The sequence below is a fragment of the Columba livia genome, chromosome 9, assembly GCF_036013475.1.
Source record: "Columba livia isolate bColLiv1 breed racing homer chromosome 9, bColLiv1.pat.W.v2, whole genome shotgun sequence".
NCBI classification, from domain to species: Eukaryota; Metazoa; Chordata; class Aves; order Columbiformes; family Columbidae; genus Columba; species Columba livia.
In genome coordinates this window covers 66,558-182,378 of record NC_088610.1, presented here as the reverse complement: position 1 = coordinate 182,378, position 115,821 = coordinate 66,558, and the positions used below count along the sequence as shown (strand labels likewise).

At 47.0% G+C, this 115,821-nt stretch overlaps 7 protein-coding genes and 3 long non-coding RNA genes across 50 annotated transcripts; 5 read left to right on the top strand and 5 right to left on the bottom strand.

Moving 5' to 3' along the window:
- Positions 1-970: 970 nt before the first annotated feature.
- TM4SF1 (transmembrane 4 L six family member 1) lies at positions 971-5,518 on the top strand. Of its 2 annotated transcripts, XM_065073293.1 has the most exons (5): positions 972-1,235; positions 2,292-2,381; positions 2,453-2,601; positions 3,930-4,110; positions 4,982-5,518. In XM_065073293.1, the coding sequence occupies exons 1-5, from the start codon at positions 1,059-1,061 to the stop codon at positions 4,994-4,996; spliced, it is 612 nt and encodes a 203-aa protein (XP_064929365.1). In that variant the 5' UTR covers positions 972-1,058; the 3' UTR covers positions 4,997-5,518. The 2 variants fall into 2 exon arrangements, with proteins under 2 accessions (XP_064929366.1, XP_064929365.1); XM_065073294.1 differs by lacking the exon at positions 2,292-2,381 and having other exon boundaries at positions 971-1,235.
- A 654-nt stretch (positions 5,519-6,172) lies between these two features.
- LOC135580209 (uncharacterized) lies at positions 6,173-20,308 on the bottom strand. 2 transcript variants are annotated; one of them, XR_010474521.1, is made up of 3 exons: positions 19,733-20,299; positions 12,662-12,982; positions 6,173-6,404 (listed from the first exon to the last, which is right to left on the bottom strand). It is a non-coding gene; the product is annotated as an uncharacterized LOC135580209 (long non-coding RNA). The 2 variants fall into 2 exon arrangements; XR_010474520.1 differs by having other exon boundaries at positions 6,173-12,982; positions 19,733-20,308.
- TM4SF18 (transmembrane 4 L six family member 18) lies at positions 8,778-13,388 on the top strand. Its single transcript, XM_005510597.3, has 5 exons — positions 8,778-9,017; positions 10,442-10,531; positions 11,119-11,261; positions 12,701-12,881; positions 13,037-13,388. Exons 1-5 carry the CDS (start codon positions 8,853-8,855, stop codon positions 13,049-13,051), a joined length of 594 nt encoding a protein of 197 aa, XP_005510654.1. The 5' UTR covers positions 8,778-8,852; the 3' UTR covers positions 13,052-13,388.
- Positions 18,700-35,909, top strand: CP (ceruloplasmin). The gene is made up of 19 exons (XM_013369752.3): positions 18,700-18,961; positions 21,570-21,814; positions 22,980-23,192; positions 23,685-23,858; positions 24,456-24,710; positions 25,801-25,966; positions 26,958-27,097; positions 27,640-27,771; positions 27,873-28,084; positions 28,723-28,873; positions 29,467-29,679; positions 30,029-30,236; positions 30,894-31,033; positions 31,435-31,563; positions 32,120-32,226; positions 32,661-32,877; positions 33,471-33,610; positions 34,072-34,234; positions 35,263-35,909. The coding sequence occupies exons 1-19, from the start codon at positions 18,807-18,809 to the stop codon at positions 35,331-35,333; spliced, it is 3,231 nt and encodes a 1,076-aa protein (XP_013225206.2). The 5' UTR covers positions 18,700-18,806; the 3' UTR covers positions 35,334-35,909.
- Positions 34,757-52,271, bottom strand: HPS3 (HPS3 biogenesis of lysosomal organelles complex 2 subunit 1). Of its 2 annotated transcripts, none has more exons than XM_065073270.1 (17): positions 51,996-52,271; positions 50,851-51,324; positions 50,004-50,190; positions 49,204-49,289; positions 47,871-48,063; positions 47,573-47,654; positions 46,570-46,724; positions 45,045-45,153; positions 44,681-44,862; positions 44,182-44,359; positions 43,376-43,606; positions 41,655-41,906; positions 41,105-41,293; positions 40,480-40,587; positions 39,831-40,031; positions 38,601-38,691; positions 34,757-37,573 (listed from the first exon to the last, which is right to left on the bottom strand). In XM_065073270.1, the coding sequence occupies exons 1-17, from the start codon at positions 52,216-52,218 to the stop codon at positions 37,398-37,400; spliced, it is 3,117 nt and encodes a 1,038-aa protein (XP_064929342.1). In that variant the 5' UTR covers positions 52,219-52,271; the 3' UTR covers positions 34,757-37,397. The 2 variants fall into 2 exon arrangements, with proteins under 2 accessions (XP_064929342.1, XP_064929343.1); XM_065073271.1 differs by having other exon boundaries at positions 41,655-41,840; positions 51,996-52,270.
- A 197-nt stretch (positions 52,272-52,468) lies between these two features.
- LOC110364798 (uncharacterized) lies at positions 52,469-54,625 on the top strand. Its single transcript, XR_002423794.2, has 2 exons — positions 52,469-52,608; positions 52,756-54,625. It is a non-coding gene; the product is annotated as an uncharacterized LOC110364798 (long non-coding RNA).
- LOC102094322 (tubulin alpha-3 chain) lies at positions 52,991-57,614 on the bottom strand. Of its 4 annotated transcripts, XM_065073284.1 has the most exons (6): positions 56,938-56,977; positions 56,254-56,476; positions 55,858-56,080; positions 55,190-55,338; positions 53,621-54,301; positions 52,991-53,397 (listed from the first exon to the last, which is right to left on the bottom strand). In XM_065073284.1, exons 3-6 carry the CDS (start codon positions 55,976-55,978, stop codon positions 53,092-53,094), a joined length of 1,257 nt encoding a protein of 418 aa, XP_064929356.1. In that variant the 5' UTR covers positions 55,979-56,080; positions 56,254-56,476; positions 56,938-56,977; the 3' UTR covers positions 52,991-53,091. The 4 variants fall into 4 exon arrangements, with proteins under 4 accessions (XP_064929356.1, XP_064929355.1, XP_064929358.1 ...); XM_065073283.1 differs by lacking the exons at positions 56,254-56,476; positions 56,938-56,977 and adding an exon at positions 57,469-57,614; XM_065073286.1 differs by lacking the exons at positions 56,254-56,476; positions 56,938-56,977 and adding an exon at positions 56,984-57,106.
- A 4,661-nt stretch (positions 57,615-62,275) lies between these two features.
- Positions 62,276-85,448, top strand: HLTF (helicase like transcription factor). Of its 33 annotated transcripts, none has more exons than XM_065073244.1 (24): positions 62,858-63,089; positions 64,179-64,387; positions 64,967-65,133; positions 65,653-65,786; positions 66,737-66,834; positions 67,538-67,612; positions 67,768-67,959; positions 68,084-68,179; positions 69,000-69,048; positions 70,652-70,739; positions 71,431-71,510; positions 72,357-72,443; positions 72,645-72,733; positions 74,016-74,159; positions 74,973-75,111; positions 75,844-75,979; positions 76,247-76,426; positions 76,750-76,871; positions 78,065-78,243; positions 79,675-79,803; positions 81,172-81,284; positions 81,582-81,762; positions 84,492-84,572; positions 85,164-85,448. In XM_065073244.1, exons 1-24 carry the CDS (start codon positions 62,873-62,875, stop codon positions 85,314-85,316), a joined length of 3,138 nt encoding a protein of 1,045 aa, XP_064929316.1. In that variant the 5' UTR covers positions 62,858-62,872; the 3' UTR covers positions 85,317-85,448. The 33 variants fall into 33 exon arrangements, 32 of the variants coding, with proteins under 32 accessions (XP_064929340.1, XP_064929316.1, XP_064929312.1 ...); XM_065073240.1 differs by having other exon boundaries at positions 74,973-75,207; XM_065073238.1 differs by having other exon boundaries at positions 71,422-71,510; positions 74,973-75,207.
- Positions 77,034-81,059, bottom strand: LOC135580210 (uncharacterized). 2 transcript variants are annotated; one of them, XR_010474522.1, is made up of 2 exons: positions 80,618-81,059; positions 77,034-78,808 (listed from the first exon to the last, which is right to left on the bottom strand). It is a non-coding gene; the product is annotated as an uncharacterized LOC135580210 (long non-coding RNA). The 2 variants fall into 2 exon arrangements; XR_010474523.1 differs by having other exon boundaries at positions 77,034-78,802.
- A 3,703-nt stretch (positions 85,449-89,151) lies between the features above and the next one.
- Positions 89,152-104,259, bottom strand: GYG1 (glycogenin 1). 2 transcript variants are annotated; one of them, XM_065073291.1, is made up of 8 exons: positions 103,653-104,259; positions 100,343-100,478; positions 98,393-98,567; positions 97,877-98,039; positions 94,081-94,207; positions 90,861-91,080; positions 90,164-90,214; positions 89,152-89,947 (listed from the first exon to the last, which is right to left on the bottom strand). In XM_065073291.1, exons 1-8 carry the CDS (start codon positions 103,657-103,659, stop codon positions 89,777-89,779), a joined length of 1,050 nt encoding a protein of 349 aa, XP_064929363.1. In that variant the 5' UTR covers positions 103,660-104,259; the 3' UTR covers positions 89,152-89,776. The 2 variants fall into 2 exon arrangements, with proteins under 2 accessions (XP_064929363.1, XP_064929364.1); XM_065073292.1 differs by lacking the exon at positions 90,164-90,214.
- Between the last annotated feature and the right edge of the window lie 11,562 nt (positions 104,260-115,821).

Sequence of the window (115,821 nt, the reverse complement as noted above, 5' to 3'; positions counted from 1 at the left end):
AACTCCCGCGGGCCCAGCAGCTCGTGCCCATGAGCCTAGCAGCTCCCGCGGGCCCGGCAGCTCGTGCCCATGAGCCTGGCAGCTCCCGCGGGCCCGGCAGCTCGTGCCCATGGGCCCAGTGCGTGGGAACAGGGAACATTTCGGCTCTTTTAGCAAAATTGGCATGAGGGAGAAGATAGAAGGCTGGGTCTCAATTTTCTCAGGTCACTTTGCATCCCCGTTTGCTATGCACATTAACATTACTGGTACATGTCACACAGTTTGGAAACCCCTGATATAATAAATTTATCTCTGTTTGCGCTTTCCTTTTTTGTGTGTTTCTATACATGAAATGTCAGAGCAAGGGCTGTATTTTGTAATCCTCTCTGGAAGCAGTATTTTTCACCAGTGTTTGTAGGTTTAGCTTTAACAAAGGGCTGTTCATCTAAATTCAGCTGCTCTTAGAGTGGCAAGAAAGAGGACACTCTGTGAAGCCTCCTGTCCATTTGATTTGTTTGCCAACCTCGTGGTGAGGTTTGCGCTTACTCCATCAGCAGGATAGCAAAAGAGGTTGCTCTACATACTCCTCATTGCTCTAGACCTTTTTCTGTTTATACCCAAACCTCTGACTCAATACTGTTGAAATCAGACGAGTCTCTCCCTGGCTTCAGGTTGTTGTGAATCAGTCTATAAACCTAAAACTCAAAGCTGCTTCCAGCAAATTAAAACATTTTTCCTTCATTTCCTAACAGAACTTGTGTTGTGGTTTCAGCCTGTTGTTCATCACCGGTGATCCGTTCCAAACATCCTATATTAGGGTGAAATTACCTGGTATTCAATGTTTCCTTGATTGCATTTGGTCTGACAACAATTACTGCATTTCCAAAGGGTGGTGGCGTTCCCTGCTCCCTGCTGCAATTGGTGACAAAGAGGCGCGAACGTCACCCGGGCAGGCAGGTCACCTGGGTGCTTAAGGTACTTAAGGAGGTGAGAATAAAGGCTGATCTTCTTTTGAGTGTGGACAGGAGTGGGACAGGTTGGGTGGGACTCGCGGAAGAGGGGTTTGTAAAGCCGAGGACATGTGTTTCGGAAGGCGCGCTAGGTGTATCGGTTATAAGTTGCTGGTCCTTGCCTTGCTCAGCATCGTGGCCAACGTTTTGCTTTATTTTCCCAATGGTGAAACAAGATTTGCTTCAGAGCATCATCTCGGCAAATACGTGGAGTGCCTTCATGGCATTCTGGGTGGAGGCATTTTGGTAAGTAATAAACTAGTGGTTTCTTTCAAGTTTATTTTGGAGCCACTTGGTATTACTATTTCTTTACCAGTTACATTAATTTATTGATGAAATATATCATCAGTAGGAATCTCTGGAGTCGTAACAAAATAACAGCCATGTGGTCATACAGCTGGTTTATTAGTTACTATTGGTTATCTGCACAGTATGTCACTTGAGAGCTGAGAAGATTAGGGAGTCCAGGTAGCAGAATCCAGTGCAAAGCTGGAACCAAGGCTCTCAGCAGGTCTCGGGTTGTGTAAAGGGTTAAATCTGTGAAGTCTGCAGACCGCACGTTGTTCTTTCTTCATGATTTTCCAACATACTCCGGGGTGCAGAGTCTTCATAATTGCAAACTATTGTGAAGTGCTGTTAGTGCTGGTGGGGGATGCTCTGTTCACTCAACCCTGCTCCTTCTTGACGTTGTGCTAAAAGCTCTGGAGCGTCAGTGTTTCCCGTGGGCAGCCTCTGCTCAGGTACTTTGCATTTCCATCGCTGGAAACTGGCTGGGAAACGTAAAAAACGCTGGATTTCTGTAATGACATGTTTGCGTGAATTGGCCAAAATGATTCCAGATTTCTCCTCTAGTTAGACTGGTTTGTCCCACGGAAATGCCTGCTCTTCAGTAATTAATATGTTGATGGTAGTTTGGGTTTTTTTAGCAAAATAATTGTGAGAGATTTATCTTTAGTCCTCGTCTGGCTGACGGTGAAGGCATATTTTGCAAAGCATTCTGTTTGCAGCATACAGCCTTTAATGTGCACAAGAACTTCTAAAGGTGAACTGCAGCAATACCACAGCAGGCTCTTCATGCACCTAGGTGCTGTCTGCACAAAGCAGAAACAGAAATACACCTGTCCTGGTGCTGGTGCTGCCGGTACTGGTGGCGAGGTGCCGGCCGTGTTAATAGAAACGAATAACGGGTGCGGGCTGCCCTCTGCTCCCGTGCCAAGAAGCACCACCGGTGAACGCAGTGCGCGTTTTGGTGCCCGGTCTGCAGCAAACCGGAGCAGCGTGTTCTGTTGGCTCTGCACCCAGGTCCTCGTCCCCGCCGCCGTGTTCATCGGGCTGCACAGCGGCGACGGCTGCGGGTGCTGCGGCCACGAGAGCTGCGGGAAGGGCTGCGCGGTGAGTGCACCCCCGCGCCCCGGGGCGGGCGGGTGCTGTGTTCGAAGCTCATGCCTGTGCTTGCTGTGCAGATGCTCTCCTCGGTTCTGGCAGCCTTCGTGGGGATCCTTGGCTCTGGATACTGTGTGATCATTTCAGCGCTGGGCTTGTCTCATGGACCGTATTGTTTTACTCACCTAGAAAGAAACTGGGTCTACCCTTTCGCCGGGTCCTCTGGAGGGTAAGTTGTCTGTTCGTGAGGACGTTGTGTCTTCCCGCGGGCACACATGGGCTTTGTCCCAGCGCCCTTCGCCAATACCCAGTAACTGGGTGCCCAGATCCATCCGTAAGTTTACGCTTCTCGCTCACTAAGAACTGAACAGATGGCGCCAGCTACTGTACTTTAAAACCAAAGCAATGGAAAGCCTCTGTCCCACAAAAAGGGATCTGGACGTGCATATGTATAGGTAATAATATCTATATACCACATGTCCATTGACATCTCTAACATAAAGTACAAAGTTTTAGGACTTTGAGGGATTTACTAACTGTGAATAGCATTGTTATGAAATTTGTCTTAGCAATTGTGTAAGACTGTTCTGTGAGATTTGCTTCTGTTGCTGTGTGTTGGTGTAAAACCACGTTATGTCTTCATTACGGGCAATGGCACAGAACCTTTGGAACTAGAAAAGGTTTATAAGAATCTCTGTACATTGCAAGGCAGGGAGGTCAAAAATCTCTTAATTATCCCCGACTGGGGTTCTCCAGCAAACCAAGCCCATGTAGCTGAGTTCTGTGCTATCCCTCATTAATCCCTACAAATCCTGCAGGCTGGAAGAGGGTTTGGGTTGGATCGTGACATAGTTCTACAGTGTCCCTGTGACTGGCAACCTCAGGCCGTTTCTGGCAGCAGCGTATGGCCGGTGCCAGACTGGAGGCTGTTGGAGCACTCAGAAGCCGCATAAAGATCCTTTGCAGCAGAGTCTGAGTTGGGCCGCTCAGTTGTGTCTCTCCCAAGAGGGGACGTTCCTCCTCCCCGGCTTTGATGAGTGCGGAAGAACTGAGCCCAGTGCTGCCGAAGGCTCGTCAGTGCCCGTGTCCCCACGGGGCGGGCGAGGAGGAGCAGCTGGAGTCCAGGAGCACCCTCTAAATGCGTTCCGTGTTTGGATCTTCCAGACTAGGCGTGTGAAGCGCCGAAGGACAGCGGCACGGGAGAGGAGGTGACTTCAGATCAGCAATCGCTGTCTTTGGCATAAAGGCCCAGTCCCGGAAAGTTGTGTGGTTCTTTTGAGCAATAGCTTTGCTCCTTCAGCTGTCTTGAGCTTGTGTCACTTTAATTGGTGATAGAAGATCCTGCATTTGTAGCTTAGATATTTTTTTAAAAGGAAGACTTAACTAAAATGTATGGTTGGTAGTTCAACATGTTCTGAAACAGAGAAAACTTTGCATGGAATAAACCATTGCGTTTTCTGTTCCCAGTTAGAGTGATTATCCTCGATGCAGTTACAGACTAGGTGTAATCTGATTCTAGTGCCACAACATTAATATGCTTTTAATTGCTGTGTACAGGTACTTGTTTGAGTATAACAAGTGGTCTGAATGCCAAGAGCCTCAGAACATCGTGCAGTGGAACGTCACCCTCTTTTCCATCCTGCTTGTCGTGGGTGGAATAGAGTTCATTCTGTGCTTCATCCAGATCATCAACAGCATCGTCGGAGGGCTGTGTGGGCTGTGCTGCAGTCACGAGGAGGTAACGCGTTGGTAGTTAGAACCGCGCTTCTCAGATGAACATGTAACACCATTGTTCTGATGCTACTGTGGAGTAGCAGCTATTTTTTAGCTACTCTTAAGCATCAACTTTTTAATATGCGTGTTGTGTTCAGCATTTTCCTGGAGTATTTGACCACATGGTTTGAGCTGGTTCCCCAGTTGTCACAGCGAAGTCGGTCTGCGCAGGAGCTGGGAGGCGTTTCCCCCTATGGCGCGTGTGGTTATGGGCACTATACAGGTGGTATAACTGAGATACAAGAGTCCTGGCGTGGTCTCTGCCGTCGCCTAAACCGCTGTTGTGTGGTGTGGTGCAGTTTGTGGTAGGTTGCTTGTTCTGTGTTGCTCAAACCCCGTATTTTGCTCACAGCAGCTGACAGGCTACTGAGAACACGCCGCATGTAGTGAAACCGCAGCATTGCTCAGTAGGATTAAGAGAAGGAATCAAACTGCACGTAGGTCGCAGAACCTGCAGGCAGATCCAGCGGGGTCTGGAGCTGGAGGGCTTTCTTTGAGTGAGGAACGGGAATTCCCTCCACATTTCTTTGGCCTTGTTAAACTGTTGGAACGTGTTGTTAAAATCAGTATCACAGCAGTAATGTTGGAATTGCAATGACTTAAGGTGTGAACCAGATATGATTTATATAATACACACATGATGGCTAAGAATGTGTTTCACACTTTTAATTGACGTAGTTGAATGTCGGGTTCTTTCAAAGCTCTTACTGTCTTCTCTCGCCTCTCCTCCATGCTGTAACTGCAGGATGAGCCACGCTGTGCTTGTCTTACAGTTGGATACAGTAGTACCGTTCTTCCCATTAATGTGTGTTTGTTTCTTTTTGTTCCCCCCACAGACATATGTTTGCTAGAAACCTGACACTGTTGGCGTCCGTGCATGCGTGTGGTGTTTTGAGACTTCTGTGGTTTGGTTTGGTTTTTATATTGCATGCATACTCAAATGCGGATTGTTTGTTGTCGAACTGTTTTGCTGCCATCGGTGTAGCTGACGTGGGGCCAGCCTGTGCTCTTGGAGTCACATGCAGCTTTCCTCTGATCCACCTGTGTCTGTTCTTTGGTTCGTTTCCTCTTAGTACAGGCAACTGCCTGAACATCCTGAACATCTCACTAAAGATGCTTTTTATTTTCCCGTCTACTGACAGAACAGCCTCGTACTTTATGCTGTTTTCCCAGTAAAGTTGCACTTTCATTGTGATGTTGGAATTAACAGACACCCAATGTAGTTTGGCCTGGGTATAAATGGAAACTCAGCTGGAGCAAAACCAGAGCACCGGTAAAATGGGTGTGATTGTGGCAGATACATGCACTTCACCTCTTCAGGATTTTTCTGAACTTCTGCTGTATTTCACAAATAAAGATTTGTATTAAAAATACCCACAGGTGTCAGTGACTCTTTCCCTACCCATGCTGAAACACTGCTTTCCTGGTCCTAGAGTAAGGGACAGTGGCGGCACAAGAACACGGACACGAAGCGGCCGAGTTGTGCCTGTTTCTGGTCTCGCAGGCGCGGTGGGGGACCGGCCGCGCCGCCCGCTTCAGGTCGCTGCGCCAGCCGCGCGGCCGCAGGGAGCGACGGCCCCGCGGGCAGGGACGGCGCCGCTGTGCTGGTGCTGGGCGGCCGGTGCTGGCGGCCCCTCCGGGACCGAGGGGGTTCCTGTGGTGGACCCCCCTCGTGTCCCCGCGGGGCCTCCCCTCCCGCTGTGTACTCAGCCTCTGGGGACAGAGCAGTGGGGCCGGGTCCCGTTTCTCCTCACTCAGCAGACCCCGAGGTGCAGCAGCGTTCAGAAAATACAGTGCGGATTTGGGTCAGCGGTGACGGGTTAATCTGACACGTTGGGCTTCGCCGGTAAGCAACCTGGAGGCAGCACTCTGGTGCTGTGCAGGAACTTCGGAAGTGTGCCTTGTAGCATATTACAGTGAATATTTAGTCCCAAGGTAAAGGAGATCTGAGCGACGCGCTGCCAGCAGCAGTGCTGGCACGGGCAGTAGCTGCTGGCACCATGGTATTTGGCAAGTGAAAAACAGAATGTGACATGCCATTTATTTCAAAGAAATTGGGCTGATTACCACGATTGTTCAGTTTTGGAATCTAGCAGTCAATGTTATCTTTGAAAACAGGGAAGTTAGTTTCTGTTTATGGGAGAAGGAATTTCCCATGGGTGTCAGTGCGTACTCAGTACAGTTTGTAACTGGGAGGGGGCAGACCTTGGGCTGTATCTCGGCTGTCCTCACCGCCAAGGCTGCCCAGTAAACGTACACCTGAAAAGAATAAATGAACCGTGAGAACAGAATCGCACACACATCCACAGCAACAAAAGAACTCACAGATGAGAAAGTTCGTGTTCAGAATCTCAGAGTATCTGCTGCTTGCTATACCATTTCTTCGTACAGAAGTGCATGCAACTGTTACACCCGAGGGCAGTCTGCAGTGCTGTCTCTGCTTGTTTCGTGTATCCCTGTCTTGCCCTGCTGTGGGAGGGAGGAGAAGAGGGTCTCAATGAAATATGATATAATTCCTGCACAACTTAGATTATTGGTTTTTTGCCTTCTTGCGTGTATGATTGACACTTGTCTTTCTGCTGCGCACAGCTAATTAAAGAACTGAAACCATTTTAGACATTTCAATGGACAGCATGATCAGGCTAGAGTTTAGAATTAAAACTGTAGCTCCGATCCATCTGGCACTAATGCACAGCATTACTACTCACTGTTGATGTTGTCATTTTGAAAAAGGCCAATTGAATTCCTTTGCCACCTGATGCATGGACAGTGTTTTGGGAGCTCATCAGCCACGTCTTGGAGAAGCAGCTGGTTTAGGTTAAACTCGGCAGAGAAGTTACTCGTCCAGGGTAAACATGCCTTTTCGGTAATGGGCTTGGCGTCGGCTCACGATTATTGACAGCAACGGGAAAGCAGCTCTTGCAACACTCGGTAAGAGAGTTGAGAAACTGGATGCCAGCCTTGCTTCATACTGGGCATCAAATGGATACAGCGAGCCAGAAAAAACCCAGCACCTGGATTTTGTATTTGCAGAGCTCAGTTTAAATACAAAGCAAGTCTGTTCTGCATACAGCAGTCTGCATCGTGAAACTGCTTCAGGTGTCATTTTCCAAGTAGGTTCCTTCTAATTGGAACAGATTGCCATGGGGAGTAGCAGCAAATCTGATTCTAAACTAAGCTGCTCACGAGTCATTTTGGCCTTTGCTTTTAGAAAAAAATGTTTCAGCTTATAACATGATCTCTGAGTTTTGTAATAAGAAAATCAGTCAGGGGTGTTATGTGCCCGCTTTTAATTCAGCCCTGTGCTCTGAGCCGTGACCAGTGTGGATGTGGGTTCCGTCCGTGCTGCTGAGCCTGCAAAGGGAAGTTCGCCGCTAATCCCGATTAGAACGAGGCCTGGAAAAGCGTCGGGAGTGGCGGGGGAGCAGAGCAGGAAACGTGGGGGATCCTCACAGCACAGGCTGAGGACTCCAACACAGAACCTCCTGGGGGAAAGAAGGCGAGAGGGAACGGGAGCGTCACAGCACAATGGCTACAAAAACGGTGTAATTGCATGAGTGCCACCATGCCCATTTCCTTGAGTGATCTCATTCAAAGAAATAGGAAGGAATTAATTACAACATCCAACCCAAACAGCTTTTATGAGATTGTGAGAGAAGCCTCATGTGTGCGGAGGCTAAAACAGCTCATGAGGAAACAGCAGGAAAATGTGCCACGACATCATTGCTTCCACAACAGCCTTACTGCTTTCGATGGGGTCCCAGCGTTGCGTTCTCTGACCACAGCTTTCCCATGGAGCAAACCGCAGGCGTGAGTCACGTCTGGTGACTCACGGGGCTCGGCCGCGCTGCGGGCGTTCGACAGCCCTGGGCTGCCGCGGCGGCCGCGTTGCTTGGGGAGCGAGGGCACGTGAAAACGGGGAAGCGTTTGGCTTGGGCTCCGCACAGCGCGGGACAGCCGGCGTTGCAGAGCCAGCCAGAGCGCCTGTGCTGTGCGAGGTCTCGTGTACTTAGGTGGGATCTGCGGCTGCGCATACCCAGCTGTGAGCACAGGGTAAAACAGCTGGAGAAAGCAGGACTTAGTGCACGAAACAGTTCGGCTGCATAACGCTGCGGGGTGTTTAGTTATAAGGGGTAACAATGAGTCTGCCTGGCAGTTTGTAAGTGGTTATCCGGGCCTCTGTGCTCCCTGCAGAGCGGCCGAGCTCAGCCCGGGGTTTTGTGTTGGGGTTTTTGTGGTTTTGGGGTTCACAGCTGCCGAGCTCTGCCGTCGGTTCTCCGCGGTGTGAGTGACGTGTGGGCTGCGCGGGGGCGGGACCTGTGTACCGTGGGGCAGAAAGCCGCGTGGGCTGCAGCGGGGCCGAGCAGGACACCCGCAGCGGAGCCCTGACCCGGGAGGCCGGAGGAGGTGATGGCTGCACTTCCTTCCTGAGTCTGACTTCCAGACGTATTTCATTTGGCAGATCACAAAGGAGGATCTTCCAGAAGGGAAGCTGCTGCTTAAAGACATGCGCTTAGGAAGGACAATGAGTTTAGGCAGGACTATTAATCTGTTATTCTGCTGACTGTAAGTGTTTCTCTGTCTCTGGAATCACATCCCAGTCACCTGCTTCCTGTGGACATGAAATGACTGAATCAAACCGAGGAGGCCAAAACCTTGTAATCTCCTGTTAGCCTAGGAGAGCAAAACTTCTGAAGTTCTCGAGCGATGGCTTTGGAGACGTGTGGAAGCTGCCTGAGTTGTTTGCTGATCCCTCTGGCGCTTTGGAGCATCGTTGTTAACGTCCTGCTGTACTTCCCTAACGGGAGAGCCGGTTACCAGCTGCCGAGCTACGTGTGGCACTTCGAGGGGATCTGTTTCTCAGGCGTGATGGTAAGTACTGACTCCATGGTTTCCTGATGGGTTGCTTTCTGCTGCAAACAACACCGGGCCACTGTGCAGCAACATCACTGTGCTTTTAAAGAGAGTATGGATTACTTTGGAAAAACCACTGCAGGCTAAAATACTCGATTAAACTGAAACAATGTGAATATACTGAATTACATCTATGTATGCTGCTCAATTCCATGTCAGTGGTTTTGCGGGGTTGATTTTTATGTTTTTCTGCTGGCTTTTGTGTACGTGTAATTCACGCTTGTGCTGCGGCTTCCCGTGGCTGTTGGGTGTGTTCAGGACTGTGCGCGGTGCAGTGCGGTGCTTGGAGGGCTGGGTGCGGTTCGCGGTGCATCGACTGCCGCTGTCCTTAGGCGAGATGCAGAAGCTGCTCTCGCTGTGGCTGCCACGGGAGGATTTTCTCCGTGACATTTGTAACGTGCTCGCCTGCCCTGGTAAACTGCCTCGGTGCTGCTCGCGAAGAGCTGCAGCCCCAGGACAGCGCGCCGTCGCGAGCAAAGTGCGCGCACAGTCGGGATTCTGGAAGGTCTCTGCGTAAGTAAGGTGCGTTTATGAAGGTGCTGAGCTGGGAGCTATTGAAACATGGGGCATTCTTTTGAAACAGTGCATTCTTCCTCAAGCAGAAGAAAAACCTGATCTTTTATGGTGGAGGAAAAACTGTTGGGCAGAGAATTTGAACAGAAAAGCATAATTGAAAAATTGAGGAAAAGTTAACTGCAACAATGACATTCATAATTTGAAGCATTTTTAGCCTTAAGATCATTATTTATTAAAAACACCCATATTACCCTGTTACAAACAGGGCAGCAGCATGAGAGAGGATAGTGCTGTGATTCAGAAATACCTCCTTTCCGCTTTTCCCCTCACAAACCAGTGCCAACGAGGGGCGGCTTCTGGGTCTGGAGCCCGAGTCCTGTTTATCGAAATGATTCTAGTCTCAGGTTTACCCAATAGTCTGAGAGGAACAGTGTGGATGCTCGACAGAGAAAGGGAATGAAAGGCTGGGTGAATTTAATGAAAACTTGTACAACTGATCTTCCGCAGGGTAAGCGTGTTGGTAAGGAAGGCGATTCCCTGGTCCCTGTTGAACTGGTGTGGGGTTCCAGCGACAGATCCTCCCTTTCTCTGGCATCGATTCTTTTGCTCGCGGGCCGGGTTTATCTTCCCGCGTCGCTGGCGCAGCCGTGTCTGCGCAGGTAACTCTGCTCGGCTTTCAAGTGCAAGAGACAAGCGGGGTGACGGCCTCGTCAGAACGGTTCCGTTCCGTGCAGAAATTGCGCTTTCCGTTTGAGCAGCTTTAAAATGTCGGCTGAGCATACAGATGCGTCCCTGCCTTCTGCTGCGAAGGAGCCTTGGCTGGATGTCTGCAGCCATTTCACTGACCTTGTGATGTCCCGTTACAGATCCTTCTGCTGGCAGTAATTCTGATCGCACTGGAGTGTAGCGTGTTCTATCGGTGCTGTGAGAGCGAGAGCTGTAACAAAACCTACAGGGTGAGTCTGCTCTGGGTTTGTGCGTCTCCTCAGCGGTTGTTGAAGCGCCTTCCTGCGTTTGCCGCGTGCCCTGCCCTGCCGCTGCGCGAGCCGCTTCCTCCGCGCGCCGGACCCGGTGCCCGCGGGTCACACGGCGTGAGCCCTTCCGTCTGACGGGCAAGCAAACCGTCCCTGTGAAACAACGCGAGGATGTAGAGAGCCTGAGAGTTCCGACGAAATGTCCCAGCTAAATAGCTTCGTTCCTTTGCTTTTATTATTTGGAAGTTACGTTCTCCAGAACGACTCAATATATGCTGTCTGGGATGCAAACGTGTTTAATGCATTGTTGTCTTCCAGCACTTTGCAAAAATGCAAGTTTAACAAAAAATCCCCAGACAATACTTAGCTGAGAGTTGTGAAACTGTCTTAAACTCTTTACTTTGTATGTGTATGCTTACTATTCTTCAAGTGGTGCTTTTCTTTCTGAATACTGAAGACCGGGACCACCAACGTGCAGTTGAGCCCCAGGGAAGCGGCTGGTGGGGCTGAGCGGCGTGTTTGCTCGCCGTGGGCACCGTCCTCACTCGGCGCTGGTTTTCTCCCCTCAGAGCTTCCTTTCAATCGTGCTGGCCCTGCTCGGCGTCGCCTTCTCCGGATACAGTTGCATCATTTTTACCTGGGGGCTGATCCAAGGCCCCTTCTGCAATTCCTCGGGTGGATGGGATTACATCTTCAAGGACACTGCTGGGGGGTAAGAAGCATCACTGTAACTTCTGGAAGCAACTGTTCATCAAAGCAATGGTCAGTTATCTCAGTTTCACACAGGATGCCTCAGTCTGTTAAACGCGAGATCTAGATTGGCGAGTGAAGTTTTTCACCTTCTCGAATGAGCACCAGAATCCTCAAATAAGGTATTTGCCTTCTTGTAAGAAATATTGAATGTACGAGTCTTGGTACCGATGAGACCTGGAGGTCCATCTGGCTAAGTGTCCTTTTTCTGGTGCTCACAATCACGTGTGTGGCAAAGAATGTAAGAATAGAGTGAGTGTGGATAGATACTTTCTCAAAATAGTCTCTCAAATTCCTTCAAGGTTTTGATTCAAATATTATAGACGAGGTTTTTATATTTAGTAGCTCATTAGGCTTCTCTTTAACTCCTACAGCTCAAGGAAGCCCGTGTTTCGATCACTGGTAGCTTTTGCATACAGTCGCTGGATCTCATCAAACCCCAAAGCGAGGTGCACCAAGTGTGCTTTGGTTAGATCTGTGACCTGGGGCTGCTTCCGCGAGGTTTTACATGCTCCCTTTAAAAGATCAGGGTCTTACAAGACTCGAGTATTTCAGGTCACATAATGCCCAGCTCCTCCAGCTGCGTTTTACTGCAAACTGTTCCATTTGTCAGAGCGTCACAAACAAGTTCCCTCAGCACCCAACAGGAACAGTTCCTGAACGGTTGGCTTCCCTGACTGAAGTCGGCTTTATTTAAAGCACAGAAGTGCATCCTGCAATCTCTGCTGCGTGTCACCAGCATTCCCGTGGAAATACAAGCGAGGGGGTTAGTTCAGTGTAAAGGGCCAGGTGCTGGGCTCTCCAGGTTTGGCTCAAAGCATTTCGGTTGTGAATGACTAGAAGAAAAGCGACTGGTACTGGGCAGGATTGTCTCGCAAAGGTTCCTGCAGCCAGCCCCCGGGCCGTGGCGTGTGTCACAGGCCAAAGGGCCCGTCAGGCGCGCGTGGTTTGGTCCTCAGGGACGGAAACCACAGCTGTAGAACAGCTGGGGGTCGCGCTTACCCGAGCTCTGCGTGCGCCCGAGGGGCCGGCGGCGTTGGGGTGTTTCTGCTCTCTGCATAGACTTCACCTGAAGGTGAATTTAAATCAATAAAAGGAAGATTCCCTTTTGGAACCTGGCTTCTGCCATTTGGAAGAGTGGCAGAGTCGTTCTAATACTTGCATGTCTAACAGAGACACAAGTGAAGCAGATAAATTTGAGGAAAGGAGCCTCCACCCAGCTGGGTGTGACAAACTGCAGGAGCCGTGCTGGCGTGGTGGAAGGCTGGGGTCTGCCTCCTCAGCTGGAAGCGCAGAAAGCCCAGTATGGTTTTTTCCTACATATTATAGGTAAAAAATGTATTTAAACTGAATTGCACCCACCTGTAACTGAATTACTTTGCATTACTGTTTCTGCGATAGGTACCTCACCGATTACTCTGCTTGGTCTCGGTGCACAGAACCTGCTAACGTGGTGGCGTGGAACATCAGTTTAGTCTCGGTTCTGATGGCTCTCAGTGGACTGCAGCTGATCATCTGTTTTCTCAAGGTGGCTGCTGAGTTGAAACGGACGCTCTGTGGCACCTACTCTGTTTTCGTCCAGGTAACAAACTGTCTGAGGTCATTTCTTCACCATCCCTTTGGCTTCAGCAAGTTCTCTCGGTTGAGGACCTGACGCTTTTGGTTGAACAACTTCCATATTGACTTGAGTCGAAAAAATAAAAAAGGCAATTACTTCCTTTTTTAATTTATTTTCAGGCCAGGATTCTCTGAAAATGGCAAGATCTTCACTACCCTTCTCCACCCCAGAACAAGAGAGAAGTTGCCTCTCCAGCAGTCACGGTGGTAGATTTGGGTGCTGCAAAGGCAGATAACCCTTGTCTTAAACCTTTGTGTCTCAGGCCTCTCTGTTTTGGATGAAGTTATTACAACTGTTTGACACCTGCGTTTTTCTAGTTGTTTTCTCCCCTGTCTGGTTGTCCCCGGCAGTGACTCTTCATTTTTTGTACCCTCCAGCTTGTTCTACAATAGGGAGGTTTGAATATCATGGAACTGCTTTTATACGGAAATCGTCGTTGTTTGAATAAATTGCTGTAACACTGCTACAGAACTGCTTTTCTGTTCCCCTCTCTTTGTTTAGAAGATAGGAATACTGTTCTGAGAGGGCCCGGTTGGCAGCCCGGTGGGTCAGTGCCCCGGATTTCCGGATGGATCGGGGCGCCGGCAGCCGGTGCCGCTCGTCCCGCGGCGCTGGCGCGCAGAGCAGCTCCTGCAGCGGGCTTGGCAAGGGCCTGCGCCTGGCCAGGAGGTTGGGGACACGGCTCTGAAACCAGCCGTCCTGCTCAGTACGCACAAGAGCTGCCCTGCGCCTCTTTGTACCTTAGAGTCAGAGGCACCCTTGGGGTGTTTTTGGTCAAATATTATGTGACATGAGGGAACCTTGTGAGCACCCAGTGCTCTTATTAGTTAACTCTTCTAAATGCCCTGACCTTGCTGCAATGGAAAACTAACATTCTTGACAATAATAATCAAACAAAAAGAATAATCTGTTTAAAATCAGCAGCTAAAAAGTATTTTTAATTCCCCAAATAGTTATTATTTAATTCACGGAGGAAATTCAGGGATCCACAATAAAGTGGACTTCAGGGTCATTTGCAGATGCGTGGGCAACATCTGGCTGCGTTCAGCACTGTGGTTTTAAGGTAAACGTGCACTTAGCCTTGCGGTGATGCACGTGTGCCTGTTACCCAGAGCTAGCGAGATCCAGCTACCTCGACATTACTGTTAGACACCGCTAGAATATCCTGCAAACGACACAGTGAGTGCCCGCAGTGTGTAAGATATTTAGAAAAAAATAGAGTATATCAGTCACTTAATTCTGTTTCAAGACAATATTGAGATTTTTGGCTATATATTCGTTTATCAGATTGTTTTGAAAAGCCAGTTTCTTCCTGCAGGATTTGCAGAGTGCATCTAAAGTTTCATTGCTTAGTTTCTATGGCGACTTCCAGATAGGGCACACGCGTGCTGTACGAGACGCTCTTCCCACTGAGCCGCCGGCCTCATCCGTGGCCAAGGAAAAGAAATCCCTGTTGCGAGCGTGCGGCGCCAGCCCGGGACACTCCAGGATTTCATCACGCGTGGGGCGGGTTTCCAGAACTTGCCTTTGGCCACAGTCGTTCAGACAGAAGCAGAATCCTCCATCTAATGCAGATGTGTAGGAGCTTCCAAAAGGTAAAATGATGAACCTCGATAGTCTGACAGTGCCTGAATTTTTTTATATGAATGGTGAATAAAATGGGTAAGTTATCTGTATACCACAATCCTGGTGAATAAGGTTCAGATTTGTATGTCGTTAAAGGAAACCTTGATACTATAGTTATGTTCTGAATATTAGTCTTCATTCCAAAATAATCATAATTTTCCTGACCATTAAGAAGACAGCTTCAAAGAAGATTGTGGTTATTACAGATATTTTAAGTTGCCTTTAATTAAAATCGTCGTTCAGAATTGATCTCATTGTGTCAGCGCACAGAGGGCAGAAGAGATTTTTTTTAAGAATTTTCAAGTGACTGTGTGCTTGAAAATCAAAAAGGCAATTGCAAACCTCAGGTGCTTTTTAATGCCCTGTGTTTAAGGTCCAATTTAGTTTTTGTTTTTTCAGTGAAACTAGCAGTTACAAAATGTTTACAGAACCGGAATAAAGCAAAAGTATAGCTTTCTGTGCTGGGTAGTGTGTTTAGATAACGGCAGCAGTTAAGATTATCTTGAGCTTCACACGTCTATTGTGCTTTTAATCATTGAAGAATGTGGCTTATCCTGTCTGGCGGTGGGCTGGGAGGAAGATACCGCATTGGGTCAGTACTGAAACTGCTTGGGGATGAGATGCAAACATCCTGCCCCTCCATCCCTCCTTCCTATCTCCAGCTGTATGCGCTGGTGTGAAACTGCATTTCCAGGGGGCCTGTGGTGGGTCAGCAGAGCTTCTGCACACACACACACATCAGCTGTGAGCTCTGCTGAGACCCCATGTCCTCACACCCCACATCCCGTGTCACACCAGGGGCAGAGCACCGGGCGCTGGGGAACAGTGGGGTCTGCCCTGAGCTGGGGTGCAGGAGCAGCAGAGTCTGCCCTGAGCCGGGGTGCAGGAGCAGCAGAGTCTGCCCTGAGCCGGGGTGCCGGAGCAGCAGAGTCTGCCCTGAGCTGGGGTGCAGGAACAGCAGAGTCTGCCCTGAGCTGGGGTGCAGGAGCAGCAGAGTCTGCCCTGAGCCGGGGTGCAGGAGCAGCAGAGTCTGCCCTGAGCCGGGGTGCCGGAGCAGCAGAGTCTGCCCTGAGCTGGGGTGCAGGAACAGCAGAGTCTGCCCTGAGCCGGGGTGCAGGAACAGCAGAGTCTGCCCTGAGCCGGGGTGCCGGAGCAGCAGAGTCTGCCCTGAGCTGGGGTGCAGGAACAGCAGAGTCTGCCCTGAGCTGGGGTGCAGGAACCGCAGAGTCTGCCCTGAGCTGGGGTGCAGGAACCGCAGAGTCTGCCCTGAGCCGGGGTGCAGGAACCGCAGAGTCTGCCCTGAGCCGGGGTGCAGGAGCAGCAGAGTCTGCCCTGAGCTGGGGTGCCGGAGCAGCAGAGTCTGCCCTGAGCCGGGGTGCCGGAGCAGCAGAGTCTGCCCTGAGCTGGGGTGCAGGAGCAGCAGAGTCTGCCCTGAGCTGGGGTGCAGGAACAGCAGAGTCTGCCCTGAGCTGGGGTGCAGGAACCGCAGAGTCTGCCCTGAGCTGGGGTGCAGGAACCGCAGAGTCTGCCCTGAGCCGGGGTGCAGGAGCAGCAGAGTGTGCCCTGAGCCGGGGTGCCGGAGCAGCAGAGTCTGCCCTGAGCCGGGGTGCCGGAGCAGCAGAGTCTGCCCTGAGCCGGGGTGCAGGAACAGCAGAGTCTGCCCTGAGCCGGGGTGCCGGAGCAGCAGAGTCTGCCCTGAGCCGGGGTGCAGGAGCAGCAGAGTCTGCCCTGAGCCGGGGTGCCGGAGCAGCAGAGTCTGCCCTGAGCTGGGGTGCAGGAACCGCAGAGTCTGCCCTGAGCTGGGGTGCAGGAACCGCAGAGTCTGCCCTGAGCTGGGGTGCAGGAGCAGCAGAGTCTGCCCTGAGCTGGGGTGCAGGAGCAGCAGAGTCTGCCCTGAGCTGGGGTGCAGGAGCAGCAGAGTCTGCCCTGAGCTGGGGTGCAGGAACAGCAGAGTCTGCCCTGAGCTGGGGTGCAGGAGCAGCAGAGTCTGCCCTGAGCTGGGGTGCAGGAGCAGCAGAGTCTGCCCTGAGCTGGGGTGCAGGAACAGCAGAGTCTGCCCTGAGCTGGGGTGCAGGAACAGCAGAGTCTGCCCTGAGCCGGGGTGCAGGAACAGCAGAGTCTGCCCTGAGCCGGGGTGCAGGAACAGCAGAGTCTGCCCTGAGCCGGGGTGCCGGAGCAGCAGAGTCTGCCCTGAGCTGGGGTGCAGGAACAGCAGAGTCTGCCCTGAGCTGGGGTGCAGGAACCGCAGAGTCTGCCCTGAGCTGGGGTGCAGGAACAGCAGAGTCTGCCCTGAGCCGGGGTGCAGGAACAGCAGAGTCTGCCCTGAGCCGGGGTGCCGGAGCAGCAGAGTCTGCCCTGAGCTGGGGTGCAGGAACCGCAGAGTCTGCCCTGAGCCGGGGTGCAGGAACAGCAGAGTCTGCCCTGAGCCGGGGTGCCGGAGCAGCAGAGTCTGCCCTGAGCTGGGGTGCAGGAGCAGCAGAGTCTGCCCTGAGCTGGGGTGCAGGAACAGCAGAGTCTGCCCTGAGCCGGGGTGCAGGAACAGCAGAGTCTGCCCTGAGCCGGGGTGCAGGAGCAGCAGAGTCTGCCCTGAGCTGGGGTGCAGGAACCGCAGAGTCTGCCCTGAGCTGGGGTGCAGGAGCAGCAGAGTCTGCCCTGAGCTGGGGTGCAGGAACAGCAGAGTCTGCCCTGAGCTGGGGTGCAGGAACCGCAGAGTCTGCCCTGAGCCGGGGTGCAGGAGCAGCAGAGTGTGCCCTGAGCCGGGGTGCCGGAGCAGCAGAGTCTGCCCTGAGCCGGGGTGCCGGAGCAGCAGAGTCTGCCCTGAGCCGGGGTGCAGGAACAGCAGAGTCTGCCCTGAGCCGGGGTGCCGGAGCAGCAGAGTCTGCCCTGAGCCGGGGTGCAGGAGCAGCAGAGTCTGCCCTGAGCCGGGGTGCCGGAGCAGCAGAGTCTGCCCTGAGCTGGGGTGCAGGAACCGCAGAGTCTGCCCTGAGCTGGGGTGCAGGAACCGCAGAGTCTGCCCTGAGCCGGGGTGCAGGAGCAGCAGAGTCTGCCCTGAGCCGGGGTGCAGGAGCAGCAGAGTCTGCCCTGAGCCGGGGTGCAGGAACAGCAGAGTCTGCCCTGAGCCGGGGTGCAGGAGCAGCAGAGTCTGCCCTGAGCTGGGGTGCAGGAGCAGCAGAGTCTGCCCTGAGCTGGGGTGCAGGAACAGCAGAGTCTGCCCTGAGCTGGGGTGCAGGAGCAGCAGAGTCTGCCCTGAGCTGGGGTGCAGGAGCAGCAGAGTCTGCCCTGAGCTGGGGTGCCGGAGCAGCAGAGTCTGCCCTGAGCTGGGGTGCAGGAGCAGCAGAGTCTGCCCTGAGCTGGGGTGCAGGAGCAGCAGAGTCTGCCCTGAGCTGGGGTGCAGGAGCAGCAGAGTCTGCCCTGAGCCGGGGTGCAGGAGCAGCAGAGTCTGCCCTGAGCCGGGGTGCAGGAACAGCAGAGTCTGCCCTGAGCCGGGGTGCAGGAGCAGCAGAGTCTGCCCTGAGCCGGGGTGCAGGAGCAGCAGAGTCTGCCCTGAGCCGGGGTGCAGGAGCAGCAGAGTCTGCCCTGAGCCGGGGTGCAGGAGCAGCAGAGTCTGCCCTGAGCCGGGGTGCAGGAGCAGCAGAGTCTGCCCTGAGCTGGGGTGCCGGAGCAGCAGAGTCTGCCCTGAGCTGGGGTGCCGGGACCGGAGCAGCAGAGTCTGCCCTGAGCTGGGGTGCCGGGACCGGAGCAGCAGAGTCTGCCCTGAGCTGGGGTGCCGGGACCGGAGCAGCAGATGCCCTGGAGCAAACAGGTGTCACTCAGAGCCTGTCGCAGGGCACTGTGCTCTTGTGCCACACTTCACAGAAATTGTTTTATCTGTAGTATGCAAGCCATAGAGTGATAAAGATAGTGAATAATGTAATTAAGCTTAAGTATGTACATCCATTTAAATATACAGGACTTTCATTTCAGGTAGAGAATTTACAATCCGCTAATGGTCTGAATGGTAATTTGCATGATAGGAGCTTGGCAGAAATTTAAAAATTCTCTTTGAAGGTTTTCTGAGCTGACGAGGTTACCAGAATCTCTTGTTTACTTCTGACACACAGAGACGTTGTGCAACATTTCATTGTGTTCACCAAAGCAAACAGGAGCTTGAGAGGGGAGGTGAGGAGGGTGGGAGGTGGGAGAGACAAGAACATATAAAGGGGAATTGCTCGTGTCCGTCTTGTGTTTTTATTCCACATTTTGCACGAGGCTCCTGAATGCAAAATGCAGCGATTCTTCCTCAGCTGCTTGCTGGTTTCTGGCTGCTGCTGCGCCGGGGCGGTGCGCAGGGAGTACTACATCGGCATTTCGGAGACCGAGTGGAGCTACGCGCCCGGCGACGCCAGCGCCGTGTCCGGACGGCGCCTCGCAGAAGACGAGTGAGTACAGCAGTTTACACTGAGTTAGTCTTACAGCGTCTGCTTTGGACACCAGGACCAGACTGAAAAGCTGGTGCAGCCGCTGAAGTGAATCATGTTGCTGTCAGGGGTTTTTTTTCAGACTTTTAAGAGAATTTTGGGTTTTGTTGGTTGGTTGGGTTTTTGTTTGGTTGTTTTTTTGTTTGGTTTGGTTTGGGTTTTTTTGGTTGTTGTTTCCCCCCCACACCCTTTCCTGGCTTGCTTGAGAATTGAATTCCAATGGTTTGCTGGTTAAAAGCATTGGAATATGCAGGGCTTTTGTGAATTTGTTGGAATGAAATATTTACTACATAGAGACTAGAAAAAGACCCTGAATGTCTAATGATGTTTGATTTTGAATGGCTAAGATACTGGTGCTGAAGAGAGAAGGCTTTTGCTGTTATAGTTTAAGTGGAGAAGTTTGACAAGTGTAGACGTTTCCTGCTGGGTACAGGTTCCTGTTCGGGTGTCCTGCGGCAGTTCTCATGGGTCCTGTGGCCCCTGCACCCCGAAGGGCCCGTGGCTGGTGACACGGCCAGGAGGGTCCTGCAGTCCGGGCGATGCGGGAGGATACATATGGTGAGGAGGAGGGGAGCACCGTGAAGATATGAATAATCAGTAAAGAAAACTTGAATATAAAAGGTATCAGATAAAGATTTGAGAGGGAAAAATATGCTGCGTTTTTTTCAGTGCCTTTAAAAGAATGTAAGATTATACCAAGATAAAAACAACGAATAGAGAAATTAAACATACCGTTCTCATTTAGTCTGTAGCTGAGGGATTGGAAGGTTTCCCGTGGCTTGTTTTCTCTAGTGAGAGTCAGCAACATCCGGGCCACAGTCTGCGCTCTGTCCGCACGAGGTGGGCGCTGGACTCCGTTTCCGGTGCAGGCAGCGAGGCGCGGGCGCACCGGGGCGCTGGGCGCGCTGTCTGGAACGGCCCAGCCGCGGTGCCGGACGAGCGGCCACCACCGCTCGCTGCCCTGGTCGCTGCTCTGCCCTGCGACAGCTGCGCCATGCTGGATTAATCCGTTTTTCAGCGCTTGTGTGCCTGCGATGGTCGGGTCCCTTTTAACTTTTCATTTTCAGCTTCTCTAGTTCCTCCTCTCCTGAACCCTTGAGCTGCGGGGCTGTGCTTGTACAGGGACCGCTATTTATAGAGGCAGGGGAGAGCGCGGTGTATCCGCTAAAAGGAATAGTCTGCAATTAAGCGGTAGCTGTTCGAACAGTCTGAGAAGAGCCGTAACTTGTTTGATTTAGTTTGTGACTGAAAAGCTTCATGCACTCAGACTTCCAGTAGCTGAGCATTTGCAACTAAATTTATGCTCTCTGAGTTTCATGGAGCTCTGAATTGGCATTTTAATTACACTTCTGTGCTTGCCAAGATACAGACAATTCCTTCCCCGCATGCTCAAACAATGCTCAGCCTTGTGGGAAACACTTTGCATTTTTGGGCAGTATTAACGTGCTTCACAGTGTGACCAAGAGGAGAGAGCGGCGGCTGCTGCGCTGGGGCAGCACCGCTGCTCTGGAGCCGCCGCTCTGGAGCCGCCGCTCTGGAGCCGCCGCTCTGGAGCCGCCGCTCTGGAGCCGCTTCGTCCCGCCGCTCTGGAGCCGCCACTCTGGAGCCGCCGCTCTGGAGCCGCCGCTCTGGAGCCGCCGCTCTGGATCTGCTTCGTCCCGCCGCTCTGGAGCCGCTTCGTCCCGCCGCGCGCCCCCTGCGCTGGGCACAGAACCTGCAGCGTTGTGGTGGCCGTTGGGGCCGACAGCATGAGCGGCGTGAGCAGCCGGCGCCGCAGTTTCTCTTGCTGTTGTGGCTGGAAATACCGTCTCCAGCAGGCTCAGTTTGGCTCGTGGCTTAGGCTGTTTCCTCACTAACCAAGCTCTCATTTTTAGTATAATCAATTTTAACGTCATTAATAACGCTGGCATGTAACCTGTTTGTGTATTCTGGCACTGAATGTGTAAAAGTGAGCCTTTGTTAGAGTAAATCCATATGAAGCTCCGAGGCTGTGATTCTTGTTCATCCGCGGCCGGTGAGCGAGCTGAGCGCTCGGTCCCCTCATTTCGGCACTCCCACCTGCCCCTTTCATGCACACGCTGCATTTCAGTAGCACCTTGCAGTTCTGCTCGTGGCCAGACATAAACGTGCTTTACAGCCGAAAAGTCTGCTCCCCGTTGCAACCGAGCAAGGGCTATGCAGTCAGCGTAATAGTGCGGTGGTGGAAATCACGATTTTATAACAGGCCATGGAAAATTATACAGCAGTGTAAGCATGCAGGTACAAAAGTTTTGAGCAATTAAACTATCGTTTGCCTTGTCCACATGGTCTCTTGTTTGTCTGAAATTGTATCAATACCCTTATTTTCAGTCTGCAAAGCAGGTAGAAAAGAATCAGGTTGGTGCATAATACTTAATCTCTATGTGGGAGCCTAAATCTTTATGATAAGAGACATATTTGCTACTAAACACAGGTGTAGTTGCGCGCGGTGCTGTGGAGGCCTGGCCTTCCTTTGGGACCCTGCTAACTAAGGCCATTCGAACATAAGTCGGGAGGCTGACACTGCGGGTGTGTTTCCGTGTTCCTCCAGGCAGGCCAGAGTCTTTCTCCAAAGAGGGCCGCACAGGATCGGCAGCACGTACAAGAAGGCCGTCTACACGCAGTACACCGACCAGCTGTATGACGTGGCGGTCGACAAACCTTCCTGGCTGGGGTTTTTAGGCCCTATCATCAAGGGAGAAGTTGGAGATTCCATTATTATTCACTTGAAAAACTTTGCTTCCAGAAACTACACACTGCATCCACATGGTGTAACATACACGAAGGAAAATGAAGGTAAACTTGACTCCATTCTGTGCCAGAATAGATCAAAAGTTAATACTTCCTCCAAGTGTAAGCGATGTTCTCTCACCAAAGAGAGGACCAGTCAAACGAACGATTTGGAACATGCTGCAGTCCATTTAGAACAGGACCAAAGAAGTTTGATACGTTTTTCAAGGGCAAAAAGTGAAATTCATAAAGAAGGCATTTTAGGTCAACATTTCACCTGAAATTAGAGTATATTTCACCTGAAAAAAGTATGTAAAGGCATATATAAGAGATGCGGGTGTTGAGGATATCTAAAGGAAAAATTGATGCTGTTGTGAAAAAGACATTGTTAACTGGGATAACTTACAGTTCCAGATCATTAACACTAAATTTGTGTATATTCTACGTAAGATACACAGACGTTTCTTAAAATGGAGAAAGAGCTACTGCTCAGTGATAAGTGAACGCGGTGGAAGTCTGGCAGCCCCGGTGCAGCGTGGGGTGCCGCTGGCACTGGTGGGATTTGCCCGTGCAGTAGCTGGACTGGCCGCGCGCGGTGACGTGGAGCCTTGTGCGCCAGCTGGCGCCGGAGTGGGGCTGGCCAAAGGTTTATCAGTGGACCTTAAAAACAGGCTGAGAGTTGCTGAGAGTATGGTGTTGTCTCAAAAGCAGTCTTTAAAAATGTTCCGTTAGAATGTATGAAGTATCAGCCTTACTTCTAGTATTTCATGAAGTTTTTCATTACAACTAATATGTGGCTTGATATAGACACGTTGTGTGGGAGCGGAATAGTGTGTTATGTAGCAGTTCTTGCACGTTTTGGAACGATTATTGTTTGTTTGTTTTCTGTTGCTTTCATTCCAGGAACACCTATATTCCTTGAGGACATGTGCAATATTTTAGAACAGTTTCCGAGATTAATATTTAACAAGTGCTATACAAATATTGGAATTGTTGTCTTTTTATCAGAAGTACATAGTGCTCTCCTAATAAATTAAGGAATAAATTTAATGTGCCACTAGTGGAAGCACTCCCATGGAATTCAAAGGCACATGAAGGGGCTCCTAAAGAGAAGGAAATCAGTTGGTTTTTAAGTGTATTTTTTGAGCCATACTCAGACGGAGAAGCGCGGCAGGCGCTGCCCTGGCCCCGCGCACCCGTGGTGCTCACGGGGCTGTGTGGCTTTCCTCAGGTGCTCTGTACCCGGACAACACCGGGGCTGTGCAGAAGAGGGACGATGCCGTGGAGCCTGGAGGCCAGTTCACGTACACGTGGGACGTGACGGAGGACCAGGGCCCCGCGGAGGGGGACGCCGACTGCGTGACCAGGGCGTACCACTCCCACATCGACGCGCCCAGAGATGTTGCCTCCGGGCTTGTTGGGCCTTTGATCATTTGCAGGAAAGGTAAACCGTAAATAAATGCATGTGCAAGGAGATTGCTAACGGCTGTTCATAAATTTCAGTGAAATAATTCACTGGAAGAGGAGAAGGTTACGGTTAATTTTGAAATAGCCGCTTTTTGTTTTCTCAACTAGCTGCCTTTCGATAGTATAGGAAGTAGTTTGATTTGGGGTGTGACAGTGAATATAATTTGCAGAATGCCTTGTCCACAAATCCACGTGGGTGAGATGTGTTCGTGCTAGTAGTTTATGGAAATACCGGTATGAGAAAGAGATCTACTGAAATCTTATCACATGCAATACTTACTGTTAGTAATATTATAGCATGTAGCAAAACCAATGTTTGTTTTCTGAGCGTGTCTGTAAGTTTATGTGTACACTTACGAAAGGTGGCAAAATATGAAGTATACAGTGATGACCCCTGCTGATACTGCACTTAAACCTGCTGAACGGTGGCACTTGCCAAAGACTCTAAATACACTGCTTTCTTTTTCAGGTACAATGAATACGGACAGTGACAAACGCTTTGATGCTGAATTTATCCTCATGTTTTCTGTGATGGATGAAAATCTCAGTTGGTATCTGGACGATAATATCAGGACATACTGCTCTGAGCCTTCCAAAGTTGACAAAGATGATGAGGACTTCCAGGAAAGCAACAAAATGCACTGTGAGAGAACGTTACGTTAACGTTGCTTGTCCGTGGTATGGTGAAGTAGTATTTTAATGTGTTATCTCTTTTAAAGATGAACTGTAGGGTTTTTGTTTGTTTTTTTTTAAGTGGGGCTTTTTCTTGGAAGGTTAAAAAAGATCCTTTTAAACAAAACAAAACAAAACAAAAAGGTGATGGCAAGTGTCGTACAGTCAAACCTTTGGAGTTCTGATATAAAATTCTTAGGGGCCAAGAACATATTTGCCAGTGTAAGTTCCGAGGCTCTTTGCACAGAGTTGTGTTATTCTGTTCTGTTTCTTAGTCCTGAACTCTGTACTACCTATCGCAGTCTAGAAAAAGAGTTTTTGCTGTTAGTGTCAACAAAGACGGTACCTTTGGCTCTAGCCTGGAAGCCGGAATCAGAGCAGAACTGCTGGTCGTGCAGGTGGTTGTGCACATCAAGTGTGAGTGTGCGTCTGTCCCTTCCCAAGGCCGACTTCTGCTTTGACCCTCTTTTTATCTTGAAGAACAGAGCAATAGTTGTATGGCACCTGCTTTTGAAGAAAAGATCCTGAGGTCTGTGAAAGTAACTGTCATAAATAACATTTCTTTTAGCTATCAACGGGTACATGTATGGGTACCTCCCGAACCTCACCATGTGTGTGGAAGATAAGGTGAAATGGCATCTTTTTGGCATGGGTAATGAGGCTGATATCCATTCAGCCTACTTCCATGGACAGACCTTAATAGAAAGGCATCATCGAGTTGACACCATCAGCCTCTTCCCAGCCACATTTGTCGATGCCGTCATGACACCAAGGAATCCTGGAGAATGGCTGCTCAGCTGCCAAGTGAACGATCATATCCAAGGTACAGAGCAAATTCCAGTGGTCAGAATTTCTCTTTGGCTCGAGCTAACAGCTTACTGAGTCACTGCAGCAGCACTCCTGGCCTGGTTATATCCCACATGACATTCTCCTCTTGGTAACAAAACTCTCAAAGTAATTGAAATGCCTAGAAGTGTATTAGAAGGGTTTGAGCATGTAGGGGATTCTTGTCTGTAATGGAAATTGTTGTTGGTTGGCAGCAATTGGCACAGCTGCATTTTTGCAAACCTCGATTTCAGACAAACATTTGCATGATGTTTGTTTCATACTGAAGGTAATTAGTCACAACTTTCCGTTTGCCAACATTCCCCGTCTGGGCACGGGGCGCCGGACGGGCAGGGTGACCAGCCAAGAGGCAGAGGTGGTCTGTGTTTCTCTTCCCTGTATCTTCCTGTATTTCCAGTGTTTGTTAATGGTATGATGTATTTAGAAGCTAATTCCATGCTTTTCCACGACTGATATACCACTTTTCCATGATCTATATCACTGCAGCTGAGTTAGAGAAGTAATTTGTCACATGAATGGGAAGGAACACAGAGCTCAAAGTCATTCTTCAAGATTTGAAAATTCTGATAAAAAAGGGGCACGTTTAACCTCCAGATTCAACTACATGGAGGTTACAAGACTCGAAATAGCTATCGCGTCAGGCAACATCCTGATGTGGCTGGAGCACTCCGGGCAGGTTTAAATCCTACAAACTGACCCAGTCCGTAGCTGTAAGAAGGGCTCTCTTGGTGATCCTGCTTGCATCCCCAGCAAGCAGCTTTGCTGAGACGCCTGGCACGCCTGGCCGGGGCCCCCGCGGCTCCCACCCGCCCTGGAGCCCCGCGGCGGCTGCGGGGGCACAGGGTGCACGCCGCCTCACCCGGCTGCCCACCCCCAGCCCCCGCACGGTGCTTCGGGGCCTAGTTCAGCTGCCGCGCGCCGCTTCAGCCATTTCCCGATGGGAGATGTGCGCACCCGTCAGCGGAGCGGCGGTTCTCCGGGGCAGAGAAGAGCTGTCGCAGGCAGGAAAGAGAAAACAAAGCGCTGTGCCTTCTCCCTGCTTTTCTCTGCCTCCTCATTTTTTCCAGGTGGTATGCAGGCCCTTTTTAAAGTAAAGGACTGTAGGAAATCCACAACAGTTCACAGTGAGAGTACAAGGGTAAGACGGTACTTCATTGCTGCGGAAGAGGTCATCTGGAATTATGGCCCATCTGCGATGAACCACTTTACAGGACAAGAATTGATCGCTGACAGGTAAATGCTTCTGATTAAAGAAGTTTTACATTCCAAGCAGAATTTGTATAAACATGCTATATAAGGTAAGACGTATGGTAGATCTGGCTTATAAACAGAATTTCTCATTATCCTCACTATTCTCATTATTCTCATTAATGCCAGCGTGAATATCAGACCTAATCAGGTCTTTTTTTTTTCCTTGCAGTCTTACTATAGATTTTGCTATAACATTAGTGATTTCACTGGGATGGAGATGAATCGTAATATCTTATGTAGGCAATGACCTCTGCTGATTCAAGGTGGTTTATTATTCCGGGTTAGAGAACAAAGCCAGGAATTCACGATCATGTCCTTAGCTGGTGGAGGTCACGCTGACAGCATCTCAGCTGGCGGACGACTTGCATGAGGTGGCTTCGCCCTTTGCTCTGCATTTAGATGTTTAAGATCTGGATCAATCTGCTGCGTACGTTGATCCCTCAGATTTTTAATCTGTGAGTTACAGACTGTTTTCCCGCTCCACAAGGGACGGGGCACAATTCATTGTTTGAATATAGTGCTTGTAAAAACCTGAAAGGTCTTTTTTTGAAGGGTAAACGTGTAGACTAAAACGTGTGGACTAAATATTCTCACTTTTTATTAGAAGTTACATATTCTTGATGGTTTTATCTACTGTTGTTGAATTATTTCTAATTTTTATTAAAAGAGTAAAGTTTAGGTTGCACCATGTTGACTAGAAATCGTTGTTGATGAGTCTCGGAGCTTGCTGTCTTTATAAAGACAACACAGCAGTGCCATTTCTCTTAAAGAGAAGTTAGTGCAGGATGGTGGACTCCTGCGCATCCTGAGACGGGGCTGCGTGTACGTGTGTGGCCGGATGACTGAAAGGAGACCCAGAAGACCGGCTCAGGCTGTCGTAGCTCAGAACACAGGGTCGAGGTCCTGACTGAGTTTGTAAAGCTGAGTATTGTGACTTGGACTGTTTGTATCTGTTGCAACTTCTTCTACACAGTGAATCTCGCGTATTTTTTGAACAAAGTGAGATGAGAATTGGTGGCTCTTATAAAAAAGCCGTTTACAAAGAATACACAGACGGTTCTTTCACTGAACATAAAAAAAGAGTCGCAGAGGAAGCACATCTTGGACTCTTAGGTAAGTTATCTAAAGTTATTTCACGTGAAAGGTTGATGAGAATAAATGTTCACCGCAGTCCCCTCCAGCTCCAAGGAGGGCCCTCGGCTCCCCTGCCTCCTGCAGGTGCTGCTGCGGCGCCTTCCCCCGCGCGGCACCTGAGCTGTAGGAGCTCCGGAAGGCAGTGCTGTGGTGGTCCCCAGCTTGCTGGGGGAATACTACACCGTGGTCCCCGAAGGTCAGGCTCTGAATTCCAAGGCCAGGCGCTAGGTCTAGCCCTGTTGATAACCTGGCTGCTTCTGGCATGGCTCTGGACTGAGTCTGAGGTTGGTGCTGATCTCTGTCGATCCCTTTCCAAAGAGAAGAACTGTTCTGCGTGTCACTGGGTCTCCATGAGGAACGGGCACTGGTGGTTCAGGCCGTGCGCCGGGGACCTGGTCCGTGGCCACACCGGCCCAGGGGCAGTTCCCCGTGCAATCAGCCATCGATGGCAGTAAGCCCGTGGTGATCTGTGCATCGCCTCATGGAAACATCTCACAAGTAGACCATGTGCTCTTTTCTAGGACCTGTTATCAAGGCTGAAGTGGGCGAGAGCATCAGGGTGACCTTCCGTAACAATGCCAGCCGCCCATTTAGCATCCAGCCCCATGGCTTGAGTTACCGCAAGAGCGACGAGGGGGCATCGTACTCCAGAGGTGGGCCATGGACGGCGAGAGAACAGGCTGTTGTTCCATTAAAGGTGATGAAATAAAAGATGTTCATTAGGCAGAATCCCTAATGTTGATTTCTTTAATAGGTACTGACTCTCCAGCCTCTCATGTGAGCCCTGGTGCTACATTTACATATGAGTGGAACGTGCCAGAAGACGTGGGCCCCACAGACCAGGATCCAGACTGTCTAACGTGGCTGTACTACTCAGCTGTGGATGCGGTCAGAGACACCAGCGCTGGCCTCGTGGGGCCTCTGCTGGTGTGCAGGAGAGGAGCTCTGCTCCCGTCGGGGAGACAGGTCAGTCAGGGAGGGAGAGCGGGGCCGTTCGCGTGGTGTGGCTCGATCTGCTGCCTCTTCCTGGACGGCACCCTCGGGGCGGCCGCGTTCACAGCCGCCCTAGCGCCATCCCTCTCCACACTGCAGTCTCACCTGCGTGCTGGCGAGACACATAAAATGGAGAAAGTGGCCTTGAGTCTTGTTTGTTTGGGGTTTTTTTGGTTGGTTGGTTTGGTTTGGTTTTTTGTTGTTTTGGTTTGGGTTTTGGTTTGGTCTGGTTTGGTTTTTGGGTTTTGTTTTGGTTGTTTTTTGTTCTTGTTTTTTTAAATATCAAATCAGCCTGGCTCCAGCAGACGCTGTGCTGCCGAGGCGCCTCCGCAGCGGGCGGCACGGGCACTCGGGCCTGGGCACGAAGGGCTCTAGAGGAGTGTAGACACTTTAAAGACCAAAATACACGTTCAGTTCTGGAGGTGGTTCCTGCTGGTAGCAGCAGCTTTAGCAGCCGGTATCTGGTCACCAGGTACAGCGATTAGAGAGCTCTGAGATTGTCAGAATGACTTTGTGAATTATCCTTGTAAATTATTATGCGCACGGAATTTTTTCATGACATTTTCTGTTCACTGGTTTCTATTTTACTTTGTGCCGTTTCTTCTCAACAGAAAAATGTGGATATGGAGTTTTTTCTGCTTGCCACAGTATTTGATGAGAATCTGAGCTGGTACTTGGATGACAATATTTTGATGTTTACATTAAATCCTAATAAAATTGACAAAGATGATGAGGATTTCCAAGAGTCTAACAAAATGCACTGTAAGAAAACTCTTATTAGTTACCCAAATTTTCATTTTTACCGCAAGGTTTTTGCGTATGTTTTTACATACGTAGTCCTGCAAATAAGCCCCAATCTTTACACGTTTGCTCGTGCTCGCTCTTAAACGTTGCCCTCAGCGGCATTCCTGCTGCGTGCAGAGCCTCGGCACGGAGCGCTCGGAGGTGCGGCGGTTTTGCACAGGAGGATCTGGACAGGATTACAGCGCAGACCAGAAGCCCCTCAGGTTGTCCCCCCGCGCGGCCAGAGGGTCTCGCGGGGCGTAAAGCGGATGCTCTGTGCGTCCTGCACACGTGATGGGTGTAAAGCAGCGGGCGGTCCGGTTGGTCAAGTGAGCTGCCTGGGCGTGAGACGTTGAAAAGGAGAACAGTTGGAAGTTGTTTATAAACGTGGTTTTTAAAAGTTGTTTTGCCTGACTTGATTCTCTGGTTTTGCTGATGTAACAAAGTATTATTGATACTTCTGTCAGTCTAAGGCATCACATTACATCTGAAGTATGCATTACTTAATCTGTATTGCAGAATTAGGTGATGTGTTAATCAAGGCGGGTTTTGCTTCCTCGAATTTTCTACAGCTATCAATGGTTACATGTACGGAAACCAGCCTGGCCTCGGGATGTGTAAAGGAAGCGTGGTTTCCTGGCATTTGATGGGCTTGGGCTCAGAAGTTGATGTCCATGGGATATACTTTTCAGAAAACACGTTCACAGCCAGAGGCACAAGAAGGGATACAGCAAACCTGTTTCCACATACGTTTCTTACAGCCATTATGAAGCCTGATTCTGAAGGTAAATGTCTTCTTTAAAAATCCCCTTACTAGTTTAGAAGCTGTTTGCCTGTGAACATCTTATGCTCAGTGACAAGCTTGAAATAGCTGACATTTTGATCCTTTGGGTGCTAAAACTGCGAACATCTGTGTTTGAAGGGCAGCAAGCTTGTGTTCCTAGGATGTAAGCTCTTAATGCTAAAGCCTTAATTTTTCTAGCTTCTATGTATGCTGAATTTTATTACTACAAGTAATTGGATCTTGTATGAGCCTGTGTCTCAGTCTCTAAACACTAAATCAACATAGGTAATACAATCTCAATATCTACTACTGATTTCTGTCCTCAAGGGGGTTTCTTGTACGATCTCTAGGAGTTTTTGAAGTGTCCTGCCTGACAACGGATCACTACACGGGGGGCATGAAGCAGAACTACAGAGTGAAGCAATGCCACTGGTGGAACGTGGATCTGTCTGTGTACTTGCATGAGAAGACGTACTACATTGCTGCGGTGGAAGTGGAGTGGGACTATTCTCCTAACAGGACATGGGAATTTGAGCGGCATCAATACCACGAGGACAGGTACTTGGGGAAAGAAGCAAAGGAGGAGCTCACGTCTCTCAACCCTTTCTTCCTCCAGGCATTTCTAGACACACCTCCTTTGCGTATGTATTTTTGGGGCTCACTCGAATTCACGGTCCTTCTCCAGTAACGTTGCCGTGTAGCTGTGAGCCAGGCAGCCTGATGTTCGTAAAATGATCCAGTGCGAACCTGTGGGGCAGCCGCAGATTTTAACGAATCCTGGACGGTGCATGTGCATTTATTATTTACTGATGTTGGTACAGTCCTTGCTATGGAAAGCTTAAATGTTAATTAAGTTGTAGATACAATGACTACCTTGTCCTGACATTTGATTTCTTACAATATGTAACACGTCTTTGCCTCGTGTTTATCTGCACTCAGTAGAGTTTTTTTCTACTCCTCTCGCTCGGTGTTCTCTCAAATACTATATAGACTTGGCCTATTTATACTGTTGGGGTTTTTTTAACCTCCTGGTTAAGAGAAACCTCCCAGCTTAACAAGAATGTTTTCATGTTGAAGAGAGCAGTGATCTGTGAGATTACTGTTTCTCTGCATTGGATTTTAGTTTGATGGTTACTTGACATACCTGCAAAAGATGTTTTAAAATACATGAAGAAATGTACGAGGTGTTTTTATATCTATTTTTCTTTCCTGCAGTCCTGGCAATCAATTTTTAAATAAAGAGGACAGGTTCATTGGCTCAAAATACAGAAAGGTGGTGTATCGTGAATACACCGATGGGACGTTCAGCACTCCCAAACACAGGGCGGAGGAGCAGCAGCACCTGGAAATTCAAGGTATAGCCATCGTGAAGTTTCGCTTTGAAACTCATAAAAATGCAGTGAAACACCGCAAGAAGATACTTGAATATTTGAATAATACCGAGTGTAGTTCTACCCACACAAAGTGCCTGAACCTGCACGGAATTGCTGCAGGGAACAAGCGCGTCTGGTTTGCTGCCCGGTCGCAGGTCAGTGTTTTCAAGCTCAGCGTAAAACTGGGCAGCAACATCTAAAGTGGGCTCAAAGGCACAGGAGCCGCTCACAGCATTTGAGGCTTGGGCCTCTCCTTAGATGCCCAACTTAAGCTACTTACGTTGAACATCATAGTGAACGACATTATCTATGAACAGTTTTTAGCTGAATTATAAGCCAGTGTTGCTGTAAAACCAAGTTGATCTTTCTTTTCAATCCAACAGGGCCACTGCTTATGTCAAATATTGGAGATAAAATTGTAATAGTTTTTAAGAACTTGGCATCAAGACCTTATTCCATACACGCCCATGGAGTGAAAACAGATAGTTCTGCTGTTGCCGTAACTAACCCAGGTACCAAAGCTTCCTTGCTCTGAACATCAAGCGTTCCGGTACGGCTTGCACGCTTTCATTTTAGAATAGCAGAAAAGACTTTGGTTTTGTTTCGTTGGTTGTTCTACCGCAGGCTCTTAAATGTTTGATGCTGGTTATGACGAATATTTCTACAATTAAAGGAGCCCTGCTAACTCTTGCTGGTACCCCAGCCCTCGATAGCTCGGGTTTCTGACACAGCGTGGCTGCCCCGGGCATGAACACAAACAGATTTGGCTCCGTAGGGTTGCACAGCTTATGCTGTTATTTCGGAAGATCTGCTGTGCTCTTTAAAAAAGAGACAATGGTTTTTATTAAGTACAGTAAACAGGACAGCGCAGCCGCACACAAAAAGCATTGCCAAGAATAGTCAGGGATGTGCAGAGGGAAATACCAGTAAGCCAGCCAGGGCAGTGATTGGGAAGAGGAAGTTCAAGACAAATATGAGCTGTAAATGGAGACAACATGTTTCAGGAGGACGTCTTATGGGTCAGCACACAGAAAACTTCTAAAATTCATTTATATTTATTTAATTCAGGTGAAACAAAAACATATGTCTGGAAAATCCCAGCGAGATCTAGTTCTGAGAGAGGAGACCCGCCTTGTATCGCATGGGCGTACCATTCAACGGTGGACATCGTTAAGGTACCTTATCGATCGCAGCCCGAGCGTTTGTTCGTGACTTCAACAGATGCGCTTACAGCAAAGGGAGATGGGTTGGGAACTCTCTGCGTTCTCTGTCAGGCCATCACCCCGTTGCTGTACCTTTGAAATGAACCAAGCTCCAAATCCTAAAAGCTAAAAACAATTTGGAAAAAAACCTTAAAGAAGAAATGAAAGTGGAACAAATGTTTATTTCTAGCAAGACATGAAAAAGAAGCTGTTACTCCTCACGGTCCACTGAACTGGATCCGTGGGCAGCGTCTAACAGCGAAGAGATAACCCTGTTTGTCTGACATGGGCTACTTGTATTCCCAACTACTGACAGCTTGAAATAGGAGAGGATTCGTGTCTGCAACTGAAAGTGCTTCTGCTTACTCGCACTTTGTGATTATCTGATTTCTCATTTGTAATTTCAGGACACTTACAGTGGATTAATAGGCACTCTCGTTGTCTGTCACAGACATTATTTGCCATCATTTCAGACTAAAAAGAAAGTTCAATTTGCTCTTCTTTTTATGGTTTTTGATGAAAATGAGTCATGGTACTTGGATGAAAACATTAAAACCTATTCTCCCAACCCACACCTTGTCGACAAAGAGGATGAGGAATTCCTTGAAAGTAATAAAATGCATGGTATGTTTCCCAATTTAGTTACTGTAGCTCTGGAAACTCTAGTAAATGGTGTATTTGAAAGTACTGCATATAGATTGAAATTTCACATCCCCTCTGAATTGCCAGTTCCAGGGCAGGAGGCCTGAAAGCATTCACTCAAACTATTTGAAAACACCATTAGTGCCACTGAGTGGCTCAAAAAGAAGCAAACAAACCCCACTATTAAAAATGGTCCCACATTGAAATTTTGATGAAAGAATAAAGGCGACATTTGAAACTTCTCTTTGCCGTCGGCCAGCAGCCGCGTTGCCGAGCCGGAGCGGCGAGCGGCCTCCCGCAGCGGGGCCCGGCCAGGCCACCCCGCGCCGAGACCCCCAGAGCCGCCCCAGCCGCGGGGACGGGAAAGAGCCGATCTGTTACCGAGTCTGACTTTCTGGTTCCATATGGAATATAATCAGACTCAATGTGCTGGCCAATAGTTGCGGTTTTATATATCGTTCAAAGCTGGTACTTTTGCCTCACACTGGCTTCTAAGTCTTGTATTCTATTCAAGTTTAGAGAACAACAATACGCAAAACCTTGTTTTATCCGTCTTGCTGTTTCCCCCTTTGTAGCCATCAACGGGAAGGTGTTCGGCAATCTCCGCGGGCTGACTATGCACGTCGGAGATCGGGTCAGCTGGTATTTGATGGGCATGGGCAACGAGATCGACATTCACACAGCGCATTTCCACGGCCACAGCTTCGACTACAAGGTAACGGGTGCTTTCCACTCCTTCCTCGCCTGTGCAGAATGAGAGCTGGATCAAATACCACGTTCCGTAATCCCTGGTGAAAAGTCAGACGTTACAATATTAAGCAGGACTTGTAATTTGGCAGTAAAGTTTTTATGCCCCAAACGTGTATTTATCAACACACAAGAGACACAGAATGTCTGCTGGTCAGCTCGCAAGTGGCTTTGACAAAGTAGCGGTGGATTTCCATGGCTGTGGTAAGACTAACGCTGCGGTTTTCCCTCACTTCCACCTAGTTGCTAGTTTATTAATCTTTTAAGCACGAAGTGATGTACAAAGTGAGGGTCCTGTGGAAATGACATACGGTAATGTCACTTCACTCAGCTGTGATTAACAGGTTTAGTGGGAATATGCACTAAAGGCAGCTGAAATTGCTGCCACCTGGCAGTGCCACACTGTGTAACCGTGGTTTTTGTCCGAAGCAAACAGGGGTGTACCGGGCAGACGTCTTTGATCTTTTCCCTGGGACATTTCAAACGGTGGAAATGATCCCGCGGAACCCTGGGACGTGGCTGCTGCACTGCCACGTCACCGACCACGTCCACGCCGGCATGGAGGCCACCTACACGGTGCTCCCGAGGGAAGGTAGGAGGACTCGTCTGTCCTGGCCGTGTGCGCCGTGGCCGGGGTGCAGAACGGGGCTCGCGGACGGGCCGTGTGCTCGGAACCGGTTCAGGCGTCCGCCCGCGCTTCGTGGCGCGTTGTCCGCGTCTGGGGGCCGGGACGCTGCAGATCGCGGCCGCCTCAGCGCCGCTGCGCGGGAGCAGGAGCAGCGCAAGCACTGCGTGTTAACGGGCTGCTGCTGCAGCTTCCCGTCAGGGAAATTCAGATGACAGATCTTTATTCAAAAATAATTCTTCGTGAGACAGGGTATTTCTGTACCTAAGACGTGCCAGTTCTGTCAGGCTCTCATCTTCATTTAAAACAAAGAACAGCTGGTAAACAAAGCTGAAGTCATCCCTAAGAGTTAAAGTACTGAAAAATTACAAATGTTTTCTTTCTGAAGGACACGCTTTAGCTTTACAGGCACTATTACTCTGCTTTAGAATATCAACCTGGGAAAAAAATGAATCTTGAATGATTTTGAAAGTTCTTGTTTCTACAAAGTTAATGTTTTTACAAGCAACACTTTACTGCACTCAAAAGACAGAGCATAATAGGTACACATTATAGGTAACCAACAGAACAGTAGGAACATGTCAACATGTGTGTATGTACAGGCAGATAAACTATATAATGTGCATGTGTATCTGTACTAAAAGCACAGACTGGAATGTTAAACGCAATCTAGTTGTGTTTTATAAACCATTCTGGCTTACAGAATACATTGTACCGGACTTGCACAGCTAAGAAAAACGTTGATATAAGAGTACACAGAAAGAGATGCAGAAACAGACTTGAACTGGTAGAAGCAGTATGTTGGACTTTTTCATAATCAGCCATCTAAAGTTCATGAAGATGTACCCTTCAGTGCATTTTAAAGCTGTTTTTAAATCTAACCCACGATGTCTGAAAGGTGCTGGGACCCGTTGCTCTCATTTGGGACTCTGTCCATATGTTTAGACCGTTCCTTGATGAAACGTGTGTAACAAAAGCTGATTTCTCTCTTTCAGACAAACAGTCTCTGTTCCCAAGATTGTCCAGCCGGTTCAAGTGTGAGGGTTCAGCAGCGACACCCGAGTGACGAGAACGCCTTAGCGCGGGGTCCGGCACGGCCTGCGGTCACGGGAGCACCATCTCCCGGACAGTTCATCTCCACGTGTGTTCTGGAAGATTTCACTTGATGCCCGTGGCAAGAAAAGGGCCATAGACTAAGGCAGTTATGGACAGAACAGCTTATAAGTATCTTTTTCTCTAAATGGTATCTTTCAAGCTAAACACATTCTGGGTGATGCCTGACGCCTGTTGTTTGACTGCCGAGGGGCACGGAAGAGCCACACGAAACGTGCTTTCCTGGGTCTTTTGTTGGTTTTGTTTTTTGGTTGGTTGTGGGTTTGTTGTTTGTTTATGTTTCTTTTTTCAAGTTTGGAAATAACCCTGTGTAACAGCAACATTTGTTTAGGTGTGTGCTGTCAGATTGGAGAGTTTATTAGTTATTGCTTTGAAAATAGGAATTTGGTTATCACTTTATCCATAGAATCACACTTACAATACATATACTGTCATATAATTGAACGGCTAACAAAACAGTTCCATTATTTCTGTTTAATAATTTTACCCTGTAGCATCTTTCAAGATAATAAATGTGGAAGATGCAGTGGCTGAGGGGTCATGGCTGCACAAGAGGTTTTTGTTTCTCTGGTATGAAAACAATTACAAGACAGACACGGCCGCGCTGGAACGAGCCTGATGGAGATCAAAGGGCGAAGGCAGGGTCTGGGTCGTGCTGTACCGAGAGCTTTGCTCCGGTGACTCTGAAACAGCCGCAGTGGAGCTGTTGTGCGGTTAGTTACGCGGTGCACGCCGAGGCCAGCTCCGCGGCTCAGGATCAGTGTGACTGACGTGCTCGATACGCGGCAGGAGCCGTATCGCTCTGCCGCCAGCTGTGCTTCACCAGCCCGGGTCCATGTTAGACCCGTGTCAAATGATGCACGAGACGGGCAACGCAAAACACTCGGGTCTCCAGCTGCCGGAGCAAGGGAAGTTGCTTCTCTGCAACAAGCCTGAATTGCTTTTGCTTTTCTTAAGGCAAAAGTTTCTACTGAAACCAGCGTAATTCCTACCAGTGAATGAGAGAGTTGATTTTGGCCATAGCAGGCATGCTGCATAAATAAGTTAAACTACTTTTTCCTTTCTTTTAAATATTTCATTTGTAATGTAGATAATCTCTTCTGACTCACTTCTAGAGGTTGAAGTAACAGGACAGATTCAGTGAAATTAGATTTGGTACTGTCTGTGTCATCTAATTAGGCCTTTGAGTGGTTATGGGATCATGGAGTCATTGTTTAATTTGTGGTAGATTCTCAAAAAAAATCGGAACTGCATCCCTAAGGTCATAAATATTGTGAGAGTTTATTAGGACTGAACTCCAGCTGAAGGAAACAAAGGACAGACGTCAGTACGTCCGTGCACAGTACCCGAGACACTCAGCAAGAGCCCTGCAGGAGCTGGGTCTGACCGAGCGGGACCGCGACCGCGCGTCTGCCGGCCGAGCCCAACGGGAGGGGACAGGAAACGGAGAGCGGCACGCAAGCTGCGTCCTTCGCTCCCCCTGGGAACGCTTCCATTTCTCTTTGATTTATGGCCTTTGTGAATTGTTAAATGAAAACATTTTCAGCCTAACACTTGCATGGGTATGGAATTAAGATGACAAAGCAGCTGGTTTTGGCAGCTGGAACTCAAGGGAATGTCTGTGTTGCAAAATGAAATAGGGCCCAGTTCCAGTTAGAAGAGTAAGGCACGTAACTCGTACTCAGACACATGCCTGAGCTTAAACTCCTCCCTGGGTCCGTGGTCCAGCTAACCCAGAATTAAGGCTGACTTCACTTTCAGTGAACTGTATTTCCAGTTGTGCAGTCTGTAAGTTCACCCTCAGTGAGATGGTCCTGCCCAAGGGCTGTTTTCACCAGCCCAACAGCCCTCAGCTCCACCTGGCACAACGCTGGTTTGCTGACATTGTCATGTAACAGTATTGGCTTCAAAACAGACGCTCTGCTGTCGTAAGGTTTCAACTGAGAAATAAGGTGAGATGCGAGGGCAGTCCCGCGGTACCTTCTACACAGTTCTACTGCTCGTTTCATTGACTGTTCTATTGCAGCACGCTGCTGGTGTTCGAGCCCAGCCGCCCTTCGCTGCCGCGGGGCAGCGGCTGCTTCTGGCTGCAGTGCAGGAGATGGGGCAGGAAGAACGCCGCAGTTCCGTCCTCTGGCAGCAGACTGAGGAAATCCCTGAGCTCCAGTTCCACCGCAACAACCGACAGAGTTTCTGCTCGGAGCAGGGGAGCAAATCGTGTTTAGAACAAAGGAAGTAAAAAACATTAACAATTAACAATGTAATTACTAATTGAAGGCATCAAATTATATAAATATTGCAACTGGAATGAAACATGAGACACACCAATCTCTGAAGTAAACTGAAATTATGTCTTAGATTAAAACCATACCTCTATCTTGACTCATCAGGTCTACATGATGCACTAATGCTGATGCAAGTCTGATCTAGTGCGTCATGTGGTTGGTACCAAATGCAAAGGAAGCCCTAGAAATGTATAGTAGTGCCCTAACTCAGCCATAGCTGCAAGACGAGATGTTCTGCAAGCAGGTCTCACGCCAAGCTGTTTAACATATGTCCTTACCGCACAATTACTGCGTGAGAACAGTGCTCCAAAGGAAAAGCCACTAGCACTGGAAGCTAGAACTTTATGATAGAACATGGCAACCTGTGCTGCAAAATCAACACCGTGATGCTCGTTTTCTGCCTCAGGCATTACACCAGCAGTATACCCGATATTGTTGACTTCGTACAGATGTGTAACAATAAGGCTACATCAGCTACCAGGGCTGGTTTCTCTACTTCTGGTAGTAGCAGGTGGTGTTTTTTCGGTCTCTGACCTGGTCCTCAGTGCGCACTTAGACGCCCATGGGGTCACCAGGAGTGGCCTGTTAGCTGTCACTGCTTAGAGCCACTTAGCCTGGGAAACAAAAACATACTACCTACTAGTTCTGTTTAGTAAGTTTTTTAACGGTGTCTATTCTTGACCTACATAGAAACAATACAATTCCCACAGTTTAACTGTTTTCAGATATAAAATGAACCCCGTGGGTTTTATATGAGGCAACACACTGCACGTTGCAGAATCAAAACCCTGCTGAGCTCTATTATCTTTAGCCGTCAAAAAATGCCCCTTTTTTTTCCCCAGGGTTATCACATCAGTATTCCCCAGCCTGAGCAGTATTCGGAATGTCAGTGATGCAAAAGGATTCTGGGGTTGAGCTGCAATCAACTGATTTACCTTTCAGTGATGAAATCAGAGCAGGGCAGTCATTCCCAGCAAGTCTGGTTCTCTTGCAAAGTTCAGGAAGCAGCTTGTTCCACCACACGGTCTAACCCACAAAACCCACCGCAAAAGCATAAATTAATGAGGACTGCAATTAAGAGTATGAAAAACCTGCTAAAAATACACTGAACTAAGCTCAGGTGTGTACAAATACAGGTAGGTTACAATTAACTCAATGTATAATGCTTTGCAATGCAGTGGTTTTGCACGTGTTGCATTTTCAGTTTTCAGTGCCATCTTTTGATACTCGAACACCTCCACACAGTGCCCCGGTGCCGGTGAACAGCAACACCTGACCTGACCTGACCTGTCTGCTTCCGACAGCTGGAGCGGTGGACTGTTCTGTGCACAGCAATTCTGTCCACGAGGACGGAGAGAGGGGAAGGCATTTCTTTCCTCTGTTTTAAACGTGGAAACTTTCTTCCACCTGTGTTCAGACTCAGTACTGCAACCTCCCATTCAGCTCTACAACCACAGGGGAAACAATCAAGAACCGGTGTTCAGATGTGAATAAAAAGCACAGATCTGGTTTTGAACAGAGGTCTGGTACACCATCACCACTGCTGGCTCTGGCCCGCGAAACTGGGTGTAGTTGGCAGAGCAGCTGTGATGGGCAATGGAAGTAAAGGCCTGTGCTCCTGGAACGCTGGAATAAAACCAGTTCCAAAATCAAAACTGTATAGAGGCTTAAGGGGAAAATGGGACATAAAGAATGTAAACTTTCCGTTAGTGCACCGGCACCACTGTGATGTTACAAGGTCAGAAGATGGCACTAGAATGCAGGAAGAACATATTTAAATGCGATTTTAGTTGAAGGACCATGTTCCCCTATCAGTTAGCTGGTCACTAAACATGATACAACACTGTCAAATAATTCAGGACACTAATTAGAGATAAGCTAGGCAGTTTTTCATTTACATTGGGAAAAAACATATTGCTCTCCTCTTTCTGGGGTACTCAGCCATCTGAAGAGACTGTGCTTTAAATTCACTAGAATGAATACAAGAAGCCACAGAGGAAACCCGGGAGAAAATATTCCATTGAAGTTAGCAGAGAGCGAGACACAGACTGTGAACGCCAAGCAGGAGGTTCAAGGTGAGCGATGTTACGCTGTGCGAAAGCTGGGCTATTAAATCCATCCCTGTGCACAACAGCGCGAGTGACAGCGCGGAAGGAGTGGCTCACCCGCCTGTCGCCGCGGAGCTCGTGCTGCACGTAGAGCGCGGCTGCGCGGGGGCAGCTCCGCAGCAGCTGCTCCACGGCCGCCCCGCGCTGGCCCCGGCGGCTGCAGCTCAGCACGCGGACCGCCAGCCCCGCGCCGCCCGGCAGCGGCTCCAGCGCCGGCAGGACCGCGGCGACGTCGACCGACGGGCCGCACAGCAGGGACTGGAGACGGGAAAAGGATCGGTTGGCTTTAAGACAAACTTCACCAGACTGCTAACTATAACCTCAGAACAGAAGCTCTTATGAGAATAACTTTGAAGTATTTTCTTTAATATGTGTTACTTAATATGTGAACTTAAAGGATTTTTTTTTGCTTCATTTAACCATTATTTCTTTCCAGAAGCTCCCGTTTCTGGGTCTCTAGTCACCTATCCCGACCCTCAGCTCCCTCTTTCTGAAGAAAGCCAGTTTTAGACTGGACTGCAAAGGTAAATATCATTGTCATCAACATATCTTTTCCGTGTTTTCTTTCTTCCACCATTTCAGTGGGTCTCTCATTCCAACTTGGATAACGTGGGGGAAGGAGGAAGGGAGGCCCCCGGGGAGCTGGTCGTCCACACAGGGACATCTGCAGAATGGACCTAGGCTGGAAGAGTTAAGGGCTTCATACCTGTAGTCTTGAGATATCCTCATGGCAGTCTTTATCAGATGGAGATCCCGCTGACATTATGCAAGTTACCCACGGGAAAATCAACCCAAAATGATTACAGGAGTTTATCTATAGCAGAAAGGATCAAGTTGCAATAAAATAATGTTTTTGTTAGTGACAGTTCCATGTGAAACCTACCACAATAGAACACTGCTCTCAAAAAGCATAATGTAGGATAGCAGCTACTCTTCTCATTCATACAATCTGGTAACAAATAAACTGGAAACACTTATTTAATTCTGTATTTCAGATTTCCCACCCAGAATCCTCTATAACTAGGCGTTTGTGCATTTTTCTCATTTAGTCAGCTCTGCAGAACTGCAGCCGCTCTACCTGACAAACTCCCATTGTTTCATTTCAGCCCCTTTTCTGTCCAGAGCCGAGGCTCCTGTTGGAAGAACATCTGCAGATGTCCCAAAGGCAGCAGTGCCAGAGCCAGCGACGCGCCGGTACCTGCACGCTGCCCTGTTCCCTTTGTCTTCTTCGAAGAGAGAAGCTGTCCAGAATTAAAATGCTAAGGGTAGTATTTGGGTGGATTTTGGAGGGACAACGCCGTCACAGAACTTCCTCTGAGAGGCTTACTTACCAGATCCTCTGTTGTTTTCAGCGGCTTGGTCTCAGGAAGCTGCCGCTTTGATATTCTCCACACGTACTGAGAAATAACCCTCAATAAAAGCTGCTGAAGTGTTTCCTCCTGAGAGCACACCACGAGAAGAGCTTCCCAGAAATCCACCAGGAGCTGGGGAACAGCGCTTTCGCTGTCCCTGCACAGCCTCTGAAAGCACAGCGTCAGGAGACAGCGAGTTAGCACACACCTCGGTCATTATTAGCAGCAGAACTCAGAAGAGACGGGAGTTAAACTTCAGCGGCCTTCGGAGGCCGTCGCCAGATCTCTGAGATCGGGGTCTGCGCCATTCAAATGAAAGGGTCAGAACTTAAAGGATTTTGTTTTTACTTGATTTGACCATTACTTCTTTCCAGAAGCTCCCGTTTCTGGCTCTGTATTCATCTACCCCGACCCTCAGCTCCCTCCTTCTGAAGAACTGCTGAAACGTGAGTGAAGGAGCACCCGAGGCCGCTTTGCTTTCCCGTAACACCGCCATGAGAAAAGAAGCAAAAACTTATCGCAGGCCCACCTTGAAAAAGGAATCCGCTTCTTCCAGGTGCATCTTACTGTCCTCGTGCAGCGCCACCGCGGCCGCCACCAGCAGCGCCGGCTGCGTCTCCTTCAGGTGAGCGGCCAGCTGGGTGGGAACCACGGCGCCGTCCCGGCGCTGCCGCAGCAGCCGCGGCTGCCCGGCGAAGCCGCACGCCAGCGCTGTCTGCAGACAGACACGCGTCAGGCACAGACCCCCATCGGCAAAGTCACTGCTTCCTGACGCACTGAACTTCAGACAGGAAATGAAGGGAAGTCGGCAGGAAATGCATTACTGCTGCTCCTGAGCAACAGCCCATTTGCCTGAAACTGACCTGCTGCTGAAACCAGGACTTGCTGTGCACAGACGGATTTCACCAAGAAATCCAAGACGTTCAGTACACACTGGCTGGAATCTCAGAAGACTACTTTGCTCAGTTGCAGTAGACTACCTTGTTAAAGTATGATTTTTATTTTTAAAATACCCCTGAAGCGATGATAAAAATGTTCTGCACGATGTGCAACAGTACGTAGTTTCTGGATACCCAAGTGCTTTTGAAGGTAAACCTGACAAGATACTATTTCCACTTTAAAGACAGAGGGGAAGTGATGCCTAAGCAGGTAAAATTAATTACACAGGAAACAGAAGGTAGACTTAGGAGGAAAATTCAGATTTCACCCCGTTATGCATACAGACTGTTTCCTTTCTTTATCTTTCTGCAAGTGTTATTTTTCCTGCTTTGCAACAAAATGCTTTTTAAAGGTGAGGTGCAATGGAGCATTTTTTTAATATGTCAGATTAAAACGAACCAACCAAACCCCAGTCACCTTTTCTCTAGATAACATCCGTGCACTGGAACGTGCACGTGTGCCCACAACACGGCGATTTCACTGGACGGTGCTCCAGAAAGCAGGTGGTGCTGAGCACCAGTGCTGCAGCAGCGCCGCGCTGCTCCCACCCACAGTTCAGTAACCGCCCACTTGGAAAGCTCTCCAGGACCTACCAAAGCAAGATATCTAACTTGGAACAGCTGTAAGTTTATATTAAAAGTTTCTAGATCTCTAGTATCTCACTCTCAGAGTCCGTATTTCAAGCTCTGTCACCTTTGAATATTCAATAGTCCTGATTAGCCTTAACAAGAAGTAATTTACAGACTGGTCTCAGTCTAAAACCACATGTGCATTGACAGCAGAGACTGCTCCACTAACATTTTTTCCCCCATTAATGTGTATTTTTGCTTGGATAGCACTGAAGTAGGTTCTGATCTGACCTTAATAAGGGTTAAGTGCTTTGATTCCACATAAGAAAGATGGGAAATTGTGTACAGAAACTTTAATTTGTGCGCACCATGGACACTGCTTCAAGAGCAATTTTATAAGGGCTGTTTGCGTACAGACGGTGTTTTCATGGGCGCATCGCCTGTCGGTTACAGGCGGAGGAGTGTGAAACGCTGCGATACAGCCCTGCCGTGCTGCTGAAGAGCGCTGGCGCTGCGCAGCCCGTTACGCCCCAAGCAGCACTGAATTAACCAGCACCAACGCCTCCAGGACTCGCGCTGTGCCAGGACACCCCACCGCAGTGCCGCGGACGTGGAGCCCGGACGTGTCCGGAGGAAGAGGGGCCCCTGAAAGCTGCTTTTGCTGTAAAATACAACTACAAGCCAAACGTCCTGCCTTGGGCTTTGCAAAGCATGAGCAGCTCGTGCTTTCAGCAGACTTTACCTCCTTATAGGAGTCCATCTCGTGTTCATACATCATCAGGTCTCCCATTCTCAGAGCCATGGAAGCCTTAGTGAGTGTCAGGACCACTGATGGCATCATCTTTTCTACCTGCTGGAGACACTTCACCGCTGCCGAAGGACACACGTTTCTCATGCAGGGGCTGCAGAGGATATGAGGCAGCTGCACAGGGTCAGCCAGACAGAATATCTGGAGAACTTTATTTGCTGATTCCTATTCAAATAAAAGTAATTTGACAGTTTAGATCTTTCTAGATTTACAGTCTTCTATGGCATATGAAAGTATTGCCTTTTTAAAAATAAAGACAAGCGCAGCATAGCTACCAAAGCACAGCGCCTTTCCTGTCTCGTTCCTGCCGCCTGGTAAAAGCAAAGGATCTCTGGCTGGCAGTGACACATTCTGAGGCGCGAGGAGAACATCCACTGCCACAAAGAACTGTACAGTTTGGCGGTGTTCCAGTAAGCTGTTTGGTTTTATACGGAAAAGGAAGATGAGAGAAATTGGAGGCAGAGGTCCCCCAAAGTGGAAGGTCTGCAAGTGGGAACCAGATCATCAGCAACACGCGTCGTGGTAGCCAAACCCACTGTGTGTCGTCTGAAAGCAGCCCAAAGCATCACAGCTACTTGCTATTTTCTCAACAAAAGCGGGGAAAGAAGTGAAAAATAACAACTCTAAAGCTAAATAAGCAGCTCAACATTTTCAGAGAGAATTAAAAATCAAGACACTAAAATCAGAACTAAGTCAATATATTAGGAAGAACAAAACAAAACATATGAACTTGTTTCTACCTTGGTTAATTCTTCATTTAAGTCTTCATTAAGAGAGTGAGTTAAGTAAAACATAAATCCTCTCTCGTATGTCTGCGTTTCATCACCTTCTGAAACTGTTCTCTTTAGAACTTCAGCCACGGGCAAACCCGACATTCTGTAGTACGGCAAGGCGAGGTGGTAATCCTTGGTGTCAAACCTGAGACAGGGAGGGAGGAAAAGGACCAGACCAGCCACGGGCAGCGCGTCTGGCACCACCGCTCCTAAGAACCAGAATGGGCCAGCAAATGAAGCTGCAGACACAGCAGTGTCTGCAAATACACAGCGGATATTCAGTGTAACGTACGAAGACAACCAGATACTGAAGAAAGAACTAGACCAAACGATTTTCATAGAACATAAAGATTTATACTACATGTGCAGTACTGAAGCAAAACAGCACAGAATGATGCTTTTCCTGTTAAGGTTCCACTCCTGTAAACAAGAGGGCAGCTCTGTCGCTATGACGGCCAAAGCATACCTGCTGTAGCAGTCTCCTAGGAAGGCACAGCTTTCTCTGAACGCTCCCAAGAGCTCTGCTTCCTGATCCGGCCGCAGGGAGCGGGGCCCCATGAGCGCTGCTCTCACCAGCAGGTGGGCCTCGCTCAGCAGGTGCACGCAGCTCTCCGTTCCCACGTTCTCGTAAGTTCTGCTGTACTCTACCTGGAACAGACCCGGGTACGCTCAGGCTGCTGGCAGAAATTAACAGACAGAACAATTCTCGTGAAGGCTGCAGCCATGTGAGACAGGACTGCAGGCTATTCCTGAGAATACATTCTAGTCAGCAACAACATGCATTGGAGATTATTTAGTCACCAAACAACAAAGCAGGAGTTGGGCAATACCATTTCTCTGTAAAGCTGAATGGTTGAAACAGTGTTTATAATATATAAATTCCAGCCGGGCTCCGACTCAGAATTTGTCCTGGATTTGATGCTGTCGGTCTTTCCGGAACTAGAGAGAAGGAAAATAATTGAGTTGTCAGTGTCCAAATAAACACTATGCAGCCAAAGAACCCCACTCCCTTGATAATTTACACACATAAGTAGGTAAGTTTGCAGTCTAATAAATGCTTGAGAGTTGTGAATTTAAGTCACAATGCCTAATAACGAAATGGGAACAGGCATGTTCATACACCAGGAACATCACCAAAACCATCAACTACATCTTCTCGTGGGCTTAACACCACGTAGTACCAGATCCTTACAAGAAGTAATTCAGATTGGCGAAGAGGCCTGCTGGCTTTCCGCAGGACTCGCTGCCCCGCGGCTCTGCGGACGCGCCTGCCCAGCACGGCTGAGAACCCAGCGTTCCACTGCCTGTACTCACCTGGAGCACGCTGGCTGGCTCTGTAACGCCCTGGGGCTGAAACGCTGCAGGAACACACACACTTTTTGTTCTGGGGTTGGTTAGCTGGTTGGTTTTAACTGTTCTGGGATATTTACATCTCTATTTTGAAATGATGGTGTTAAGTAGACTCGTATTTGTTAAACTTACGTTCTATACAGAAGGCAAAAAGCTTATCTTCCTCAAATGCCAACTATAGTCTTTGAAACAAAACTATTTGCAAAAGACGCTGCGCTTAATACACAGAAACCCACAGTATTCTGGATTACCTTGATGGGCTCATCTTCACCTTCCCCCGAATAACGTCTGCTCCCAGCTTTACAAAATACTGGTTCAAATAACTCTTCAATCAACTATACCTGTCTCACTTGTGTTAATGAACTGACTTTAATAAATGTGATTTCTGAACAGCTGTCTTATGAAAAGCCCTCGAAAAAGAACTGGAATAGCAGTTCTCACAAATGCCTCTGGCTACATCCACGGTACGTTAGTATCTTGGGCCACAGCCTGGTCCTTCTCCCGCCGCGGATTTCTGTCGGCATGTTCGTAACTTTTCTTGTTAAGAGCCCTTTGCCAAATGCAAGAGATTTTCTGTCTGTGCTACAACACGTTTTGTTGGCCTGTAGCTTCAGTGCTCCTACATATTTTTGTTTTACAAGATAAATGTTTTTCCTTCTCAATAGCAGATACATTCTTAGTGATGTTATTTTAAAATAACAATGTAATTTTAAATGTTAAGGTTAACGTTAATTGGTAATGTTATTTTAACATTACTTCGTTACTTGTAAAAGTTAAGTTTTTTACCATCTTGCGTAACTTGTTGATTTCAAGCATTTGTGACCCTACCCTCATTTCTTCTATGGCACCTGATACCGAACTGAAAAGACGGGTGTTGATGTCTGTTCTCATGCCCTGAGCAGGGGATTATTTCCCAGCAGCGCTTCCACAGAGGAACCTCTCTGCTCCAACACCAACAAAGTCAGCACTGTAGAAAAAGAGCTAGAAACACCGCCGGGTCCTTACAGCATCCTTCTGGCAGGCTTGCTTCTTTCGGTAATGTCTTCCGTGTCTGCTTTAGTCAGGAGAATAATATGGTTTTTGAAATGACAGATAGCTCTTGGTCCTATAAAAAGCTGCATTCTTAACGTGCAGACATCCAGGGCGACGGGTGGACAGGCCTGCAAAGGAAAGGGATTGCTTTGTACTTTCAGTTAGTATGTGCTTTGAGTCTTTATACGGAAAAAGGAGTTAATCTTTGATCAATGAGCCAACTAAAAACATGCACTGGCTTTCCCAACTGAGTGCCTGAGCTGTGAGAGAAGATGGAAACCCCCGGAGGACACAGAAAGCGGCACTGGGGAGGGGACGGGACGGGACAGAGCGCGCCACGCGTGTCGTCTCGGTACCGCTGTGGAGAGCGGGGAACACGTGCTTGGCTCCTGAAAATCTGATCGTGCTTCTACTGTCCTGTGGCCTCTTTGTGTCTGCTGTCTCTATGCTCAAAATAAATCCTTAAACCCTAACTTAAAATACACTTCTATCTACCTTTGCAGGTATTCTTGTTAACATACATCCCAGTCTTTACAATTCAGTAGATTTTCACTCATAAGCCACTGAATGCACCCAGGATCCGGCAGCAGACTTTTCTTACAAAAACTCTTTTTTCAAGGACACGTGTGAGAGAAACATCATCAGCTGCAATGAGGGACAACCACGCCATGCAGATGGATACGGGGAAGCACAGGATTTAGTTTGGAATGTAAGTGATTTTAGAGATTTTGGTGTTTTTGAAAACATGCTATTAATGGTCTAGAATCTCGAACAATAATAGATTGTTTCATTGAGATATCTGTAGACCATTAAAATACAATATGCCACTGACTGAAGTAAAATACTAATTTTGGATGTTATTTTATTGGTTCACCCAATAGAAACAAACAGGATTTCAGAAGTAAACACAAGGAAAGTGTGTGCCCTACTACTGCCCTACTGCCCCCTCCTCTTAGCGGGATAACAAGAGCTGCACCTTCACGGTCGTATCAATATACGGATCCTCATCACGAGCTGCTGCTGCGCTGCACCGCACGGTGAAACACTGCAGGCTCTCGCTACAGGGAAACAACAACACGCAGTGAGCAAGGGAAAAACCGCAGACTTACAAAGCCCAAGCGGCCAGGACCACAGCGAGTCAGGCGCCCCCCGCACACGGGGCTCCGAGGCGCGAGCACAGAGCGCGCTGCAGCCCACGAGCCGCCCGGGACACGCCGCACGCGCGGGGGCAGAGCAGCAACGCAGCAACGCCACCAGCAACGTCAGAAACCTACCGCGTAATGACGTGCAGGAACTGCGGAGTCAGAACCGCCTGCTCTGACTTCTCTGAATACTGGTAAGTAGAAATCAGCTCCACTGACTTCCCAACAGAGTAGAGATATCCAGCATGAGGTAAAGAGAAAAAGCAGAAGAGACTCAGTAGTTCTCTCTTGTTCTCAGTTTCCTCTTGGGCTGTCCCAGAGCTTCCTAGGTGTAACAATAAGAAAGGCATTTTATGTACCTCTTAAACCAAAATCTGGTCATTCCATTGCAAGCCTGATGCCTAAAAGATACTATCAAACCTGCCCAGGTTGCAGACGGGTCTTGTAAGTAACTAGTGAAGAGAGAAAGAACTCCACGAAGATCAGTGTACAGGTCCAAAGTGTGCGTGTCATGTCATCTCACTTGGAGGCATCTTTAACAAAAGCGTGGCTATAACACCGAGTGAAGAAATTCTACAGGTGCAGCAGCACTTGAGAGTCCTGGCAGGTTCATCGCCACTAAACATCCCTGGATCTTCACCTGATCTTAGACAACTGCTTGTGCCCGGGGTGAACGCTCATCCAGAGCTGCAGCTGCTGTGCACCTAGGTGCAGCTCCTCAATTAAGGGCAAGAGGCTTATAAGGCAGGATCTGTTCATAAAGCCACTTGCTGTGCTCAGATGCTACAGACCCTCTTGTCAAAGACTGTAAATTGCAAGAGAACATATCGTAGCTGGAGTTCAACGGCAAGCAGCTCGTTGTCTTGAGTCAGCACCAACTTAAATGAGGCTTTGCTAGACAGACAGACAACAACCCCAACCTGGGTAAGCAGCTGTTAAAGCTGGCTGATCATGTACAGCATCAAATTCTTCTCTGGGTCTGCTGGGGCCTGAGCTGGTGTGTATTAGTGAAGCCCTAAAGTCTGCACTCACCCCTTGCAGTTTTAATTAAAGCCTGGAAGAAAGGTAACCTGTATCTTAACGACTATTAAGGTTTACTACTCTGATTTCCACTGTTGACCAATGAAGGGCAGCTTAGTGTCTTGTAACACCGAGGATAATGTTATTAACACAGTGTAAGGAGTGAATGTTTCATGATGTAAAAGTGATCAGTAGAGAACTCATAAAAGCTGAATTAGTCTTCCTTTTGGTGTGATGAATTGATATTTTAGTTCCAGGTTTATGGAGAACTTGGAAAAACTTGAAGACCTTTTTGTTAATAGCAGTTCAGTTTAAATCATTGAAAAGGGACCAAGACCTCACTTTCAAAACAAATCATACAGAAACAGTGCACAAAACAGAACATGCGAAGCGGCTCCTTCCTTCCCCAGGCCCGCTGTGGTAAGGCCATAATGCATCCATATACCTGTCTGGTACACAGGAAGCAGCTGAAGGGAGTGCAGCTTTGTCTCTTCACAAAACCCAAAAGGCGACTGGTCCGGTGTAAAACATCTAAAGAAAAGACCAACACAACAACAAACCAGCAACGTGGCGCTTCATGGAGAAGTTACTCAGAGCCGCTCTGGACAGGTCAACAGCGCCGCCTGCAACAGGACGGCCGACGTTTCAGCGACCGCCGTCAGCGCGGAGCCCTGCAGCCACAAAGATCCTCTTCCTCCGCGGGTCTGCAAGACGTGTCACAGTTCAGGATCACTGGAAGACACGCTGCAGCTGATCTGGACCTCAATTTAACCTTATTCTTTTCCTCTCTTTTTATTCAACTGAGCTATATGTAACACGGTGCCATCTCCAATCCCACTTTTCTTTCCCATTATGTGTCACCCTCTTTCCTGTTGGCTTTGGAGTTCACTGCTGGACTGTGACATCAGTTCTTCCTCAGTTTTGCATAGTTTAATGCCTTTGATCGCTAACGAACAGAATAGTTTCTTAGTGCTTAGGATAACTTGGTAAATGCCCTTTGCTGGCTGGAGAAAGGGAGGGACTAGATCATCACTGCAGGTCCAGCTGAAATATTCTCTTTAAAAATGGGCTTTCTTTGGTATCACGTTATTTCCTCAGTGCAGGAAAGCAAACAAACAACACCACCCTTTAAAAAACCCCAGAAGTCAAAATACCAGGATTTCTCTTTCAACAAACGCGAGCCACAGCTCATTTGGGTTTCTTGTAGTAACTTAACCCATAAACGGGAAAATACATTTGCAATACCTGAAAAGCAGATAGCGCACGTGGAAGCGCTTTGTGTGCTCGGTGGGTAACTCGGTGGACTCCAGCGTGACGGGGATCTCGCATCGCGCGCTCTCTTCCCCAAGCAGCTCCACCGGCTTCTGACATACGATGAACTCGTCTAATTCCAGCTGCAGAGCATGTGCTGAAGGGCCTTCATCCCTCACACCTTGACAATGAAAATGCTTTATTATTTGGTCAAACCATTCCATTTAGCAGTAAGAAAATGATATGACCCAATAACAATTAGATACTCCGATTACAGGTACCTAGCTAGCACTGGCTTCCTCAAACCATGAGAGTTTCAAAACAGCGACGCTAGAAGATGAGAACAATCCTTCGTTTAAGGTTCTGAGCCTACTAACAGATACAGAAGCGCACATGCATGGCCACAGGAGCATTCCTAACGTGCAAGCCAGTACGCATGGCCCATTTCAGGGTTCAGGAGATGCTGCTTCATGTGGCCTCCCACCTGTCCCTCCGAACAGACACCGTTATTTGGGCACGGACGCTGATGGGTGATTTTTCTGAACGCCACACACAGAACTACTACTGCTTTGATTTGGCCCGTGGTGGCACCTCAAAACATGGACCTAATTCCGTGTCTGTAGAGGCTGCGCTATCCTGAAATGTCTGCAGAATGATGGCGTGTTTAAGTGTTACCTCCAACTGCAGGTGGTGCAGCTTTTCATGCACTAGAGTATTAAATAGTCCTACAATGATCTGGAAATATTTTCTGAAGGGCAATGATCTCATCTGAGCCTGCGTTGAGAGTAACAGGAACCACTAAATTCTTGGAGAGACAAAAAACCCCAAATTCTGCAGGTACCTGCGCCCAGGGGCTCCTCTCGTGCGCATCGCTCCGTCCCGGCCGCGTGCTGCTGCACCAGTTTCAGGATCAGAACATCCAGCTCTGTGGTTATCGCTACGCGTCCGGCACAAAACGCGACTTCGGCGGGAATCAGGTTACCGATGTGTAAAATCAAGGAGCGTTCAAAGTCTAACACAGTCAAATTCTGGTTTATGACCACGTACTTCAAACAGAACATGACTAGTTTATTTTTGCAGCCCACAAGAAGATCTCCACTTACAGGGCAGCATGAAATGCACAGCGGAGGATCCGAAAGTGGCATTTCCACAATGGACATCTGTTCTTTCAAGGTTTCTCTGTATGACTCTTCCATCTTGTGACCAACCATCCGAACACAGACACGGGAACTCCCTCCAGACATGCATCTCCAGTTCACGTACGCTCTTAGGAAACTTGCTTTGCCTTTTTCTTCAATTGTCACCAGATAGTCTCCTTAAAAGAAAGCAGCGGTGAGAACAGATGACACCAGTTTTCAGCTCTTTACCAGCTGCAGCCCATTACAAACATAAGAAATTCACAACTTCTATGTGGAATTCCAAAAAAGGTTTTGATCAATTTTTCCCTAATGAAATTCAAAGCACAAGTTTCTTTGCTGGGTGAAAAATACTTCAACATACCATTAAAAAAAAAAGGACTTATAGAGGGCTTATAGATGTGGTTTCAGACTAACTCCCAAGTGCATCCACTTTGCGAGCTCTGATTGCTGACAAGGTGTTCCCCCTCAGAATTTACATTAACCAGAAACCGTTTTTCCTCTAAAGATCAGGAAGAGTCACAACCCCGTGCAGACCTGCGGGAGCGCCCGGAGTGACCGCCCGCGCCCTGCTCTGCAACAGCAACCCAGGGCCCGGACCCGGACCCCGACCGCGGCGCAGGAAAGGGGCAGGGAAAGCGACGCGCTGCCCGGCCCGGCCCAGCGGCTCCAGGCAGACGCCCCGGGGAGCGGCGCGCAGGGCGCCGCCAGGCCCGCGCAGGCCCCGCTCCCGCGGCGAACCCGCCGCCCGCCCGCGGGCCCCCGCGCCTCCGCTCCGCACCCAGCCCGCCCGGCGGGGCCCTTGGGCCTCCCCACGCGGTCGAGACGAGCCCGTCCCGGCGGCACCGACCTGCCCGGCTGTACGCCATGCGCCGCACGGGCCCCAGCGTGGCGAAGGAGCCCAGCGGCTCGCAGCGGCCCTGCTCGCGCACCGCGAACGCCTCCACCCTGCAGCTGCCCGCCGCGCTGGCCACGAACAGCACATCGCGGCCGCAGCAGAAGCGCCCCGGCTCCTGCCCGCAGGGCACCACCCGCTGCGACCCGAACGGGTGCAGGTTGTACAGCCGCACCATGGCCGCCGGCACTTCCGCGGGCGGCCTCGCTCCGGGACCCGCCTCGCGCCGCCGCCCCGTCAGCGTGACGTCACTGCTGTGGCAGCTCAGGTACCCGCGCGGCGCGGGAACGGCAGCGCGCTGCGGCGCAGGGACGCTTCCTCCGGCGGGTGGCGCCGCGGCGCGCCCGGGGCGCGGGTGGGAGCCGGGGGTCGCGGGTGGGAGCCGGGGGGTGCGGGTCGGAGCCCGGGTGGGAGCCGGGGGGCGCGGGTGGGAGCGCATCAGGCTGCTGTAGTCGCGCCTCTTTCAGTCTCCTGGATGCAAAAGCAAATGGTTTTAAATACAGCAATTCTTTCTTTAGAGCTCCATGAATTGTGGACACAGAGCATGCTCTACAGGTATTAGTTACAGGTACTTCTGAAAACCATTAATCTCTGGGCATCTTCAGCAGGTGTAGCCCCTTTTCTCCTTCCTGGTTTTGTGGAACATGTGGGGAAGGGTGTAAAGAAAAAACCAAACCACAAACCCACCCCTGAATGTTTTTTTTCTCCTTTTCAGGATTCAGGACTAAAAAATAACTGGGTGAGCAGTTCTTGCACGAGTGTCCTGCAGTTCAACTGTTTCCAAGTGTCTGTAAACCAAAAATCAGAGAGGATGTCTCAGAAGGTGTTGGGATCTCAGGAAAGTGCACACAACCTCCTGACTTCCTCTGTAATTTGCACTAGATGCTACCGGAGCCTGCAATCTCAAATGGTCCTCACTTGGAAAGTACACACACAAAGAGTAAAGAAGATAGAGTAGAACCTTTGAAACTTTATTTGAAAACAATCAAACAAGTAAACAGGGTTCTGCAATTCCTTTTTTGTCTCTTTTAACATTTTTTTCTCCCAGACTTTAGTTCTCTAGATATTCATCTCCTTCTTCAGCCTCTGCTTCTACTGCATCTACACCAACTTCTTCATAATCTTTCTCAAGGGCAGCCAGATCTTCGCGGGCTTCGGAAAACTCCCCTTCCTCCATTCCTTCCCCAACGTACCAGTGCACAAAGGCACGCTTGGCGTACATGAGATCGAACTTGTGGTCCAGGCGAGCCCACGCCTCAGCGATGGCAGTGGTGTTGCTCAACATGCAGACGGCCCGCTGCACCTTGGCGAGGTCACCACCCGGCACCACGGTGGGAGGCTGGTAGTTAATGCCCACCTGCGAGAGAACAAATGAAAACCTGCTTCAGGAGCGCTAAGGCTGAGACATTTCTGTTAACAATTAAAAAGCTACGGTTATGAACAAGTAGAATAGCTTAGTTATTTTGCACTTTATCCAAATATTTAACAGGGACATTACAACATTGTACGCTGACTGTTGGCTCCGAATACCACACCATTTCTAGTAACTCAAATATCGAGCACTTAAGCTATGCAAGTACCTTGAATCCAGTTGGACACCAATCCACAAACTGAATGGTGCGTTTAGTCTTGATGGTAGCAATAGCTGCATTGACGTCTTTAGGAACCACGTCGCCGCGGTACAACATGCAGCAGGCCATGTATTTGCCGTGGCGAGGGTCGCATTTCACCATCTGGTTGGCTGGTTCAAAACACGCGTTGGTGATTTCAGCCACGGATAACTGCTCGTGATAGGCCTTCTCAGCTGAGATCACAGGGGCGTATGTTACCAGAGGGAAATGGATTCGTGGGTATGGGACAAGGTTGGTTTGAAATTCTGTCAGATCTACGTTGAGGGCTCCATCAAAGCGCAGTGAAGCTGTGATGGATGAAACAATTTGCCCAATTAATCGGTTTAAGTTGGTGTAAGTAGGACGTTCAATGTCAAGGTTACGACGACATATATCATAAATGGCTTCATTATCTACCATGAACGCACAGTCGGAGTGCTCTAGTGTTGTGTGGGTAGTTAGGATTGTGTTGTAAGGCTCCACTACAGCCGTGGAAACTTGTGGTGCTGGATAAATCGCAAACTCTAGTTTAGATTTTTTGCCGTAGTCAACTGACAGCCTTTCCATGAGCAGAGATGCAAACCCTGAACCGGTGCCTCCTCCAAAACTGTGGAAGATAAGGAAACCTTGCAGCCCTGTGCACAGATCGGCCTGTAATGGGGTGGGAAAAGAGTGGGAGAAGAAGCTATTAATGACTTCAGAGAAAGCAATATTAAAAGAATCATTCAAAACTATTTCTTAAGTTTTTTAGTTTTACATTGTTATAATATAAAACTAGCATTCTTGAAAGCATTCTAGCATTCTTTTTTCTTGCATGTTTTCTACTCAAGAGTACCAGTTCCTATACATAACTTTTTTTCTGAAGTATTTTAATATTTAAAAATCGCGTTGTTTCTGATGCCATGTTAATACTGCTGTAAGCACAACTGTGCACCGCTGTGACAACTTATTAAAAGCTACAGCAGAGTTCCAGCTTTAGAATGTGGTTTTGTTCTCATTCTAGCTTTTAGTAATTATCAAATAGATGTTGAAAACATTTTTTAAATTTTTGTAATGTTAAGTAGACAATCAGTTTCACTTTGAATCCTATCAGCGTACATGAGTTTCTGACAGTGCAGTGTCAGACTAAAAAAACCTGGAAAAGTAATTAAAATTGCTAAGCATTCAACCAAAACGTGAGGTTCACGGTGCTATAAATACTTTGTGTGACACAAAATGGCAAGATTCAAACTGAAAACAGCAAACAAACAAAAAAGTACAACAACATTGTTACACTTGTTTAAGGCTTTTATAATATTTCTGAGGTATCCTTAAAATACTTTCAAATAATGGTATTTCAGAGCCTAAAGAATTTAAAGTTTTACTGACTGAATTTTTATTTAAGTGGAGTAAAGGAAGCAAGGATAGAAAAGTGTTTGTTTTGTTTTAAACAACTATGCACAAAATTATTAAGGAAAAAACCACAGCAAGCTAGCATTATAATTGGCTCTAGAGCTGCACCAATTATCTTAACTACCGACTTGCAGCACGAATTCTTACCAGTTTGCGAATGCGATCTAGCACTAGATCAACAATCTCTTTTCCAATGGTATAATGGCCTCTGGCATAATTATTGGCTGCATCTTCTTTCCCAGTAATGAGCTGCTCAGGATGGAATAGCTGCCTATATGTGCCTGTACGTACTTCATCTACAAAGAAACAAAATACCACAACATAAATTGGATGTATGGTTTTATGTGCGCTGCCTGGTGCCTACACACTGAGCACGCGTGTCACAGACAGCGTCCCTGACTATACGCAGCTTGTCTGACACCTAAAAAATTGGCACGAATGCAGCCTCTCTGTTGAGGGGAAAACATCAGGCACTCACACAGCAGTATTCGTACCCGAGAACACAGAGGTCACACAGAAAACTATGTGACAGGTACAGGCAAGATTCCAGACAGCAATTAAACAAAACTCTGGATGCAGTGCCGCAGTCTAGAAAGATTATCCAGACTGTAAAAAAGGGCTGTTGTTTTCCAAATGCTGTTACCTGTAGACCATTATTTAATTTCTTTCAAATAACAATGACCTCAGCTGTCCAAACAGCATCCAGACACACATCTTTTAAGAGCTACAGTGTTCTGAACAAACAAAAAAGATGGCAGAGAATCTGTAAGAGATCTTCACTTTTACACTTTAGATCTTTAATGCTGGGTACGTACCAACCACGGTGGGCTCTAGGTCCACAAACACTGCTCTGGGAACATGTTTGCCAGCTCCTGTCTCGCTGAAGAAAGTGTTAAATGAATCATCTCCACCTCCGCTAGTTTTATCGCTGGGCATTTGACCATCAGGCTGGATCCCATGTTCAAGACAATACAGTTCCCAACACGCATTGCCAATCTGAACACCGGCCTGACCGACGTGGATGGATATGCATTCACGCTGGAAATTAAAAACGGAACCATGATAATGAGATGTGGAGATGTTTATTCTCTTCATAACTACCTATCTGTGTGTTAAATCTTTTCATTATGTTTCTCTGCAGTATTCGCTGGTTGCTCTTGAGCGGCAATTTAACTGATCGAATTGTCTGCTGCTGGCAAGACTCTACTCACCTTAGTTGTACTGGAATATATCACCTCAGATACTGGGCAATCTTAAAGACAACATCATCTCTATGAACACATAAGGTGAATACAGGTTCTCTCTTCCTTATGATGTAGCATGTATATTTTATCTTTAATAGATCTCTTTTTCACCTTCCTTTATTTTTGTACAATTTATTTATATAATATCACCAAATTTCCTTGATTTATTGCCAAGTCATCTATAGGGCACCTGTTGCAAAAATATTTCCTGCACACCACCACTTCACAGCTCCATCAAGACTTCTGCCGTCGTTTCCATGCTCTAATCCTCCCGCCGCGGTTCTGCCCGCGGTACCGCCGCTGCCACCCCCCCGCCGCTGCCATTCCCCCTTCCCCCGCTGCCACCCCCCCCGCTGCTGCCATTCCCCCTTCCCCCGCTGTCACCCCCCCGCCGCTGTCACCTCCCCGCCGCTGCCATTCCCCCTTCCCCCGCTGTCACCCCCCCCGCCGCTGCCATTCCCCCTTCCCCCGCTGTCACCCCCCCGCCGCTGCCATTCCCCCTTCCCCCGCTGTCACCCCCCCGCCGCTGCCATTCCCCCTTCCCCCGCTGTCACCCCCCCGCCGCTGCCATTCCCCCTTCCCCCGCTGTCACTCCTCCCGCCGCTGTCACCTCCCCGCCGCTGCCATTCCCCCTTCCCCCGCTGCCATCACCCTCCGCGTTCCCGCCCCCGGCGCGTGGCCGCCCTGGCGCGCTCACCACCACGCGCAGCTCGCCGCAGCCGCCGCCGGCCGGAGCACGCGGTAGCACGCCGTTGGCTGCCGCTCACGCTCCTCGCCGCTGATTGGCCACGCGCAAGCCCTGGGCTTTGCAGGCCGCCAGCCCGGGAGCGGCTCCGCGCCCGCTCGCTGTCCGCTCCTTTCCCGCCGTTTCCCGCCCGCCGGGGTCAGGTTTCAGTCTGCCCATCACCCCTACGCGCCCGCTACGGACAGACTTTCGTTGCTTTCCGACCAGTCTTGTCTCACTAGCCAGTTGTTTTACCTCAGCTCCCTGGAATTATTGACTCTTACACCAATTTCTCCCCTTCTCCCCAGCCCTTCTGCCTTACTGCTGCCGCGGAGACCTCACGCAGAGACTGCCTGCAAGTTCTGCCGGAGCAAATGCAGCCACAAACTCCCCGGGCTGCCGCAGAAGTACCCCCCGATACCCTTCCTCTCCCCAGCCGCGAGGACCCCGTTCCCCACCATGATGCCTTGCTAGGCTGAGGAGCTCCGACTCGCCACACCACGTCCGCCGCCGGCTGTCTGACAGCACCAACTGCCGCCCACCAACCGCCGCCAGCGCCTTGCCCGCGCGCGCTGCCTCCTCATTGGCTGTCACTCGTGCGGTCTAGACCGCTGATTAGCTGAGGATGCTCTTCTCCCCACGTGGGGCGATGCTTGCCACATGCTCTCCTGAAAGCGCGCGAGGCGAGGTGACCACAGAGGGCGGGGCCTGAGCCGCGCTGGGTGCGGGCGGCGGCTCGAGGCAGCAAAGCGGCTGGCGGGCTGTGCGCCCCCCCGAGGGCCCGGCGGGGAGCGGGGCGACCTCGTTGAGCGGGCTGTGGTGAGGGGACCCGGCGGCGGGGAGCGGGGCGACCTGCGCTGAGCGGGCTGTGGTGAGGGGGCCCGGCGGGGAGCGGGGCGACCTGCGCTGAGCGGGCTGTGCGCCCCCCCGAGGGCCCGGCGGGGAGCGGGGCGACCTCGTTGAGCGGGCTGTGGTGAGCGGGCCCGGCGGCGAGCGGGGAGACCTCGTTGAGCGGGCTGTGGTGAGCGGGCCCGGCGGGGAGCGGCCCTGAGGAGGCCGCCGTGAGCGACCGGCGCGGGCTCGGTGTGGGCAGCTGTGCTCAGGAATCCCTTCAGCATAAGAAGACCAGCAGTCGGGCAGGTGAAGCTGGGTGTACAGTTGAGGTGAGCACACAGTTGCTTTCTGGAGGAGCAGCCATGACGCAGGTGGGATTTTTTTTCCTCTTTCTCCCTTTCCTTTCTGTCAAAACTTATTTTCCAGGGGTCAGCGTATCTCCTGTAATGCTCCCCATGTACCGATCCTACGGGGAGGTTTTTCCTGATGAGTGTTCTTGTAAATGTCAACATATTCACATTCTTTTCCTGTGAATTCTGTCCTTGCTCTGTATTAAAGAAAATGCTGTGCAGAGCAAAATAAACTCTTTGTTTCATGGGTCTGCCCACAAGGCTTGATTTCAGGTTATTGGGGTAATTTTCTGTTTCTGTGCAATATACAAACTATGTATCTCTGGTTGTAGGAGAAAATACAGCCTTACAAAAGGAACTACAACAGTAGTGTTTTGGTGATGTTGTTTGGGGTTTTCTTGTTAGTTTTTAAGATTGGAGGTGGACCATTTTTCTGTGAGATTTCAGTTGTTTCAATGCAAGCTTTGTGCAATTTTGTATGAGGTTTTCCATAATTTACAGCCACTTGTATTTAAAGCTACATCTGAGGGAGCAATTTAAAACAAATTAATGCCCAGTTCCTGCTTTTTTTTTTTTTTTTTTCCCAAACCTCCAGACAAACAAAAAAGCCCACCCTGTAATGATTTTAGGATATTTATTAAGATGATAATCAATTAATTTCTCCATATACATGTATGTATTTTACTGTTAAGTAAGGAGAACAATGTGATTACCTCTCTTTCATTTTTACCAGAAATAGTAGCTAAAACAGAAGTGAAATTAGACTAAAACCGATGCTTTTTGTATATTGTTCTTTTTAAGCCGCATAAAAGTATAGCATGATTTAGAATAAAAGAGGCTTTGTAGAGACTACTTCAAATGAGGTTCCAACTAGAATAAAAGTAACACATTTGTGAAGCGAAGTATCCAATGTCAATCTGTTGTTCTTATCACCAAAAGTGATATAGCAGCTTACCTTTTATTTTTCTCTCAGGAAAAAAAGGCAAACAAAAACCCCTAACCAACCAACTAACAGCAAAAAGCTCTGAAGAAAAGCAAATAACAGAACAGGTGAAAAGGAAGATGGAGAAGTTGCTATTAATTCACTGAAGCCAGTGGAGTCATGCTTAGTTCATCCTAAGCATGAGCCTAACCTAAGCTGGTGTGTTTCTAATCACAGTGCTTTGGGTTTTTCTAAGCTAAGTGGAAGGCATGTGAAGATGAACGCTTCCACCTTTATAATATCATAAAGGGAGATCAGCTTGTTAACTAAGTCCCTTAAAAGAATTTGATTTCTTTTTTCTTTCCTTAGGGCTGCATGAATATGTTAGTGCCAAATTATTGCCAGGTGAATCCGCTGTGTGCTCCTCAAATTCCTGCCCAACATGACAACAGTTGGAGCCGGTCTGAACTGTGGCAGGACAGGGACCATGTCCATCCCACGCACCTTACGCAGGTCCCTGGAGCACCTCATGTGAGCCCACTGCTCTGGACTCGTCCTGCAGCAGAGCAGAGCAAAGCTTGTCCGCAGGATGAGCTGGGCTCCTACAGCGCCGCTGTACTCCGGGAATCGCTGCTCTTTTCTCTCATAGTGAAATGTAGATCGAAGTCTCTCTGTATCTCAAGGCTCCAGGTATGTTCCTTCCTGTATCTTCAGGTCACTGGCTTGCTGAGAGTACCCCAAATTATGGGGATTTACTAATTTTCTTACTTTCAGGGGTATTTCACAGATGGTGACCTACTGAGCACAGCTCTCTGCTGACAGAGGCAGCTGTGTCACTGAATTCCTGTTACAAATGGATCTCAAATATAACCATTTATTTTGGTCTCATTCCTTCTGGAATGGTTATCTAGAACCCAACTATTCATTTTAGTATCTTGTCCATTTATTTCTGATCTAAATGTATGTATGAGTAGCTGCAACCATTTGTGCTTGTCTGAACAATTTTGGGTAGGTTACATAATCCTTCTCTCAGTAGTTTGCTCTGTTGATATGTGTATAAAAATGAATCATATCCTATTTCTCAGTCATTGTCTTAGTACACTAGTAAGCCAAGCTCTTTTAGGCCTCTCAATGCACATTTTTAATTCCTTATTGCTGCCTAAAGCTGATCAAATTTAGTTCTCATTAATTTTGATGTTCAGAATTCTGCACAAAGCTATATTCCATATTTTACTGGCAAAATTTTTGTGAGGACTTTAATTCTGCTATCTGCTGGAAGAGTTTTGCAGATACACACCAAGATAGCATTTGAATTTGAACTATTAAGTTATCAATTTACTGCTGACTGACTTGACTGTGTTCAGCTCTTCCTACTATCCTTTTACACATGTAAAACTCCTTTATATACTTTTAGGCACACAGTTTCTTGTACATCTTAACCAGTGTAGCCTGACAGGTCATGTGAGCTCAAGGAGTTTTTTCACCTTGACTCTTTGTGGACATAGATCTTCTAAGGAAGGGCTGTTACTCTACACAGATAGCAATGACTGTGGCGCAGAAAAACCAGGCCTATGCAGCATTGCCACCTTCTGGTAATGGCGGCAAAAACATGTAGCGTCAACTAAGGGAGGATTGAGAGGAGGCATCATTGCGGACCATCCCTTTCAGTTTAGGAAATGACTCTGAGAAAGCCACTTCTCAAAAATATCAGCTGTAGTATAGAGCCTCTAAGAGGAACTGTGTATTCAGCCTTTCTCATGTATTCTTCAAGAGGAACAATGATTTAAAAAAATCTGAAAGGACTTACTGTTCCATCACCGCTGGATATTTTGTCTGTAGATACTGAACTCCTGATGAAGGAAATACAGCCCTTCTGAAAACACAGGCAGGACACAAGCTGCTGTACTTCACCTGCTCTGCGATATGGTGTGTGCTGATGGTTGTGGTCTCAGCCCTGGTGGTCATATCAGACTGGAAAACAACCAGACTGGAACAGGCTGTGATTTTCTAGATTACTAAGGCTGAGTTTCTGGTATATTCAAGAGAAGATAACAAAAATCTTGCAAGCTTTGTATGAAAGATTAGGGGGGGTGGGGGGAGGGTGTATAAGGAAAAAGTAGGGGTGTAATAAACAGAATAAATCACAGTATCACAGTATGTTTGGGATGGGAAGGGACCTCAAAAGATCATCCAGTCCAATCCCCCTGCTGGAGCAGGAACGCCCAGGTGAGGTCGCACAGGAGCATGTCCAGGCGGAACATGAATGAAGTATTTGTTTCTGAAGGACTTTTGGTATTTAAAGTTGTTCCTGTTCACCTGCATTGTGGGAGGTCGGGGAGCCCGTGGGAACCGGTGCAGTTTGCCAAAGAGCTTCTGGTGGAAAGTTACTGTAAATCAAATCTTTGTCACTTTTGGTTTTGATGAAAGTACAAGTACCTATGGGAGGATGTTTCTCTTTTGTTCTCCCCAGAAAAGTCTAATAGTTTCCTAGCATCCTATCTTACTGTAGTTTTCCTTGTGCATGTATAGCTTGAACTGTGAAAACTCTTAGAAGTTTTATTTTGGTATTTGTGACCTGCAAATTTGCACTGACCAAAACAGGTGCACAGCCAGGTTTTTAAACTGCCTTGAGCCACCGGGTCTGTGAGAATGTGTCAGTTGAATGAAAAAGAGGGTCTTGCCTAGAAAACTATGCTTTTGTTTGAAAAATGTCTGTAGACGGAAGTTTAAATTGGCTTCTGAAAGATGGAACAAGTTGGTCTTCAAATTATCTAGGACCATGGCAATATCTAAATCTAAAGAGGGGAAATCATATATTCACACTGAAGAAAATTCTGTCAAAAATCAATCTAACAGTCTGGGTTTTCTTTCACTGGCTTTGCCTCTGACAAAGTTCGTCTGGCAAATCTATTATAAGCCAAGTAATGTATACATCAGATACATTGGATTTTAATTCTGGGACGGTTTGCCCTAATGATAGTGCTTATACGTAAATTGTTGGCACAGCTTTAAGGGTAAGTAACTGAAAAGCTGGAATTTGGTTTATTTGTTGGTGATACTTGGGTTTTTTTGGGCTTTATATTAACCTGCATCTTTACATACATCTCTCATCTAGTATCCAGGTTTATCCAAGAAGACTGTTGCATAAATCCCTTACTGACAAAGTGTTTATTTCAGCGGATAGAAGTGGCTGTCTCGGTGACTTCATGAAGGTATTTATTTTCAGTTATTTAATGGAATGGAACAGCACCCCAGGAAGGTGAGTGAAAGTATTCAGGTTTTAGCAAAGGAAGCTTTTAAAATTCATCTTTTCTTATTTATTTTTTTAACAGCCAATGAAGAAGAAAACTCCTGTTTTGCTCGGCTGTTGTTGGTTGCACAAGTACCTATTTGATTTAAAGTACAGCTCATTTGGTTAGAATTGTTGGGAGAGGCTGTAGGAAACTTCAGTGGTTTGACTTAAGTGACATGACAGCATTTTTCAGAAGGCTCTGTCCTGTAAGGATGTAAATGCTTTGAATTATCACTGACGCTCAACACTTCTCAACGACGTTCATGTGAGATGTGCGCTCGTTCAATGCGTTAGAGATGCCACTTTCTAAATCGGATCCTTATTACAAGACAAACACTCAGAAAACCACGTTCTGACAGCCTTATGCTCTGCACTCTACATCCTCTCCTTTTCTGGGCATCTTTGCAAGCTCGCAAGCGCCTTCTTGCTGCAGGTTGCGGTTCTGTTAACGGTGCCGCGGCGTGATGCTCTGTCCGGGGCGCGCTGGCGCGGCTGTGGCATGGCTGCCGCTCGCCCACGGACACCCGCGGGGCGAGAGGGAGGCGTGCTCTTCCTGTCCGGGGCGTCTTCATTGGCCAGCGCCTGTGACGTGTCTGGTGGGGATTGGTGGTTGCGGCTGTCGGGTCCGTGGCTCGGCGCGCTCTGCGGGCGCGGGGTCGCCATGCTGCCGGGGCCGCGCAAGTGAGCCGGGGCCGCGCAAGTGAGCCGGGGCCGCGCAAGTGAGCCGGGGCCGCGCAAGTGAGCCGGGGCCGGGGCGGAGGGGCGCGGCGCGGCGGGGCTGCGGGGCGGAGCGGGCCGGGCTGCGCTCCGGGGGTCGCTGGGGACCCTGCGCCTGCCGAGGCCCGGGCCCTGCTGCGGCCGGCTCGGGGCAGAGGCCCTCACACCGTTTGTTTTTTCGGTCAGACACACCGCGATGCCGATTATACAGGAACCTAAGACATCGTTTGCAAAAGAAACGGAAGGTTACTGTGCCAAGCTCTCAATAATTAGTGTATGGAACTGATGATGTTAATCGGTAGTACTCTAAATCAGCACGGCACACAGCAGGGTAGTTTTGGGATATACCGAAGGTGTAAGGTATCGGTTGAGACTTGTATCACTTGATTTGAACGAGTGTTGTGTGTCGATCGCCGCTCGGACGGGCGGTGGGTCAGGGCGCGATGTTCCTGCCCCTGTGCGCAGAGTTCGTACTCGAGGTGCACTGTAATTACCTGGCTGGCGACTGTAATAAAGTATTGATAATAGATGTCAAAATGGGAAGGTAAGCTTAATAAATATGTAGGAAACAGCTGGATTAGCATTTCAACTTATGTGGATACAGGCATGAAGTTACACAGAGTTAATCAGTTACAAACAAGGTTTTTAGGCGTTTTTATTAGAGGAGAAAAAGTGGTGTTAGGAAAAGACACAGAAGTTTTGCTGTGCCAGGTATAATTAGAGATGTTAATAGATATGGAGAATCCCTAATGCTGTCGGCACAGATAATCCCGCGTGGGAAGGTAGCGGGGAATGCACAAATTAACCACTTAAGTTGTGAACTCTATTGTAAGTGGCTTTAGCTGATTTATTTGGGATTAAAAAGTGCCAAAATTTTCTCCTAATAAAAAACCTTTTTAATGTGTCCGAGTAAATAGTATCTGAATGAAGTTGTATAACTGGGGTTTATAGGTAACCTTATATAAAGGGGTAAATAGATGAAAATGAAATAATAATTCTGGGGTTTTACTGTTATAGTCATTGTCAAGTATTTCACGCTTTGTCTTTCTGCAGAGATTCTGCAAGGGGATTCTCTCAGTGTAACATCTGCTGAGGAGAGAGAAACTACTCCCGTTTTCCTCGCCGGATTTTGCTCCGGTTTTGGGATGGCAGACACCCCCTCTGTGGGCGACGCTCCCGGAGCAGAGGACGATACGGACCTGGGTGTTTTGTATGGAACGTTGCGAGGAAGTGTCGTTGGATTACGATACTACACAGGGATTGTAAGTGCATGATAAATTGTAAGGCAGAGGGAAAAGTTATCAGCTTCATAAAAAATACATTTAATTAAATTTCAAAAATTCCTAGAACTTTTGATCTAGTATACTTTTATTATATTTTTCCCTAACTTGCTGTATTCAACATTTTTCATGAGAAGTATGTAATCTAAAACATTAATTCAAAATTTGATTAAGGTGGCAAGCTTTCAAATCTGGTTTAATTACTTGGTAGTTCTGCTCACCCACATAAGGCAAGTGAAAGTGACTTGAAACAAGAAATTACATGTGTCTTTGAACTGCTTACATGGACACAAAGGGCTGTTTATTCCATTACAAAATATGTTGGCAGCTGAAGGGAGTTCTTACTCGGGAATACTTTGGAAATTGCTGACATCTGTGAGGTGGCTCATCTGTAATGCTTTTGGTATTGAATAAGTAGTAGGTTATTAGGCTGAACAGAATGCTCTAACAAATTAGTCTTTTAAGCTTCGCAGTATTTGAGTAAATGTATATTAGCTATTCTTGCAAGTAACTTGCAACTAAACGTGTGTGTTCTGGTGTCTGTTTGTTTTGCTTTGTTAGGTTAATAACAATGAAATGGTTGCACTTCAGCGAGAACCCAACAATCCTTATGACAAAAATGCAGTGAAAGTAAATAACGTGAACGGAGACCAGGTGGGCCATATAAAGAAAGAACTGGCAGCAGCTTTGGCAGGCATTATGGACAACAAGCTAGCATTGGTTGAAGGGTGAGTGTGAAGATTAAGCTTTTGGTTTCAGGAATAGAAATAATGGAAACATTTTTGTTGCTACACTAGCGAAGTCTGGATGCTATTTGTAAGTGTTGTGTTTTGGTGGAAATGAGACAGCTTTTGGTAATATTATTAAAGCTTCATGTTTTCAGACATTGTTCGTTTGTTGAACTACTGGTGTGCAGTTCATTCTTTCCCATATATTATTTTGTGAGGTTATTTTAGTTGGGATTTTTGTGTTCGTTTATGCAGCTTAAAAGTGATAGATATATATATCCCATATATGATAAAATGTATAGGCACTAGCGAGAGGAAACCCTTAAATGTTGTTGTGGAACTCTTAACTGCATGTCGTGGTTTGTATGAGAGGTTTATGCAGTGTGTGTACTAACACCTATCTGGAACGTTCTGTGTATGGATGAAATAAGCACTCTGGAGTACCCTCTGAAGAAATAACAAGGGTTTTTTTAAAAAAAAAAGATGACTGCTTCAGGTTTTTTTCCTGTTTGTTGTCAGAGTTGTCCCTTATGGAGCAAAAAATGTGTTTACTATGCCTGTTCAAATGAGCTTTTGGGGAAAAGAAGAAAACAAGGAAGCAGTACTGGATCAGCTGAAAAGGCACGGGTTTAAATTGGCTCCTCCTCTGAAAGGTAAGTCTTGAATATTTGGGCTTTTTTTCCTTCTTAAACTGTCCAGATTGAACTTGCCGCTGTTGGAAGGAATGTTTGAAGGCTCGGTCCTCATCAGAGTCTGGTCATTCACAAAATGGATTTTTAACTTAGTTGGGAAATAATGCAGTGCCCACAGCTGTTAATTTTAAACTTCATAAGAAGTATGCTTCTGTGTCCTGTCTTCCATTACCTGCCAGCACTTGGAGAGGCATTTGATCAGTCTCAGAAATGTACTTGTTTCTGTAAGTGCCTTAAAAATCCACGTTGACTCTGCATTTCTCCAGTCTTTAGTTTTTCTGTGGGGTTTTGTGTGTGTGTGTTCTGGTTTTTTTTTAAGGAACGGGCTAGGCCCTGTCATAGGGTGAGGGTTTCGGGGACAGTGCTGCTTTCTGAGTGCTAGACGTGTGTTCCGCTGGTGGGGCGCGAGCGGGCCGGGCAGACCTGGTGCTGCAGAGCCCGCCGCGCACAGGGCGCCTGGCGCAGCCGTTGTGCGGGCGGTGCCAGTCGGGAGTGAGGGTGCGTGGAGAAACAACCGCCTGCGGAGGGGTACGTCTGGTTTACACAGAGCTAGACTTCGGTTCTCACAGGTTCTATGGCACGTAATTAACAGAAAGAGTTTGGAGTGAGAAAGCATTTTGCATTGTCAGTCATCGTAGTGCTACCAAGTCATGTTTCATGTAATACAACAATTGTTAAGAAACGTGGTTGGCATGTCAAAGGATCCCAACCTGTAGCTTGTAGCCTGCGAGTCTGATGGAGCTTTGTGGGAAGCCTTTGGGGCCCAGTGAAGCGAAGGAAAAGCAGGGCAGGAGACGTGTGGTACGGCCCGCGGCCTGGCCAGCGCTGCTGCCCGCGAGCCAGAGGAGGGTGGGACTGGGAAGTCGTCGTTCTGTTGTGTTTCAAAATGTTATCTTTTTAATGGCAAGTAGGTTCAGAATGTGGGTTTGGATCGAAGTGGATTTCTGGGAAAGCTGGTCCAAGTTACAGAGCTCCGTTTCACGCTCCCGTGCAGTTGACACCTGAACAGGTTTGCATTTTGTACTTAAAACACCTGGAACTGGGAGTTTTAACAGTGGGGGCCTTGAACTTTTTAATTAATAAAACAGTGCTTGTGAAATGGAAGTTTGTTGGGTTTTGTTTTGTTTTTTTCTAAACCACAGATGTCCTTTGGGGTCATCTGGAACGTTTGAGCTTTTTGATGTTTATACTGTAAGCAGACATTCCAGCTGTAGCAGCCTTGAGTCCCATGTGGTTTGGGGAGGTTTTGTTCGTTCAATAATTTTTTTACATTGCTGTGATGTGTTTTCTCTGTCCTAATGCTTTACCAGATGACAAGTATGTTAAGTTCCCAAATGAAGAGAAAATCAGACTTCCAGACTTGGCCCAGGTTGATACGTGAAGGGTTGGGTGGCGGTTTGGTTTTGCTTTTGCTTTTTGTTTGCTCTGTCAGGGTAGAGTGAAGTAGTTACTTTAGGGAGTGCGGTATGAGGATGTGCATGTGTTCAGCCCTTCTCGGGCTCTTGCTTGTGTTGGCCTGCGTTTGTTCTGGTGGCACTAAACTGAACTTTTGTATAGCAGTAGCTAGCTAACAGACACGTTCCAGCAAATCACATCTGAAGTGGTAGACCTATCTATACTGATTACTCTATGGCAGATAGTTGTAATTTAATAGAGTCATTGATTATTTAGCAAGGTTATTCTAATTGTGATTTTTGTGTTCATTTGTGCAGCTTATAAGTGAATTTGACAAATTGTTTGAGGATCTGAAGGAAGATGATAAAACTCGTGAGATGGAAGGAGCAGAGGTACTTCTTAAACTAGAAACGGTTTTCTTTTAAAATTAAGCATATTTAGCTTGATTGGACACAGAATATGCTTGAATCAGGAAAAAATTTGGTAGATACCAAATACAACGTTCCATTTTTGCTCGCGAGTAGCGCGTAGCTGTCTCTGTTCGCAGGCCCTCGGCACGCTCTTGCTGCCCCATCAGAAGCAGGCGTTAGCTTGCATGGTCTCACGTGAGAACAGGAACAATTTGCCACCGTTTTGGGAAGAGAGAGGTGGCTTCTATTACAATACACTTACAAATTTTGCAGAAAAGATGCGACCTCAAGATGTTCCTGGAGGGATACTGGCTGACGATATGGGACTGGTAGGAATGTTTGCCAAGCTTGATTTTTTTATTTTTAAATACAGGCTGTGTATGTCTGTTTCTTGATTGGTCATTTGGTTAATTTTAATCTGTGGGAAACGTGATGTTCTCTTCTGTTACGCAGGGTAAAACCCTGACTACGATTGCACTGATTCTCACGAATTTCCAGGATGGCAAACCTCTTCCTGTTGGAAAGATCACAAGTGAGAGGTTTCGTCAGGTGAGATGATGTTGCTTCAGAGAGTGTAGTTGAGCTGCAGGCTGTTATCTTAGGTGTGTACGCTTCAGTCTGCTCCAAGGAGGACCTTACGAAGGTGTCAACGTTTTCAGCGTTAAGTTTTATGAATTTTTAAGTTTCTTACCATTTGTCCTGCAGGCAAGTGGTGACCACAGGAGCGGAAGTGGTGTTTATTTCTGGGATGTGTTCATAGCTCCTGTGTGGTTTGGAGGAAGTGCCTGAAACAAGCAGAGGGTCTTGGTACACTAATAAACAAATCCCTGCTTATATTTTTGCCAAATACTTGAAGAGAGAGGGGGACACAACAGTTAGTGAACTAGCATCAGTGTGAGAGTTCTTCTTAGGTAGTGCAGTTCAAATGCTTTTTGCTTTCATTATGATAAAATTTTCAAGACTAGATAAGCTAAATGCTAGGATCAGGTGATTTATTATGCTGTATTCAGGCTGGGGATATTTTATTGTTTTACCATGCTTGTCTGAATTTAACAAAATAAGCTTTGTCTGTGACCTCGAATGTTAACTGGGAAGAGTTATCAGTGCGTTTTCTTTCTGGGTCAGCTGTGCAGACTGAATTTCTCTCCTCTGCCTCTCCGTGGTTTCATTTCAACTCTGCATGTGGCTACTCGGAAAAAAAAAATACTAAATTATAACTTTTTAGCACCTTTAATTGACCGTCTTGCCACTGAGCACGTCTCGCATGTTTCAGAGCAGTAATAAACCACTTGTCAGATTAGTGTAATAAAGTTATTGGCATTTTTTCCAGTTGCTACATTAAACAATGAAAGTTTCTGTTCTTGAATAGGAATCTGGTACTAACAGCACGAGCAACGTTGGACGCGGACTGTGTGAAGGTGACGGCAAACTGTGGAATGTCAGTAATATCTGCATGATTGTCAGTGGTGTTGCCTGGAGCACTCAGTGCCAACTTCGCAAACTCCCGATGAACCGAGGGCCTCCGAGAAGTGCTAAAACACAACCCCTAAAGGTGTCTCTGACATACAAGACAACTCGGTGCCCTGTCAGGAGGCTGCACCCTGCCAAGGAAGTGATGACATTGAGGAAATGGCTCTGGGTTCCTTTTGCTTTCAGTTTTCCTTCCATGTGCATAAAAGAGAAGCACACATGCATCTGTTAGAATCTTGGTTTTATTAAACAGTAAACTTGATAGTTAAATTGTAATTAGGTTATTAAGTATTAAGTAACTTTAAAAAAGTAATGAGCAAATGACAAGTATTTAGAAGGATTTTGTCACACCTGTAGTTTTCAGGTTGTATTGGGATAATTTGTAGATGGGTATAAAAATTATACTTGCTAGTGTGGAGTGTAACTCCTCATGTCTCGAAATGCAAGAAGGAACGTGTGGGCCTTGAGGGCTTCTTGCCGTAACTTGCAAGGAATTTCAGTACGACTGGCCTAGCTGATAGCGCAGGAGGAACAACAGCGACCCATAGGGAGAGAACGCGGTAGCGTGGGCTGCCTCGGCAGGTCCTTTTCACTGGTGCTCTGGAAGGGTAACAGGCGAACTTTGGCGGGGTCAGTACGGGTGTCGCCAGACAATCGGCACCTTTGCCAAGCTGGAATGCCTGGCAGCATCCCAGATGTTGATGTTTTTTCCAGAGCATCCAGCGTTTTAACAAGATTTGTTTGCAGTAGTAAGGAGTCTGTTTCTACTGAGTCGAAAAGCAATAATAATGTCTGTCAAACACTTACGCCTCCCTGACCCCCTTACTCATATTATTGTGCATTAAATTGATACCTATTGCTTGAGTATTTGCAAGTTTTGCCATCCTCAGGGTTGTATTAGTAATTTTTTTAATATAAAAAAAAGTTTAAAGTTTAAATTTGGAATTCAAGCATGAATTTACTTACCCGAGTTACAGCAGAACTTTCTGTGCTAGCACTATTGCTTTCAGTTTGGTATCAGCTTTGTCCTGACGTGTTTTCTCTTTTTGCATGTTCCTCATATGCTTTTACTGGCAGAACACAGGGTGGTGTTTGGTTCGTTACTCAGTAGAAGGCAGTAAAACAACCACAAAACAAACCAGCCAAACCAAACCACTCCCCACGTGTAGCTGTGGTGTGACCACATCTTTTCATGTTGCAGTTACTAATTTAGTTTTACACAATGTAAAAATTATGAATTAGTAACGTTTGACCCTTAATGTTGACATACTACGCTTACATTGGGTTTTTCATCTGTTCTTGACGGTTTGGTTTTGACCACCCGCAATCTCAGTACACGTTTTATGACTTTATAAATATTTAAGATTGCGTTAAGAGTATTTTAAATTTTGTTTACGATTGCAGTATCGGTACTACTTGTGCCATGTAGAACTAAGGTTGTCTTAAAGGAAGTTTGTCGTTGTTCTTTGTCAAGTTATGCAAGAGTTGGTTTGAAAACCAAGTGGAAGGCCACGTGTATTCTTCATAAATGTCCGTTTCTTCTTTATGAAGACTCTGGCAAGGTGATGGGCCCTGGTGCTTCTGGCATAAAGAAGTTCGATACTACTCCATTGAAAACCTCGAGTTGTCTTCCAAAAAGGTAGATACCCAGAATAATCTTTTTGTTTGTTTGCTGCATAGATTTTGAGTAAAAATAAAGTGGTACTCAGTTGCGATTAACTTTAACCTAAATGTGTTCCTGCTCCCCCCTCACTTTGCAGCGTGAGATGCTCTGCTGTGTTTATGGTGTGTTCTGCATCCATGTTGCACTTTGCAATGTGTCAAAAGAGCATTAGCTCATCTTGTGAGGCTGGTATGACTGTGTGCTTGGACGTCCTCTTCAGTGTGAACGGTCTCTGGTGACATCGGCGCGTGGCATCTGAAAATCCAGCTGTGGGGTGATCTTTATCCGGGATCAGCTGGGTTTGCAGACGCTTCGGGCGGAGGTGGTGAAGTTGTGACGCTTAGAATTTAAACCGTCCCACCACAGCAGCCGCCTCCCGCCATTGCTCTGAACTTCAGTAACAGCTGTGCCGAGCCGCACGAGCATCGTTCACCCTGCAGCTCTGCGTTCTGTGCTTTCTCTTTTTCTGACCCTTCTAAAGAGGAAGCTTTCAAACCACGGTGGTAACGTAATTTGCAATAGCAAGTTCATTTGCTTTATGCTCTTGAGATTTAATATGTAAGTTCCAGAAGCAGCAGAGTTTGGGCTTGTTGGTGGGTTTGGGGTTTGGTGTGGTTTGTTGTCTGGTTTGGTTTTTTCCCTTTCTTTCTTAATGATGATATTTTAGAGGTAAAGCCAAGAAGCGCAGACACTCGGGCAGCGGCAGCTCGGGGCAGCCTGGGGAGCGGCCACTGCGGCAAGCTGGAAGTAAGTTGCAAGAATGATTTGTTTAATCGGTTGCTGCGACACCCGGTGTCCTCCTTCCTAAAGCCAAACTGAACAGGATTTCTGTTTAACTGGAAAAGGAATTAAGTAAACTACTTATTTGTTTTAATTCAACCAAACCGTGAAGCAGAAGGCTCTGTAAATTGCTGCATGGGGAAGCAGTGCTTAGTCCGAAGTGCGGTAGTTCGTTTTGTTAGCTGCACGAGTGGTGATGTAACAGGCCATGAGCAGGGTCAAACGGATGGTGAAAAATAGAATTGCTGAGATCTTTAGAATTTGACAGACTTGTTGTCAGGGCACTGGGGTGGGAAAACGAATGAGAAAAAAGTCAACCTTTTGTAGTAAATACCTGAAATGCCATCACGAGGAGGGAAGAACACAGGACGTTTGTTGGACTAAGTGTCTTGCGTGGAAGATAACGAAGGGCTGCAGGTACTCTGGAGTAAGCAGTTCGGTTCAAGGTTAAAGTACTTGGAGTGAAACTTGTGCTACAGTATTTTTAACGGCTGCGGAGCTGCGTTCCTCTGAAGGTTCATCCCCTGAAGCGTGAGGTGCTGTTTGGCTGCACACGCCTGTCGGAGCTCAGGGAGCCTCTGGACGGTGCTTTTAGCTGTGCGGTTTAGTTTCGGGTAATCCTCTGAGGAGCAGGGACTTGCAGTTGGTGATCCTTACGGGCACCTTCCAGATCAAGATATTCTACGTTATTGTATGGGAGAAGAGAAGCAGTTTGGTTAACAGGTTTGACTTTTATGAAACATGTCATAAAAATAAATGCACACGTATGCTCTGCGTGGTATGAAAAGTCTGTATCTGTTTGGCTTTTTGCAGCAGCTTCGTGTGTGGAAGAAGATACAGGCTTTGCATCTGTCCTTTTCCCTTCATCTGCTTGTCTGAAACGACAAACAAAGAGAAAAGGTAATGAAGGGATAAACAGATATATTAATTTCTGAGTTTTTTGAAGCTGAAGTATTAAACATTTGACTTATGTCGTCGTAAATTGCTTTGCTCAGTTTTAAGAAATGCAAAAGGCACTTCAGGGAACCATAAATTTATTGAACTTCTAGTGTGCTTTGGAGTGAACTGTTACGCCACTAAGTATGACTTGTGTTTTCTCAGTTACTGCTACAGCTGAGAATAACTGTTCAGTGGATGTCCCCAGAGCAACACTGATCGTGTGTCCACTGTCTGTCCTGAGCAACTGGATTGTAAGTGTTCAGTGTTACAGTGTGTAAATGTGATACACGCTGAGTATGGTGCTGTAGGAATAGTACTCCCTGTAGTCTCTCCTTATAAAACAGAGCTGCTTTCACACGAGGTTTATCGGATAGAAATTCAAAACCTGGAGCAGAACCGCAGTGAGACGCGGCTCCCGAGCAGCGAGCTCCCGCTGGAAGGCGCAGGCGCAGGAGCAGGCGCAGGAGCAGGCGCCGGAGCAGGCGCCGGAGCAGGCGCAGGAGCAGGCGCAGGAGCAGGCGCAGGCTCCGGCTCCCCCCGCGGCCGCTCTGGAGCTCGGGTCACTGAACTCCTTGTGCCAGGCGAGGAGCGTGCGGGACTCGGGTCCTTCTTGCACCTCACAGTAGAATGTTGTGATTGATTGACTAGCGACGTTCAGGACTCTGGTGGTGCCTGAGGGCGCAGGTCTGCGGGTGAGGGGCTGATGTTTGTTTGTTTTCGTGACATTTTGAATTAAATATTAAGGAAATATTTTTCGAGTTATGGGGGTTTTTTAAGATTTTGCTGTTTGTCGTTAGAACATTAATAAGAAAAGGAAGCAATTTTATCTTAGACTGTAGGTAAAACATTAAAATCATGTAATCATTAAAATGATATAATTGGGTAACATAAAAAACAAACAAAAAAAGTACTTTTTTCGTTAATTTAAAACCAAATTAGTATTTAAAAAGAAAACCTGTGAGTCTGCTGCTTCAGAAATCAAATTGTTGCTTTTTATTGACTGTTGAGATTACTGCACACTTAGTGCTTCACGGAACAAACGTATGGAATATTAACACTGGTTTTAAAATGAGTATTTGACAATTGTGTTGTCATTTATGTTAAAACGTGAGTGATTAACCCAGCAAGAGGAAGCAGCTGTGGATCAGCAGTGAAAGAATAAACAGAAGGTGAAGGCGGAAAATGAAAACACGTAGCAGCTCTTCGGTTGGCGCGGGGGCAGCAGCGGGTTTTGTCGTGTTACCCCTCAGGGCGTGCATTGGAACTGGGCAAGAAGTAGAGGCCGAGTTACCAGAACTGTGGTGCTGTGTCCGTCACTAATTACTGAGCCGACCGCTTCTGGTCCCTCTTCTCACTGGGCGTGGGGGCAAAAGATACAACCCGAATTCAAAGGGCTTTCGTTGCATGGGTGGGCGCAGAACGCCACAGAGCACGGAGGAGGTGGGTTTAGCTAAGGCAACTTGAAGGTTTTATTCTAACAATCATGTAGTAACGCGGTATCTTTTGTATGACTTTTGACAACTTTTCTTTCAGGACCAGTTCAACCAACATGTCCACCGAGATTTTCATGTAAATATTTATGTTTACTACGGTTCTGACCGTAACAAAGACCCATCAGTTCTTGCAGAACAAGACGTTGTACTGACAACATACAGCATCTTAGCTACTGATTATGGTGTAAGTAAATGAGAAAAGGTGTTCTTTGAAGATGCTTTTCCATTCGAGACTCCTGGTGCTTGGGCTAATGATGGAAGTACATTCAGGTGCTGTCCTATAGGCAATCAAAAGGTTATAGCTGTAGGTTTACATACTTTCTTACGGGTTTGCTGTGGTAACAAAGGCAGTTTTTTACTGATGCATTGCTCCTGTAGAGAAAATTATTCAGCTGCAATTACGGCAGCTTAAGGAAGAGGCTTTTTAAGGACAGAAGCGGATGGCAAGTATGTAAATCTCCCCAAATCCCAGTGGCATGAGGCTCCCGTTTCTTCCCTCCCCTGTCAAATTCAAATAATATGGAGCCTATAAAAACATAATTCCATAGTTTTTGTTGAACATGGGCTGCAACCAATTACCTCATTGTATGAGATAGATTTGTAAAGTGATATTTTCATAGTAGTTTGAGCCATTTTATTAATAAAAGCACGAAGCTTGCATCTTTGAATATAACATAAACTTTGAATTTGCTCTCTGGTTCATTTTCCATAACTCTGTCTTTGAAGCTTTCCTTATTTCCAGGCCTATCTTACTCTTGCTGTAGCTCATTCCTCATATTCAAGTATGAGAACACTGGTAACGTTTTCCAGGAATCACTAAATCTAAAGGAAGGAATGCTTCTTTCTTAGTTTTGCTCTTCTGTGCTGATAAGTAAACAACGTGCGAACAAATACTGTGCATTATTAATTGTAGAATAGCATATTGATATGTTGCTTAATCCAAATTGCAAAAAAACAAGTATTTTGAGTCAAAGGTTCAAAAATTACTGTGTTTCAGATCAGAGATGGCAGCCCTTTACACAAAGTGAGGTGGCTGAGGATCGTGCTGGATGAGGGGCACACCATCCGAAATCCCGGTGCTCAGCAAACGAGAGCTGCGCTGAGTCTGGAGGGACGCAGGAGATGGGTGCTCACAGGTGCGGAACGCGCCGGGGACGCGCAGCGCCCTGGTGCAGCGCCCCCGCGTGTTCCCGCTTGGGCTTCCTCTGAGAGATGGTTCCTGTCTGTGTCAGGTTCATTTGGAACAGTCTTGAACTTGGTTTTGAGCGGTGATTTACGTGTGTCTTCTTTGGGTGGCTTTTGGTTTGTTTTCTTCGTTGTGTGGGTTGTGGTTTCTTTGGTGGTGCGTGTTTGTTGGAACTTTTTGGTTTTATTCAGTCTTTAGACACAAATTTCGAAAGAACTTTGCAGACGGGGTTTGGTGGGAGTGCAGGTGAAAAGGGACGTGTTTCTGAGCTGGCATGTTGGCTCACCCCGTTAGGTACTTACCTGAACCTCAGTAGCTTTTTGAAATGTGATAGTCATTAAAAGCTGGCAGGAAGTGTGCAAGCGTGTGATCCTTCGGTGTAATTTAAAGAAGATCGTGATGTAACCGCCACTGGTGAAGCTGAATTGGGAAGACATCCAAGTCTTCCTCGCACAGAGATGCCGTTTTCTTACTCTTCTGTATTTCACTGTTTTGTAATACTGAAATTTAAAAAAATACGTATTATACTTAACGACATATCAAGCTAGTCATGCGAGGCCTTGTCCGCGCAGTAAGGTTTGGAGAAAGCACAGAGTGTTCACTTTGACTAAAAATGTGTTTGGTTTTTTTTTGGCGGGGGGGGCTGAGCTGTCTTACGGTGTTTGGTTTGTTTCCTGTTCAGGCACTCCTATTCAGAATTCTGTGAAGGATTTGTGGTCTCTCATTTCCTTCTTAAAACTGAAGCCTTTCTCCGATCAGGAGTGGTGGCGCAGGACGATCCAGCGCCCGGTCGTGCTGGGAGCTCCGGGAGGACTCGGGTACGGGGCGTCCCGCGCGTTCGGGCGAGCGCGACCGGCGCCGCTCGCGCACCGCGGGGAGTTAGTTTTGCGCGTTCGAATTGAAATGCATGTCGTCAGTTCTTAGTTCAAATTAATAAACATTAAATAATTCAAATTATTTAATATGTCAGATTAATTGTATTGTACTACTGGGCTTGGATTTTGTACAGAACATGCGTTTATGCGATAAAAATGGAAAAACAAACAAGCCCAGCTGGATATCACATTGTTTATGTGTATTTTTAGGCGCTTACAGTGTCTGATAAGGAGTATTACCCTTAGAAGAACTAAAACAAGTAAAGTTAAAGGAAAACCCGTTTTGGAGTTACCAGAACGTAAAGTTCTTATTCAGCATGTTACGCTTACTGAGGAGGAGAGACGGATCTACGAGTCCGTGAAGAAGGAAGGCAAAGCTGCTGTCAGCAGGTGAGCCAGAGGCTTGCTTGGTCCTGGGGGCTGAAGTCATCAGCTTGTGTTTGGAAGCTGTGTATTTGAAGTTCTGTCTTGTGAGGAACAAAGAAATACCAGATAGGCAAAGAGTGGCCTTAGAACCGTTGTCACCACTGTTAGCATTTCTTCTAGTAGATCGTGCTACTGGTAGCATCGCATACCTTGTTAAAGAGGACTTGAGAAATACATTCAGCAGAGAAGTAAAAAACCTGAATGTCATTGCATCAGCTGGAGTTGATCGCTAACGTCGTCTGTTATTCAGGCTCCAGCATCTCACACTAACGATGAGCTCTCCCCAGGTTTCTCAGCGAAGGGACCGTTCTGGCTCACTACGCCGACGTCCTTGGCGTCCTGCTCAGACTGAGGCAGCTTTGTTGTCACCCTCGTCTTTGTATAGACACAGCTTCTGGTCTTTCGGCGGGTGAGTGGATGCGTTTGTTTCTAAAAACAGCACTTGCACTTCGTGTTCCAGAGCAGAAAAACGTTTGTGTTTTCCAGGCTTTCCAGCTTCATCCTTCCTCTTTTCAGCTTGGATTAATCAACTTTCAGCTTTGTTACCTTTATTTTTTTGTGCTATAATATGTTTGAATATGTTTAAGAAGTGGGTGCTTGAGCTTATTCTGAGATATGAGTGAAAGCAGTGACATATGAGTAGTTAGGAAGGCTAGAAGCAGGAGTAAATAAGCTTTGGTAGCCCGTACAGAAGTGACCAAAGAGGAGCTCTGCAGAGCTGGATGCAGAAGGCTTGTTAGAAAGCAGTGCGTCTGTTGTGGTAGTTCACAGACGTGCTTTTACAGCAAATTCTTCCTCTGCCTCAAGAGAGAAGGTGTGGAGGAGCTTTGGGGAGTAGCGCGTGGGTGGGTAACCGCGTCGGCAGAACCGTTGACGCTGTCGGGCCGTAAGGGAGGGTGAGCGCGGAGGAGGGGAGCGGAGTCTTGGTTGTGACCAGCCAGAACTGTACAGCTGCATAGTGGATTTTATGCATTTATTTCAGAAGCAACCGTAGTCTGTTTGAAATACTCTCAGTTTGAGAATTCCCAGATTTATTATTTTGAAAACTTATTTTGAGATGCCATTGATATAGGTTTGATTTTTCCAGGAAACTAAAAGACCAATATGATATGGTCAGAATCCTTTTAAGAAGGTTTTCATTTATCTTCGTGAAAACTATAGGATGGAGAAGTGATTGGATAATTGTTCAGAAATCATTTATAAATTAATTAGTAACTACTATTATTTGAATTTTTGTACTTAAAAAATAAAGCAACCATAACTATAAGTAGTGTCACCTCTGTAGTCTTGTTCTACTTGAGCAGCTGATTCATGACAAGTGCTCTTTCCCATGAGGAATTTTGTCGCACGTGTACTTGTCACTAAGCACACAACCGGTGCTCTTTGAGTTCCAACTGCCATTTTTTCCAAGTAAGGTTACTCTTCATGTGTTTTGAAACAGTAGGTTGGAATGTTTTGTGGTATTGGGCAGCTTGTGGTTTTATACATTGTAGGCTGTATCCTGTCCTATTGCATTTTGATCAGTGGAACAGTGTTATGTGGCAGCTCCGAGCATGTCCTGTATGGAAATCCCTGGTTTTAAGTGTCTTTTTGTGTTTGCAGATAATAAAACTCCTGAAGAACTGCGTGAGACATTAGTGAGCAAAATGAAGTTGGTTCTGAGCTCCGGTTCAGATGAGGAATGTGCAGTTTGCTTGGAATCGCTGACGTGTCCCGTGATAACGCGCTGCGCGCATGTGTTTTGTAAGCCGTGTATTTTTGAAGTCATCAGAGGCGAACAGGTTGGTTGTTCTGTGGTCACAGGTAATTTAATAGCTATTCAAAAGAATGCACTGGTATCACCAGAAGGCCATGTAGCTGTTGTTCTTTTAAATCACAAATGGGGAACAGTGTAAACCTGGTTATCAGCTGGGTTATAGTAACTCTTGGCCTGCAGTCAGACCGCAGAGGGAGCAGCTGTCAAACTGAACAGAGTGAAGGTCCATCCGTATTTTCAAAGACCTGCTCCCGTGTTGTCACCTCCCTTTGGGCCTCGGGTAGGAGCGGTGGCACCCGGCGCGGGTTGTGTGCCTCGGCGTGGCTGGGCGCCTCTTCGCCGCTTGTGTGCGCGTGATGCGTGTGAATGGCCAGAGCCGTGCTTTGCAGATGGGCTGCTGACCCAGAATCCCGTCTGCTCTCCGTATTGAAGCTGACAGCCCTCTGCTGAACAGCTGCCTCGCGAGAGGGCCGTCTGCGTGCGCCTCTCCAGACTCTCTGGAATAAGCTTGTGGATGAGCATTTCTGATGGTTTGCTCTTATTTTTAATTGCAGTTCTGAATTGGAGAAGTGATGCAGAGAGACCTGAGCCTTTTATTTAAAAAAAAAAAGCATGAGCACAGTTAGGATTCTTTTCCCAGAAAGCTTTTTCAGATTTATTAGAATCTATGTATTGTGTCTCATCATTGAGGGTTGTTGGATTGCTGCCAGATCAAGAACGGTTAATTTGTAACTACGTTTTGGAGACTGTTATTTCGGATTTGTGTTGAGATTCTGTCTCTTTATGTGTTCCCTGCCGCAACAAATTCACGTATGCGGACTGCGACTGCCCAGCCTCTTTAAACTGGCTAAAGGTTTGTTCCTGGTTAGCAGCCCCCAGTATTCATGTGTTTTGTGAGGCCTTATCTAGAGTCTGCTTCAGAGAAAAAGCTTTTGGTGTTAAATTATATCTCATTTCTCATGTCTGTTGGGGAACAAGAGAAGATACCCCGTGTCTGGCCCTGACAAAGCATATTTCATCAGGCTGCTGTTATTGCTGTGCAGGCTTTGAAGAGAAAGGGTAAAAGGTCATTCATTGTGTGACTAAGAAAGATCTTGTCTTTGAAAGATGCTTTATTTTTCTGACATTTTAAATAGCCCAAATATCTGCTTGCTTTTAAATCTTGAGCTGCGTACTTCAAGTATAAGTATGTTCAGAAAGAAGACCACTTCTAAGGAAGGCTGGTTTAGAAAGCGTGCAGCGCTTATGTCATCCTAATGTTCTCACAAATACAATATTTTGTCATGTCAGAAGTGACGAAGCGGTGCGTTACAAGAATGAATGTACGCCTCGAGCGTTGTGTTGCTGCCAGTACAGCAGTTTCATAAAAGGTGCTCTGCACATGTGATCTTCAGTACTCACTATAAATAACCTGATTTAATAGCTTTCTTCTAATGCTGTTTGGGCTTTCTTGTAGCCAAAGGCCAAATGCCCTCTCTGTAGGAATGAGCTCCGAGCAGAGGACTTGGTGCAGTGTCCCCAGGAAGAGGAAACAGACCCCAGCGATGGGAAGAAGTCTGATCAGGAGTGGACGCCCAGTTCAAAGGTGCGTTCCGTTGTGGTTTTGTAGAGCAGTCTCTGGAATTCTTATGTAAATATGCTGAACATACTTTACGTATGCATAACGTATGTGAAATTTTTATTGAAAAGTGTGCACAGTGTGTTTAGCAGGCGCAGGACAAAATGCCTCGTACAATCTCATCACAAATCCTGCGCAGGGAAGCCAGACCAAAGGAGCACTAGTTGTAACTCGGTGCTGATCATTGTGCAGCACGTAGATGTGAAGTAACTAAATACAACCTTCAGTACAGAGCTGTGGCTTTGCCTTTTGTTTCTGAAGATAAAGTAGTTCTGTAACTACCAAAACTAGTCAGCTCTTAATTTACTTTTGGAAACTAAAAATCTAAATCAATCTTGCTTTCTTAACATTTGTCTAAAGAATATGCTGCTCTGGAGGTGAAAACTGAACGGGCCCATCCTAGATTCAACTTGTCAGATAAACTAGTGCGCTGTTTTTATTTTACTTTGCAGATGTTTCTCGAGGTCTGCACGTTGCTTTTGGCCTCACCTTCCTTGTGCTTTCGCTGCCAGAAATTAAATCTGCCTGCTCATACTTTGACCTCTCTGTTTGGAGATCGCTTTTCTGAAACATTAGATTTTTAACTTTAATTTGTAATTAAGTTATTGTTCTTTCAAATGTTCTTTGTAAATTTATTCACTGAAAAATGTTCTGTGGAAATCTGAGAACTCTTTTAGACAGGGAGCTCTAGAATAGATAGATTCGATTTATTTTTTAACCTGGTGCGGTTACTTGTGTTGTCTGACTAGTGGTTCCGTACCTCTCCATAGCTAAACCGTACCTGAGAGAACTGGCGGTGCTGTTCCGCCTCAGATCCGACTCCTCGCTCCTCTGTTCCCGTGTCTCTGGTGCCTCCTCCCCCTGCCAGACCCAGCCCAGGGGCTCGTGCGGCGTGTTTGCCAGAACGTTGCCGAGGGAAGCCCGTCGGGTTCCGGGTGCTGGGGCAGGGAGCGCGCCCCGTGTCCCCGCCCCGTGTCCCCGCCCCGTGTCCCCGCCCCGTGTCCCCGCCCCGTGTCCCCGCCCCGTGTCCCCGCCCCGTGTCCCCGCCCCGTGTCCCCGCCCCGTGGCTCTCGGGGAGTGTGTCTGGACACGGTTGTGGATCCTCTTCCCGAAAGCGCCGTCAGTCCCCCTGCAGTGTATGACCAATGAAAGTGCTCAACACTTTGTTTCCTTTGGAAACTGAAATAAACCCTACCCACAGAATTTAAGATTAGTTCGTTTTAAAGGTATTACTGAGCAGTGATTTCTCGACTGATGTGAACTTTGTCAAAGCACCTGAGGAAGGGGAATCTAACTGAGGGAGATTAAGCTGCTTAAGTCTTCGTTTGGTTTCAGATAAACGCGCTCATGCATGCGTTGATAGAGCTACAGAGGGATGATCCAACTGCTAAGTGTCTGGTCGTTTCTCAGTTCACAGCTTTCCTGTCGCTGATAGAAAATCCCCTGAAGTAAGTAGAACTACTGTAATTTTTAAAAAACACAAGATTTACAGTGTTCTAGAAAGATCTCTCAAAGAATATAATATCCTTTGAGTTTTAGAACTTCAGGAGAGGAACAAATTACTTAAATACTTTGTTCAGTGGGATAAAGCCATGGATCTCATTATTGTTATTTTTAATGTATCGCCTGTTAAATGCAGAATTTTAAATATGCAATTCAAATGAAGAGGTCAGGATTTTAATGTCATTTTTAATGTCTTTTGTCATAGAAAATGGATTGTTAAGTTGAACACTTGTGCTTTTCAGAGAATCGGGGTTTGCCTTCACTCGTTTGGATGGGTCGATGGCACAGAAGAAAAGAGCAGAAGCAGTCCAGTGTTTCCAGAGCAGCCGAGCGGGATCCCCAACTGTCATGCTTTTGTCTCTGAAAGCAGGTGGAGTTGGATTAAATCTGACGGCGGCCTCCCGAGTGTTTTTAATGGATCCTGTGAGTACCGGGTTGCTCGTGCTGGCCTGGCTCGCCCTGGGTGCAGCTCCCGTGGTGGAAGGAGAGCCCCTCGGAGCACGGGCGGCGCTGGCGAGTGTCCATTTCGGGGCAAACAGGGCTGTCCCTCATTCGTTTCCCTGCATGTTTCTGTTTTAACACGGTATTTCCTGCTGCCTGTTTGTTCACTGTGAGTGAAAAGAATGTGGGCAGTACTGTTAAGAAATTGGTGTGACACCTTACAGTGCAGCATTTAGTATCTGTTCCTTTATTTCTTTCTCCTTTTGTCTGATAATTTTTAATGTGGTTTTCTGTTTGTTCTGTTTAACAACTTCAAAAGCCATAAAATGGGATTTCAGGGACAGGACGTTTTTTCGGTGTTATAATGCAGTGCTTCACTGCTCTGGTCTCTTATTTTTGTGAATTTATAAATAAAGACAGTAGTTTGAGGTTACCTTTTGTGAGAAAGATGGTGATAGCTACATTTAGGAAGATTTTCCTTTCATTAAAGCTCTCAGGAACGCAGAATTGTTAGTAAGGAGTACAAATGTAAATTTATTGATAGCAAAATGGTATTCTTCACAGAACTGGTTCTCGTCTTGTTGTCATTGTACAAAATGGAAGTTTTTCTGTTCACTTCTTCCTTTCCCCACTGTTTACCTTCTGTTCTCATGTCGGAGTTTTTTGGGAGTTGGAAACTGTGACAAATTGTGCAGTTTGTGCACTTAAACAACACCAAAGTAAATGAAAATAATAGCGCAGCTTTGGACTTGGGCATCTAGTAACACCAAGGGTAAAGAAAGAGTACTAATCTGGACATCAGGTTGGTGGTGATAACTGCATGAAGACAAAGGCTACCTACGTAATCAGCTGAAGGGATTCAATGTGAGAGAGAGTGTGGAGAAGTTGCCTTGGAAAAAGGTTTTTCATTAATTGCGCTACATCTTCGAGTGTTCCTGTGTGTATTGTTGCATTGAATAGGTCAGTTGGAAGGGACCTACAACACCACCTAGTCCAACTGCTTCATTTGCTGGGGAGATAATTAATGAGGTATAATGCGCACGCTGTCCTGCGGCAAGCGGCTGTAAGGACGTAAGCCAAGCCTTGTTAGCACTGAGTCATCCTCAGTTTATAGTCGTGTCTCAGAAACCAGAGCCCAGTGTAATTACAGCCTTTATGCACCATGGAACAACTTCTCGTGCTGCTGGTGCCCGTTTGTGGTGCTGACCACCCCAGGGGCACTGCTTTACTTCTTAGCATCTCGCCCCTGAGTGTTCAGTCATGCGTTAGCATTCCTTGAATTGAATTCACAGCAATAATAGGATTTAAGAAGCAGAAATACCTCTGGAGCCAGTGGAGTAGCTGTTTTTTCTACTCAAATTCTGTGGATTTGCTGTAGAACTGTAGCTTGGAGGTCTGCATTCTTTCTCTTGAGAGCTGTTCTACCGCAGTGCAAGGGAGGAACGTTTATCCAACCATAGACTCCTTTCTTCCCTTTTTAATGTTTGCTTGTTTAAATACAGTCATATCTGTTGAATTCTCACCTTTAGGAAGAAATACAAACCTTTAATGTGAGAGTATCGCAAGTATACAGATGTTTCTCTGAGGCTCAAGTTTCTTCCTGTTTTCCCATGTAAAATGCAGTACCCGTTGTATGGGATGTTGCAGAAATGCAAAGCAGTATCGCGGTTCAGTTTTCCTTTGCTGGACTGATAGGAGAGTGAGAGTAGTGCACTTCGGTCCTCCTCGGCTCCAGCAAAGACAGGACGGCACGTGCGTGTGCACGCTTGCCCAGGTCTTTCCGCAGTCGCGCTGGCCTTGGAGCGGTTCGCTGCACGCAGCTGGCCAGGATGCTCCCCTTGCCGTGACAGTCGTTGCCCGCACTTGTGCGCACTGCCTTGGACTGCAGAGACAAGGCTCGTTGGGCTGTCACCTTGCAGCCTCACGTCTTAGGTGGGTTTAGGCACCAGAGGTTCTGAAGAGTCTAAAAGTAATTTTTTTTGGTGCCAGCCTAGTGCTGTTTTTCCCCGTTCTGTAGAAGGGAGTCATTAAGAACCCCTGTGTAACTTTCCGTATGTGGGTGACACGGCAAGGTGAACCTGTTGCACGAGACTTGATTACAGGCAGAACACGATTATGCTTTAGGTAGATTTAAATATCCATTCTGTGAGGACTGGTAGTGCTTTACCTTTAGATAGAAAAAACATGCTTGAAAACTGCAGAGCATAGACTTGGCATTTCACAAATCCCTATACTTAGTCGTGTATCGCAGGCATAACCAGGAGCGCTACCACCTTGAGTTCAGCCGGGTTTTACCCGCCGCGGAGGTCGCACCGGTCACTGGTGGCACTGCGCGTCCTGTGCTGGCGGCGGCACAGGGGACCTGGTCTGCTGGCACCCGCCTGTGTCCCGCTGGTTCAGATTGTGCTATCAGGAAATGGTCCCTGAGACAGTGTATGCAATGTTTATTTCAGAATTAAAATGATGAAGAGATGGTTTTGATGTCCCCTAGACTCCTAACAAAGTTAGTTTTTAAAGCATTTACCTGAAGTTCTGCTTGTTGTGAGCATATAACCAGAAGTTCTCCAAGCTCTCTTTGTAGCAGGATTCTCAAGGAGCGAGACACCAGGCTGGAGTAACGAACCCGCGGTGTTTGTTCCGGAGCTGGGGGCGCGGTAACTGCGGTAACCCCGCGCTTGCGGGGGCTGTTTAACGTGTGTGTTGTCTGACAGGCCTGGAACCCGGCTGCAGAGGAGCAGTGCTTCGACCGGTGCCACAGGCTGGGCCAGAACCGGGGTGTCGTTATTACTAAGGTGAGTTGAGAGGTGGTCCGTTTGAACACTTTTCTGCCTAGGAGTAAATAAATAATTTTCCAAGAAGCTTTACTGTATTTTTAAAAGGATTGTGACAACATATGTCTCACCAGTTAACTCAGGTTGTGGTATGAAGTTTCAAGTGTGGGCTTCTGATGGTGAGATTTTAGTAAATGTGACGTAACTCCTGTGCAGTAAGGACTGCGGGAGTGAGATGTCCCCGTTGAGCTCTGGGCAGGGACCGCGGTGGGCGGCGCTGCGGTTGTCCCGGGCGCGCGGAGGGAGGACAGGATCCTGCTGACACAAGTACCAGAGGAGGGCGGGATTCTTCCAGTAGGCGTTGCAAAAAATTACAATGCCAGACCTTGTCTTCCATCTGCTTTATAGCCCTTCCCTCTTGTGTTCTCTTTACAGAGTAACAACAAAATAATGTAACTGTGCTTTACGATACTCAGGTTTTTAACTTTTTTTTTTTCCCCTGAAATACCTAAATTTCTTATCCTAAAGTTATAATTAAAAAAAAATAAATAGATAAAACCAAAACCGAAACACCACCAACCTTCATCTCAGTGGGGCTTTTCTGTATTTCAGTTCATTGTGAAGGATTCAGTGGAGGAAAATATGCTGAGAATTCAGAACAAGAAGAGGGAACTTGCAGCAGGAGCCTTTGCTACCACGAAGCCTTCAGCAAAGGAAGTAAAACAAACCAAAATTAATGAAATTAAGGCTCTAATTGATGTATAGCTTGTGGTATTTTCAGTTGATAATGTATTTTATATTTTAGTTAATGTTGCTCATCAAGTTACGTCTCATGCAAAGAGTTTCGCTGTCTTTGTGGTCAAAACATAAATGCTTCAAATAAATTGTGAAAACTAATTAGCTCCTAAATGTTAATTTAGAAATGCACAGCCTCGTCTTGCATTCCTGAAGTCTTCATTTCTTCAAAATGTTGCTTATTATGTACAACGCTTAAGAATACATAAAATCCCTCAAAACGGAAGTGCATGTTCACGCATTTTAACTTGCAAGAACTTAACCTCTTCTTAGAGATGAAAAGGTGACAAGTAAATATTGTTTTGTCCTTCAGACAAAACCCTGAAAAAAACAGTTAATGTTTCAATCTCGGTGTTTCCTGAGAACCAAACAGACCACGTGGGTTGTTTTCCAGAAGAGGTGGTCAGTGACCACGTCACAAGCAGTTCTCACTTCCGCAGATGGTGTTGGGTTCAAGATGTAAGGTACGTTTTCTGTGTCTGCATGGCGCAGCAGGGAGCTCCTCTGCCGGCCGAGCCCCGAGCTGCTGGCCCCTAAAGCTGTGAAACACTTCCTTCTAATATTTTACTTCCCTTAAACAGGATTCCACTGACCTTTGTAAAAGTAAAGGCGTTGTGATTTGGATAAAATGCTAGAACCGCAGGCGTGTATTGATAATATGCTTCCTAGTAATTTCTGTACACACCTGGAACAATATGAGTGCGCTACATAGAACGTGACCCACTTGTCAGTGAATCAGGTAGCCCTTGCAAAATAAATTAAAGCGAACAAATGATTGTAACAGCTGGCAGCTTTCTGACAGCCCTCCCGCGCTGCCAAGCGCTCTTCAGTCCCGTGCGTGTCTTAGTGCAACGTCTGCATGCCTCTTGATTTATGGAGGAGGAATTTGGTAAACTACTCGTGCTCATGCCCTGCACAGTAATAAATAGCACTGAAGAATGTCAGTTCAATATTAATTGAGTGTTCTTTCCATGGACTCGGGTTTTCTCAGCACTGCGTTCCCTGTGACAGAACTGGAGGCGGAGGCTGCCGCGTTCAGGCCCTGTTTAGATTCTATATTTAGAGCAGGAAGTGTGTTTGGCAGCAGAGAGATGGAATCTGATTTGCTTCTATTGCCTCTCACCTGTTCCTGTGTCTTAGAATACCAGGCCGCTGGTTATAAGATGAATTGCAAACATAGGAAATGGAAAAGGACTGAGAGGTAAAGGCAAGCTGTCCGATACGTGGGGAGACAGCGAGCCGGTGCGAGGGGCGAGAAGGGAGTTCATCGTGTGTAACCGGACAAGCCGATGCGGTTTCTGCAGAGCCTGATCTTAGCTATGGAGAGAAGCGCGTTTAAGTCTGTTAGAGAAACAATTAAAGCATAAATGATGGAAGACGGCGTGAACTCCAGTAACTAGCTGTCCCTGGAAAGTTGACAAAAGAAAAACCGGAGATACAGCTGATAACTTTTTTCATAGAGTTTATGTAAGCTAAACTTTCTTGGGTTTTTCTGGTTCGGATTGTGGTGTTTAGAGAGAGGCTGGAGAACGAATGAGATTTTGCTTTGTGTCATTCTTTCAGTTTTCCAGGTTAAAATCCCACGAGGAAGAGCCCATTCCAGCGGCCAGTCCAGCTGCATCACTGCTGTGTTAAAGTGCGCTGATGCTTTGTGCAGTGGCTGAGTTATGGCTATGAACAGAGTTACTAGTATCAGTTTTGCTCCACTAGTTGATGGTTTCCATGTTCCAAAGCCGAAGAACAGCTTCCTGGAGTAAGTACTGAGCTGTGCGGGTCGCTAAGGTGTCTCCCAAGAAAGCTATTGAAGTATCCAAGAGAACAGCTAAAGGTCAGAGAGCAGAGCAGCCCTGTCTGAGCTGATGGAGCTGTTCAGTTCGCGGGTGGTTAAAGCCACACTGTTCTGGTTGGTTGGGTCTCTCTGCCCCGGGTGACCTGTCAGTGGCCTGTGCCTGTGGCTGTTCTCGTTCTCGGAGTTTTAGTGGTAGGTTGTGTGCACGTTCTAGAAATGAGCTTTTGCAACTGCTAACTTAACGTCTTTAATTCCAAAGACTGACTTAGTAGTCTGTCATATAAAATAAAGATATAAATGAAAAAAAGCCTTCTAAACTCTAAAGAGTTGCTCTGAGCTGTTGCCATCTAGGGAAACTTAGATTATATGCTTTTTAAGGGCAAACGGAGTTAGAATACTGGAGTCACAATAAGGCAGAGCTTTACTTCAGTTACTGCTTGGAGTACCTGAATTTTAGAGCAGAAAATGGTTGTTTTCAAGTGACACTATTACAAGGGATAAAACGGGATCTCTGTTTTTCTGCAAAGGCTGCCTGCTGTAATTATGAAGGAAATAGTGGCAGATAACAACATAAAGGTAATTTTATTGAAAATAAACTGCATAGAGTTAGGTATAGATGTCATACCTTTTGCTTTCCTGAGGCTGTGGGTAAACACTTGACCATAGTATAAGTCACAGAGAATGGTTTTATAGGACAGAATGGTTTTATAGGTTCTTTCTTTACTAACTATATTTGTTAACCAAAAACATGCACCTTTTCATCTTATTCAGCATCTCTCCTTATCACGTAACAAAACTTACATGCTAAACCAAACGTTCAGGTTGGTATCGTCTCATGCTTTTACACGTTCAGCTCTCTCCAACTAAGCTTAAAAAGTAGTAATGTGCCTATTCTCTAGCATTAATACAGACAAGGGCAGCAAAACTAGACTGTTTGGCTGTCTTCAAACGAGGATTTTACCATTTTCCATAGAGCATTTTGTGAGCATGCAGAACTCCAGTATTTGTTCTTGTTGGATAGAGTATACTTCTGTCAGTGCAGATTGTAACCGGGCATCCCTCCTGCTTTCACACAACTTCAAATTTATCTGTTAAAAAACCCCAACACAGCAAAAGAAAACTGCACGCAGGAAAGGGCCAGTTACAGCTGGGAGTTCGGATGATGCGTATTTTCAAATGGCTACAAGCTGCCCTGGTTCGGACCTCACCTTCAGCATCGTCGCTGCACGGTGACCAGGGAACCTTAGAGCAATTCAGTAGTGAAAACAAGTTAAAACAAACTAACTCTCATACCCAGATTATGTCTTCTGCTTTACCAGCCAATTATGAGAGCTCGTTGATGGTTTATTTTATCTCTAGGCCAGAAGTTTAGCACTCGCTAGCTTCCTGCAAAAATCCGCCCTTATTAGGAAATAATTAAATGTTTCCTTAGTGTTTCTCGGCTAGTACAGAGTATTGCTGTCAAAGACAACACTAGTTTGGTTCTGCTTAGGCTTTAGCTGAAGGATGATCTGAAACAGTACAGCCGCTCTGTCTTCAGCATGCCTTTGTTAATGTGGTATTTTTACTGCTTTTCCACGTCTTAGAATACAACGTGTAGCCTGAGTGTGGGAAAAGAAGCACTTTCTTTTACTCTCTGCACACATGGAAAGAGCAGTTTTCCTGATCAGGGTAGGTACAGTCACTTAAGCAGCCGTTTAGTCTTTCTTTGCCAAAACAGCGTCACCACTGTGTTTACAGACAACGTAAACAAGGTACAGGGCTCACGCTGGGGATGGTGTTTCAGTGCCTCTTGCCGCGCTGCCGAGGCGAGCGGCGGGCGCTCCCTGCGCGGCCCTGTCCTGCGCTCGGGCAGCGCCCTGCAAGTCAGTGCAGAGCTAACAGCTGGACAAGTGCTACTGACAGCTGGAGCGGCATTAGCAGAGCTTAAGGGTTGTAACTGTTGAATGCTGTAGTTAGACTGCTTCAGAGCTCCCTCTTGTTTTAAATTTCTCGAGAGTTTAGGGAAGTCAGAAATGCATGACAACTTTTTATTTTTGTTATCAAGTGCAACATTGCAAGTAACAGAAACTCAGGTTGACTAGTCCCGTAGGATACAGAACTGAAAATGCATTCTGCCACGCTGCAGGCACTGTGCGTAAGAACCTGGCCAACACTTCAGTGCAATTGTGACTGGAAGAGCAAAGCAGTGCTATTACTGTCACACCTGTGTGTATCCCAGTGTCGTTAACACATCTATGGTAAAGCAGAATGGCTACCACTCTAGTGTATGAGCAATTCCATGAATTAGACTTTTACATCTAAAACAGCAAGCAAAGGAATCAATGCTAATCACCTTAATGAGGTGAGGTAACAAACCCAGTTTCAAGGGATATTTTGAGCCAATTGATCACAACAGAAGAAAATTTAAGCTGAAAATACCTGGTTTTATCTAGTATGGAGAACTGGAAATTGGGCAGTTGTGGGTGGCCCAAGGAATTCTGCTTCCTAGCTTTTGCTCAGTCTTCATCTGTTGCACTGCAGAGGCCTCAGCCAAGAAGTTTTTCACCAAGCTACTAGCAAGTGTAACTGACCACATCTACACCTTTCTAGCTGTTAGTTCTGGAACAAGTCCTCGCATCACTGCTGTTTGAGACAGGCACTACTGAAGGTAGGTATCGAGTTTCTTCTTGATGTTGTCAAAGGAATCCACTCCCATATAGTCAGCTTGGCCCTGTTCCCACCGCTCCTTGCGTTCTTCTGAAGATATGGTTGGTAATACTGGTGATGGTGCTGATACTGATATGTGGGACACTGCCTCTGTAACCTCTGCCTGGAAGGAAAGGCAGAGTGAAAATACAGAAACAGGTTGCATAGCTAAACTGAGCAACAGGCCGTTAGAATGGGACAATGAAGTGAAGTTCTCATGCGCGGCAGCAAGCGTTGCCAGCGGGCAGGGATGGTGCAGCTTTCCCAGCACAATCACAGCGCAGTCACAGAAGCTGGCAGGGAGGGCAGCGAAGAAAAAGAAAGTTTAAGTTCTTCATACCTCTCTACAGAAGCCACAAGAGAAAGCCAGAGTATAGACCAAGCCCGATAGCTGCAAATGGTTTATTAGAAAGATGTAAAGTTAAGAAGAGGAAGCACATTTTAGGAGATCAAAGTTGGTCTTAGAAAGGTTGAGAACTTAAACTGGCCCATGTAAGACTATAAGGTCTGCAGTCAGATGTGAGCTGCTAAGCTTGGGATGAGAACTAGAGCCAGAAGCAGCTCTTTGGCCTTGGTAAGTACAGGGATTCATCGCTGCCCATCTACAGAAGTTTCTTTCTCTGGGTATCCTAGGCTTACCTAGATCTGTTTCACCATGCAAGATCTGTGTGTGCGTACTGCGTGCTGACCCGAGCTGGGGTTCTTCTGCTGGAGAACCTCGTTAGCTGCAGCACACGGGGAGGTAGGGCCCTTCTCTGCATCTGTGACAGACTTACTGCAGTACAGGTTCTGGTGCACCGTTAGCCGCTTACACCGTTAGGCAAGCAGACAGCTACGTTCACGACCGCTCTATAGCATGCTTCCGTTCTCTAGTGTTATTTATTCCAAGCTTAAAAGAACACAACCAAAAAACCCTGCGTCCCACAAACTAAGCCACGCCTGTGCTCCAAGTTGGACAGAGGAAAGGGAAAATCGGTGAAATGGTAAAGAACCTGTCACCCATCCTTCAGTTTGTACAAGAATATTAAAGCACATACCATGTTTCCACCTGTAGTAGCCTCTTGAACAATTCCGTGCTGTTCTAGTAATGGCAGAACGTTTACTGTGTAGGTGTCCCACCACATGTTGAGGAATTCTGGGTGAACTATTTTAGGGTCATCCACATTGCCTTTTATGCTTTTTGTTCTGGAGTCGTATGTGTAGTTCCATGGCTTTGTGCTTCCCAGGAAATGCACCACTTTAGTATTGGCACCAAACCTGTTGGACAGAAGAAGTCAGAACCGCAGGCCACGCAGGGGTCCAGAAAACAACAGTTTTGACTGGCAGACCTATTTTTTTTAGCCTGCAGTTTTTGTAGGTGTCCAGAAAACAGAAATATGAATATATTTAGGACGCTAAACACTAAATGATCAAACTGCCAATGCCTATTGGGACTGAAAGCATTGCAATACGACAGAAAAAATGCAGATGGAATTCTACATTACACTAGTCAGAATACAGCCAAAACCTAATGGTCTGGGCTATTTAAGTACTTACAGCCAACTCAAGTCTTTAGGTAGAATGATGTCCATAGCTCAGGAGAGAGCAGTCTCAAGCAGCCGTTGCAATCGGAACTGGTTTTAAAAGTGAGAAAGATTCTGCTCCAAAGTCAGTGATCCAGACAGTTAGGCATTGCAAGCATTACGTAGAGAAGGGTCAGCGTTAGGACTCGGTCACCCTTTCAGTTACAGCCCTATAGGAAAGGGTCACTGCAGGCCCGGCTGCACAATCACGTTTTCTGCCCCTGAGGCACTAAGGACTCCTGGCACGGGCGCAGCAGGGTCTCGCTACAAAAGCAACCGTTATTTTCTAAATAACTTCGGTTTAGTCATTGGTGGATGTTGGGAGTTGTGGTGGTGGGTTTGTTTCTTTTAAAAACTATTTTAACTCCATTTTCAATACGGATTTCTAGCTTTGTCCCAAATATTACCAGTATGTTCTTTTAAGAACTCCCTTTGGAAGTAAAGAACCTGACACTAAAAGAGGCGGCATTAATTCTGTCCTTTGGTTCCAGAACTAGAGTTCAGCTGGAGTCAGTTTTGTGAACCAGTAGTTCAAGTCTCTCTAATAGCGACTGTCTCCCCTAGTTCAGTTTGCATCATATTAGGATGTGATCTCAACATAATGTGATTAGAATAGACAACAATGCCAAGCTAGTTTGTCTAACACTTTGTTAAGCACACACTGGTCATTTTTACCCAGACTCAGATGTTTAAGGAGTTTTACATATGATCCTGTGCAGGTGTGTTTCAAAACTTTATAATATTCAGGACAAGGCAGCGAGCATTTGGGTGGAGGTTCTTCTGCTACTGTGCTGTACTTCAGTATTCACGTTTAATATTTGGAACACAACTGATCTTACTGCACAATGAAAACCTGTGCATGTGTGAAACAAGGTCCAGTATCTGCAGTAATTGCAAGAAAAAAACGAACGTGTCTTTAACAGGTCAGTTCCTGGGCTTTACTTTAAACTCCGTGTCGGGATTCGGCATTACCTGCCACAGCGCTTTTCAACAGCCTGAGCTCTCCTCACCTTGGGCTGCTGCTGTTCTGAGGAAACTCGTCATTGTTCAAAAATCAAGGCTATTTTAGCCAGAGAATGCCTAAGAAGTGTTATATTACACTTGGTGCAAATGGAAAAGCTTATTCTTAGTGCTCTGGGCACTCAGGGCCTGTACAGCAGCTGACAGATGCCAAGCTTCTACCGTGTGTTCAATATCTGCTTTCTAGATACTTTCTAGATCTGTAACACTTTATTTTAACATTTAAGCTCAACTGTTAGGAAGCTTTATGTCCACACTGGCCTCAGCCACTAATCTGTCTTTCCCCATCTCCCAGAAAAGTCCTTCATCAATGTTTTGAGGTTACAGAGCATTTGTCATGAATTGGCATTTTCCTTTGGAAAAAGGATTACTGAGACTGCTGTGAAATCCAGTCTCGCTGTACAGAGCTGCGAAAAACTTAGCTATTGATGTCAGGAGGTTTAAATTTCACTTTATTCCAACTGCTGATTATCAGAAGCGCAGCTGCTGATCTAACCAAGGGAAATGGTCGTGCTGCTTCAGAGGGCTGCGCCTGCAGCGCTCTGCGCCGGAAGGGCGGCTGCGTTCAGTTGGCAGCTGATTCGACCGGGCGCGTGGAATTCTGTCAGGACCCCCAGATCCTGTCAGTCTTTTGTGGCAACAAGGTCATTTGCAAATTTAAGGTCATGTGAGTAACAACCAGCGGCCTCAGAACCAGGACATAGTTTACAATAGCTGTTTGCTTATCAAACGCTGCCCAACTACTTAGTCATTCTTAGGCTTGCATACATTTCTTTAAATAAGTGTTCCACTTTTAGCATGACAGGATTTCAAATCACAAGACATAGCTTGATCTTGAGCCAGCAACAGTCCTGCTTATGCGAGCTGCTGCTTCAGACACCGGTAACCTCATGTCACTCGGAGATCAGATTGTTTTTACGCAATTGGGACTTTCCCACCCGCCCCAGCTTCTGCTGCTCTTCACGAATAAGAGTTTCTGTGTAACATTTCAGCTTCCCGTGCTTGCTCCTGTTTATGGTAACTCTTGAACGGTTTACTCGCGTGCCAGATCTACTGCTGCCGGCTGGGGAGAATGTAGTAGTTTTCCTGACGCAGGAAACGTGCGGTGCTGTGGTGCTTGGCTGCAGTTTTGTTCTATCCTGTTACTACTTGGGGAACTGCCTGAAGTCTAGGAAGACTGCTGAGAGACAATTCTAGCTTTATATGACCCTTTGTTCACCATGTTTATTTGGATGGCATAGACTGATTAGATGAACTGTAACAACTGGTTCTAAAAATACGAGTCATTGGTACAGGGAAAGGGTCAGTGTCCAGGTGGTAACAGTACCACCGGCGACGGGCTGAACTAGACAGCGCCACGGTGGAGAAGTGGTTCTTCCTTTGCAGTTGACCTGTCTGACGTGCTTACTCTAAATGAACCTCAGTGTTACCGCCAGGGATGAATGGCTTAAGCTACAGATAGAGCTTTTTCTCTGCATTTACCCTGAGACAATTTATTTAACTAGCATTAATTCAACTCTTTTTTTTAAAGAAAGGAAACTATTATACCTTCTTTTATTGACAGTAATGGTCTCCCTTGAGAAAAACTGGGTAAGTTCACATTGTGCATGTTCATTCTGCTAAAATAAATTAGCTTATATAAGCTCTGCAAGTCTTCTTAGAATGTTGAACTTACGCTTTAAATGCTGGAAGGTAGGAATATACAGAAGTACTGCTCAAATTATAAATAAATGGTAGATGTTTGCTCATGTCTGTTGTTGCCCAGCTGCTGAAGAAGGTGTTTAATAACCCCTGATCTGCACCTGAAAGAGAACACATTAATAGTCTACAAGCATCAGAGAGCTGTTCTACAGTTTTTTTAGTCACTTCACTAATTAAGAGTCAGTGGTGCAGTTGTCATGTCCAGTAGGAGTTTGGCACGGAGCCCTGGAGTTCTATTTGTGAACAACGCTCTAACCCTTGCAGCCTTGGAAAATCCGCAGTACGTGTGGGGTCACTGCTGCTAAAAGGCAGCAAGCTGCTCGCAAACCCAGCCACTCGCAGTTCTGCAGGTTGAGTTCAAGCTGTGTAAGGCAGCAAGAAACAGGACTCGACAGCTGGGCCCTGTTCAGCTTCAGGAAAGCTGTAGCTCAGAAGATCAGGTGCCAACAAGTAGTTTTATTTTATTGTGCTTACAGATGTATGACCAACATCTCAATGCCAGAGTTACGGTATCAGTGGTCTGTTAAACCTGCAGCCCTGGATGCATCGACTACACTGATCTGGCAAGAAAAGCACATTCAGTCTTGGTGACAACTCTATAAAGCGTCATTATGTCCCTTAACAGGCAACAGGCGTTCCCAGTTCTGCTCTGAAAAGCTGCTGACTAACAATGTAAGTTATGGCCAGACGGACTGCGTTGGGAGGATCACCTCTTAGCTCGCAAGCGGAGGCTGTGAGGAGGTCCAGCGAGTCTGAAGTGGTTTGGTATGTCAGTAATGGAGCAGCTTTGAAAAAACAAACAAAAAAGCCTCTGGCCCAAAGCAGAGTAGTTTATAAGCAGCTACTGAGAAGTAAAAACTGCTTATTTATGTCCATTAATTCCTAATTGCAGTGAACATACTCAGTCTTGGAGTGTTAATAGTTCCTCTTATGAAGGAGATTGAAGGCAGTCCCTGCCCTTTCGTTCGCTGTCTTCCCTTCACCTGTAACTGCCTTCGCAAGTAGCACTGCTGAAGAGCAGGTAAATGGATAGCTTAGTTAGAAAAGAGACAATGTTTTAATCTTCAGTTTTCTAAAGCATTCAGTCTCTGCTGACTCAGGAATCGCTTTTTATTGGGCTATGATTAGATTTGGAACAGGACTAAGGTTTACAGTCTCCTTGATGTTTGATCAGAATTTGCTTTTTGCACTGAAGTGCCCAGACGCTGGGCACAAACCTAACGTACAGCGGTACACGGACAGAACGGCCCCGCGTCCCGCTGCCCGCGCAGGGAGCGCGCCCGGCGGCTCAGCCCCGCGGCCTCAACCCTCTTCTTGCCCCCCGAGGCATCGGGGAAGGAAAGCGATCTGGAGCTGTGCCCATCACAGAGGACAGAGTCAAAGAAACCAGGCGACTCCCCTGGTCTTTACTCAGCTCTTCCATTTTACTGTCTAACCTAATGCTGCTTTAAGAATGCTTATGTAAATGGTGAGATCTTCTAGGAAAGAAGAAAGTGTGGGATGCCTTCAGAACAGGCGGCTCGTAGCTGAAGAGGCAGCGACAATATATTTCACGTATTCTACAGGACTTTCTCTCACGTTTCTTACATACTTGGCTTTTTTTCAGATTGCATGTACTTTTGCCAAAGCAGCCACTGAAAGCTGCATTTATTTGTCCTAGTCCAGGCCCCAACAGTAGTTTTGTATAAACTGCACCTTGGCCATAAGATGAAAGAATCAGGTAGTAGTTACGTCAGTTATACATACAGTCTTGCTGCATTATATCTTTATATGTAAAAATAACCATTTTAAACCCCAGCAGATTATTGAAGCAATAGCAATGTTCTTAATGTATCAGTGCTACCAGATTTCTCTTACAACCAAACTTTTTCCCTCCACTACTTTTAGATGGTACCTAGAATGACTGCATGACCCATTCCTCGTTATCGGGAAAGGTAAAGTAGCCATCTCGCTGCCGTTTCTGGACAGCAGCATTACATGGGAGGCATCTCTCCGCTGTAACGAACAGCGAATACTCCGGAAAGTCTTGCGATTCCTAGTTACTGCTACTGCAAATGGGGTGCTCAGACTTCAGCTACGCGCAGCTGGGTAGCTTGTTGAGTTCGCATCCCTGTGTCCTGTTGAGGGCACTGACCCCTTACAGCTGTTTCTCTTAAAGCTTCCTAGGAACTTTTTTAATGGCTGGATCAATTTAAGTTTAAATCCCCTTTCTCCCCACCAAGTTCATGAGCTCAGCAGCAGCTTATGCAGGTGGCAGAATGCGCCAAGGTCTCTACTCAGATGAGTGCTACCATTTAATAAAAAATAAATACATTTTAAAGCTGATGTACAAATTAGTTCTAGAAATTTGGTACCTAAACCATTAACCCACCATTTTTGCTGTTAAGACCCACAGCAATTGCTTCATGTTTAGGGCACGGAGGAAGTTTCACTGTTGTGCTTTAGCCACCAAGTCTCGGATGTTCCTGGAGCTACTCAACAGTCAGTTTGCACAACGATGCACCTGCATCTGGGGATTTCAGGGTGTCGGGTTTTGAGGGGGGGTTGTTTGTTTAGTTTTGGTTTGGTGGTGGCGTTTTTTGTGTGTGGCTTTTTGTTTGCTTTGGGTTTTTGAGTGTTTTGGGGTTTTGGGGGGGGTTGGGGTTTTTTTTTGTGGTGTTGTTGTTTTGTAATGCAACAATTCAGTACTATGCTACAGCTTTTGCTATAGCTGGTGATCAATTTACACCCAACATTTGAGAGCACTCCCAAGGCTACCAGCTGCTACCTGTCGGGATGAGCTGCAGACAGACTCCTCCTTACTCCGCAGTGCTCATTTCCACTGGAGTTCATTCCTATGGCAGCATTAGCATCCAGCTGTGACTCATATTCTTTGAGAGGCCACACACAGGAGTTCCCACAGAAACAGGGATTGTTCTGCAGACTAAGAGCACCATCTACTATTTTTTGCTTTTTACAAGTGCTGAAAGGTAAGTCGATGGGTTGGCTAATGACCTTCTATTAAGAGTTCCTTTCATGGTCTTGTTTATGAAGCTTTCTGTAGCTTTTTCAGTTACTAAATTTCATTATCTGACTGCTGCAGCACAAAACAAAGTGACAGTCATTGAGAAGCCTTTAACTATAGCGGTTTTCAAGCACTGTGTGCAACGGCAGTAGATTTAGGAGACTTACAGGGCAGCAGACCTTGGCTCCTCAAGCTGAGATCTGGCACAGTGGCCAGTCCCAAGTGACCCATAGTGGGATCAGCCATGGCTACGTGCACTTGATATTGGGAAAAAGACGGTCAGCACCCTACAGTGACAGGAAGCTATCACGTAGCAGATGAAGAAGGAGTTGCATCTTCAAATGCTTTTTCTCTGAAGCTGCACTCAGCGCTGTTTTTTCCGCAGCAGTTTGAGTTAGCATAGAACGTTCAGGCTCCGGGCGTTCGGAATGCCTGAAGCGTAGCACCGCCGTTTCACTTGCCAGTGCGTGCACTGTGCTTGCTGCACCCTAAAGATCTCGTTACACAATTCTACATTGCTAGTGCCTACAGCTGCTAGTTTGGAGGCCAATCTCTTTGGGTTTTTTAATTCACAAAGTCTGAAAAGAATAGTTTTACTATGTATTGTAATGACAGCCTCCGTTGTGAGAAGGATCTAACTTTTGTATAGTTACACTGGGTTCAGAATTCTATCAGAGTTTGTATGACATGTATGTAGTTACTGAGCCATCCCAACCACTATTTCCATTCTGCTCTAACTTATATTGAAATGCAAATTAATACATACCATCAAAGCTGCCTTTCTCTGTAGCGAACTGCAACAGCTGATTGTACGTTTCAATGGAAGGTCGGTAAACAAAAACGCCAGAATTAAAACAGTCAGGCCAGCCTGGATCTGGCGCTGCAGACAGCTCTTCTCTCTCAAAAAGCTCATCAATATTTGACAAAACCTGGTTGTAAAGGGGGTAAAAAAAAAATAAATCCTTTTTAGGTTAGGAATTGGGGTATTGTTTTATAGGATTTTGACATCCACCTTAAGATATGTAAGTTCTTATCTTCTTTAAGACAAAGGCATTGATATAATACCTTCTGGAGATGGTCGCCACAGACTACGTTACATGTATTTTAGAGTTACTAGTCCAAAAAGGCCTGTATTACCTCTCCTCTTAAAAACAAACAAAAACCAGACGGCACAAGAGCAGCAGCCCCTTCCACCCACAGCACCAAAAACAGCCCAGAAAAACAAAATGCAGCGACCCCCATCCCAGGTCACCAAGAGGTGCCAGGAGACGTGACCACGTACCATTGTGTCTGCGTCCATGAAAACACATTTTGAAAACTGTGTCAGTTCCCAGCAGTGCAGCTTTGTTAGTGTGACGCCCAGCTCGGGTCTCTTCATTAGCGCCAAGTGCGCCGAATCCCCACTGTCCAACACATTCACTAATACGACTTCATCGAAGACTTTTTCCAGCACCCTCCTGGGGAAAGAGTCAATTGCCAAGATACAGTTCTGTTGTTACTGCAGCACCAGAGCAGGTGACAGACTCCATAAAGAGAAGTGAGACGACGGGAACCTGGCAGTATTTCTTACGCCATCAGTAAGTGGGGAACAAAGACGTTTGTCTGGGTTTTTCTTCCTCTGCAAACAGGTCTTTAGTTGGCATTGCTATCAAGTCCAGTAGGTCATGGCTATATAGTACCAACTTTCTACATAGCTTTTTTCAGCCACTCTTGTTGGCAAATTAACAGCCTACTTTGAGCAGGCAATCAAGAAATGGGAAGCTGTCAGAGTAGCTTCAGCAGGACAGTAGCTGAATCCTAAACAGTTGAAACAGAAGTTTATGCAATAGTTACAACAACATTGTTCTGGATTTGTGATTGTTAGGGACAGCTGACTAGACCCAGTTGCTAAAAGGTCCTTTATTCCTCGCAGCTGTGAAGGCTCGCTCGCGGACGGCTGTGGGTACAGCAGCGTCTTGGCCCAGTATCACGTTCAGCTCAGAATGGCACTTAAACTTTCAGACCTTGTGGTGAAAATGTGTGGCAGATATCCAACCCCTGTTTGACTATCTGTAAAGCATTACTATTAGTTTAAGAGAGGTTAGGGAGTTCATGCTGCTTAAGATATGAAGCATCAGTAAAGTCTTGCTATTCTGCAGTGTATCTTGAATGCTCAGTACAATCAGTACAATTTGAGCCACAAATCTTGCAAATGAGCTTGAGAACTCTGCCTTGTAAGCCTGTCTTTATAGTGACAGTTTGGTATGGACAGTTGTTCTGAACGGAAGGCATCCCTTGTTAGCAAGTTCCGGTCACAGCACCAGGCCGGTGCGGCTGGCCTGAGGGCACGGTGCTGGCTGGCACCAGCACACGCGCGCGTCTACGGTTCCTCTGAAGAGCGCGCTCACCTAACGGGATAGCATGAACGTTCCTGTGCGTAACATCTTTATATTGATAAGGCTGTTATGCTGCCAGGAGACTCCAGGGAGAGTCACTCCATTTATTACTGAGCCACTTCTGTCTCTATAAATTGAGAGATCCTTTCAGAGGAACTTCCCTATGTAGAGAATCTTGTTATTCAGGTAGCTATTCAGTTAACTGGTTTTTTACCCTCCTCTTACTTGTAGAAAGAGCAGCCAGTCCGCTCCACACTGAGACTACTCTAGAGAAGCTGTAGGAAGCAGCTGCCTGGTAATTTCATTTGCTGTACTGTGGTGACCAGGTGAGATGCTTCTGTTGATTTGACATACTTGGTGCTACTTTAGTTCTGCTCATTTTCTTCTCTCGTTTGATGTCTGCTAGATTTCAAGAGAGCTTGTGTTACATTATGTCAATCAGGAACGCTTCTGCAATACAAATAAATACCAGTCCCCTAACTCCCACCTCCACATGCATGCACACAGCACTAATGAACACACAGGCAATATTGTGGTGTTGGACAGTTCTAAGCAGGACTATGAAAGAGCGGAGATCCAGTTGAAATACCCGTGTCAAGTCACAGTTTAGTGCTATAACTGCAGAGTATCGGTTAACTCACCATACAGGGGAAAAAAAAAGCCAAAAAAACCCACCACCACCAAACCACCCAAACACCACATTTTCATGTGTGAAGAACTTACAGAACTCCAGACAGTATATTACGTTCAATTCTGCAAAGTTTCTGGAAGGTTACTATTAAGGAACTTAACTTCCATTTTTTCAGCCTCCACATCAGGAGGAACCGTGTCAGTCTGAGCTCTGGGGGCGGCCTTACCTCATCAGATCTGAGACCTGAGGCGTGATGAGCGCAGTCAGCTTCCTTGTCGTTCTGTACTGCTGCAAGGATGAGCCGAGTACCAGCGCTCCTTTCACGTAGGAGTCATTTGTGGCTAAAGTCACGAAAGACTGGTCTGGAAGAGAGGAACTCGGTCAGGTCAGCATGATCCACTGCTTTATTCTGAGACAGAGATACCAGAAACCTAGTACTGTTAGGTGATGGTGCTGCGAGACCTCCATGGTGTGCCACCTAACTCTGCACATTGGGCCTGCCCACGAGGCTGAATGAAGCAGGTTATATTTGCATAGCTACACTTGCTATCAGTAACTTGGCCTGTGGCAAAATACAATTAAAAGAAAAAAAAAAAACAAACACAACTGTTGCAAGAGAAAACAAGTTCTAGTTTGTCCACAGGTAAAATAAGTCATACCAAATGTTAGAGACAATCCAAAAGGTCTGAAGAGCCTTATTTTAGCCATTAATATACTGGTTTTAAGCTACAAGTATTGGGAGTCAGTGAGGTTGCATTTGGTCTAAAGTTAGTAGAATTTTGTAGAGTTACTCAAGGTTCAGCTCTCAACCCTGAGGTCAGAGCAGCATAAAAGTTACATTTCATTTTCAAATGAAAAACAGCATTCAATTAGATCTTGAACAGCAGCATTAAGTTTTGCTAGCTCAGGATTTTGCAGATGAGTTGTTCTGCAGCCCATGGTTGCAGCTCTGTCACAAGAATGCAAGATTTAAATGGGAAGTGACTGGCAATACGATAAGCAATTTAAGACTTGCAGCAACAGATTTTGCTCTTCAAGCAAAAAGAGGTACGGTTGGGTTGTTACTATAATCTGCTCCAGCTGGATCTTAAAAATAGATTGATAATGACTTTGTCATATACAGCTTATTGAGGCCATATAGTACAAGCTTTGCATTCTTTCAATTGTCATGTTGGTTTAAACTGCCAGGGTGGGACTGACAAAAGCAAACAAGTAGCTTCTAAACTTCTTCAGCTATTGTCATGCAGTGCTCTTTTCTACCAAACCATTTGTGACACCATCCACAAAACAGTTTCTTCCTAAGAATTTCAAGAGCAGATTTTCACATCCAAGTTTATTTTAGCAACTGTGACTTCTGTTCTTTACAGAAGATTTTTACTAGGTTAGACCAGGGTTGAGAGTGAGGGCTCTGGGTGCTTAGAGGCTTACTGTCCAGTCTAGCAGATTAAGTACTGACTGCTCGGCTTTCGGCGGGCTTGTGGCTTGGTACATCTCCTCAGCCCGGGAGACAGTCATCATCACTATCTTTTCGAATTAATACTATCTTAATAGTTGGTGGAAAGTCATATACCATAATTGTCAATACATTCCGCAAACCTGGTTTGCAAGCTCTACAGAGCAGCTACAAAACCTTCTATTTTGCTTAGCAGCAAAACCAACTAGTCCTGAGGGATTAAGATTATAGTGGTCAATTACAAAGTTCAAAAAAGGCTCTATAATGGTAGGAATAAAGATTTTTTTCAATCCACATTAGCTACAAATGTGTAATTGTTCATATAATTTGGCTCTACAAAACAATTTTGTTTCTTTGAAGCTGTACAAGTGGCAAGTGTGTAGCATTTTAAGCGTGCGAACATCCTCCTAATAGGGCAACTTTTTTCATTACTCAGTGTTACCCCTGGACTGCTCAATAAATGAGTCTATCACTCTGTTCTGACAGTTCTCACTGAAAATCCGGTGTAGACAAAGTGGGATTGTGCCCAACATTCATCTGGACGGTGCTGTGGGGCATTTTTTGTTGTTGTTTTGGTTTTGTTTTCCAGCAGCATAGGACTAATTTTTCAAGTGACCTTGGCACTGCAAGACTAGTCTTGTTCGTTGAATTGTTAGTGGGACGCTTCTGCCGTGTCCTCACGTTACTGGAAATGAGCATTCTTACACTCAAGTCTTTGAGACGTAAAGTCAACTCAACGATGGAGTGAAGGCTGAGGAGCCTCCTCTTCCTCCTGCCTGCAGCCGGAAGCTCCAACCGCTTGACAGGAGGATGCAGGCAACTTGTAGCACACTGAAGTCAGTACAGCTTTCAAAGCTTTGAATAAACTATGTTCTGTTTCATACCTTCTCTAAAGTACATCCAGGCACGTTATGAATAAGTCCATACTATAAACTGGGCAAGACCAGTTGCTGCTTAACGCGGCAGTCACATCTGCAGGAGAAGCTCTCAGGGACATGGATTAGTGCTGGGGTTGGGTTATGGTTGGACTTGAATGATCCTGAGGGTCTCTGCCAACTGAAATGATTCTATGATTCTGCCTAAACCACCAGTATTTCAGTTGTGTGGGTGTCCCTGTCCCCTCCCCTGCTCCACCTCTGTAAATGTTATGTGCACACAGTGGTCACTGTTACCCCTGAAACATCCTGAACTAATTAGTAACAGTGTGGCTGCGAAAACACAGACAACGTGACACAGTTGTACGGCTCTGTAATTGATTTTCCCTGGCAAAGCCGAGCTGCTCTAGAGCCTCGGCCTGCGCGGCCCGCAGGCGCGGCGCCGGTACGCGAGCGCCCGCACAGCGTGCGCAGTCCCAGCTGACGGCGTGCAGGGGGACCCGGCTGCTTGGCCCTGAGGCTTTAGGACTTTACCTGGAAGCACTTTCAAAGGCACAGACAGAGTTTTCCTGTTCCCCTGTTCTTTGAGGAAGGTGCTAGTTATCTAATTTCTTTTTTGAGAACAGGATTCCTAAAGTGACAGGAGCATCTATCCAAGACTCGCATCGCGGGGCAGAGCTCCAGACCTCCTGCACCCTTCCGGATCTGAAAGGGAAACCGACTGCACGGGCAGCTGCAGCTGAGGCAAGAACCGGGAAAAGAGAAAACCCCGGTGCGCCGGGAGGGGCGGCAAGGCACGGCAGCTCTGAAACGCGCACGAGTTAGACGCTTTCGCTGGCGCCTCGGGGGCGGGCCGGGCTTTGTCCTGTGAGCCGCTGCGGGCCCGTGGTGCCCCTCCGCGCCCCCCCCCCCCCCCCCCGCTCCCCGCCACGCTGCCCGCGTCCCTCCCGTCGGGGAACAGCCCGGGGCGGGGCGGGGCGGGACGGGGCCGGCGCGGCGCGAGGCTGGACCGCGAGCGGCGCGGTGCCGCCGGTGCCGCGCGGGACGGGCCCCCCCGCGCAGCCCCACCCCCCGCCGCCGGCAGCGGCCGCCTAAAAATAGGCGCGTGCGGCCCGCCCTGCTGGCGCGCGGCGGCTCCGCGAGCGCGGCCCGCGCCGCCAGCAGCCCCCGCGCCCCGCGCCCGCGGAGGTGTGGCCGCGCGCACTGACCTGCCATGGCGGCGGCTCCGCGGATCGGCTGGGCTGCGCCGGCGGCCGCGCTCCCCGCGCTGCGCCGAGGCCGCCGCTTATATAGGGGCGGGGCCACGCGCCAGGCGTCTTTGGCCGGCGGCGGAGGCCCCGCCCCGAGGAACCCCCGCGGCGGCGCGGGGCGGGGTCTCCGCCATGGTCGGCTCGGGGGGCCGCACGTCACCGCTGCTCCGGGCCCGGGGGCCCGCGGGGCTCGGTGGTGGTGGCGGCGGCACCCGGGGCCGCGCCGCGGGGCCTCGTGGCTCCGGGGGCCTCCTGGGCCGAGCAGAGCTCGCCAGCGGGTGCCGGGGGAGCCCCTGGGGCTCGGGCGGGCAGCGGTCGCCGGGCCCTGCGGGTGGGACCGCGCCTGGCCTGGAGCCGCCTGCAGCTGCGGGAGCGCGGTGGAAGCGTCGGGGCGGTGCGGCTGCTGGGGAGCCAGCCTGGAACCTGTGCAAAATGGCCGGTGCCTCCGCGGGGCCGCAGGGCGGCTGCGGGGCTCGGGGTGCGGCTGTTGGTGACGCGGCTTTGCGGGCCGTTTGGCGGGATTGCTGCCCGGGCTGTGAGGTGGCAGGAGAGGTGCGAGGCCAAAACCGTCACGTCTGTGAAGACAGCACCTCTGGTACTGTTGGTGACGCTGGGCACCTCTGGGGAGCGCGCGTCAGCCAGTGACATGAGGAGTTATGCCCATACTTAGATATTTTATTTATTATTCTATTTCAGTCCTTGGATAAATTTAAGCTGTACCTTTCCAGGAACATAGGAAGGGCGCTAGGAAGTTTCTTGTGCTCTTTATCACCCTTCCAAGTATTATGAATATGGAGACTTTAGTACAGGTCCTTTGTTACTTATATGATACTCTGTCTACTAGTCAAAACTGAGCAATCGAAGATGAACAAATAGTGAAAGTTAGAGATATATAAGATACCCTAACCAAAGCAATGAGTTAGCCCGAAGACCCGAAGAATCACAGATTGGTAGAAGTCGGTAAGCTCTGTGTCCCGTCTGGTCCCAGCCCTGCTCCAGCAGGGTCACCACGGCCCTGTGTCCCGGGGACGCCCCAAGGACAGACTCCACCAGCTCCCGGGCAGCCTGTGCAGTGCCCGGGCACCTCCCGGGGAGCACGCGCGTCCTGCTGTGCAGAGGGACCCTCCGGGGTGCGCGCGGGTGCCCGTGTCCCTGCCGCTCCGCAGGTGCGGACACAGTGCTGAGCCGGCCCAGCCTGCTCTCCCAGGCCGCACGGTCCCGGCTGTCCCAGCCGTTCCTCGGCTGTTTTGTCCCCTCATTGTCCTCGTGGCCCTTTGCTGGGCCCTGCCCAGTGTGACCGTGTCTCTCCGGTGCTGGGGGTGCCCAGCCCTGGACACCGTCCTGGCCTCCCCAGCAGAGTGGATGGATGGATGGATGGATGGATGGATGGATACCCTCTCTGCTGGCGTGGCCTCCCCAGCAGAGCAGAGGGACGGACGGACGGACGGATGGATGCCCTCCCTGCCGCTGCTGCCAGGCTTGGCCTCCTGCCACCCAGGACACCAATCATCTCTGCAGCAAGGCCACGTTGCTGGCTCACGTTCAATTTGGTGTCCGTAAGGCAATCCGTTGTCTTCCTGGAGACAATGACCTCCACCTGCCTTTTCACCAGAATGAACTGAGGAAAGTCTGTTAGGAAGGGGATTCCTTTCTAACCTGAAATGGCAAATGTTTTTTTTACTGAAAGGATTAAAAAACTAAACAAACTCTCAATGCAAACTGATGAAAAAAGAACATTCCACCTCTAAATTCCCGGTCGTAGGAAGTGATGTTTGAGCTGAGACAATTTTTGTAGACCTGTTTTAAAATCAAATTACATACTTTAAAAAATACCAAAATCAGGTGAGTACTTGACCAACAACAACAAAAAACCTTTTTAGAGCGTACCGGTAGTTCATAAAACATCACGTGCATGCAAATGTGCAAATTATAATTATAGGCAATGCCCGTAATGTGGTGTGTCAGTAGGGATTACTCAATTTTCTGGTGTGCAGCCCTTTTTCAGGTCTCCGCTGCTCTGACAGGCTTTCTCTGATGGTGCTGAGCGTGGTTTGTGTCTGTCTCAGATTGAAGTTTTGAGAAGTTTTTAGCCAGCACATTTCAGCTGTGTCTAGCTTGTTGCTTTGCCAAGTTTTTGATAGAAAACAATAGAACGGCCGGTGTTGTGGTTGCTCTCCCCCCGCCCCTCCCCACCCCCTCCTCCCGCCACCTCCTTTGTGTTGTGTTACAGTGCAGAGAAAGAGCATCTTTCCTTCTGGTTTCCACGTTAAAAACAAACAGTCCAAACAAAGCCCTAGGTTGGTTGATGTTAGGATTGGAAGTGTGACAGAGAAGGGCTCCTGCACCCCTGTTTGCACATGCTTGTTTGAGATTTTTCGGGCTGTGAAACCTCCAGTTCCCGTGTGACCAGACTGCACATCCGCACTCCCGTGCCCCTGTGCTGGCTGCTTACTCGCCTTTCCCCGCAGCCTGGAGGGGAAAACTCGCTGGAAGAACCCGCGAGATAATCAGGTGTCCGTTGGCTTCCAGATCAAAGAGAAGAAAAGATCCTGTGACACGAGCATAGGAGGCGAAAAGCCAAGGACAAAAAGAGAGGAACGCTTGGGACAGGCTGTCGTGAGGCGAAGGCTGAGCTGGGAAAGCATCCAAACCCAGGACAAGGTAAGAAAGAAAAAGTGCTTTGCCTCAATTTTGATGGAAGAGGCTAAATTTAAGACTAAGCGAAAGATAAATATATGAGGACGGGAGCTGGCCAGGGGAACTGTTACATGCCAACACACACCATAGGACTTGATAAAAGCCTGGTGAGGAGGAAGAAGGAATAGGTATCCAGGATAAAGAGACAGCGTTCAGAAGGAATGGACATAGCAGCTCTTCAGGTGAGCGCTGGTGCTCTGAACAAGAGCCAGGTCCCGTGGAAAATGAACCCGTGATCAGACAATTAAAAATTACACCACAATGCGTGTCACGGAAGTCAAATTGCCATTGCACGTTTTAGACCTTCCTGCTTTTGACTATGGAGCAATACTGTTACTTTAGTAAGAGCTTCTCTATAACTTAAGTAAAAAGACATTTCAAAACACCAGATACAAAGCAGTAGCTTTGAAATCTATTCGGGATTTGTATAGCAGCAACAGCAACTGCCACCCTGTAAATGGACTGTATTAACTGTAAACTTCTAAAGTGCTTAAGTAGCCGTTTACCCTTAAACTGTATAATTTTGCAAATGTGCACAGTGAGTCCAACCATTACATTAATAAAACATTGTAGGGAAAGTTTCAGAATAAAACATCAGTTCTGTCTCTGCAAAATCTGGAGGAAAAAAGAAAGAGGGTCGACTCCGTGTGTTCAGTCCACGTTGGAAGTACTGGAATCAGTTTTACAACACTGCAGCTGAAAGAGTAATCTGTCTGGTTAGGAGAGAGACGCGTCGTGTAGTGCATAGCTGGATATGTAGAAATAATATATCCTGATTTAAGACTGTACTGAGAGGTTTGGTTCCATTTTTGCCATGCCATCTCTGTCTTGCCCTGTCATAAACTTCCCTGATGACAAAAGCTGTTCTGGGTTGTCCCCTCTGCGTTTTGAAACCCTTCTCATCTTGAAATTCATGTCAGGCTAGGCTGGACATTCATTATTTGAGAACTTAGAATAGTTTGCATACATTTTAAAATTTGACACAAATATTTCCTAGGGCTAGGATTTCAATATAAGGTCACTGTTTCCAGTAGGACTGAGAGGGCTTTGGTGTTTCTGTTTGAATAATCAAAACATTCTGCTGTCACTCCAGCTTATTTCAACCTTTCACATTCTCTTTTCCTAATGGGCATTCTCTTTGCCCATCCCAGAGACACTTCTAGTTTTGGCCTCTTTTCCTTCAAAAAAATCCATCTGTTACACAAATTTAGTCCACTGAAAAGCCAGGCTCTGTCTTGTAAATCTGGCATTTGCTTAGCGTGTGTTACTGAACACGCAGCAGTGCACACGTGTTTAATGAATTGAGGATTTCTTATACCAGGATAAAATAAAGACTCTTATAAGCGATGAAGCAAGTAGGTTTCAATTTCTTTTGATTTGTATCATCTTTCTGTTTGATTCTCAGTGGTCTATAATGCAAGCTACAATCGAAGCTTTTCTCCTGGTTGCATGAATAACCTACCATCTATTAAGAAGTAAATTGATGCTGAGCCTTTTTTTTTTTTTCTCATTAGTCTTTACAAAACTAGTTAAAAATTAGAAATGCTGAGACTTCTCCCTGCTTTCTTAAACTTAATGAAAAGGTTGAGATGTTGTTGGGGAGCACAGACCATGTACAAGTGATTCCACAAGCTGCTTCTCCTTTGGCAGACAGGCTGGCAGGGCACGGTGTGTCTTTCTGCCCGGCTGCGCCGCGCTCCCCTGTGCCCCCGCTTCGCGGCGATTCTGCTGGGCTGGGAGGCCACGGGACCGGCTGCGAGGACGTGTGGCTGGGAGCAGAACGCAGGGGATTCTCACCCGTCCCGCTCCTCATTGCCCTGACACCAAGGGCAGGCAATACAGACACGTATTGGTTCCTCTTTGTTTTTCTCTTTAACACTTGACTAAAACCAGCAAGTCCATCTCTTGCTCTGTATTTGTACGTGGGAGTCCCAGTCACGTACCCACAGTGTAGGTGCTACTGCCTCGGTACGTAGCAGTCAGTCTTACAGTTTCTTACTTGTACAGATGTGGTCACCAGAGTTTTAAACTCTCCCAAGATAGATTTTAGTACCTCATCTTAACATCCATTTCATTCCTTACTACAGGACGTGCTAAAACTCTTAATACTTCAAACAAACAAACTAGCAGATGATAAAATTCCTGGAGATGCAAAGTTCTGAAATTGCAGAGGTTCTAGCAGGGATTTGGGAGGGAGCAGTGGCAATGCTTCCACCAAGTTAATCAGACTTACAACAGTGTTCTAGTGCCCTGCTAGACTAGTACCCAATTTCAGGCTAGGACTTCCTCCAGTTTAGGCCATGTAATTAACTCCAGTCTCATGTGAAAATTAAAAAAAAAAATCAGGATGGTATACTGGGAATGTTGTTTCTGATTAGGTGAATTCAGGTGCTCCCTGTTGGAAAACCTTAGTATTGTTACATTCAGATGTTTCAACTCCTTTCACAGCAAAAGAAGTATTAGAATAGAATAGAATAGAATAGAATAGAATAGAATAGAATAGAATAGAATAGAATAGAATAGAATAGAATAGAATAGAATAGAATAGAGTTCAGTTGAAAGGTACTGACAATTATCCTATTGTCCACTGCCTGACCGCTTCAGGGCTGACCAAAAGTTCAAGCGTGTTATTAAGGGCATTGTCCAAATGCCTCTTCAACACTGGCAGGCCGGGGGCATTGACCACCTCTCTAGGAAGCCTGTTCCAGTGTTTGAACTCCCTCTTGGCAAAGAAACGTTTCCTAATGTCAAGTCTGAACGCCCCTGGTGCAGCGCTGAGCCGTACCCGCGTGCCCTGTCCCCGGCTCCCACGGGCAGCACCCCCATCTGCTCGTCCCCTCCTCAGGAAGCTGCACAGGACAACGAGGTCGCCCCTCAGCCTCCTCTCTAAACCAGACAAACACAAAGTCCTTGCCTCGGACTAGAATGTTGCTAGAAAAGTGATACATTAACAATAATGCTCAGCAATTATAGTTGTCAAAGACGTATATAAGCATTAATCCCCATCTCTGAGCAGTCAACAATTGCCACATCCATTTTTTACTGAGGAAAATTATGGCGCTCATTTAGATTAAATGGAAAGATAGTTCACAGTTTATGCTAGCATGAAGACACAGCAGTGTTGCCTGGGAGGTTATTTTAATGCACCTCCAAGCAATTGTTTCAGTGTGACACCATCAGTTCAGGCAACGCTGGTCCTTCCTTGTGCGACTCCCCCAGGGCTGCGCAGGACGTGGGCAATGCAGACCTGAGGTGTAACGCCTCCGCGCCTGGCCTCTCCGACCGGGCCTTGTCCTCGGAGCACGATGATGTGAGCCTGGACCTTCGCGTCCCTGGGTTCTTGACCTGGGTGTGCTGGGATGCTTGAGGGATAATTAGCAAGGTCTTTAAGTGGAATTTTGCCATAGGATGTTCAGGTTTGCACAAGAAAAAGGTCTTTAGTCAAGGTGACAAGATGTTGATCAGAAATCCTCGTTATCAGAACTATTGCTGGCAAACGCTCTGTGGGTGTTAAACCCCATCTCTCAGTGTCAAATATGCTGTAGGACAATGGTCTTGTCACAGCACTGAAAAATACTTAGGCTGGACATAACCAGAAGTGTATCTAGTGGGCAGTTAGAGGAGTGCTAACTTAGAGATTGCTTGTTCGTGCTGACCGTGGGCTGCCGTGTTATAAATTCCGCTTAAGAGGTGGGTGATAGTTTTCCTGTTGAAAGTCCGCAGAGAGCAACTTCTCGCTGTGTCCCGTTCGCAGGCCGACGCTGGCTGTGCCGGGTGCGTTTGCTGTCGCAGGTGCGTCATTCCAAGAAAATATCCCCATGTTAAAAGGTTCATCCTTAAGTTTACTTTCCATCTCAGTTGCAAGGGCTGTCAAATGTAGCTACCTTGCAGTATATGCAGTATGAAGTGGGTTTCTTAAAAATGTTTTGGGGCTATATTGGGAAGCTGGACATAATTAGTCGGACAATGCCCTCTCCTATGAATTGGTCCATGTATATCAGGTGTGGCTCAGTGATGATTTTCTAGCTGCATAGTTCACACAGACCATCGCATTATTTATCCTGTGCACACGTTGGAACAACATCTCATGCTTTTCCCACTGTACAGTCTGGTTATTTTTTCATTGTCTTTTATCAGGATTTTCATCAATGTTTCCCCACAGCTTCCAGATTGTTCACAATGCAGATGCAGCAGTTCTGTTCACTGGGCTGGGCAACAGCAATCACGTTACCCATGCCCTGCATTCTTTACATTAGTTGTTCATAGGAAGACGTTTAATTACAGCTAGTACTAATTGTGGACAGACGGACACTTGGCTGGTTGTTTTAAAAGCCGCAGTTGACATAATAAGAAGGCCTAAGCTCCATTTGCTTCTTTCTGGTGCTTTTGCTGGTGACTGTTTACGTTTCGGTGCGGCCTGTCGCCAGTGGCGGTCGGCTTGTTCCAGCACTTTGCCCTGGGGTAGCCGTTCCGAGGCCGGTGGGCTGGAGTGGGTTCTGAACCTTAGAGTTTATCAGTACTATTTTTGTGGCCTTATTTTTATTTTCCATAAGTATGTAAAACATTTAGAAGTTTCTGGATTTTATTGCTGTGTTCTCTGCTACAGGAAGCATAAAAATTTTGTAGGTGGGAAATCCCTGCCATTATTTTTCACGTAAATTTATAATTTATAGCTTTTATAAAAGCTATAGTACAGAATTATTTGCGCCATGATTCTTGCTTTGAAAAAAATAAACCCACTCCACTTGTACACACGTTGAAAATTGATTTATTTAAATGTTTAATGGGTTTAATGGTCCAGCTGAGAGATCATAGGATTTAGCCTGTAGTTATTAAGCACTTAACATTGATATGGCTTACATTCAGGAGGCCCATTTGGATAAAGCACAGTATCACTTAGGGGCATATATGTTGAGGAAATGTGTTTCATTTAGGAAAAAGGTACAGCAAAGAGTAGACTTCTCTTTATGAAGCCAGCAATTAGGAAAAGCATAGTAGAAAATATTTTGGTTCCAGCCCTGCCGCATTTAAAGTCCATAGCTTCACTTAAATTAGTGAGCTTTTTCCTTCTAGCATTTTAGGTATATTTTGAGCCACTGGCAGGCTTCAAATATTATATGCGAATCCTTAAAGAGACCCTTTTGTGATTATTTGTATTAGAGAGGACAGAGTTTTGTTCTGGAGTAAGAGAAATGAAGGAGAGAGCGCTGCATTTTCCTAATGATTGCTATTTATACACTGTTTTTCTGTTCAGTTTTGTATTGTATTGCTTCTTAACTAAACTTGGAGAGTTAAGACAGGTCAAAGCTGTGCTTTGGTCCAAATAAGAAATGGGAAAACTCGCGAAGTGAGGCAGCAGCAGGAGTCGTGTTGTGGAGCATCTGTGACAGGAGAAGGGCTGGGGGTGTCAGGCAGCCGGCGGGAGAGCTCTGATGCACGGCAGAGTCATGCCGGGGAACGTTGTCATTGAACTATAAAGATGATAAATGGAGATGGACAAGACCGGAAGCTGTGGATTACAGTGGGCTTCTTTGAATTTTTAATCTGGCTTTTTAAAAGCTGCTCATATTGAACAACTTTGATAGGGACATCTGTATACTGCTGGTCTTGAAGCTGCTCATCACAGCTTTCAGAGACCCCACTGTCCAGATACATAAAACCTGCAGAGCGACTCATGGTTGGTACAAAGGGAGTTTTAATGCTGGTTGCGATGTGACAGGGTGAGCTGTGGAATTCCACGTACCTGAATGTAACATCTGTGGCAGTGGAACACGACCATGGGCAACAGACCAGGGCATAACAAACGGAATTTGTAGGCAGAGGTCTCTTACTGCATCAGCTGATTCAGGAGGAGAAAGCAGTCAGGCTTTTGGACACACGAGCCCTTCTTCAGTCTCAGATAAAACCATGGACTCAACAGCCTTACTGGTATCACGACATATCATAAAACAGCTCCTCATGTGCCTCTCTGTTCCACAGGCAACAAACTTCCTGTTTCTTTTCCCAAACGTTGTCTCCTCTCTTATCCCCTTCATAACTTGTCTTTTACTTCAAGGCTGTCAGCTATCTTGTCTTCCAGAGATGATCTAAGCAGTACACACCTGGCTAAACTCTGAGCAATTGCCTTCTAGTTGTATTTAGCTCAGCTAATTTTGTGTGGGTCCAGCCACATCTATTTTGAAAGCCTCCGAGTGTTCAAAAGCTTGCCCGTTTCTACAGCTACAGCAACTTGTTTAATGCAGCATAATACCTCTGTTGGCAAATCTAATGATTAATTTGAGGGATGAAAAAAATGAATTAAGGAAAATTTGAATGTATACCGGACCCGCCAGACTGAAGACAGCAGCAACGGGATCTGCAGTCATTTAAAAACCACTGGATTTTACCTTTGTCCCCAAGCCTTGCAGTGACTCCGGCTGCTGTATAGGGAGGCAGTCCAGAAATGCTGTCTCCATAATCCCTGCTACAGGGATCTTACTCCGAACATGGTGAAGACAAAAATGTATCCAGGGTCACGCAACATTGTGACAGACCCTGATACCAGTTTCTGGCATAAGTGCATTTCTCGCCCTTTTCTTGTCTCCTTGGCCATGTCAATGGATCCTTACACTTCTGGCTGTACTCTGGGGAGCACAGCGGGGCAGAAGCTTGTATCTGTTGCCTTCCAGTGCAGTCCTCTGAAGTGTGCTGGGATATAGCAGGAGTAATTGGTGCAACTTGTACAGCTTTGCTGTTGTTGAACATCCCAGTTTTTCTGAAGCTCAGTACAGTTCATTCAGTCATACCATTTATAGGAGTAAACCTCCTATAAAACAACGAACTGTTCACCCATCCAACCAGGCAGGGTCTCAGTATTTGTACAGATCATTTTTACCACCCCCGGCACCGCCAGGTGACCTTAGTTCAGTTTGCAGTAGCCGGTGGATAAAACCGGACAGGCAAACGCGTGCCCACGTGAGGACCGCGGCTGAGGCTGTTCCCAGCCCTTCTTTGTCGCTCAGCCTTTAGTATCAGATCAAACCAGTAGAATGGTGCCCACCATTCCCTTGGGGTGGGTCCTTAAAGGGCACAAGTCATGCGCATTTCCAGTGTTGTTTGTCCTCTATCTGCTTTTCCCAACTTTGTGTTGGGACTCCACTGCAGGACTTCTGGTACTTTGAAAATACATTTCACATGGCTGAGTTTGCTATGAATACATTCAGTGACAAACACTTAATGATAAATGTGTCCTTTATAACATCAAAATGGAAGTGTTTGAATATTTTGTGCCTTCTCAGCATCTGTTATGTTGCTATGTTGCAGCTTTTGAATGACCCAGGATGTTAGGACATCGCAACAGGAATATTTTTATTCACGGTTTCAATGTTGCTCCAGTTGTAATTATAGAGAGACATAAATCTTGCTCTACCTTTTGCTCTCGCAGTGCCAGATTTCTCAGACTTCCTTTTCTGCAAAGACAGAGAATACACAGCAGATAATGGTTTCCATAGGCTGTGGCCTTGCTCCCTGACTTCTGTTGTTATGGAACGGAGGAGAGTAGCCAGGCCAAACAATAGACCTCCGCTGAACTGAACGGGCCTGAGACTCAGTTGGTTGCCAAGCAGCAGTGGACTAAAAAACGATTTCTCTGCATCTATATAGTGAATGGGAATGCAGGAAAAGCTGTAAAGGAAAGGGAAATGGCTGAGAGAAAGAAACACGTGAGAGAGGCCTTGGAAAAGGAGGTGCTGGGGAGGGTGCAGTATAAATGAGAACAAGTGACACTGAAAGAGAAGAAATGCTGAAAAGAATTGCAGCTCTACGGAGTTTTCAGAATTGGAAAAGGAAGAGACCTGTAAGAATAAAAATCATGCTTCTTTTGGAGTTCTTGGTGGTGAGATTACAATGAAACAGTGCAGAGGGGACAGACAAAATCAGGGACTTGTGCTGGGACACTAAGTGAGATTAGTTTTGAAAAGGTTTCAATGCTAAGAGAATAGGGAAGCTAAAGGACTATATGGGAGAGAAGTCTGAAGACGGGCTGGAGTACTTTGTCAGGTAGGGACATTGGGCAGTATCTCTTGACACCACTGCCCAGAAAGACGTGGAAAATAAGAGTGCTAGGCGAGTTTTATAGCAAGCCTTCCTTAGGAACCCAGTGGATCGTGATACGTAAGAGTGAGATACAGTCTGCAGCTTCGCTGAGGCTGGCATTCAGCTACTCATGCTGCACAATACTTTGCATCCTGCTTTGCTTCAGTTAGATCTTTTCTGCTCCATCTTTCCTTAACAGAGCTACTACTCTGTTCACTTTCCAGTAAAGGGATGGAATTTCCAATAAAGGAACGGGAAAAATCAGTTGGAACAATTATTGGCGAGCCTACATGCAGCACATGTTCCATTGTCTTGCATTGTACTTGCATTTAGTATGATGATTAAAAAACTCAATAGTTAGATGACATTACTCTTCTTGTTACTAATGGCTGAAATAGCAAGAAACAAGTATGCATCTTATTTGTCTGCAAATGAAATTTTAAAAATCTGAAAATTCTGCTTAAATTGTCCTAAGTGTTCATTTTCCCAGCCAAGCGATGGGTCTGAAAACTGACATGCATAGACTTAGTCATGTCTGAAATTGTACTGTTACTGTGGACTGGATCTTTCCTTTTTCATGTTGGTGGAGAGCCCATCCTGTATCTAAACCATTGTTGCCTGTGGAACAGTAAGACCTGAGGGAAGAGATGCTTTCAAACCGCCCTCCGTGTGCCCCTGTGGTGTGGAGTGTACCCCAGAGGGAAGGGGAGTTCCTGTCCATCGGTGTGGAGGAGGAGGAGATCCAAATCTGGACAACTCATTAACCACTCCAGAACTTCCTCAACCGTTGTGCCTTGTAGAAACTGAAACATTTGCTTTGAGAGATTTAGAATTTGACTCTTCCACTTTAATCAAGGCGTCTTGGATTTGTCATATAATGTTGACAGATTTCATTAGCAGGGTTCAGATTATACACATTGTCAGAGTTCCCTGTGTATTTAAGCCCATGTATGATTTTTATGCTGGGCCTGTACAGTCAGTCTCTTCTCATAAATACTTCTCGTTTCATGAGCAAAGATTTGAGTGCAACTATATTAAAGTGTGGATGGGGAAAGCACTGTTAATGAAGGTGAATTATCTTTGGAGTCATTCTTTCTACATTGCTGTGTGAAGTTTTTTCAAAAAACCAAATCCATTTTACCTTGAAGAGCATTCAGTTGTTCTTGCTTTTCTTTGAAATACCGACCACTGAAAATTGTTTACTGTGCAAGATGTGGTTAAAGTATCTGGTGCAACTTAAAGGTGTTAGTTTTGCAAAGTACTGCACATAAAAGGAATTGTGCTGTTGTGTAGTTTCAGTCTTGACTTTCTCTGCCTAGTGTATAGATTTGGGAAAAACATACAACTCTTAAAGTAA

Bases quoted from the DNA above. Each gene is read 5' to 3' on its own strand.
- LOC102094322 (XM_065073283.1), bottom strand. The intron at 55,339-55,857 runs GTACGTACCCAG...GTTTCTTTGTAG, and splicing joins CCTAGAGCCCACCGTGGTTG to ATGAAGTACGTACAGGCACA. The intron at 54,302-55,189 runs GTAAGAATTCGT...ACCCCATTACAG, and splicing joins TAGATCGCATTCGCAAACTG to GCCGATCTGTGCACAGGGCT.
- TM4SF18 (XM_005510597.3), top strand. From the start codon at position 8,853: ATGGCTTTGGAGACGTGTGGAAGCTGCCTGAGTTGTTTGCTGATCCCT. The intron at 10,532-11,118 runs GTGAGTCTGCTC...TTCTCCCCTCAG, and splicing joins GCTGTAACAAAACCTACAGG to AGCTTCCTTTCAATCGTGCT. The intron at 11,262-12,700 runs GTAAGAAGCATC...TTTCTGCGATAG, and splicing joins TTCAAGGACACTGCTGGGGG to GTACCTCACCGATTACTCTG.
- HLTF (XM_065073237.1), top strand. From the start codon at position 62,873: ATGCTCTGTCCGGGGCGCGCTGGCGCGGCTGTGGCATGGCTGCCGCTC. The intron at 75,208-75,843 runs GTTCATTTGGAA...TTTCCTGTTCAG, and splicing joins ATGGTTCCTGTCTGTGTCAG to GCACTCCTATTCAGAATTCT. The intron at 75,980-76,246 runs GTACGGGGCGTC...GTGTATTTTTAG, and splicing joins GGAGCTCCGGGAGGACTCGG to GCGCTTACAGTGTCTGATAA.
- HPS3 (XM_065073270.1), bottom strand. From the start codon at position 52,218: ATGGTGCGGCTGTACAACCTGCACCCGTTCGGGTCGCAGCGGGTGGTG. The intron at 41,907-43,375 runs GTAAAGTCTGCT...TCCTGTCTGAAG, and splicing joins AGATGGACTCCTATAAGGAG to TTCAGTGCGTCAGGAAGCAG. The intron at 38,692-39,830 runs GTGAGCCACTCC...TTTGTGGGTTAG, and splicing joins AGCTCCGCGGCGACAGGCGG to ACCGTGTGGTGGAACAAGCT.
- CP (XM_013369752.3), top strand. From the start codon at position 18,807: ATGCAGCGATTCTTCCTCAGCTGCTTGCTGGTTTCTGGCTGCTGCTGC. The intron at 23,859-24,455 runs GTGAGAGAACGT...CATTTCTTTTAG, and splicing joins GGAAAGCAACAAAATGCACT to CTATCAACGGGTACATGTAT. The intron at 28,085-28,722 runs GTCAGTCAGGGA...TCTTCTCAACAG, and splicing joins TGCTCCCGTCGGGGAGACAG to AAAAATGTGGATATGGAGTT.
- TM4SF1 (XM_065073293.1), top strand. From the start codon at position 1,059: ATGTGTTTCGGAAGGCGCGCTAGGTGTATCGGTTATAAGTTGCTGGTC. The intron at 2,382-2,452 runs GTGAGTGCACCC...CTTGCTGTGCAG, and splicing joins GCTGCGGGAAGGGCTGCGCG to ATGCTCTCCTCGGTTCTGGC. The intron at 2,602-3,929 runs GTAAGTTGTCTG...TGCTGTGTACAG, and splicing joins TTCGCCGGGTCCTCTGGAGG to GTACTTGTTTGAGTATAACA.
- GYG1 (XM_065073291.1), bottom strand. The intron at 98,568-100,342 runs GTAAGGCCGCCC...CTCTTTCCCCAG, and splicing joins CAGGTCTCAGATCTGATGAG to GAGGGTGCTGGAAAAAGTCT. The intron at 94,208-97,876 runs GTATGTATTAAT...GTTCTCTTTCAG, and splicing joins AGAGAAAGGCAGCTTTGATG to GTGCAGATCAGGGGTTATTA.